The sequence below is a fragment of the Falco rusticolus genome, chromosome 7, assembly GCF_015220075.1.
Source record: "Falco rusticolus isolate bFalRus1 chromosome 7, bFalRus1.pri, whole genome shotgun sequence".
Classification (NCBI taxonomy): domain Eukaryota; kingdom Metazoa; phylum Chordata; class Aves; order Falconiformes; family Falconidae; genus Falco; species Falco rusticolus.
The window spans coordinates 35912535-36022229 of NC_051193.1; the positions used below are offsets into that span (position 1 = coordinate 35912535).

The 109695-nt window shown below is 43.4% G+C and overlaps 2 protein-coding genes across 25 annotated transcripts; one reads left to right on the plus strand and one right to left on the minus strand.

The window, feature by feature from the left end:
* Positions 1-13667: 13667 nt before the first annotated feature.
* Positions 13668-77410, minus strand: MARK3 (microtubule affinity regulating kinase 3). Of its 19 annotated transcripts, none has more exons than XM_037395531.1 (20): positions 77079-77410; positions 68826-68864; positions 64130-64321; positions 58256-58309; positions 50803-50851; positions 50000-50065; positions 47425-47495; positions 41913-41969; positions 40768-41004; positions 40561-40680; positions 39774-39873; positions 39403-39515; positions 38462-38615; positions 36787-37004; positions 31389-31492; positions 26538-26702; positions 25564-25737; positions 23211-23237; positions 18402-18446; positions 15197-16176 (listed from the first exon to the last, which is right to left on the minus strand). In XM_037395531.1, the coding sequence occupies exons 1-20, from the start codon at positions 77127-77129 to the stop codon at positions 15831-15833; spliced, it is 2382 nt and encodes a 793-aa protein (XP_037251428.1). In that variant the 5' UTR covers positions 77130-77410; the 3' UTR covers positions 15197-15830. The 19 variants fall into 19 exon arrangements, with proteins under 19 accessions (XP_037251438.1, XP_037251439.1, XP_037251428.1 ...); XM_037395524.1 differs by having other exon boundaries at positions 25564-25821; positions 77079-77408; XM_037395528.1 differs by having other exon boundaries at positions 25564-25821; positions 26538-26639; positions 77079-77406.
* On the plus strand, positions 77216-85799 carry LOC119151522 (translation initiation factor IF-2-like). Of its 6 annotated transcripts, none has more exons than XM_037395545.1 (5): positions 77216-78166; positions 78794-78881; positions 79715-79779; positions 83859-83950; positions 85111-85799. In XM_037395545.1, exon 1 carries the CDS (start codon positions 77244-77246, stop codon positions 78153-78155), a length of 912 nt encoding a protein of 303 aa, XP_037251442.1. In that variant the 5' UTR covers positions 77216-77243; the 3' UTR covers positions 78156-78166; positions 78794-78881; positions 79715-79779; positions 83859-83950; positions 85111-85799. The 6 variants fall into 6 exon arrangements, with proteins under 6 accessions (XP_037251442.1, XP_037251447.1, XP_037251443.1 ...); XM_037395550.1 differs by having other exon boundaries at positions 85160-85799; XM_037395546.1 differs by having other exon boundaries at positions 85486-85799.
* Positions 85800-109695: the final 23896 nt, after the last annotated feature.

The window sequence follows — 109695 nt, forward strand, 5'->3', positions numbered from 1 at the left end:
CGAGATTACACAGATTACCTAAAAGGGATTTGGAATAAACACATCGAAAAAGATATAGAGAAACAGTGAAATACATTTATAAATGCAAGAGCTATTGGAGGCTGAATGGGCATAGGAACAGTTACTAAAAAGACTCGCAAAACTAGGAAGCAAGGCAAAAATTTTTAAGATACTAAGAAACATCTCCACATGGGTACCTGTGAGGGGGGAAACACTTTGTTGTTTGCCAGTTCTCTTAGTCCCATGACACTTTCAAACACAAACATCCACCATTAAACCCTTATTAATCCTCCCTTCTGTTTTCTGTGCGGGTCATTTCGCATTACTTAATACTGAGCTGAGGGGAAAACCTAATAAGACAACCACTAATCTTTGAACTTGGCACATAATTCTCTGTTTGCTGTTTCTCAGCGTGTTCTTTCTTGTCGTTCCACCCCACTGAGAAAAGCCCTGGCGTGCCAGCAGGGGTACCTGTGGGCAGCAGCAGCCAGCTGCCGGCAGCGGCCAGCCTGTGCTCCCACCGGGACACGGTGGCTGTGGCCGAGGGGCTGCAGTTTCCAAACGAGCTGTTGTGGGAGATATTTTGGGACCTGGAAATGAGCCTCTCGGGAAAGGTAACTGGTGGTGAGAGACTATTATCAAGCTGCACTAAGACTGTGGGATCCTTGGAAAATAAGACAAGAAAATTAAAGACTTATATATTTATTTTAAGCAATGGCACTTACACTCTGCGTGAAGCGTGCAGCTTAATCATATTTTAGAAACAGCTAAAAGCTTGGCAGTATTTTCTTTCCTTTCGAAAGCAGAAAAGCCTCCTGCCACCCCTCAGGCAAGGGAACACGATGCTAAGCTGGCAGAAGGAAACCTCCAGGGCTGGGCTTTGGGGGCTTCAACAACAGTGAAACCCCAGACTCTGATATGGAAAAGGAAACAGGATCACTCCTTCAGCTTACTCCGGGTTTGTGCTAACACTACTTTGCACTTGTACGATGTTGCATTTAGCAAAGCATCATGCAGGCTTTTATCATTAGCCCCATTTTACAGCATGGAGGAAGCAGCTTTGCTGAGGCTGGGGACAGGGTGGCCAAGGTGGCTCTTGGACATAGCCCTCTGCCTTCCCACTCACCCTCCCCAGAGATGAGGGTTAGCCTGGTCACTCTTCTTCTCCAAATGGAATATAGGAAGAAAAAAAACCCCTGGTTTGAGGTGGTGATTCCTCCCTTAGCTGAGTTCTCTCTCACATACAAACTCACTCACTGCCCTGAGCAAGGATTTCAACCAAGTATTTTTGTCCCAGCTAGCTGGATTGTATTTATGCCGCTTTTAGTCTGTTCCTTCCTCAAGATTAAAGAAACCACCACAACAACAAAAGTAAAAATAAAGTACAAAGGTCTCAAGAGCTCAACCTTTCCTCTCCCTGCTGCCTCTCCTGCACAAACAGAAAATTCCTGCAGAATTTCTCTTGGGAATGGAAAAGGCTGTAAAAAGCACGTTAATGGAGGTAAAGATTCCAATGGTCCACTTGCAGCCGGAGACCCTGCTCCCCCCTACGGGTCACCTCCCACCAGTGTGGGGAGGGCACCAAAGGGGACATCACCTTCCAACCCAGCTCAGGGCAGACCCTTGTGCCAACCCAGCCTCTGGCAGCAATAAACCCCTGCAGCAGATGTGGCCAACTCCTGGTCCTCAGCCCCACAACTCCTTGTGCCAAGCTTTGCCCCCCAAGTTTTGGCCAATTTGGAGTGTGGGCCGCCTTGTGCCCTACGCCCTGGGATGCAGGATGGGTCTGTGCCACCCCAGGTAGGCTCGGAGGGCTTGTGGGGCAGCAGGAGGCATTGCAGAGAGCAGGGACCACAGCGAGGGTCCACCTGAAGGAGCCCAAACAAGGAAAGGGGGTAAAAGCAGGGAAGAGCCAGGGAGAAATCTCCTTGCAGGGTAAAACCAGGGCTGGGAAGCCTGGCAGGCTGCATTCCCTTGTTCTCATGGAAACAGGAGCGATGCCCTCCAGCTTGGTTGTTTTCTTAGTTTATTTTTAAGGGCGGCTCCTGTTTATGTTGGCGAGCGTTTCAGCAGCCCCCTTCCTGGGGGCTCCCCCCGGCAGGACCCCTGGGTGGCCTTCGAGGAGCAAGGCAATGGGGCGGCATAGGAGGGAGGGTGCCCCTGCGCTGGGCAAGCGCTATCTAATCAGGGTGATGGCCGGAGCCCCATGAATGGCAGCGCTGGCAAGCCCCAGCCCGCGCGCCGAGGAGGTTCTGACGAGATGGTATTAACTCCTGTATCTGTTGCAGGTCTAAGTCACACTCGGCAGAGGCCAGGAGTGAGAGCTGGTGTCTTCTGACTTCCCCTCTGTGCTGAGCAGGCAAGGAATCTTCTAAAAAAACCTCCCTTGGCCCAACCGCAGGAAATAGCCGCTTTTCGAGTAGTCGGGTTGAGCAAGAGACTTCCAAATCAGGGCATCTCGGTCCCCCCACAGCCTTGCACCACCTGCGCGTGAGCTCTGAATGGGGAAAGCTCTTTTCTCCCTGTGCTAGAAACAGGTGCCTGTCTGTTCTATTAAAGGATATTGTTTAATCTCCAGCTGGGCTGATGTTCATGCAAGCTGGAAGCTGCAGCCCAGCAGAAATCCTTGGCAAATATCATTGGGACCTCAGGTCTGTTTCGGGATGCTCGTGTTTTTGTGAAGGGTGCAGCTCTGAAATGCAGCAGGGTGTTGCTGCAGAGCTGATGGGTCCTGGGGACTGAGCCCCCCTCCCAGTGCTTGGGTGGTGCTTCCACGGGGCAGCCCCCCACAGGTGGGGGCTTTCAAGCTCAGGAAAGGGGGACATGGCAGCAGCCCCTTGAGGTCCTGCTGGACAGCCTCCACCACGGAGGATGGACAGGTCAAGTGAGCACCCACCAGACACAAGGAGCTGGCAGCAGGGGACTGTGCTGCTTGCAGTGAGCAGGGTCACAGCACACAAGTGCACCTACCACCGGGAACCCCAGCAGCCGGCTGGATTTGGGCTAGGCTCAGGGACACTTAGCCTAGCAGGTGGTGAAGGCTGCCACCACCATTAGCCATGACCGAATGCTGCCAGCAGGCCAGGCACAGCCCTCTGTCCAGGATTTGGTTACTTCCAACGCCATTGTCCTCCAAACCCAGGCGGAGTCCACAGCAGTGGTGTGCAGAGGGGTCTCCACTCACCTTTGGAGCTGTATTTCCAGGCCATCCATCTGCAGGCGACAAACCCAGGGCTACCACAGGTTGCTGTGGTTTGGGGCTGACCTGTTTTAAACCACAGATTGTCCTTAGCATCACTTCAGAGCTGACCATGCTGAATGGGGCCAAACCTGACATGATGTTTCCTGCAAAGCATTAGGGTTTCTGCTGACATGTTCACCCTACTGAGGTTCATCTTGGCCCACAGGTTCACAAAAGCCATAGCTGACATCGTCCAGGAGCAGTCAGCAGGGAAAAGAGCTCCCTTGCTTTTTCCTACATGCACAACAAAGCATTGAGCTTTGCCTTTAGCTCAGACATGGGCAGGTCTGGCTGCCAGCATGCTGAGCCACCTCTGTCCCTCCTGTCTTCTCCTCCCAGCTCCTCAAAGGCAAGGAGAGGCACAGGCTCATCACAGCAGCAGATTACTTTTTCCACAGAAACAGAGGACTGCTTCAGCCGACGCACTGTCATTGTGTTGAGCTCAATCCCATCTGATCTGATTGTCACTGTTGTTATTTCCATAACAGTTTTTCCTCCAGACTTCCAACATGTTCCTGTTCTGGGAACACATTACTTCAGCCCTGCCTGCTCCTGGGGCTCAGAGGTTTCAAAAGGCATCTGAGAGACCTGTCCTTCCTGGTAAGGAGTGCTCCTACCCTTGGATCCTCCTGGGACGTCATCTGCAGCATGTCTTACGTGGGGAGGAGCTGCCTAAGGGAGCAGGACCCTGGCAGGGGCCATGGTAGGAGGCATGGCCCATCGGTGGCCAGCCCAGGAACCGCTTGGGCTGGGGCAGGAGGGAAAGTTCAGCTCCTGGGTAGCACTGAACCAGAGGGTGGCTTCACTCCTCTGCCAAGGGAGAAAACTTTGCTGGAATTCAAGCATATGACAGTCTAAGCAAGCGCCAGTGCTCAAGGTTTTCCTGGGTTGAGCAGGCTAAGAGATTCACAAACCAGCTTGCTGCTTCCTTCAGCGGTGGCGGTGAGATGGTCACAGTTATCCAGCCAGGGAGGCTTCAGCGTACATCCCCCAGCTCCCTCCCTGGGATGTGCACAGGACATCTCTGGTCCAGCTGGCACAGGTGGCCACCCTTTGGCCATAGCCAGGGCTGTCAGTGAGCTGGACAGCCTTTTTCAGCACTGCTTCAAACAGATACCAGCTCCTCACAGTGAGGATCCGAGAGGCTCTCTGGGTCCCCAGAGACATCACTGGCAGACCATCTCCCTGAGTTGACTCTGAATATTTATGACATCCAGAAAGGATAGCAGCATCTTGTACACAGACAAATAACAATGGAATTGATGCGTTGTGCCTCCTCCTAGTTCTTTGCTGAGCTGTATGACTATAATACAAGCTTGAAGGTCCTCCTGATAGTGTCCTTGGCTGCTGTGAACCCCTTCCCTTTGCCTTCCTCAGGAGGGAAAGTTTCAGCAAAGTTCACAAAACACTGAAAAATTATTGCTTTGCTGAGAAAAAAATTTGGGACTTTCTCAAACTACTCTGCTTACATCTACCAACAGAGAGCTTTTGTTGTCCTACACGTCAGCCTACCCACACTCATTGCGGCGGCCAGGAAGAGATCTAACTTGAGACTTGGGAAAGTCTGACTCCTACTCTTCCTGCCTTGTGACAGACACTTGCACAAGCTGCACCACTCCCCGTGTGCGAGGCCAGGACCTTCCCTTCCCTTCCTCTTTCGCACAGGGTCTAGGCTGGGACACAGGGAAGGTCCTTCTGAGGAGTGGCCAGAAGAGCCCCCAGCCAGGCAAAGGAGAAGTTGATCTAGCAGCTAGACAAGAAACCAGGGCTAGGAAGCATCCCAGACCCAACCCAGCCTGGATTCAGGCCAGAACAGAGAAATGAAAGCAGCCGAGATAGGAAGAGGCTTTTTGTTATGATTAGGCAGCAGCTTGTCCTTCACCCGCCGCCTTGCCTTTGTCCTGGGGCAGCATCTGCCCTGCCAGCCACAGCTACTGCGATGTAGGGTAAGACAGCAGCGGACCAGGGTGTTCTTTTGTGGAGAACCATTACTAGAGAAGGATGTGCCACTGGATGATCTTATTTCTTTGGGTACTCCCCCACACATCCCAGGCCGGACCCTTGCTGCGGGCAAGCAGCAGTGACCACTGGTGACCATGCACTGGTTGCACAGGGATTGCCCCAGTGGGGTGCAGCGGGGTGCAGCAGGGGGGGGGCCCTGTTGCAAGCACTAGACAGGGATGTGGAACAAGCAACTGTCCTAAAAACTGACCCAATCCTCCAGCACTGCCTGGTAGGAGGGTGTCGAGGGAAGGAACTGCTGCTAGAACATTTTAAAATCCATTGATCTATCATAACTACCTGAACACAGAATAGAGGCAGAGATCAGATCGCTCCAGCCTTTCCCTCTTCTGGACTCTGCTCCACTTCTGCTCGGCCTCCTGCTTTGGGAGATGGCCTAGTTAGGGAGCCCCGACACCCGCAAAAACAGATTTTAGTACCTTTTCCTGATTCTCAGCCCACTCCGGGATTTTCCACACGGCAGCTGGTGAGTGGGATTGCTGGCAGGCCTTTTTGTCTCCGATGGCATCAAGGCTGAGCAGGGCTGCGTTCTAGCTTCTACTGGGTTTAACACCTCATTTCCTTTGCTGTCTGCCCCAGAAAGGTGGGGAAAGGAGGCTACGTGCCCTTTAGGCTCAACAGCAAATTGTACAGCACCATGCAAGCACAGGCAGTTTGCCGTGCTACAAACCGAAGAACTGGTTTGGGAGCTCAGAGTTGTTGGTGACTGCGTTTTCTTTGTGCATATGCCGATTTCTAAATGGGCACAAGCTGCTCATCAGCACACCAGAGAGCTGGCGGAGGTCCTCTTAAGCTGCACAAAGTGGCTGCTCATGCCTCAGCCCTTTGCTCTTGCACCAGAAGCCAAGCTGGAGGGTGCTCTGCAGCCAGGGTGGGTGTCAGGTACCCCTTGGAAAAAAGGCTGAGGCCTGGGTCTCCTCTCATCTCGATACAAGCATGAATGTCAGGTACTCCAGCACAGGCAGTCACCACCAGGACTGGTGATGCCTCCTCTCTTGCACTGCACTTACACAACTGTAGAGCCTAGCTTTATAGCATAGGAGGTATCCAGAAAATCCTCTGGCACAGCAAGTTCAACATGGCCAATACTGCACAAGAGGTCCTTGCCAGCATGACCCACATGTTGGAGACGTCCCCAGTCAGTACACCTGTCTACATGGTGATTAAAGAAAAGGCAAGTTACAGCAATGAGCATTGGTGGTGCATGGCTCAGTTTGCTGTAATTTTCAGAGCTGTCTCCAGCACTAAAGTAATTTCATTTGAAAAGACTGACTGACACTATTGCTTCCAAGACATTGCTGTGGACATGGAGAAGTGGAAGCTCCAGGATTTGCCACCCTGGCAGGCTGCAGGGTGCTTAGGCTGGGTAGAGGCCATGGCTTCAGGTATCCCAGCCCCACCACTGGGGTTCAATAAACATTTGGATGTCATACCAAAAGTACACACGAATTTGAGCAGATGTTGGTAAAAAGGTTTGAGCTGTTGGAAAAGCGATACTGAACTCCTAACAGAGATGGCCCAGCACAGCTTCCCCCCTGCCCCTCCTTCCTTAGTCCTCTTCCCGTATTTGGTGGGAAGCCACTTTCGAACTGAATCAAGGTCTCCCACCTCTCAGGCCATGGGGCTTCTGCAGGTTAAAGCCGTGTAGAAGTGGATCTCTCCAGAGCTCTGGCTGGAGCAGGCCAGTGTAGCTTAGACTTGCTAAATAAAGGCAAGAAACTACCATTTTCTGTCTCCAGGCATATATAATCCTTGCTCTAATAAGCTGCGAAGGTTGAGCCCTGCTGGCAGGAGCAGAGTCCCAGCAGTGTCCCGCACAGCCCTTGAGAGTCAGTAGGGGGGAATCAGACCCCTTCAGAGGCCAGAATTGAGCCCACAAACTCTGCAGTACCCTGCCCACGAGGTTACTCTATCACCAGTGAATTGAGTAGCATAAACCCCCATTTTCTGCAACCAGCTGATCCTGCAGAAGAGGTGACTGCCACCATGGTCCATATCCCCAGCCAGGACACTTGCACTTGCCGTAAGTAAAGACAAAAGGGCCTGTTACAGCAGCGAGCAATTAGCATAACCACAAATTTCAATGCAATACCATGCTGATCCAGAGCTTTACCTCCCAGGATTTTGGTCTTCCATTTAGCAGCATGTCTATCTTTGGTTCAGTCCAAATTTAGGACGTGTTTCCATCGCCTGCCTTCCCTGAACTCAGCTGCTAAATCAATGTAACTCAGCTTTGCAGTGAGATGCTGAATGCTACTCCTTCCAAGACAGAAAACTGGGAAAAGGCATCATCCAAGTGACAAAACAAGGCAAGGATGAAACATTCTTTTTTCTCACATGTTGTTGTAGGACAGAAGGGGAGGGTAAGGTAGAGGTAACAGTAAGTTAATGAGAGATACTGGCTGCTGGTTAAACAAACAGCATGCCTCCCCATAAACCTTGGCTCTCATCCCTCTGCTTTACTTTTATCCTTGACAAATGCTTTTGTCACTGCCTTTACTTTTACTGCTTTGCAAAGGTGGTTCCACATTTCCCTGCTTCTTCAGCGAAATCAAACAGATGTGAAATAGTCAAGAAAGAAAAAAAATGTGTCTTACATCATGCAACACTCACCCTGGCAGACCCAGCTAATAATGTCAGGAACAGAAAGAAAATTGGAGAACTATCTTTGGTCTTTTAAATTACCCAAGCTATTAGGTGCACAAACTAGAGCCCAGCTCTCCTTTGTGCCTAGCAGAATTCACCCCTATTCCATCAGGATTCACCCCAAGTGTGGCTCTGACTTAAAAGTGACCTTTTAAGGACAGCTGCCTCTTGACGGGCAGATCTGGTCCCTGCTGTGAACTGTCATGGTTTTAGGCTGGTTTCCCAGAGAAACAAGCCTTATGTAGCCATGCACTGTGTGCGAGCGCCTGTGCTTGTGCACGCTCAATCTGTTCTCCCTGTAGCTGTCGAACCTGCAAACCAGCTTCCACGAGGGCTGGTGGGCAGATCAGAGAGAAACATCCCTGCAAGTGTCCCGCAGGCAGAGCTTGGAGGAGGAACGGCCCTTTCATACAGCCCCTGCGAGCTGCAGCTTCGCCCCTAGAGCTGTTTGCACCCACGAATACAGTGCAAGACAATATGGGAAACGGCACGCTGAGCCCCAGACGCAAATCCGTGTGAGCCAGGGGCCACCTGAGGTGGTGCTCACCGAGCTCCTCTTCTGCCACCAGCAAGCTCCCACCACCTATCCCTTTACACCTTGCAGTATTCCTTGTAATGCCTCTCCTAAGCAGAACCACAGCAACACAACTGGGACAAGCTTTTCCTCCCACTTATGGAGGCCTCCCAGTGAGAGCAGGCTGCTCCTTGAAAAGCCACAGCAACGGGACACTCCTGCCCCTGGTCATTCGCACATCCAGCCCACAGAGCAGTCTGGAAAGCACCTAGGAACTGAAGTCACCCAGAAGAGATGACTGTCCTTCCTCCTCATGCTGGAGACTGCTCTGAATTCAACCATTCGTTACAGCTTTGCACTTACTGGAGCTAAACTGCTCTCCAGGTCTGCAGAATCGCTTCAGCAACTGAACACTGGGGAGCTTTGCCATGCTCTGTACCACAGACCAGCGCTGAGACACTTCAGGGGCCCTGGAGCACTTGTACTCTTTCCCCAGCTGGAAGAGCACTTACAGACCCAACGGGCAGGGATTCGCAGAGCTCCAACACTGCAGGAGACCTCAAAAAGGGACCGTCCTTCGAATTGAGACTAGCTCAAAGAAATGTTCAGCCAGAAGGGTTCAGCCAAGGCTCATCTCTGGAGATAAGGAGAAAGCAACAAGATGCCAGGGACAAAGAGGTTCATGAAGGGGTCAGTTAGATAAAACTACTGAAATATATATATATATATATATGTATATGATCCAACAAATTTGCTCTGGTGGCTGCTCCCAGACTGGTAACGAGAAACAGAGCTTCCCAACAGCAAAATTCTGCTCTTGCTGCTACTACCTACCACACAGCCATGCACGAAGTGCTGACCCTGCACATGCTGCTCGGCACGACTCCACTGCAACCAGTGCTTTAGGGCATCGCCTTGGGAGGCACAGGAAAGGGCTCGGCAGTAGCCGATGGGTCTGGCACCGCAGGATGGAGGGGACAAGTCACAGGGCTCCATCACACACAGAACACAGAACACAGAGCAGCCCGAGACTGACCAAAACAAACAGCTTCTCCATTTCTACTCACCAAATCCAAACACCCCAGCAATAAACGTTAGTACCAGTCACTATTAATCCCCCAGTGACAACACTTTGGTTATAATAAAAGTGAAATCTGCACCAGAATATACCTTTTGTAAAAAAATAAAATACCCTGAGCAAGTAAGGATGTTTCACTTGCCTACTTGAAGCACAAGCAACAAGATTTGTTTGGAGATTCAAACAGACTGCAGGCACGGAAAATGCCAAGCATAAAGCTTTACAGTGTTGCTTAATACAGTGAAATATAAATGGCAAGTGACCCCAGATTATTTTAGAAAAGGCTGGCTGCAATTTACAGCCTTGATTAGACTGATTACTAAAGGATGAACAGCAAAATAGTTTCAGTAATCAAATTTCTGAACAGGAAAATGCAGATTCTTACTCTTTAAAAGGCTGGAAATGAATTTAAATATTCCGTATGACTTTTGCCCTTCGCAGCAGAAAAGCCTTCTGCCCAACACGGTAATTTTCTAGGAACAGAGATGGAACAAGGCTTGAAAAAGAAGTGGAAAAGGGTTTTGCAGCCCTACAGGTCTTCCATGGTGAAGCTAAGGGTTATTTAACTACACCTTATCCTCAAAAGCGATAAACCATAATGTAAAGTTAAATGTAGCATTAGGGTATTTTTCAACCCGAAAGACAGGCGACTTCCATCAATACCTTGTGGCGCATTTTTCCCCCTACTGCGTGTATAACAATAAGTCAAAGTTGTCTGAGCGGATGGTAGCACAGATAACCGATGTGAAATCACTGCTCTGCATAGAGCAAGCAATCCTCGGAGCTCTTTTCTAAAAATACTCCGGATGAACACCAACCAGAGCAGCGTTTCTGCATTTGGGAGACATCCTGTGGCCGCCGCTGACACTGCAAGGTCCCCCTGCAGCTCGCCCTCCCTTGCAGAAGCGGCCAGCCAGCCCACCCGCCCGGGCCATGCAAACACCTGCTCCCCAGTGTCCCCGGGCTCCAACCGGCAGGGTGTTTTTCCCATCTGTGTGGAAACACGTGTGAAAGCACTTCATTTCATGCCTCTTGGCTGGGTAAGCTGGGGGGTGGAAATAATTTTGTGCTTAGGAAGACTGTGTTGTTTGTAGTTGGCTAGAGCGCTCCCGCTGTGCTCGTCTCCGTAAGAGATGCCTCCAAGCAAACAGGACTTTACCTTGATAGGCAAATGATTGAACCAGTATTCTACTTCCCATTTTTGCACCCCCGTATGTTTTAACACAATTCTTTCCGTGGTATTTCATTATCTGATTTTATTCACCTAATACATTCAGTGTGCTCAGCAGCTACAAGGAAACATGGAACTGTATGAGTATTCTGGTTTTATGCCCTGCATTGCATAAGGCTAAGCCTGTAACATAAGGGTATTAATGGGATGAGAACAACATTTCTATGCCTTGAAATTCAATGCTGCGGTTCCCACAGCAACCCTAACCATGGCCACTCTGCATGAATTTTACATCAGAGGCTCGGAACACACAGCTCCCAATACTCAACACACAAGCGAAAACCAAGCAAAAGCACTTTTCCCGCCTGTGGCAGATACCTGCTAAGTCACAACACTACAAGGTGTTAATGGCACTTGTCGGTGAAGATGAACTCCCAGCAACTGGCGATTAACGCCCTGAACACGGCTCCCATGCAGATACTTACGGGATTCATAGTGCTGGTATTAAAGCAGCTTCTGTTTCCCGTTATTGCTGGACCAGGAGTCCGGTGTTTGTACCAAAGGTTCAAACATTCATAGAAGGCTAAAAAAGACCAGTTAAGGGTCTTTCAAATTCTTTCGCTTCACATACCGTACTGTCTCAACTTCAGAAGCATTGGGTGAAGAGACAAGTCCTCCATGGTTTTGCTCATTTTACCCTGCCCTGGTGCTTGGAGGCAGTGCCTGGTCGTACATTAAGAAGTGTCCAGCAGAAACGGGAACATGAAAACCATCGAGTTATCCAAGTTTAAAGGTTGGCTTTTTCCTGCTCTTGTCAGAAGAAGCACACACACGGAGAACAATTACTGTATCTGCCTTGTGTTTCTTGGGTTTCTCTAAGCATTCACTGTCACTGCAACCAGGCCACTGACAGGCCTCTGGTATGAACATATGTAAATTAAAAAAAAAATATAAATCTTACCAATTGCACTAGGTTGAGCTTTTATTCAGAGCTTATGCCCCTTCCTGCTGCGTAACAGTTGTGGTATTTTTTCTGAAGCGATGGAGTAATGGGCAGTGGTAAAATCCAGAAAACAATTCACTGCTACTAGAGGGAAAAATTCCAGTCAAGGGTGGAATTTTCACAACCACACTTCATCAATGTCAGATCAAGGGGTTAATCAGCAGCACCGGTGAGTTGTAATAATGTGAGCCTATCATTACATGAAAACTCCAGGGCTTTTCTATGAATACGTATAGAAATGAGATTGTATTGACAGTTGGAAATGGGGGAAATTTGCAAATCAATGTTTAAAATTACACATCAATTTACAGTGGGATCAGCTCTCCAAAACTGTATTTAGGCTGCAATGTGAATTAGAACACAAAAATTTTACATTAGTACGACTCCCTCAAACAGCAGAAATACCATCTACGACCATGATTCTCTAAATATTTAACTCTTAGGCTACCAAGAAAAGACACTGTCTTCGATAGCTGATCGCAGACTGCACAGCAAGAAATACCCAACCACCCCACCCTTGAAATACGAAGAATAGTCCAGCAGGACACCGCGTGAGGCACCCGAGCCCATCAGGAACCGAAACCAGCCCAGCCAAGAGGGTTTTAACTCGAAGTAGCCATGATTAGAGCTGCTGCTCCAGACCAGGGCTTAACAGAGAAAATGGTTCCCAGGGCTGGCTGCAGTCCTAATTAAACTGCAATCCACCACACGGTGTGTGACACAGCAGCTGTGGGAAAGGCTGATTAAAAGCCTCTACACATTATCCCAATAGGCCCATGGATGTCTGAGCTTTTAACCAAATTGGTGTCTATTTAAAATTCCAGATCTGCTTCAGTCTTTCCATATGACTAGAAGGACTCACTGAAGCTCTGACTTAATTTAACAAAGTGTTGGGTTTTTTTTAAATAATCTTGACAAAAAAATGCAGCAATTAAAAAAAACTGGGGTAGGGTATCCCACTATATTTGATCTTGAAATTTCACTGTAATACACGAGAAAAAGGTGAACCTTGCCCAAATCTGTACTAAAAACCTTTGAACCCAGAACTAGCTGTTCCACTGACCTACCTTTCTCCACTTCTTCTCAACATGGTCAAGGACCTTAGAACTTGTAAAGAGGTCAGATTGAAGTGTTTTAAGAAAGCCCAAATACAGGGAAGGCTTGCATGAGGAAAAAGTTTATCTGAATTTGTTTGTAGCTGCTTGGTATTATTTTTTTCTAATGCACCTATCTTTATAAACACTTTTGTTTAAAGCAGTCAACCCCCTGCAACCCCAACTCTTAAGATATTTTTCTCTGCCAGACCCTGCAACCAAAAGACATAGTCAGAGCTGGATGACGTGGGTTTTAGCGATGCAAATCTTTAGTCGCAAGCCCATTACAAACACCCCCGAACACACCATTGGGACCACACATTCCATGACGCCAGTCATGCCATTACATAAAATCACTTCTCAGTTGCTAGACGCACATCTCAAAATGCCTAGGCCTGCTGCTATCTCATCACCGTGCACTGACCTCTATTTGGTTTTAAGATTTGTCTCTTAAGGACAGAAAAGACAGCTGTAGTTCTGCAGAGTCATAGCAGCAGCAGTGCTGATAAACCTACACAGATTCCCAAGGAAGATGCGCAAGTAAAAGGCCTGTGTTCAGGAAGAAGTTCATCCCCGGTTTGGCGATCCGAAGAAAGCAGTCTTCCTTTCCAGACATCTTCTAGAGGCTTGAACAGTAAGTGTGGCAGTATGCTAAAGAAACACGGGTATATTCTTGCAACTTGGTAATTTTACAAGGCATTTGGGAAGTTAGCTGTTAAAAACCTGTTTCTGATTATAAGTAATTTTTTTTTAATGCCTCAAATACAGATTTACTCCTAAAGAACCTTTTGAGAACACTAAGAAAAATACTTAAGTACAATCTTTAAATATCCAAAGTATGATACTGGTGGACTTTTTAGAAACAATTACATACTTAACAGGTGAAGTAGGAAGAGAGTATTTCAGAAAACATTTAATATGAAACCTTTTGGAACTTCCATCGAATACAGATTTACATCATTTTATCAGAACACTTTTTCAGTTCAGACAACAAAGTGCACTGCTGGGTGAAAAAAATACATTTGGAGGAGTGCTTAAAACAAAGGAAGTGAAAGGATAGGTGACCATTCACCTGAGAAAGTACAATGACTGCCCTGAAATGTCTTATTGCTATTACAAAATGGAGTTTTCATGGAAAAAACCATACTGAGCAGCACAGGCATGGGCAGAGCACTGAAAGCCAAATGAACTCCGGTAGCACCTGGAGTTCTCAAGCCATGGTATGATACAGAATATACAGAGAATAAAATGCAAATTCAGGAACATCTACTACATTTAACAACTATGATTACCCTTTAAACTAGCATAATCAATACCAATGCTTAGGGGGGAAATGAGGGGAAGTCTGCTGCCTTCACAGACTACAGATCACAAGAACTAACTTGCAAAATGCTAAGGATTTTGCGTTTTCACCTCGGGTCAAATCTGAACTGTGTACTATGAATAACTATTAGCTCACTGCAAATTTAAAATGCAAATTTAGGCTCCAGTTTAAAGCACATGTTAAGTACATGCTTAAGTGCTTCACTGAAATATAACCATAAAACATCAATACAAAAAGTCAAGTAGATAATGCAGGATATTATCTACAGAAGTCCTCGATGAAATAAACAAGTATCACTAGGAAACAACGCATAAGAAATCTCTTTGTTCTAGTTTGCAAAATCAAATCTGGCTCACCACAGCGACTGTTAAAAAGTGGGGACCATCCCAGAGTAGCTTCGCGTCCTACAGAAAGCTAGCTGGCCATCAGAGAGTTCATCAAGGGAAGTTTTCCACACTGCATGTTAAAAGAGCGACAGTGGACTCCCTCTGCAGCAGAAGCTACAGACACGACTGGCACAAAGCCATAAAAAGCAATACAACCAGAGCCAAGTGGAAGCAGGCTGGAAGAGAGCTGCAAGGAAAAGTTTTAACCGCTACTGCCTATGGCTGTAGTTTAGCAAGTTGGATGTTAACGATAAAGGAGTTAAGTAGCCAATTTGATTCCCACTTTTGGGTTTAAATACTGTGTGCGCCCAGAACACAAAGGACAGTGCTGCCACACGTGCAGCAATACCTCAGACGGCACAGACTTGGACGTGGCGACTTGCCTCAAAATACGGTCATTATTTGAGAATCCTTTTGTGCTTTCTATCAGTCTGACCTCACCTAATGTGGAGAACTTGGTCTGAAAGAAAAAGTCACTAGTCAGCATTTAGCACATCCTGCTCATTCTGTAGAGGAACAGTGGAACAACAGAGAAGTGTTCTTAGCTGCAATCAATACTCATAAGCCAAAAGGACAAAGATACAATTTTAGTAGTTGAGCAGAAGCAGAAGAATGGAAGCGTTTACCCAAATTTTAATGCACAAATCAACTACACTTTTAAAATTTGATTCAGACTTAAATAATAAATAGCTGGGCAAAATATAATGCAAGACTTACTCAGTAAAAGTGAATTTTTAATAATCTCATGAGTTCTACTTAGAAAACAGGACTAATAATGTTCACAACCATAAATCCAAACCCTTCACACACTGGTGGTTTTTTTGTTGTTTTTTTTTTGCTTAACACAGCAGTGAACTGTAAACCTGCATTTACTGGTTATCGCTTCAGTTATTTTAAATATTAACTCAAGTGTTTCCTCCTTGGCCATTTCAATTTTTAGCACCAAAATTAGCCCAAAAAGAGGTACTGGTACAGCTTGATGTTGTAAATGGATTGTTTACATATAATACTTTATATATTATACACACATACTGTACATTCACACGTCCACACAAACAGGAGGCATATTTAAATGAATATATTCTGTGTTTCAATTTATGTCAAAGACTTAGGAGCAATGGAAATAAAGCAGAAGGGGTAATATTTTACATAGTAGGCAACTTTAATGCTGTAGTGCACTTATAAAAAAGTCCAACTCTCCCTCCCAGCTCAGCAGCTTTTTTTTTTTTTAATATCACTATTCAGAAGGATGCAGAAGTTATTGCCTAAATGTTATTCTATACATTTCCATCGGAATTCTCAAAAACACTTGAAATTGCTAACTAATTTACAACTTAACTATTTTTTCCTGTTACAGCTTTAACTCATTGGCAATTTTGGAAGCAATGTTTTTAAAAGCTATGGATGTTCCTGATATCCGCTTAAAGCGAACTCCATTCAGGGACAGTCTTGGCAGTTTACACACCTCCATCTCCCACTGTACAAGGTTTTCCGCATGCCCATCCCCATGGACACAGAAAAGCAAGAAACGCTCTCTTTGTTCATAGTCACAATTATTGGCATCCAAGACCTTTCGTATTTCCCTCATCATATCATTGGGATCCATGGAGCTGGTGGTTTTCATGCTCCAGGTAAAACGCAGTGACCGGGGCTTGGCTTCCTTGTTCTCATCCTTCTGATCCACAGCTACATTGCGGCTGAAAGACAGGAATTTATTAGTTAGCAGGGCCAGCTACCTTCTCCACGCTTCATGTTAGTAAAGCAAACTAAAACTCAATGCACACTACTAGTATTAGAGCAGCATCTAGAGGCTCCGGCTGCGAGCAATGCCCCACTTTCCTAGCTGCTGTACACACAAGGTAAAGCATTAGCTGCTGGGGCCGAAACAAAGGTATGGTACAACGCATGACACAACTGGAAGTCACTGGAGTCAGGAGCACAAGGGGAAGGACCTACGTGCATTACCTATGAATTGATTTTAAGGCAGGTTCTGCTCAAACCCCTATTCTTGGGCCACACGGACAGCTGAAACACCTGTTCTGTGCTAGAAGTTTCTGGAACATTCAAACAGTGGCGACTTGCACCAAAAGGGTGCTTAGCCCAGGTCATGGGAGTGCCAGGCCATGGGAGATGCCCGCTCAAGCCCGTGCAGAAAGATCCTAGGGGTTCCTCTGTGTTGCGACGGAGGGAAGACACAGTCACTCAATATGAGTGATCAGCAGACTTCCCTCTGTGGCAACACCTCTGCACCTCCTCCTGTGCAGCATGTTGCAGACCAAGCACTGGGAGGGCCCGCGGAGTTGCACAGTAGTTAGCTGCAAGCAGGAGGAAGGACAGCAGGACCAGGGGCCCATGCCAGGGGTCACCCACCTCCTGCCCCAAGGTCAGCAATACGCTGCCCAGTTCTGAGCTGGTTCAGTTTCACTCTGGCTTTTCTGAACTTGTACATGTTTGAGAGGATCACCACACCATAGGCTACTGGGGTTACCTTCAACAGGGAGGAAATACTTTATCTCTAAGTTGGTCAGTAACTTGTTTAATACCAACAACCACCAGAAGTAAAGTGATGAAATCTTGCTGCTACAAGCTATGCAGCTCAGTGCCTTTGAGGCTGCAATGTGGGAAGGAGAGTTTGAAGTCACTATCAGACACCTCCTCAACCTTGCTGGTAAAGACAGCGAATTAGAGGGTTACGATTACTGTCACATTTCTAAAAGATAAAGCAAAAAACATTGAGGCTGCATTTCCCAAGTCTGCAACTTTTTTTTTTTTTTTTTTACTAAAAAAAACCCCTCTTCCTTTGGTAATGACAGTTACACAGAAATGTTCCAGAAATTTCTAATTTGCAATGGCTCTTCTACTTCAGTTAAAATCAGTGGTCACGGAGCTGAAGAATAAGGAACTACATTTGGATCGCCAGAGAAAAAATGTGACAGATTTGCTCTATGAATATTGGCGTGCTGTCAGTCACCTCTTCAAATTCACTTGTCCTCAGAAAAGAGAATGTCATGCTTAAGCATTTTCGGAAAATGCTTAATCTAACTGACCCCAAACCACGCAGTTTAGGTCTCACATTGAGCTTCGAAGTTCATTTTACAATATTAAGTCAAGCTGCTCTTTACAACAGTTGGCAATGAATTTCTGGTTACACAATGCTTTTGTTCTACCACCATTAAGGAGGCAATTATGAAGAAAAATAAAAAGTGATAACAAGGTCAAAACTAAATATATTTCTCAAAGATAAACCTATTTCATAATTTTACGTTCTATTAGAAAGACTGCCAGTAACTGCAAGTCACAGGATTATGATGTCAAATTCAGCTATGTGATTTGCCAGATGTTATAAAATTCAGCAAGCGAATTAGAGTGCTTTGTTTTAACTTTAAGTTTTTATTTTAATAAGGCCGTAATGGGAGAACATCAGCTTTTATTCAATGCTCATTTTATTTTTGAAAGCTTTTTCTACTTGAAAACAGCTGCCAAAACCAGCACAATTTTGATAATTTCTACTAATTTTTTTGATATGCAGATTTTGGAAGAAGAGTATAACATGAAAAATACCGTTTAACTAGCTGTGATTTTGGAGATGAGAAGTATCTTACCACACTTCAATGGTTATTCCACATGTTTGCAGCCTCACTAGAGACCACTTACCTACACATCTACAAGACAACAGCAAATTTTAACAACTAAAATGCAAAAACCACACCACACAAGGGAAAAGGCAAGAGGAAAGATGAAAGTTTAGAACCAAGTCAGTCAGTGCTTTACTAGCCGTCTTGCAGACAGAAATGCTTCTTTGTTAATTTCAAAGCCTTACACAAAACAAAAGCTGCTGCCTGAAGCCACTATGCCACATAATCAAGGGGGGAAAGGTTCAAACTCACCTAAGGAACATTTTAAACAAAAATTTTACCCTCACCTTGAGCCCTCAAATCTCCCGTTCCTCTCATATTCAGTCGGGAGCCTCATTGAAAAGAATGCAGAAGCAAAAGGAAGTGGGAAAGAGAAGACAAATCTTACACTACAATATACAATATCTGAGTAGTTGCTAAAAGATACTGCAATCATACCACAGGTGTGTTAAAATACAAAGCGACAAAGATGTAAAGAACTTCATGGGTTAGACCAAACTCAGAATGTAACACATTGCCAAACCAAATGGAAGTCTAAACGCTACAGTTTTTAAGATGACCATAACTAACTCTTACAGGGTGTGTTTATATATATTAATACTGTAGAATTCAATGAACAAAGTTTAACTTCTAAAAGCAGAAAATGTGAAACAAAAGTTACAAAGCATATTGAAGTTATTGCATTATTTAGTAAGTACCTCCTAGAAGAGGAATAACTCCCAATTATTTTTAGGCTAATGATCTTTAGAAGTTTTATTTGGGAATACAATATACTTTTGAAAAAAATACTTAATTTACAGACAAGTCTGGTCACCCTGCATGCACATCAGATCTGAGGTATTAGGTGTTTAAACAATACCAAATACCTTAATGCAAAAAGAACAAGAAGCATATACATTTTAACAAAAGTTTAGAGGCAAATCCAGGATTCTTGAGCTGTGGTAACTCCATGCTGTTAATTCCCACACCGATGCATCTTCCGCATCCAAGAGTAAGCTTAAACTTTCTGTCTTCTTGCATCGCTTAAAGCCACATTGCTGATCACTACCATTTTTTAAAAGCCCAGTATCAAGCAGAATTAAGGGGAAAATAATCTTCCTCTACCTTCCCATTATTGCGGTACCATGGTTCAACATCTCAGTGTTAATTCTGCTCAGAGGGAAGCTGCCTTTGTAAGACTCTTACCAAGACTACTCTAAGCTAGTACACAGCTTAACTGAATAACGTGAATTATTAAAGCACTTTGATTGACAAGTGTCTAGGGACAGGAATGTAAGACAGCTTATTTTTTTGATGCACAGCAGTATTTACACGAGGGTGTGTGGAGCATTACCAGACTTAATTTCCTCCTTTCCTTCCTTTTGAGGGTCATGGTGAGGGACCAGGATTGCGAGATGACCCTGTGCAGTCCCTGCCACCAGGAAAGACACTGTGGCAGTGCTGTGAGGAACGTGGTGGCAGCACTTGCTGCATAGGCTATGGAGCCTGCTCCTTGTTCAAAATTCACACTGCTATTGCAATAGAATTCAGTTAAGAAAGTGGTAAGTCACACAACTATGAGCTGCTTGTCACAACAGCATCTAATCAGAACCCTCCCTCTGAGGAACTGCACAGCGCAGTACGACAGGGTCTCTGCTAGGAAATGTTCACCACTGACTAACGAACAGCTGTCACAAACAAAAAGGGTAAGGGAAGCAAGAAGAAAACAACTGACAAGTCCTCAACTAATTCACAGTGGGGTTTTAATGGTGGTTATATTCATGAGATCTTGTGCTACTTGCCTATGGAGGATACAGGAGAAGGTAGAAAAAGATTTTAAGGCCTGCATATACAATCCATGAACAACTCAGCAACTCTGTAGGACCAAGAAGGTGGGATGGGAAAACCATCACGTGTACCAGCTGAACAAATCCATGCCTTTCAGATGATCTGGGCAAGGCTTGTTTTACTGGGCAAAGCAAGCAACTAGTTCAAAGACACTGCTCAACCGAAAAATTGAGAGTACTTGAATTTTGAAGAGCCTACTGTGTTCCTACGAAGTGAAAGATGACAGCTTTGTTAAGAGCTGCAAGCATTTAGGGATTTCTGGGTTTTGTGTGGGTTTTTGTGTTGTTTTTTAAACTTGCCAAAGGTTGTAGAGAAACAGAAGCATAACCAGTTGCCCCAACAATTAAGCCATACTGTTGACTGGAATCTGTCCAGAAACGTCTGCGAGGAAAAATCCCTGATGATGTTCTTAGACCCTTTTTAGGTTGAAATTCAGCCAAACTGTTCAGTTTTTAAACCACTATACTCTCAATCTAAGAAAGGTCATTATTTACCAAATACCTGCCACTTTCAAATAATAAACACTCTTTCACAGAAGCCTCTCAGAATATCCTTACTTTTCCCATGTTTTTCCATGCATCAATGTTCCATTCATTTAGCACAAGAAACTGCATTTGGTGACGTGCATCTTCAAATATGAGCCATCATGCCAAGCTTTGGAGGGCTGTACCAGTCTCTCTAGATGCTCCTTTCTTCACAAAGGACATGGTTATGGTCCAGTTCCACAGCCCAGCACTGGTGCTTTGGGAACTGTTACTCACTGTACTGCCAGTATTGTTTTGGTAGCTCTGCAAGTCAGATGCAGCCCGAGGCTTCCTCACTGCTAATACAACCCTCACTTCTGCGGGAGCTGCAACTGGCTACTTTATGCTCTAGATGTTCTGCTTTTGCTTGTATGTTTACGTAAATTAATTTTATGAACCAAGATGCTCCTTGGTCTTGAGAATGGAACAAATATATAGGAAAGTTATGTTTTCACTTGTCATGCAATGCCTACACACTACCTCATTTATGGTTTGTGAAAGGCTTTCAAAAATAAGAATGTTTCCATACATCTGAGTCATGCAGTGTTTTCTGTTCTTTACATCTTTGTACACTCTGTGTTAAAAATCCAAGTAGATACAAAGAAAACTGTCTAAAAAAGATGTGGAAAAACAGCAAAAAGTGGAAGATGCTAAAATAAGATCAATTTATGGAAATGGAGTGAAGATGCTACAATAAAATTCAGATCACAGAAATTGATTTTTGCTGTCAGAAAAGAAGTTACACTTCCACGATATGCAGAATGGCAAGCACAGGGCATGGTGCAAGATATATATATATTTTATACCTCTGAGTACCAAGTACAGTATTAGAACTCAGTAGTTTAAAAAAAAAAAAGAGCGAAAGATTATCTACTTTTGTTCAGCTCCCTAGAATGATGCTGCAGTACTATATATATACACATGCTGTTGAGTTACAGTAGTTCTTTCAGTATCAGTGACAGTGAGCTTAGGTAAGATTCACAGCATATAACACAAGAAGAAACTGTCAAAACTCCCAACATTTTCAATTTCATTTTGTACCTACATGCAGATCAAGTATGGAGGGATACCACACACGCTTAAAACAGAATTTAAAAAGCACAGTCTAGTCCTGTGTAGGTGGTGTAAGCCTTAGCAAATCTCTTATTCAAAGACATATTCATGGAAGCTATAGCAGCTATTTCCACAAGAGTCTAAGATTCCTGGCCTCAAGTCAAAGGAAAATGTTGAAAAACATCAAAATATTAGCTTTAAGTCTCAAATTTGAACAATAACTTTCTAGCTTAATATTGTACTCATACTAGCATTTTCCATCTTTCTTCAGAGCAGCAGTGTAACAAACTTACATGCATCCAGTTGCGGAGATTGCACAGATCACAATCCCTTTTTTAAAAGCAACGTGACTACAGAGGCTCAAAAGCTCCCCCTCACAAAGCAGTACGTATCCACAGCTCACGATGCACGATAGGTTAAAACTATTGCTACTGCTCAGTTTCATCTGTATGCTGTGTTGGATGGTTTCTTTCCTTAAACTAACAGTTGGTGCATGTTCCTTTGCTCAAGTAAGCTTGTGACAATGCCAGCCAACCCAACCAACACCAGTTCTAAACAGTCATTTTTGGAAGAGCTCCGATTATTGTTGTTATTCTTCTTCTTGTGGTATGGAATTTACTTGTTTAGTTGGGTAGGGACATTTAGACTCAGACTGTACACAATAAACCCAAATTCAGTCAGCAATTTACATATCTTGGGTCTCCCTAATCTAAGTATTTCCTTGAAATGGTCTGACAAACTTCAAACCATAATCACATGCACAGACTTGCATTTTCAAAGTTAAAACAGACGTCTGTTTTTTGGTACTGTCTCCCTATTTTTGATCAGTAGTTGGAAAATGGAAGTACCATCCCCTTTAAGAAACTCCGAGATATGATACAAATAAATAGAGTATTACAAAGTTATACTGGAAAATCTACCTGCAGATCAAAATTGCATAACCAACTTTCATGAGTCATAGCGAATTAACGAGATATATAGCAAGCTGAATCATTCTCAAATTGTAAAACTAAATTCAATCTTTTGGGCGTGAAATGTGAATCAGACTTCTGAGCTTTTCCCTTTTGTTAACAAATTTGCATAGACGTTATACTTTTTGTTTATAACTGAAGTGCTCTATTTGCAGTTCACTTGTAATTCACTTCAGCAAAGGCATCCCATTTTAAAATACACAGCCACTACTGCACCTTCATTCAGTCTTTCATGCAAAACTCTTGAGATTCACAACTCTGTTCAGTTTGCTTTCCATTGTATCAACTGCAGAAAACACTTCAGACTGATTTTTACAAAATATCATAAAACAAAAAGATAGAGAATGTAAATTTAGCATCACTTACCTTTATTTGCTTGCAACCTTATGTTTTGTTTATACTTTCATCATTGTTATCAAACACCTCATTCTTCAAACATAAGCATGCTAAGTGTATTAGTACAGAGAACAGAATTACTTTGGCACTACCAACTCTATCAAAGAAAGAAGAATTCACAAGGCATGCTTAGCATCTTGTTATACAGGTGCCACAGATTCTTAAGTATCATCATGAGTTAATGGATTTATTCTATGCTTTCCTCTCAAGAGAGAAAGTATTTAGTCCTCAGCAGAAAGTTTAGTTTTCAGAAAACCAAGGCTAGAAAGCCAAATCTGTTGTTAATTGCAGGAGCCACTTTTTTTTAAATATAAATAAATCCTACCTTTTGATAAACCTGAATGACATGTTTCTAAAAGAAATTAAGCCAAAATAATAATTAACAAAAAGTTTTGTACAAAATAAATTGAAAAAGCCATTTAGAGCGAAACATGCAAAAAGATCTCATTTAAAATGCACAATGAAATTACACTACATACATTCTGAGATTAGGCAGATGATTTAGGGTCTAAAGAGTCAAACTCTTAGCATTGCTACTTCCAAACTTAATTTTTCTGGGAAACATGGCACCAATAGTTATTAGGAATTAAAATACGTACTGGTGTCGAAACACAAACTCACAATCTACAAGGTCACATAAAAATATGTTTGGATCTTCTTCATATATTCCAAAGAGAAAGCAAAAATCAGTAACTCTTCTATAATTAGATCTTGAGTATCTTCAGTTAGGTTTCTTCCTTCACAACATTAGGTCAGCCATGTTGTGCCAAAAACTGCCTTAAGTATTTAGTTAATTTAGTGCAGAAGCTGTTAACAATGGCCTACACCAGAACATAAGTAGTTCATAATCAAAAGGATTCTGATTCCCCACAGAGAATGCTAGAATAAATTAACAGGTTTTACGGGTTTTTTAAAAAAAATATTTAAAAAGAAACATAACCATGTCCTCTGATGGCACTATCCACCTCCTTACTAGTTTGTACAGCACCTAGCGTAACAGAGCCCCAACTGTAAGAAGTCCTCCAAGTGCAAACTTAACCATCTGTAACAGTGCTATTGTGTTACAACTGTATGTTATTTAATCAAGTCCAGATGGAATTTAAACTATTGTCAAAAGCAGTGCGGAAAAACTTCAAGAAAACCACATTGCACTGTGAAAGCTGAAACACTGAGGTAATGGTAGAAGTTTGAATGCAGCCTAAACAAGTGAGCGAAAAGCTTGCAAGTTCACAGTTTGAGCGTCCACATTTGGAACATCAGACAGAAAATTCAGTCAGGATATTACGAACAAAAGCACAGACAGAAAGATGTGCCAAAAGGATCTGTCTGATTAAGACTTCATTTGAGAAAAAGCAGATGACTTAATTCTTACAAATACCAAAATTATTCTTTTATCTGTCCCTATGTTTTAATTTCTTATCTGTTATAATTTCATATAGCACAGTATTCCCAAGGAAGCGTTAGCTAGAAGACAGCTGAGCAGGGTAAAACATTTACCAAAGGCTAGTCTTCGCGTTATTGCTTTTCACAGAAAAAAAATCTCACATTTTAAATAAATTCATTCCCTAAATTGAAATCAGCCAGTTGTGAAAAACTAGAGTTTGGTTTAGCATTATTTTATAGGAATGGAAGACTATGAAGAGGATGCTGAGAGGGAGGCATGTATAGTCACAGAACAGACAGGAAGGAAATGGCTTGGTGCTGATGTGACATAAAACTTAAAAGAAAAGCAAGCAGGCCAAGATTACAATAATGTATTTCAAAAAAGTTCACATGATGAGAAGGATACAAAAGCATGGAGATTACCTTAAGAAAAACAAAGCCTCACTTCTGCAAACACAAGCTGTGGATATCAGAGTGGTCTGAACTACACAGTATGTGAACTGACAAATTTTAAATGTAGAAGAAAAAGGTGGTTTTCAAGTTTAGGGTTTGTAGGAACTAATTTAAATCATACATGGATTTGAAACTAGAAGTCCAATTAGAATAAAAACTTAGTGCAGGAACACCTGCTTAAGCTAGGCTTTGGCTAGACCAACATACCTGCACACCGAAACCCGAATCTGCACATGAACTAAAGGTCAAAATAGGAGTCAGTTTCTCAAGGTTTGACCAGACTCCTGTCTAAACTGAAACCATACTCCTGCCACTATTTTAATTATGACCTATGCTAGCACTGCTGCCAAAAGAAGCTTTTGTCTCCTGCCTCTACTCTTTCACCTGCAGTATTTGTGTACTGCCATTGTCCACTGGCAGCCTAAGTTATCAGAAAACATAAGCTGAGCTTCTAATGAGCTTCTATGTCAAATATCAAGACTGGAATCCTAGTTTATGCTGTCTACTGATAGACTGTACAGTAAGGGTGAGCAGCTTTTGAACTGGAGTTGAAATGTTCAGCTCTGCAGCATTTGTATCTCAGACATGAGAATGAAGAGCACAAAGGAAACAGCACAAACTGTCTCGCTTTTTATCCCGTTTGATTCAACTGCTAAAAACAAATGGTTTCTGTAACCAAAAAGACCTACAAAAAAAAATTGTAAGCCAGTGCATTTTAAGCTGCAGAATTTGTTAAGCCATTAATCAGAGAATATGGATAAAACCACCTAAGCAATCAGCTACTAGGTATTTCCACCACCCGATGACAAGGAGATGTTGCATTACCATTTCAAGAGACTTACCTTCTTGTTAGTTTTGAAGTTAGTTTACTAAACAGGTTAGTGGAACCCCTGGTTCGAGTCTGTGAGAGCGGTGTTGCTTCATGGGACAGACTGGGGGAGGCTGGCGGTCCATTGTAGGTAGCAGTACGTCGCTCCCTGAGCTGGCCGTGGAAAGTGCTCCGACTAGCCGTTCCTCTGGGGAAACGAATACGATCAGGTGTGGTTGCACTGCTAATGCTGTGAGTTGAAGCAACAGGAGTTCTTTGATCGGGAATAGTGCTAGAGCAGAAAACAAAAAACAATGCTAGAACTTCTTTACAGAAGCACTACGGTTCCGCAGGAAACACAAAACACTACTACAGTAAAGCATAAACAGACACTTTTATATAGGCCAGGGTTGGAATATCAACGCTATTACAGCACTGTATGGAATCAAAACTTGTAAGAAGTTAGGATTAAAAGGCTGCCGAAACAGAAACCTACATAGGCAGAAAAATGGAACAGGAGTGTCCTGGAAAAGACCAGATAAACTAGGCATACAATGTTTCACTGAGAAGACTGATAAAAGAATAGACGAGTAAAGTTTCCTCCCAGGAAAGAGAAGCAATAGGTAACTTTAGTGTCTCTCCCTCCACATTCTATATATACATCTTTGAAAATCTTACTAATTTGAAATCCTACACAAAATTTTCTACAAGCAAACCACTCCGAGTAGCGAAGTCCTTCAGGATACACAGTTAAAGTCTCCAACAGACTATGACAATAGGGAATGTCCAATACTCCTAACACTAGGAAAAAATTAAGGTTCATTATTGCAGGATTATGTCACAGACAGCCTGACACACCACAAGACAAATGTAAACAAGACTGAAAAGATGAGGAAACACACATCTTGTGGGCAATGTATACTAGAACAATCTAGGACTAAAATTCCACAGCACAAAGTTAAGAAGCAGTGGGTATAAGTTAGTTTCACAACGATTTCAGATTCTTACATAGGCCTGAAGTTATCTGCGCCATTGTCTATTGGAGGCAACATCATCTTCGTGTGCACAGAGGCTGACATGGACATCGACTTCTGATGTCGCAGCCGAACACTGGAGAAGGATGTAGTACAAACTGAAGCAGGGCTAGCTGCGTAAGCGAACATTTCTGTCAGGCTGTGAGGGGGTTTGGGTTCAGGCAGAGGCAGAAAGAAGAGCATGATGGACCAACAACAAACTACTGCATAGAAAAAAAGCAAACTTTTCCTTCTATTAACTGATTTATCAAAGAACACGAACTCTAACAGCCCTCCTTGATGTAAAGAGCAGTAACTACCCTACGCTCCCCTTAAAAAGCATCCTTACTATAGCACTTGACATCTATGAAGTGATCATGCTCTTACCATTAGCATTAATTTGGTGTGATACCCTCCTTGATGTACAGAACCTGAATAACCCAGTATTCTGTCCCAAAGAGTAGTATAAAGCACTGATGTAACTCATACTGGTCTTAACATTAAAAAAATGCATTAAAAAACCCCACCAATTGCACTTTCCACAAGACTGATGATGGCTTCATTACTGCAGCGAAACACTTTGTTTTCAGAATGTGTCCATGTTAGAAGGAATTGCTGTAAGGTGGGCAAGCTGTCAAATTTCGATCTACATCTGATAACTGAGGGACTTCACAGGCACAATTGAAAACAACAATATCATGATCTTTAACAAGTCCAGAGAGGCCCAAACAAAAAGGCTACTATTAATCAACCTGTACATGTAGGAGGCAATGAATAACACTTGGTGATCTCTAGAGAAAGAGCTATGACTGCTGAAAAGCATTTCATATTGCTTGGCCATGGACCTTAAATTCTCTAAATTACCATTCAGGCTTTGAAGGAAGGTATACAGTGCTGTCTTAGCAGAGCGGCCAGTAAGCTGCCAGCTGTATAATATGTTAAAATAGAAGCATGAAATCTTTTTCTTTCTTTGGGACACAATAGTCTTTGCAGCCTTCACACTATCTGATAATGGTAAGTATGGAAGAAAACTGAGAGGCCACAAGATGTATTTGGCCTTTCAGCCTACACCACCATGTGTCATTCATCTTAAGTTCACTTTAAAAGTATGGCAATTCTAATTCAAAAATATTGTTTGAGGTTAAGAAATCAGTGATTGTCAGTGACAGTTTCATGACACTGCATGTTCACTTCCAAGCTACTTCATGGTTACACATACTGAAATTCGAGTCCTGTTATCTCATTTTGGTATGTCAGACTTTGGAGAGGAGAATGTCAGTCCAGCTACAAGTATCAGCTGACCCACTTCTCAGGCTTAGCTCTCACAAAGCACTAGCAGAAAAAACACCTTGCAGTTCAGACATCAGAACTGCTGGCTAAAACGGTTAGCAAAATCTACTTTCTGTTTTGAACTTCTCAGAATCTAGAGAACTTCATCTGAGTCATGCATGCATCTCCTTACAATGCTGAATCAAGCAGGCTGCCAACTACAAGCACTACTACAACAAATCCTGCAACACAGCCCAGCTTTCACATTGCACCCGGGTATTGAGAAATTGTAAGGAAATGAACACTCATCTAAAAAGCAATACCCCAAAATGAAGTAATCCCCAAATAATTGGTCACTAGCCTCTCAAGCACTTCTAGCTCCTCTCCTCTCAATTTGTTGTAAAAGATAAAGAATCTAGTTTCACAACACATTAGACCCACGTTCCATTTAGTCATTTGCCTCCAAAGATGTAATAACTAAAGGTTTCAATAAGGCAGGAGAGCACATATTAAAGCATTTATATATCTTACTCTAAAGCCTTGCTAGAAATCATCTTCCTTGGATTACTAGCCTGGGAACACAGAAACAGCGTGCTAACATTCACCAATTAGTGCCAAGGCTTATTAAAAATCTGAGGCTGTTGTAAATCATGTGTTACAAATGATTTCAAGCAATTGCCTATCATTATGAAGAGCGTTTCACGAGTCCCCAAGTGCGTTAATTAATGCTCAGACTTTGGAGGAAAGCCAACCGAGTCATCTCCTGCAGAATGCCTGTGTCAGCCACACAATATGCTGAAGTAGGGATGTGAGACTTAAAAACCCTTTGCTTCTACCAATCTGGCACGGGGTCTTCAAAACTACTTTCTCCAACATCAAGTCCACTACCTGGACTATTGATTCTTCAAAAGCTTCCTTAGTTTCAGAAATAGTGCCTTCTCAGAATTCAATGTGCAACATAGAAACTAACACTTTCTCTATGGAAAGTAGACTTCAAATGCACGCATCTTGCACGCATCGTCTCCCAAGTTTTCACTGGGTCACAGCTACAGGAAACCTAAAATCCAGTCTCTATAATTACTCCTGCCTTTAACACGTCACCAACAGACATTTCAAAAGCAGAAAAAGCATTTTTAACAAAACTCTGGATTTATACAAAGCCCAGGTTCTATTTCAGATCTTGTAACCTTGACAAGTTTCTGAAGTTACTTTCTGCCAAGTTGGGTGTATAATTAGGGATACTACAGAGACACCTGAAGGCAGGCAGAATTCATTCTGAAGAGCCAGTCCCATCAACAGCCATGTTGATTTAGCCTGCATTAAAGGTCCCTGCATTTCATGTGATCAGTTAAGCCTTTGTCCAGTTACAGCAACAAAATATATTCAGATGTAAATTCTGAATTCTGTGCCAAATCACAGTAATTCTGAAACTGTGCCAAAACAAATGTGCAGTTTAGTGTTGAAGCATTTCAGACAATGAGAAGTCTCCCAACTGTAAAACAATTAACAATGCATTCTTATTAACTTTTCTCATTTTAACCCTCTATAAAGACTAACAAAGTAGTAATCAAAAGTATGCAATAAAAAGCCATGAAGATTTTTTTTTCCCTGACAGTGAGAATACAAATGCTCAGACATTTCAAATGACCCAAACAGAGGGCGAGTCTGTAGGACAAGTAAATGAAGTTTAGATACCATATTGACAATAAAAGGTAAAATAACGATAAGCAATTATGGATATAAAATAGAATGAATATAGTTGCCAAGTAACACTCAATATTAACTTTGAGCTTCATGCCCATATGTGACAAAAAGCAGAAAGGCAATAGTTTGAGAAACTCAAAGCTGAGGGGAAAAAAATAACTTCAAAAGACATCTTCTTAGGAATATGAAGTTACTCCTAAATTAAGGGGACATCTGTATCTCAAGCATTCCTAGTAAGCAATATCTAACTTTAAAAAATGTAATAAAGAAATTGTAGACAAGATAGTGCTAAGATATTAGTTTAAAGATGAACAAATATGTTATTAAAACAAGAAATCAAGTGATCAAATCTGACCAAAACTATTTTGGACAGAAAGATTCATTTTCCAAAGAGAGCTTGGAAAGAAAAAAGCTATTAACATATCAAATCAAAGAAAGGATGATGAGCTTTAATCTAAACAAACTTGGTAACATTAACAAGGACTAACCAATGAAGGCTGAGACAGACACACTAAAAGACAGTACCAAATAGCCGTGCTGTACTTCACAAGACAGTTGACTGCAGGCCCAGGTGGCCAGCTAGACTTTTGGCACTCTTCAAACTTATACTTGACTTTTTCCTTAATCACTTTCAGTTTGCAGAAAGCTAGGAGGAAGAGACAGGGTCAAAGTCATGTTCTTTATCCCTAGGCTCCAGGAGTCAAACAAGGGACAAAACAGACTTTCCATTCAACATCACAACTTCATCACTCTTCCTTATAAACTGCTGAGAGGATGAGGAAAAATTCTGTGCAAAAATGGCAGATCTTTCACCAACTTCAATACGAGCTAGAAGAAAAGTATTTTCTTCCCACCCTTTACAGTATATCACAAAATTAGGAAGGGGTGGAGAAAATCAGGAAGAGTAGGAGGGAGGTACACATTCCTCCAAGCTTAAGCATTTTTATTAAGTACTAGCTATCTGGGTACTCTCCTGGCAATGGTCAGCTACTTAATCATTGCCAGCTTTCAAGACCAGTAAAACTCCGTGAACAACAGTTGGTTGGATCTTAAAACACCTCAGCCAGCCAGGAAATTCACTGGTATTCCTCACAATTGTTACTCTATACCTAATGTCTACATTCACAATTATATTTATTTTCTACAGCTCTCCTCGATCTTTGTTACACAGGGAGGAAGAATGGCACTAGATGTTGCTACGGTACTAACCCATGAATGGTTAACTCCAATTCCACTGCATGCTGCAGTCAGGCTCTCATTCAGCAAAGTAAGAAGAAACCTGTTATTCCTCTGACTGTTTTCACTCAGAATATGGAGATATTAGTGCTTCCCTTCTCAAGATGAGTTCTGTAAATACTGGGAAGCAGACTACAAGAATATCAGTAAGGAACGTTATTAGTCCAAGACAATGGCCTATCACAGTTTCACCTTTGCTCAGGAAAAAAAAAATAAAATAAAATCGACTTTCTCCCTGAGACTTAATCCCAAAGTATAGATTAGAGTGAAATGTAAAAAGAGAACGGCCCAAGAACGATGGACTTTGTAGTTTGACCTGAATAAGCCTCTTCTACAAGCGTATGTTGTTTGGCCACAGCAGTTAACAACTGATTTAAGATGAAGGCTGTACAAATATGACATGTACTTAATCAGAAATTAGGAACTTCCTTTTACATTCTAAGTATAAAGACTGTATGAATTAAGTATAGGAAAAAAAAAAATCCCAACATACTTACAAGTGCTCCATAACCAAACATCTGTACTCACCTTTCATTAAGAATTACACTAGAATATTACCGATTTTTAAATTAGACATTACAACTTTTTGGAAGTGTGAAGACGAGGGACAGACACCATAGGAAGACATTTCATATACCTGTTCTCCTTGCCATTTTGTATCACTGAATGTCTATCAGCAGTGGTTCTTTCACTACAAACGTAAGTGTTGCGCCGCGTCATTGCTCCAGGGGCAGTATTATTCTACAATTAAAAAACATAGGCTTGTTATTCCCCACAAAAGGCTTTTCTGGGGTTAAGTTTACATACAGTTGAAGTCTGTTTTACTTCATGCTAGTTCTACATAGTTATAAAACTTACAATAATTAAATAAGTTAATACACAGACACTTTCCAGTATTTTTAAGCAATAATGGAATCAGAAAAAATAATTCTAACAAGCTGTTCTTCTCTTATGTTGATGGCTCAAAATTAATTTTGCTCAAAGTTTTTAATTACCAATGTTCTAAATTACAAATTCTCAGCATGTATAGCATTCATCTACGTCTGGATAACTTATGTCTTTATGGTCTATTTTTTAAATACTTTACCACTTGTAGATTGTAGAATTTTCCTTTAGTTAAAATCATACCCTTAAACAAGACAGGAAAAGCAAAGACTGAAGAAACAAATGTGGTAAAATTCAGTGGGAAGGTAAACATGGACTTTTTAGTATTAAAATACTATAAAACTACACAATTTTTAAAAACAGGGAAGAATAAGTCAAATTAAAGAGACAAATTGCAGAGAATTTTAATAAGACATTTTAAAAAATATACATCTAAATACAAGCATAATACATTGAGGACAAGTGAACCAGGGGAATTTAAAACTACAGACCTTACTTTAGAGGGGAGAAAAGAAATAGAATTACTTTGCCTCTGTCTTTACAGAGAAAGAGGGTGGAGATATGCCCAAGTTGGCGGTCAATTTTCCAGGAACGACTGAGAAGCTGGGTAATTCACAGATAACAGAATTATAAAACGTTAGATGCAATTACTGTAGGAAAAGCATGGTGGTCCAGATAAACATGCACCCCCAGGTTGTAGAGGAAGTAAAAGCCGGCAAGCCTTATATTTTTTCTTCCCACCCCAAGAACATAACACAGGTAACTGCATATGGTTGGAAAGTGGAGAAAACCTTTAAAACTTTTCTTTAAAGAAAAGGATCACGGGGCAAAGCAGGAAGCAAAATAGACTATTAACTTTAAACATCACTGCTGGGGAAAGTCTTGGAGGAGGCTAGCTTAAGGGAACAACTGGTCAGCACCTGGATAAGCACATGTTGAGTAAGGATGGCCACTAAGAATCAGGCAGGGGACATCATGCTCAACTAACCTTTTGGAGCTCTTTGAAGAATTACTGCTATGACAGACAAGGGAAATTCAGCGGATTTTAAAAATAGCATTAAGAAAAGGTTTCACATAAATGGTCACAGTAGAGAATCATGGGAAGGATAAAAAAAAAAAAAAAAAGGAAAAAGTAGTTCAAGCACAAAAGGAGAGTAGCCAAACCTTTTTTGTTTCTGAACCTGAAATAAAACTGTTAAAGTGGAGTATTCTCAATAACCAGCAAAAGCTCTTCCAGTGCCTTAAGGCACAATATCTGCTATATGGGGTGTCTCAACTAACATGATCCCCGAGCTGCAGATTTGACAATGAAGCCATCTTGTCTGTTTAAAAGATTGGTGGCCAGTCACGCATCTTTACATGAATACACAAATAAAAATGAGAAAGTCGACTGTGCAACCTTCTGGCGTTAAAAAGTATAAAGAGTATCAAGAGTATTGTAGATTATCAGAACTATTAATTAAATCATAAGATGTAAGTAGCTGTTTTGTGGGTTCTCAGGTATTCTTCACTGGATATTCCTTAGGGATAGGCACGTGCCAAGCATGAACAGAAGTCCTTTTAGCCCCTTCTTTGTACCTCACTCCTCACACATCCCTGCCTTCGAGTGTGTTTATTTAAAAAACCCCGTAACCACATCATCCCTGATTCTTCTACTTTCCTCTGACATTTGTCATTGTACAAACTCTCCTCTCTTTACTAAACTTGCCAGCAATGAAAGCTGTGCACCTAAGGTGAAGTTTTGTTTATATGTTCTTGAGAGGTCACACTGCAAACCAATGGTACATTGAAGTACTGCATGTTAATATTTGCAGATCATTTTGTCCTGTGTTTCTGAACATATTAAGAGAATGAAGCACCTAGAATATCTGGCAGTTTTTCTGGTGAGAAACACACAATAATGGGTGGCTTCCTTCTTTCCACCTGCTCCCTTAGAACATCAGGTATTTGTTTCCCTTGAGAAGATACCACATAACTTTAAAATGTACTGTGATGTTATACGTCAAGAAAGACAAGATGACAATCTGTGCTGGATCAAGCTTTAAAGACTATGCGTTTTCAGCTTTGGGAGTGGACAAGTTTTGGTATTCATATCTGAAATCAGAGGACTCTAAAGATGCACTTTCCCAACTCCTTCTGGAATGCAAAGAAGTATCAGTATACCTTTTTTTATGTTTGGCTCAGATTTCAGAGGTTGTGAAAGGAGATCTAAGCATTTCAAGCTCTCAAGTTTCAGTTTTAGGAAGAATACAGCCTTTGTACTGGGGCCTTTACACTTTTTAGCGTAAGACCTTTCATGATGCATCAAGGAAGTTCTTCAGCTACAACTTTTTTGTTCAGCCAATCTACAGACTATTAATCTCTGGACATGACTAAGTTGCACAGGTGCACAGCACAGGAAGCCCCAAACTGGTGTCAAACAGCACTACAGACCCTGATGGAATGACAACCCTTAGGGTCAGGGCTAGCTGCATAAGTTCAATCCTCCTGCCGTCATCTGCCTTCTTTGCAGGTGGTGTTGACACTTGCAAAAGCACATGTTGAGACTTCTGAGCACATGCACAAGGTTCAATCACGGCACAAAGGATGAATTTGTGGTACAGAGTCCTCCTCTTTCCTAGTTTTGTGTCCACTTTTAGGCAAGGCTATATTCACATTAAGAGAGATACCAAGGTGAGGACTGATCAAAGACTTTCAAAGAATCAGCTTCGGACTTACAATAATGAACCAATCTATTTACTTAAGAGCACTAGTATGTTTTTTGGTCCCAAATGATTTTCCAAACATACCATCTGTTCCCCTATTCCAGTTTTCTTAAAGCTATACTAAGGGCTCTGGGCAGCCTTATTACAAGCATTGAGGAAAAATCCAAAGCTGTGACTATTAAACAAGGAGTTATTTGTTGCTGCTAACTATGCAACCCCTGTAGCAGGTTTTGATTATGGATTTGATATTTGCCTGACAAACTTGAGGTTTTTGACATGCACTTGTTTAGCTTGCAGAACTAGTTTGCAAGAGTTTAAATGCTCTGTCAACTTTAGAAGTACAGCTTAGAAACCCTTACTTCAAACCCAGACTTAGCTATCCGCTCTAAAATCACAATACTTATCCTTAAGTGCATGCTTGTAAGCTTTGTTATTTTATAAGAGTGGCACGCAACTGGCTAAGGGTCTCCAGTGAGGACCAGTTCTACTACTTTTGCTGTATCTGTCAAAGTAATAATTCATTTTAAACAGTATTTTTCTACCTCTTCAGTGATTTTTTTTCTCATCATATCACTGATTTTAGGACTTAAGTGCTCAGTGAGAACACAAACTCATTCCACCTCAAACTTTCTTCAACTTCAGGACAATATGGTAACTTCAACATTCTTTTTTTCCTTCTAGATGCATGCCAACACTGTAAGAAATAAAACTCCCTAGTAAGTTCCAGGAATTGTGTAAGAAGTCAGTGCTTCCCTCCATCCCCAAACGTCAGAAAGCAAAAGACTATATCCAGCAGGGAAAAAAAAAAACAAACAAAAAGGTAAAAAACAATCAAACAGCTTCCACTGTCTGACAGGAAGAGCTATAAACAGAGAATTTTAAACATTGACTGAATGACATGACAAGTTTGATTCCATCTTCACCACCTTGTACCACTGTTTGCAAAAGATCACTTGGATCACTGCGCACTGCATCAGAAGAGAGAAGTATCCTATGGTTATAAGCTCAAATTTTATTGCAGCTATAGTAGTTTGAAATTTGAAGCAAGGCTACTGGAGTAAATCCCCAGGATTTGGGCGTGATGTAGAATAACAGATCAAAATGCTAAAGGTACTAAAGGTAAAGAATGTTGTAACTGTGATATGAGGCTCTTGAATAAAGCACTACACAGTACTGAAGTCCAATGTAGGACAAAACTGATTTGATTATCCTATCATGTAAGTATAAACAAAATCTGAATGGTTTCTGGACTGATCAAAAACCAAGGGAAAAGGCAGGGGACCACAAAAATCAGAGAAGGGTCCCCCACAATCATGAGCTTTTGTTCACATTTATGAGTAACAGCTGCTACCATAGAAGATGTGTCTTCACATGTAATCTCTCTGCCAAAACCCTCCAGCCAAGTCACTATCAGCCACTGAACCAACTGACAATACAGTGCCAATAAAGTAAAACAAATCTTATTTTACTTCTTTTGCTTCAGGTTGTTAAAAAGCTGTGAGCTCAGAAAGTTCTAAGTAATGGTGCTAAGTATATGACCAAATATTACAGCTTTGTGGGATAAATTGTTTTTTTTAAAAAAAAAAAAAAAATCACTCCATTGTAAGTTGAATAAAGGACTGGGAGGTTATTTCTTCTGAAAAGGACTTTTTTCAATACAAAATCCTGACGTTTTAGAAATTAAATGTTACACGATGAGAGTTAATGAAATCTGCTTATGAAAACAGATTTCCAGCTTTGCCTCAGAGGGAGGCACCACAGAGTATACAAGTTAAAGCCAAACTGTACAAAGGATTTTCCTTCTTTTGGCACACTGCCTACTGCTCAACCCTGTAAATTTACTAGTTATGCACCTTGTTTTTGTTGTTTCTGAGGTTTAGGGGCTGGCGGAAAAAGCCCACAAGGACAAAAGGCAGACACTGCTTTTAAAAATGGGTTGAAATACACTTTGACAGGTTTTAGAGCTACATTTCTTTGATAATCTTAACATACACTAACTATGACCTGGAATAGCATGTTGAGAACAAAGATTAGGTGGCTTCTTATACACATGAAACTATAAAAGAGGATAATGAAATTAGAGATTTCACTCTTCTGTACAAAGGCCACAGAAGAGTAATTGGTGATATCACAATAACTCATATGAAATTTCAGGGGACAGCCTTTGGGTTCAGTTTCTTTTTTTCTTTTTTTTAATTGATCTTTAAATACCCAAATTATCTCTGTTCACTAACAGATATCCTACTAACTACTTCAGGAATATAAAAGAGGTAACTTGAGTAGCTGACTGATGCAGGGGAAAAAAAAAAAAGCAGCAGTATAAGATATTTACATTTACTCTTGATGAATGAGAAGTAAAATCAGCACCACTAATAAATCAACGGTTTGACACTTTTTCACCCTTCAAAAACATGTAACTTTTGATAAATAAGTGTTTCTACTTACACTAGGAACCGCTGAACTTTTCTTACGTTCAGGAATATCAGCCTTATTGGGATTGCTGGCATTTCCAAGCATTGGACTAGCCGGTGCAATTCCTCTTCCTGCAACAGCACTACTGCTGGATTTTCTTGACTGAATTCCTTCCTCTTTGAGGTCACTGTCTGTAGTACTAGTCTGGCTTCTTTTGGGATATGCCACTACTGAGGGGATGGATGGTCCAGCTTAACATACAAACAAAAGAAACAAGTTCAGTACCTGTTTTTCACTACAATACAAATGTATTCACACATGAGAATCAATGTAATTAACACTGGGAATCAGAGCTGCAGAAGCTCATTACTGAAGTTATCGAAATACTGTATTTTAGAAGACAGTAAATACTACTTCATTCCCATGAAATAATTAAGAATTTAATGGAGGTTTCTGGTGTTTTGAGTACTGACACTGGTTTGGCCTGCTAGGGAACACCCTTTAGAGTCATCTCTAAGAGACTTAAGTAATTACCCACTCATTCAAATCAGATGATCCTTCATTAACATGAAGCTGGCACATGCCATTCAAACCAATTTCTGATAGAACTGGGCTCCTCAGACAGGTACCTGGTGACACAACCCTTGATCACCAGCAGCACTAATGGCCAGCTGACAGTGCCCCTGTAACAGCCCAGAAGCAAGGGCAATTTGCCACCAGCCTCCCTGGGTGTGCTGGGAACAAAAAACTGCTCCAGCATACCTGAGAATGAGGCAGTCCCTTCAACAGTCCCGAGCTCTCTCTTGCTTTAATAGGCTCCTGAACACTGGGAAAAGCCTGTGGGGATGTCAGGATTGTGTTTTCTGCTGTCAGTTACACTTCCTCAGAAGAGGATACATCAAGATACATCAACTTCGTAGTTAGTGTTTTAATAAAAATGAATCAAAAAGTGCATACATATATACGCACACACACATATAAAAATACAAAAATATATAAAAGCATCACAAAAAAACAGCAACCGTCATCCCAGGAGAATCCCCCAAGGAAAGCAACCTCTGAATGCACTTGAGGTATTTAAAAGTAGGCCTAAACAGGCTCCTTTTATGAGTTAGCATCTGAGCAGGAAAATGTTTAAGATAATTAGAAAACCCTGAGCTACTACCTTGCACACTCATTAAAGAGAAGAGTTCTAAGTTTGTCTGAGTCACTATTCTTCAGAAATTTAATTCCTGCAGAATTAAGTAGTCAAGTGACACTACCCTCAGGAAACAGGAAACAAGAAATATTGGCAAACTGACATTTCTTCAAGTTTTAGACACAAGCTGACCTACTAGTGTCAAAAGAAACAAAAGCTGAACAGACATACAAGAGCATGGGGGAGGAGTGCTGTGCTTTTCATGAAAAAGGGGGTTGCCACATTCTCTTCAATTTGTGAAACAAGAGTTTCCCAGTGTGGTCAGGAATGCAAGGGGCAACACAAGGCAGAATAAGAGAATTAAGTTGGTGTATTCAGCATTCCATTTTGAATGCTTTATTACATAACCAATTTTAAAAAAAATCAGTTATTCAGTAAATTATTTAACCACCATGCTGTGAGCTACGCTGTTGTCATCCTCCTTACCTTTGGGGGATGGAGACAAATGCAGAAACCAAACAGAACTGGAAGTCACTATATTCTGCAACACTGAAAACAAGAATTGCTCACCATGATCACTGTACCGCCGCTGTTTCTGGCTAGAAGATATGCTTCTCTGAACTTTGTGATGAGGAGATTGTCCAGTGCTATTATTGAGATCACTACTTGGCCTAACTTTGGCAAGTGAAAGATTGCTGCTGGAGCTTGAATCACTCGCATCCAACTACAATACAAATGAGAATATTAAAACAAGAAGTTCACACAAAACAAATCAAACGTCCACCACATTACGGAAGCAGTAACAGGGAGGCAGAAGGAAGATGGCTCTGGTACACAGGAAAATTTGTGACAGCAAGGAAGTTGCTTACAGGTCCCAACTTCTCTAAAGATTCTTGTGTAACTGTCCTAGGTAAAAACTCAGTAGAATTTGCAGTAGTGGTCCTCAAAAGACCACCAGAAAATGAAAATTCATCTCTACTTTCAGTACTCTCTCCTCAGAGTTCTCTAAGATTTTAACAGAAGGAGAGGATACTTTTCATAGAAACCACCACACCAACTCCTCAAGCAAAGAAACCAAGAGCAGGTTACTGATGCCAAGCCCTCTCAGCATCCTTTGGAAAGGTAATCTGCAATGCAAGACCTTTTTTTAGCTTGACTGGTCCTGCTCTTTGGTTCTCTCAAAATATTTACAGCTGGCTTATTCACACTTGAGCTCCTAGACTAGACAGGACAGTAACTGGCATACGAAGTCCTTCAGAGGACTAACTGCTGAGCAAGCAGAGTAGTTTTGGGGAGCCTAAAGGCAAGAGCTTATTAAATCAGATCAGGGTGAGAAGAAACACAGCATCATTAGGACAGTTGACACTGATGATTAGATTAATGTGCTTTTAAGTGTAATGGGACTTTGTGCAGGAATGCAATGCCTATAGTTACTGACTTAATTTTTGCTTCTAACTTTGCTAAGGACACCAATTCCTTTGTTTCTTTGCATTTGTAAGAATGACACTTACTTCTGATGATTTCCTTCCTAGCAGTAAGTATGTAGCTGTAATTTCATCATACTTCATTTTACTAAGGGATTCTTGAATTTCTTCTTGAGAATATCCCATTCCTACCATAATATCTAAAAACAAACACACATTCTGTAAGTAATAGAAACACTCAGATGTTTAGGCTGGCTAAGTTCAAGAGAAAGAATGGAACATTTAAAGAATTAAACAAAACAATTAAGTGTCAGAACATAAGCCTGATGAAATATCAATATTAGAAGATTAGTTACTTATTCCAAACAGCAAACAAATAAAGAGTGATGGAAGAAAAAAAACTACCAACCCACCCACATCATGCAAACAGCATCATATTTTGAAAAATACTCAATTACCTATTCTTTTCTGGTCCGAGATGTCTAGTTCTGGTTCAACGAAAGGTTTAAGTTCATCCTCCTCATGCCCTGCGTTGATCCACCTGTCCTTCATAATTTGCTATAAAAGAAAGGCTTTTTAGTACAATACACGTAGCAGCAAACAAAAGGAGCTAATGAAAGAATTCCCTTATCTACCAAACACTAAGGCCTTTTCTAATTTTTCCTTTCTAGAACAGGCCCCAACACCTACTCAGTTTTGTTTTGCTCCAGTCAGAAGAATCAACTTTGCACATCAACCCAAGCTGCTTCCCAGTCAGCTGTATTCTAGCACACAGCTGAAAGCTAAAAGCCACACAGACCAGAAGCAGCGCGACAATTCTGACAAGTAGCAGGTCTGGCTTTTCTCCTCCATGATGGTACAAAATGCAGGCAAAAGTCAACCACATCATAACTTAGTAGCCAATACTTCCAGTTAACATTTGAAAATGCAGAAAGTGTGGAAATCATCCTGATGGATCATCCATTAATGCAGGAATCCACAAGGTAACCACGAGGAAAAGTTATATGACATACGCAGTGTACTTTCATATTCATTTTGATAATAGCTGTGGAGTCAGGTGTCTTGTAACCCAAATAAACATAATCTTAAAAAGAAATCATATGCTTCACTCAACAACCTCCCCTTCCCAAACGAACTCCAAATAAACTGTTCAGGAATGCTATGACAGTAATAAGTTACAGCTCAAAAATACAGTTTGCAAAATAGAAGACTTAGCTTTCTGATGCACCTTATTTGTGCCATTACCTCTAGAGTGCCTCTTTTTGTTGGGTTTAGCACCAGGAAACGTTTGAGGAGGTTTTCACAGTCTGTGGACATGTAGAAAGGAATCCTGTATTTTCCCCTTAGCACTCTTTCTCTAAGTTCCTTGGTAACAGAAGAACAAACAGTAAGTTGTAAGCAGCAAATCAATTAATACTACATAAACATGCCCAACGTCCTACAAAAACGCACCTTTAAGTTCTGTCCATCGAAAGGAAGAGATCCACTCACAAGAGTATAAAGAATAACACCTAAACTCCAAACATCTACTTCAGGTCCATCGTATTTCTTCCCTTGAAAAAGCTCTGGAGCAGCATATGGTGGGCTGCCACAAAAGGTGTCCAGTTTATTTCCGACTGTAAACTCATTGCTAAAACCAAAGTCAGCTATTTTAATGTTCATATCTGCATCTAGCAATAGATTTTCAGCCTGGAAGAGAAAGAATGGTTTGCAAAATGAACTTAAAATACTTGATTTACAATGCTATTGTCCATTTTTACTCATTCTTAAAAGGCAAAAAGCTGAAATATCTGTTAACATTCCCTTCCTTCCAAGGTCTTTAGGTATATCCCTTAGTTCAAAAATCTCTCTACAACAGCGTCAGGCTGTGGAAGCTGTTACGCTGCCTGAAAACTGTGTTATTACCATCTATCTGTTTTCTCCACAGAAACGCGTCCCGAGTTATTTTAACTTATATTTTGATCTATTAAGATGGAAAGATGTAGTTGTGCTAGCCGTATTTAATGTGGCATTTTTCCAAAAGCTTGGTAATATACATAATCTTTAAACTTTTTTCAAGTTCTTTTTTTTAATTGGTGGTGTTTTATCTGTGGTTTGTTGGCTTTGAATTACAAAGCTATGATATATTGAACAAGTTATTTGGCATTGCTATTAATATGAAAGGCACAGTTTAATGAAGGGATATACCATTTCATGCCAAGCTACAAAGAAGCCATACTTCAGCTTCATCATCACAACTGGTAATTCGTTTTGTTTGAGACCAAAACTTGTCATATCTCTATGAAAATAATTTAAAAAAAAAAAAAAAAAAAAAGATCTCATAGCTTAACACTGACTTGCATGGGATTTTAATCTGACCACAGGGTGAGAAGCTATCTTTCAGCAGCCATTAAATTTCTGTATTTAAAAGCCTTACAAATCCTCTCCCCTTTATTTGAAGTTGTTCTATACTATAAACATTCCCCAAAACTTGTTATAATACATGCAAGAAAAAATAAATCAGAAAGCTTAATATACACTACATTTTATCAGCACAAATATTACACCCACAGGTACAGAAGCTGACACACACACTTCACACACTTTTTCCTACTCACCTTGAGATCTCTATGAACAATATGCTTTTGATGGCAATACTGCACTGCAGATACTATCTGGATAGAAAACAAACCCAATTATATAAGTGACATCTCAAAGAAACAGGAGTTTTAATCAAAAGTTCAATATTTACTACTAAAGTTGACATGTACTTATCCACTCAGAACTACTTAACCAACTACTACAGTGACCAGCATATTTGGGGAAAAGCTGCTAAATAACTTGGGTGTTTGTTATTTGATCTATTTGTTTTCTACTACACTTGAAAGAGGATTTTGTTTTTCCTGTGTGGCTAATTATAGACCAGTAGAAGCAATGACTTTCAGAAAGGTTACTGAAGTCTCTCCATACCAATGCTGTATACAGCTATAAAAGCTTTCCCTCTAGACTGAAGTTTTCCAGTTCCTCTCCAAAGGTGATTTTTCATGCTGCAGCATGGAGAGAAAAAGGTAAGAAACGGTCTGGAGAAACTACTGGGAAACAGATTGTTTATCAAAATTTATGCAGTGTGAAGCAACTATGCATCTGACTGAGGTCTGCTGTCTGAGTGCATATCGTTTATTGTATTTTGTACTGCACAGGAGCAGCAAGCACAATGGAAAAAAAATCTGTGTCTCTCAAGTGTAACAATTTCTTCAATCATAATTTGTAAATATCATTAAGTTTTTCCTGCTTTATACAGCAAATTATACAAGCTACTCACATAGCACAATGTCCTAGTACACTGCTTTAATCATAAGCACTGCTGAACTCTATGTCTTATTGTCACATGACTGCAAATGTGGTCAAATACATTTTACTGTCATGCATATGTGGTCAGAATTGAGGCAGATGCTATGACTTCTTAAAAATAAGTGGAACTGTACATAATTTACTGTAATAACTATGCTTAATGATTGTATTTCCATTCTTTGTTAAAGATCAAGATGATTTCCAACATAGAAAGATAAGGTATCACTACTGTTACAAAAATAACTCATGATCAGACTGACCAGCTTAGCATAACGATCTTCCTGTACTGTTAAGAAGCGATGGCTCTCTCTCCCAGCATTTTGGACAGGTCAAAGCAAGATTCTGGTGGGTCAAAGAACTGACCTACCAGTCAGTTTTACATTTGAAACTTGAGCACCAGTGTTACGATCTTTGTGCCCCTGTATTATTGAATCATTCACATGCAAAACGCCACTTTAGAAACCAAACAGTCTATGACAAGTTGAAATATTTCCACTCTCTACACTTTCATTCTGTTTTTACTTGTTCCTTTATGTATTGGCTCCCTCTTTCAGACTCCCAAGTTCAGCTTTTTACAGTTACTGAAACTGTGAAAGTGCTCCCATGTCACCACTTGTATCACCCTTTCAATTTTCCTTCCTTTCTTCTCTGCTACAACTACTTCAGCACCAGTCACAAGCTCACTCTGCAGGGGCTTCCAAGGCTGACAGCATGACAAACACCTCAAGCTTTATTCGGGACTGCAGAGACTCAGCACTATACCACTCGCTCCTAAACTCCTTTCACTTTGACTGTCTAAGGGTTGAAGGTCTAGCGGATGATCAATCAGTAGTTTCCTTTGGAGGCGCTTTTGAACTACTCTGCATTGCAAAAAGATAGCACAGATTGCAGAAGTGAGTCCAACCTAAATGGAAGGGAAATAATGCAACATGTATGACATCAATAATTGAAGAACAGCAGTCAAAACTGAATAAACAACAGCACAAAGCATGGCTGCACTGGATTGACTCCCTTGTCTTCCACCTTCCACCACTTCCCATCGACAGCCCCCTACCCCCAACCTACTTGAGCATGAGAAGTTTGCTGGTGCTTGGCAGGTGAGCAGAAGAGAAGAAACGGAACACCTTTTTGCTAGAGGTGACAATTGGCACATTAACATACATTTCTTGGGAGGGATTTAAAAAAAAAAAGGTATAATCACACGTTTTAAAAAACAAGTTAGAACAAGTTACCTCTAGACAGAGAAACAATTCTTCATAAGGATTAAGTGACAAGAGGATAGAGAAATGACCTCTCAAGGTCCCTTCCACACTGCCACAAGTATTTTGTTACTTAATTGCAACATACAAGACTGACTTTGTGGACTTTTTTATTCTCCAAGATCTGTCCTAACATCTACCAGTATTAAAAATTCTAGTTTCTGCAAGGAAACAGGGGAAGACTGAAGGAGGCTGGGTCTTACTGGCTGCAGTGAAGGAACAGAGGGAACTCATACACATGAATTTTGGGAGGCCCTCTACACTGAGTCTTGGCTTCCCATTTTTGCATTAATTTTTATCCAGACAGGCAGATTTTTATATGGAAAAAGGATGGTAGGATGGAATCAGAACTGCTTGGAAGCCTGCACTAAGGGAAGAGAAACGAAGTGACATTAAGAATGCAAAATGTTCTGGATTTGAATTTCTCACACATGGCTGCACAAAAGGAGTTTGAAATGGAGAACTGCAGAGCACAGCTACATTTTCAGTGTTTGTACCCTCTCTCGTGTTACTTGTCAAGCATGACTGGAATAATGCGATCACTGTCTTTTACGTTCTTTTTTCCTGCTAAAACCCTTAAGTATGCATAACAAAATGGACCAAAAACGCAGTATTTTTTTTAACAAGCAAGGAGGGGAGAATTACCAAATTCTGTTCTTTGCCTGCTAGAGAGGAAGTACCTCCTCAGACAAAACACAAGTGTTTGATCCAGAAATCACATCTACTGAAAGAAGAAACATGATCTGAAAACAAGATATAATACAACCTATTGTAAGAACTAAGTTCAATATCATGGCACAACTGTTTCTTCAGTTTGAAGAGAGCCACCGTCTGTTAAACCAGTTAGCAAATTAAAAAAAAAAATCCCTATTATGTCATGTCTCTATCTAACATAAGAACAGCTGCATTGAATCAGATAAAAGGTCTACAGAGACCATTTTCCCTCCAACAATGGCTAAAAGCTGTAAGAAGCTATTTGGGGACTACAGTAAGATGAAATTAATATTATGACCTGTAAACCCAGTACGATCTAGTTTCCTTTAACTGTCCCACAGCCAGAGTCCTAGTGCCTTATAAATCCCAAGCTCTGATCAAAACTGCCTGATTTCTGTTCTCTGTGCATCCCCTTCTCTCTAGCAAAGTGCAATGAGCTTGTGGTATAGTTTCTCTTGTCAGGTTATTACTAGAATTACTGGGTTCTTTTCCCCCCCAGGCAGTCATGCTTTTGAAGCTCTCAAGAACCACCCATTTTTGAGATCAAGATCCTCTAAAATTGGTTGAACTTACTAGGTGGGAAGTCAGCTGCTGAGGGAGGACAGAACACAGCTGCCTATGCTACGAGACAAGACTTACAAGAAGAAACTGAAAACACTTATGTGTATTCCAGTGATTCAAATGAGGTCCCTGTATTACAAACAGCATTTTAGTCTACTAAAGTACAAAAAAAAATTTCAAGCTGAGAATCTGAAGTACATAAAATCAACTCTTGATAGGTCAAATACCCAGCTCAGCAGATAACTACATTTTAAATTCATTCCCTTCATATTGCTTTTCAAAAACAAAGTTAGACATATCCTGTTTTACCCATATTATCCCATAAAATTAAGCACTAAGTGTACCTGTAAAACTTGTTTGACTTGTTTTCACTTAAAGAGGAGTCAAATTGTTTCGAAAAAAATAGGTAACTATTGAACAAATGCACAATTTCAATGGAATTACTGCAAGATCTTTTTCCACACAGCTCCTGATAAAAGAAACTGAGGACACAGAGCAGAGCACTGTACCAGTAGGAGTTTTCAGTATTGACATCTGAGAGAGAACAGCAAATCCTCTCAAGTTACTCTTGAAGCTCTTCAAGTGACATTACAAACAGCAAGGCAACAGTCTAAGATTTAGAAGAGATGGCTGAAACAGGAATGATCGCTCCACAGCCCATCATATCTACTCCAACACAGCAGAGAAACATATCAGAAACCCTCAATCATAAAGGAAAGTTCTCTACCCGCCAGAGTATGAAAGGGAGGGAAGCAGCTCTAAAGAGACATGTAAGATTTTGTTGAAGATGAAGAAAAATTTTCCTTACTATCAAGCTGCAGAACTCCAGTAATCACAAATCATTGCTGGGGATATAAAGTCTGCAGCAGCTTTTTTTGGATTGCTTGGTTTTTTGGTTGTTTTGTTTTGGTTGCAGTTTTATTTTTCTCCTCCCCCAAAAACGATTAAAGAGGGTAAATAAAAGATTTGAAGACAAAACAAAGGAACAAGGATTTTACAGAAATACTTTTGTTGCCTCCTTACATTGGGTTAAATACATATCTGTTTTTCTTTACTTTCATTGCTACTTTTGAGCTTATTGCCTATATTGCTTTCACACAATTCTTACTACATGAGACAGCGGGAGCAAAACAGTTGTGGCAGTTTCCTAGTTCCCACATTTTTCCTTTTGGTCACACTACCCACACCACAGAAGTATGAAAAGTTTTCTTTACAAAACATTTTGTGAAAGTCATTAATGAATTTGCTGCAGATCTATTACGTTAAATTTCTTCTACTTTTGTATGGCTATGCCTAAGAAGTGAAGCTATCAGAGCCTCCCCTTCCAACAGTGAAACTGACTTGACAGTGTTGCAATTCACCTGTTTAAAACCCCTACATATCATTTAATAAAACACTCTTTGTCTCTATTCATTATTTTAAAGTGTCATTAAGCAGGAGCATAATTTTTATATTTATTATTTTTCACAACATTATCTAGGTTATCCAAGTGACCAAAGGGACGGAAATAATGTAGGCATTTACAAACTGCTGCACAAAAGCAGAAAGAGTACCTCAGACCAGTCAGACCTGCAAATAAAACTCTAGATGCTACAAGAGCAGATATTTGGATTTAAATTAGTTACACAAAAATATTTGGTTATATTTAATACTGCTTTACTGTAGAATAGAAATGCTTTTTATGCATCAATGAAATTACAACATCTTTGCAGGGCCAGTTTATCCATCATAAAGAAAGCTAAACTAACAAGATATTACTTTTCTGGGATTTTTTAGGACAATTATTAAAACTCCATCTTTTCATGGAAGTGGATGGATATGAACAGATCCCTGTTATATGCCCTGCCTGCATTTTGAAACTGGCCCGTTTGTTGCCTGTTACATTTGAGTGACTTCCAAAAATGTTACAAACCAGCTGAACCAAGGATATATGAAATCAGCCCAGAGGAATTGCATTTCAAAATGGAATACACTTCCAAACCAAGCAGCCACTGTGTTCTTGCACTCCTGGACACCCTGGCACACTGCACTAAGGAAACGAGCACCACTGAATGGACTAACCCCTTCAAAGTACTACTGTAACCCAATTTTTTCCTCATTCAAGGGCTACAAGTCCACAACATGCTGAACACTGCTAGAAGTCAAGCGCAAAGGACAGCTGTTTTAGTCATTTCAGCATTAAAAACTGGGGGGGAGGCGGGAGGGGTGGGGGGATAAGGTTGATGTTTAGGAATGTTATACATACCTGTCTAAATTTAGCTCTAGCCTCCTTTTCCTTCATTCTTCCATGTGCGACCAGATAGTCAAACACTTCTCCTACAATTCAATAACGAGATACATTAATGTCAATTTCAGAATCTAGAGATTCCTGCCTAGCAGTTGCCCACAGCAGCTTCACTGGAATGACTGTACTTCAAGCTTATGATTACAGGTTAGCCCAACAGACCAAGGCACAATTGCCATGTAATTTACTACACCATCATCTCTTATACAAGAAAATAATGAATGACTGGATATAGGCAAAAAACCAAAACCATTTCCTAGCAGTTCTTTATGATAGAAACTGAGCAGCATACTTCTGTTTTATAAATAAAGATGACATGCACCACTTCACAGACTTTCTCACAAGGGTTTCTTTCTTTTGCCCCACAAAAAGTTTCATATATGAGAACACCTGATGATGTTTCTCAGTATTGTCACACCAGCACTAGAATTTTTCATTGTGCATGTGTATAAAATTGTTCTAACCAAAAACAGAAATCTTAGCTTTAACCTAGCCTTGGAAGAAGTACCCACAAGGAAGGTCACAATAATAAGCGTAGCAGGACACACTGATGTAATCCATCACACAACCACCAGATCTATAAGATACACTCAGAAGGATTGCTCCTGAACAAGCCCAATGTTGTCTAGCTGTGAATGACTAAAGAAGATTATTGAAGTAGTACTTAAAGCAGTACTAAAGACCTGTTGCATTTTGCTTTTTTTCCCTTTAACCAATCCAGCCATTTCGAAGCACATCAATACAGACTACAACATTTGAGCTTTAGGTGCAGCCAACTGGCCCATGGAACACTGACAGGTTTGAGACAGCACAGATTTTCTTTACTTAAAGCCAATAGTCACATACATAAGAAATCTTACAAACACAGACTGGTACACGGTTTCAAGAACTCTGCTAATATACAAAATAAAAAACGTAGAAGTGGATCAAATATCTAAATATTCTCTACTGAGGAAGAAAACATTGCTTTGCAGACAGCCACCTCACAAGGGAAGAGTTGAGTAACTTCACATTTATTTTTGAAAAGAAGCAACTCCACCAAATTGGAGGAAAAACCCCAGAGTCATACAACAGGAAAAGCAACAACTGAGCAATCTGAGGCAATATCAGAACTTTCCTAACAGCTTTATTTCCCTCTGTAGTGTATTATTTAATACTCAGCTTGGCTAGCTCTCAGCTGTATGTCACAGCTGTTTCTTCAAAAACCTTGAAGGAAAAAACCTGAACACTTCTCCATAATTCAGGGAGAATGGCACCAAATTTATCCCATTTATGCAAAGTGTTGCAGTTGTAGCAACAGTTTCTTTCATCCTGTAGCCACAGAGTTCATACGTATCATGTGCAACCAGTATCTTGATAAAGAGGAAATCTGGGAAACTGATGCCTGCCACTGAGATGACCAGCCATTCCTGTCTTGCACAGCACTGCACAGGCAAAGGGTACTACTCACAGTATCCCTCCACTACCCTAAGAAAGATCCTCACTGCTTTAAAGAATCTCTGGCCTTCTTCCTCCTAGAAGCTAATCACTAGATGGCAACAGGACTTCACTTTTAAGTCCATCAAACAGCCCCACAGATGCCTCCAAAACCACCTGTATAACCAATATTTTAAGAGTATTCTACCAACTCTGTTTCTGTTTAGATAAATCTTGGCTGAGCATTTAGGGAGCTGCTAGAAGAAAAGATAGGCAGGTAGAGAATCATTACTTAGTTCGCTGAACTTCAGGTAATCTAACATCAGAGTCAGAATTCAATGCTGATTTTCTCTGAAAAGAAGTCTCCGTGCCTCCCTCCCAAAACTAAAGAAAAGCCACAACTATGTGAGATTCCCAGCTGCTGATGCTAAAGGGTCACACTGACAAACTGAGCATTATTAGGTTTTAGTCAGCAAGGAGTAACTTAAGCCCAAATACCTTAATTCTAGCCCTGGTGAAAATACCTGACACTGCATGATGCATGCTTCCCACCTTTCTCAGCAATCAGCAATAAATGTTTGTTCCTCCTAGAATGGCATAAGGCTAAGCCTAACAATTCTTGGCGGCAGAAGGTCTGTGATTAATATATATCAAATGTTATCAATATCTAAAAAACAGAAGTTGCAGTGCTCATGCTTTTGAAAGCAACATTTAAAGAAACACAGAAATGTTTCACCCGAACATATTTTTGCTAAATATATGAAATAGGATGCCAGAGGTAGGGAGTGGAATGCAATAAATTGAGAAGGTTGGCATTTGTGATGGACAGGAACAATCAATGGCTGAATAAAGATTTCCATTACATTTGAGTTGTGAAAACAACCCAAATGTTACTAATTTGCAGTAAGTTCAGAAGCTGGTTTTACAAATTATAATTACTTATGATGCCCGAAGAAGCTCTAGAGAACACTAAAGATTTTGCTTAATATTTTACACTACCATTACATCAATATTTGCTGAAAAAGAAAGCAAAACTTTAAAGAAAACTTTAAAGAAAGCAAGTGCTTTTTCCCACTTGGCAATTTGTTTGTACGTGTCATCACAGCAGAGAGGTACTTACCTCCACTTGCATATTCCATTATTAAATAGAGAGTTTTTTCTGTTTCAATGACTTCAAAAAGCTTCACTAGAAAAGAAAGCCATTTATTAATCATTTAACTAGCTGCAGAGGTATCATGTTAACCCCACAGAGAATTCTGTCAGAGAAAAAAACCCCAAACTATTTGCTTGTTGCTTGACAATATCAGACTACTCCTCTAAAGAAGCTTTTCCCATCTAATGTTCCTAAATGGGAAATACTGTAACACATTTAGTCAACTCATACAGAGCACTCTGTCAAGAAAAAACACTTTGCTTCTGTTACATGAGAAAAGCAACTAAATTAAGCAGAACGTCCATGGATTTGATCATCAGCAATAGCCATTTTTATGCACTGAACTGGCACACATGATGACAAATGAGCTTTCAGTCAGTTTGCTGACAGTCCTTGAACAGTACTACATCATTTAAATGTACAATCCTGAACATTTTCTTGACCACTTCTTGGCTTTGTAATGTACTTATTTTTAATGACAGCCTGATTTCAGTCAAAACCAGTATTATATTCAAAAGGAACAAAATTAACAGTTAGTTATGCAAATAACTGTTTTGTGCAATGGGACCAAAAAAGAGTTGGGTTTTTTTGGTTGTTGGTTTTTTTTTTTAAAACACAGCTCTGAAAAAGTATTTATTTTACAGTATTTACTTTACAGTAAATTGACACCCTAGTGCAGAATCATCTTTTAAACTCATACCTCAACAATTGTTAACAGTGAAAAAGCTAAAATTTCTCCAGCTGGAAATTATGTGAAAGAAACAAGGTACCTATATTTGGATGATTTAAGATCTTCATTATTCTTACTTCTCTAAAGAGCTGAAATAAACATAAAACATGAAATAAGTTAACAAAATAGGTTCTTCCTAAAACCTGGTCATTTTGATATACTTATTTAAAGACAAAAGGCAAACATTACTATTAGCATTTCAATGCAGTTCATGAAATAAGCACTTATTTGGAGGGAAGAGTTAAGTGCCTGCTTCTTTTAACACCTCTCCCAAAGCAAGTCAACCCTCAAAAACCTGAGAACATCCACAAAGCTCAGGAGAGAAGTGATCCTAGTTCTGTGGTGTGCAGACTTTTCGGGCCAGAAAACCGTTACGAGTCCACACAGCTTCTTGCTGGCCAGAACATCTCAGGTGATCTTTCACCCCCTTCACAGAAAATACTGTTTCCAAAGTTTTGTGAACCCTCACCAGAGCACCTTTTGAAGACCACTGCGGAATGTTACCAGTATAAATTCAACATTCTTTGGTACTTCATTACAGCCATGGAACTACTGTGCTACAACCGGAACTCACAGGTGAGAAACCAGCGGCTTATATCACACAAAAAGTGTGTCACCCAACTACATCAGCAAGGAGCAAGTTTTAAGGAGAGGTGGGGAGGCAAGGCTCCCCTCCACCCCCGGCTCTTCAGAAGCATTCCTGCAAGGTGACTGAGGCACAGTAGCATGTAGTCCTGGGTCTGTCACCACAGCTCCACTGACTCATCGCCAGACATCCAGCCTCCAAGCCTGCTCAGCCAGTACAACACGCTGAACATACTTGCCAAAATTAATAGGGCAGAACGCAAAGAGTGTTTTCCTGACCCCAGCAGAGAGAAGAAACACCATTACTTCAGTGGTACAGTCTCAAAGGGATCAGCCTGCTCCCACCCTCTTCACCATCCACCTTCTGATGCAACAGGATGGTACTGCTTCCCTTTATGCAAGCACTGGTGTTAACCCAGACTGACACACAAGGTCCAGAAATGAATTTAACAGAAAAATCTCACGAAACACAACTTACCCGAATAAAACCTTCATCTCTAAGTCTTTTGTGAGAAGCTCCCTTGCCCACCCCAGCACATCTGTTTTGGCAGGATGGATGACAACTGCCCATTTCAAGCTGCAGCATGATGTCACATCATCGGTGCTGCATCCAGAGACTACGTACCGACAGAAAGGATCTTGCTCCCCGCCCCAACACTAACACTCATGTGAAGAGGGTTTTGCTTGAGTAGAGATTTGCAAAGAGTTCAACACTGCCTGTCACACTGAGTAAATTTTGCCCTCCTACAACTGGATGACAATATAGGAATGGCAAATGAAACTGGTCTATTACTGATGAGCTGTTAATTATTTTCACCTCTAAAAACTCTTATGCAAAAAAGACAAAAAGACAAGTTAATTCTAAAAATGCCATTGATGTTTCTACTGCAATATAAAAGATTGCTTTTAATGAAGTTGGTTAAAAACAGATGAAGTAAAAGTAGTCCCACTTCCCCCAGAAAAGACCCAAGATAAAAAATTATTATAAAACAACCTTTTAAGTGCAAATACTATTGTATTTGGAAAACCCAAAGAATTCTAGGCAATACGCTGTAAGGCTGTCAAACATGTAGCTGTTCTCCCTCTGCAGCTCCCCCCATGCCAGCCCAAGACTCCAGAGGGCTGATGTTCTTAAGCCTTGATTATTTTTTAACAGCATGCTTCAAAATGCAGAAGTAATCAAGAGGTTTTATAATAAACCTAACATCAACTTCTACAGGCATACCAGTAACGTTAACAGATCATATTGAATTTAGTATAAAGAGACTGAAGCAGAACAAGAGTCCACAGCAACACAGACATGGGAGACAAGAAAGAGTTTTGTAAATAAGAGACAACAGCATTGTTATTAAGAGTAAGGAAGCAAAAAGTGCTGCTGCGAGACTTGCCTCAGGTCAGATTTCAGATAAAATGAAGACATTTAATATGTCTACATGTATTACTAACGACTCAAAAATCTGTAGGTGTACTTAATAAAAGCAAAAAAAAAAAAGTGAAACATTGGAAACAAAGAAAACAACCAAAGATTCAACAAAACTAAATCCTTGTGCCTTTGTCTTTTAACAAAACAAAATGCAGAGGGTGGGAGTTAAATAAATAAAGGGGAGTTGGTGGTGTCACAATTTGGAGACCAGCTGTTCTAAGCATTCTCTGCTTTCTGATGTTTCTAGAAAGGCTAAGATTTGGGGAGTAAACCTCACTGCACTGCCCAACAGCCCTTCCCCCCCCATGCTACAGCCACACCTGTGAATGGTACACTACCTGAACACAGAGTAAAATCAAAGTTTTCCAAATGCTTTTAAAAATCTTATTATCATTATCTAGGTTTGCCTGACACTTCACCAGATGACAAGCTGCTTCAATGCAATCAGGATTCATCAAGTGAGCTTTTGGCCATGCAAAATAAGTTTCAAAAACTGTGCATGCGTGTTTCCCTCTTCCCCCAGAGAAGTAAGTAAATTGCCTTTTTCTTTTTTTTTTTTTTTTTAAAAAAAACTATGTTATTTCTGGAGCTTTTTCATATGTTATTATACAAGGTAGACTACTTCACCATCTCTCTCAATCATCAGAAATTTAAAAGCACCTGAATCCATAGCATTTTTCTTACTCTTCATTCAGTTAATCTGAACTGGTCTACAATATATTCTGAATTCTCCATTAATACTTTTAATCACAGTTTATATAACTGAAAGCCTCTGGTCAGCTTTTAAATTTCTGAAGACAGTTTGCTTAATTCACTCTCAATTGATTGTTGATATCTTCCACTCCAATACTCAGATAAAGCCTATTGGTTTAGATTCTCACCAAGGGCAACTCCACTGCTGCACAGGTAAAGACCTTGGCTGTTATTCAGCCGTTAGCCTATTTATCATCATGTCACACACACCCCAAAAAAAGATGCATTCACAGGATTAAGTATGGGAATACAGGCAGTCATAATTAATGCCACCAAACAAGAACAGTCAGCTAAGGGTAATACAGAATAAGACAGTAAAAACGAGGCTAAAATTCACAGTATCATCATCATGTAAATGAATATATTCACTCCCTTTTTTTTAATAAATTATGCTGACTTGGCTGGAGCTACCTACTTCCTCTATTATACACTGTACATTCTGATGGTCTAACGTGATAAAGGATCTAAATATAACATTTGTCCACAAGATGACTACTCTGCATTACTGACATAAATGAAGCATGTCAAAACGTAGCTTCTACATATAAGCCATTTGTTGAAGTGAGTGACAAGAAAACAAGCTTTTTAAGAAAAGACTATTTTTGTCTCAGAGGAAATTAAAAACATAAATACTTGAGAATAGGATATAACCACCAACAAATTCTTTATTACACTTTTAGTTAAGATAAATACACTTCAGACTGTGCTCCCCTCATCAGTTTAAATGTTGTGTGGCACTTTTGACACAGGCAGCAACTTCCACAGGGGTATCTGGAAATGCTCGACATTGTATTATGTATTATAATCTATTTCTGATAGAGGAATAAAATGTGAACATCATACAACTTTCACACAGTATGCTGAAAAACAGTTTCCCAGATTTCATTCCCCCCAAATATCATGTGCATCAACTTCTAGCAAATGAAGTAGTAATTATCATCATACAGTAAAACTCACTGCAAACAGCCAGGTATGATAAAAGCCCACACATGTGCAGTTCTCTGCCACAGAAATGCAGAAGTAGGTGTAACATCAGAAGAGGCAATGTGAAGGTTCTCAGTACAGAACATTTTCATACTTTTAGGAACCTGCTTGTCATAATGAGACCATAAAGGCAGACAGGCAACTGAAAACAATGCTTATCGGTTTAATTTCTAATATTGAGCTTAAAACCTACTCCAAATTTGTTGAACATCTCATTTTCCATCAACAGGAGCTCTACAAGTGTTTCTAGGCAAAGACAAAGATCCTTAGTCTGCCAGACAAATGGCATTCAGCTTTGTTGTGGTCTGTCCTGCGACTGTAAGCTGTGTTAGATATGGGGAAAGAATCACGTTTGTTTAATTCTGCTAGCCAACAAATTGAGGACAAAAACCCCACAAACCAGCAATGGAAGCACAGACACATACTGAGTAATAACCTTGAATCAATTTTACTTGAACTTTATTATGCTCACACATCCAAAACAATAAAGGAGTAGGGGGAAAAAAGCACACATCTTTTAAGCCAGCTCTCTTCGAACAAAGCAAAAGACAGATTAAAAGTGTTCCTCCATTAGCTATTGCAAGGGTTTCAGTAATAAATTATTTTAAAAATACCAAAAAAAATCTGCTAGAAAAGCAAGTCAGTACACTTGTCAGATGCAGAGCACCAGCATATCCTGGCCTCCTCCCCCCAAAGGGGAGGCTTTCACGAGGTGTCCCAAGCCAGCTCAAGCTAGACCTCTGTATTGGGTTCCTCCTGATAAAACTGCTCACTGAAATATGCTCTACATAGAATTAGGAGCCTCAAGCAGAAAGCCTTTAGACAATACAAGTTGCCTCAGACAAACCACAACTTGAAAGCAGAAAAAAATACCTTCACAACAGAAAAGCCTGGGCATTTTAAATATCACCCTTCTCTTGCAGCTTTTAAAATACTGATTAACCCACGATCAGAATGGATATAGTCCATGTCAAAACTGATGTTTAAGAACTCTAAAAAGCATTAGCAAAAAAAATGGCCCAAACAAGTGGGAAAACTTTCGTGCATAATAAACAAAAATATTTGGCTGAGGAGCTAAGTTCTAAAAGAAAAAAAAAAAAGAAAAATGAGAAGTGATTTAGTGCTATTACATGGGCTTGGTAAAAAAAACCTTGCATATAATGGAATTGCTAATTCAAAAGAAAAAAACGAAACTTTTTTTTTTGTCTAGAGGGATGTGAACTACTGTAGCATCAGCATTTGTTTCCACTGAGACCAATATTCACTGGAACTGACTACACAAGTAGATTTGTGGAGAACTGTGATTATGACTAACACCACCAACATGGGAAAAAAACTCTAAGAATTCCCTTTTCTTTCAAAGCAGGGAAGTACCAGTCACAATTTCCTCTTCACTAAGCATGAGCAGCAGAGTAGTAATTAGGTCCTAAAACAACAGTTAAGAGTAGCTGCACGTGGCTACCACTGACTTCCTCAGCAGCAGACAAGAAACCTGACTCTTCTGAAGAGCTGCGCTGCTGAATATCGAGCTGTCAGGACTGCAGCCGCCTGTAGCTTACTGTGAGGGCATACCACGAATTACTGCTCCAGAAAGCAAAGCAAGTCTTTAACAAGGTTAACTTCTTCCCTGCAGCTGAAGTATCACTACTGAAGATGTAATACAAAGAAATCAGAACCAGCACCCTTAATCACCATTTGTTTCCCCACCTAAGGCTGACTAGGGTATGCAGCTACACTGCAGCTGAAACACTATATACCACACCCTCTTCTCAGCACAGCCACCATACCTCAAATATTTTATCGCTCTCTCCAGAAGTGCAAGATCAGAAGCATTTCCATCTTAGCTTCCCCTGCATCTACAGCTCGCACGAGCAGTGGGCTTCAAATGCACCGAGGCTACAGCACTGCTGACAACATCAGGGGGAAAAGGGGCAAGGGTTTTGCAAAAAAAGCCTTGATCAAGCAAAATTGGTAAGTAATACACTGTGCATTCACTGCTATGACAAACAGGCACTTAATTTTAAGAATATACTTTCGAGTTGAGAACACTGAAATATCCTGCTAATTTTTTTCTGTGCTCATTTAACAAACGAGCTTAGAGAAGAGAGCCCATGAGCAATCTCACTCCCCAAATCTGATCTGACTTCTACCCTGCTATTTCATACTATTCTTCCAGAGTCCCATTTAAGAAACAAGTGGTAGACAAGACCAATTTAGAAATTACACTTCATCGTTAGTTACATAAATTGTAATAAAAATGAAGTTACAATGGAGACACGAGTGGGCACTGAGCAGGCTGAAAACCCCAGAAACCAAAGGCCAACAAAGCACACTTCCAGCTTGTGGCTTTGCCAGCTGAACACCTGTTACTTGTAAAAAGGTTTGCTTTGTACCTTAAATGAGCTCAAGCTAGTATTATGGCCCAATCTCAAATAACACCATTTGAAAACTACGATTTTACATTTTTGCCTGAAAAGGTGACCTCTCTACCTTTCTCTGACCATTCTTCCATGCTCTGAACCATCCCTTTCAATCTCAAAGCTTTTGTTTCTCCTCTAAGTGATTCCAAGCACTTAATTTTTTTCAGGTATTCCAAGTTGCACAGATCTGCCACAGATCAACTTCATCTAATCCATCATATTACCTAATTTGCATTCATTTCCTCCCTGCTTACCACGAATTGCCAATAACCTCAGGGATTAAGCAAAAAAAAAAAAAAAAAAATCTAAGAAAACGGAACCACATTATCTACTTTTACTCCGTCCACATTCAGTAGGAAGCTGCTACCTGCTCAGATGACAGAGCTTTCTTCCTGCATATGTTCTTTGCCTCTCAGCAAACCATACGATGTAAGAACTGTGTGGCTTTCCAATTTACTTTTGCACCATTAATTTTGATAAAAACAGTTTGTCACATGACCTTTTTAGTATTTGCATAAAATCCAAATGTGTATATTCTCCAGTTTACTCTAGTTATGCTATTTAATTTTGTTTGCGGGTAAGTTCTCTGTATTCTCTCATTCAAACAAATATTGCAAGGAGCTTTTTGTTATCAAAGTGCTCAAAAGTAAATAAAAAGCCTTTGACTGCAGCACTTAAAAGGACAGAGTCTAAGAAGTCCTAGGTAAAAGTAACATTTAAATGTACTTCCTGCAGGCACTCCAAAGCAGACTGGCCTGCTTGATGAAAGAGCAAGATTTATCACTACTTTCTGAAATAGATAAGGCAATACAACTGTAACAGCACATTAAGCATTTGAGGCTAGAGGGAAGAAACCAAAATAGCCATGCCTCAATTTGTTCCATAAAACTGCATCACCTCTCCTGCTGCAAACTACATTAAAGGTATAGACACTGCTTAGCCTTCAGTCCAGAGGCAGTATTTTCAAGGCTAGTTTAGGAGGACAAAACATAAGCTTTGTAAGTTTAACAGTGACCAGCATGAAGGAGAAAAGGGGGCGTGACACCAAACCACAAATGTCCTCTCCACAGTTAGCTGTGCTTGGGAGACACAGGAAGTGGCTAACATCACTGTTTTCTCAGTTTACAGCTTTGTACAAGTTCACCTTGAACAACTGCAGAGTTGTCAAAAATATCTGTTAGAAAACTAGTTATTAAACACACTAGTCAGATGCATGCAAGGTATGCAATGCTTCACATTCTCCAGCACAGGCATTCAGGGTTAACAGAAGGAGGTGATAAAATGAAACAAGTTACAATACAGTTGAAAGATGAAATGTAAAAACCTACCTTTTGTAGACTAGTTGGGTTCAGCTGTGTTTTGTCAATTATTTTTATGGCAACCTAAAGGAAGAGTTCATAATCAGTATTTTCCGTATGAACAATGCAGCAATATTACAACATGGTCAAATCCAGTAACAGAAAACATGCAAATTACACAAAACTCACTCAAGTTTCTTCAGCAACTTATGTACTTGTATTTGAACTAAAAACGTTTGGAATTAATGCCTGAAGTGTAATTTGCTTCTACTGCAACAAACTAAACAGGAGAGTGGGAAAAAAATCTAATGTTTCAAGCATATTAAGGCAAGAAGCTCACTTAGTCTTCTGCTTGACATTAAGACCATCACACTTACTACAGGGGAAGCTCCAGCAACAGAGTGCAGTGTGCCTACAGATAATATTTACGCAGTATGATTACAGAACAGGTTACACAGTACTGACTGGGCATTGACAGTTTATGAAGATGCTTCTAAAAGCAGAGATTTCAGAGCAAATGAAAAGTAACTCCACAGAGATTTTGCAAGAACCAAGTTCACCTTTGGAAAGTCACTAATTGTTTGTATCAATTTGCTCCCTGACGGATATGAAAAGTATTGCTTGTACATCAACAAAAACCCACTGGCTGTAGTACAACAATTTGGGCAAGTTCATTCCTTTACTGGTTCTTTTTTTTTTTTTTTTCAGTAAATACTGCACAGAAATACTAAAGAACAAAATAAAAATTCCACAAAATAACTGAAAGAGAAATTCAGCACCATGGTAACTACTCAGAACCTGAAGATTTCAGGCAATGAACAGGCAACAGAGACAAGCTTCAGTGCAATGCAGTTTGGATATAGGATGAGTAAGAACAGGAAACTGGAATCTTTCTAGAGTTACATGCCAATTGGTATTTTTCCTTTCCAAATTAAAGACTAAACATACCAGAACAAACTCTACAGAAGCCAAGGAGATGGTGCCTCTCAAAGAGGCAAACTGCTGCAACTCAGCCAATTATAATACCTCACCAATACAAAGCGAGGGCTTTCAATCCTCCTTGAATTTTTGGCTCAAACAGTAGGTGCTGCTGCTTCCCATGCCACAGCTTCCACTTCCCTGCGTCTCTTGGTGCTGTCTTTGTCATCTCATTAACTTGGAGTTGGCCACATATGGAATTAAGAACATCTTACATCAAAGCAAATTTATTTCCCTATATTCAAGTGCAAAACCATGTGGATGGATCATCATGATGGAGAGGGTAAGAGGGGAACACAGTGTTCAACACTTGGGTGTATCACAGAATCATATGATGGATATGGTGCTTTCTGAAACTGAGATTTAAGATTTATTTTGAGCACTTCTAGATGCAAGATACAATGAGGCATCACCAAGAAGCCATCTAAGAATACTTTTGCTTCAGGGAGCATCTTCTCCTAAGGTATGCTACTGAAATTAAAGATCATTATTTCCCAAGGCAAATTTCCATTGCAAAACCTTGAGAAATCACTTCAAAAATACAAACAAGGAGATAAACACATTAAGCAACAGGCATTTTTATGTTAGCAGCTGTGTACGAAACCAGAAAGATTTTTATCTCTACTGTCACGCCTGTTGAACTATTGTCACAAAAATAACAAAGTTACTTATTTCCCACAATCTCTTATAAATCCATGCTGGATGTAGAGTGACCACTGCCCTCACCAGCAGCAGGTAACGTTACCTGAAAGTCACCTGGTGTCCCAAGACCACCCATGCTACAGAAGATGGCTGTTGGCTTGGTAAGCGCATTCCACTCAGAACAAGTTGTATTGTGTTCTGAGCTGTAGTATTCTGGTCAATCTTTGAAAGATGTAAACTTGTTTCAACCCATAAAGCCTTAAGCTATGGGGTTTCTGCAAAACACAGCTCACCTCTCTGACCGTGCATTTGTGTCAGATGATCAGAGAGGTCTCTGCCACTGGCAAGCAAATTCAGCCCTGGAGATACAGGGAAGGTACACACCTCAGTTTTCTGAAAGGCAGACTCACAGGCCTATTCAGTGCATTAATTACAGCCTTGAAGGCAGGATGAATTTAGAGAATTCCTATAAACATGCATACTGAGAGTACAACGTGTTAACACTGATTTTGAGAGCTTGAACCCATCATCAGAACAAGGAGCAATTTCAGGTGCCTTGATAAGGTCTGCAAACCACAATCAAAGGGAGTCTGCCCTCAAGAATAGCTCTGAAGAAAAAGAAAATCCTCCATTTTACTAAGTGCAGTTAATAAAGCATCAAATTGCCCTCTAAAGCAGAAACTTTGTTCTCTTCACACAAAGTGAATCTGGAATGGTTTCAAGTATTGTGTGCTATGGCCAATGCTGGAGGAATGCAAGTCCACCTACACTGCTACACCACTGCATCAGCCATGACAGTGTGAGATTATTAGCAGAATTAGAATAAACTTTACTTTCACCATTCACAGTAACATGACTTAACGTATTCCCCCCTACATGATTTGAATGGGAGAGTTAAAGCAATCAGAAGTTGAGACACTGAGCAAATTGCCCGAACTGCTACTACTCAATGTTTTCTCCCTCTTAAATTTCATTTTTTCCAAGGGAAGAACAGAAAGACGATGACAATGGATCCTGAAAGAATCCTGTCTCAGTAGGAAACTTCAACTTCCTGGCTATTAACTGAACACATGCCTTTAACAAACAGAAGGATGCATTTATTTCTGGCTGCAATTCCAACCACCTCGGTAACAGCAAAAGGTAGTTTTATCTTTTAGATTAATTTTGGCAAGTACAGAAAACCTGTCAGAGGAAATATCCTTTGATAAATTACAACAGAAAATACATGGCTTAAAGTCAAAGAATTAACAAAAGCAGATTTACAACTAAGATTCTTGGTTTTCAAAGGGCAGACAGACTACAAGTAATGCTCTCCTGGACAGAGGATCTCAAAGGAACACGTTTCCAAACATCAGCTCTAGTGCAGTGAAGCTAACCTGCCCTCCATATCTCTACAGCGAACAGAAGGCCACACAGTCCTTGGCAGGACAATTCAACCCCCTCAAGTTAGGCTGATGTTCTGATTATCCCCTGAAGAGCTAAATATTTTTGTAATTTGAGGCTGGGCTCTCACCATACATCCTGCAGACGCAGTAAAGATGGAGATGAAAGAGTCCTGGAATTTAGTTACTAGGGTTGGAAACACGAAAGCTCTATCTCAAGCAACAGGAAAACTCATAGGGAAGGACTTCAGATGTAAGGAGATGAGCAACTGCCCTAGAAAAATGGTTGAACAAACATACCCTCCTCCCAAGAAGTGACAGAAAAGTGCTGATCTGCTGCATGATTTAGAAGTTAATCAGTGCAGAGATATAAAGAAGGAATTGCCATAAAATGAAACTGAACCGGACACTTAGAAGAACATTAAGAATAGCCACATAGCAAGAATTTGAGGGTTCAAATACAGCAAAGATACAGCAAAGACGAAAACTCATTTAAGCGTGACTCCCAAAATTAAGCATTTTATTTTAGGTCTTGGTACATAAGATGGAAAAAAAGAATATGAACAAAGACAGGACAGCCAGCAGGAATGAGTGTGTAAAGCAGGAAATCACAAATTCAGGAAGATGAGTGCCAACTGGCTGAGGCCAGACTGAGAATATTACCCTAGAATTCTTAAGAGTTGCATGTTTAAAGGAGAAAAAAAAGAAAAAAAAATGCATTCTTGTAGCACAGATTTCTAACATCAAGAACAAAATGGCAACACAGGTTTAGACAACTTTTTTTTTCCTAGTAGAGTGATTTATCACAAGATTTTTGAGCTTGAAACTTGCAAGCAAAAAATAGGGAAATAGACAGAAGGGTTAAATACAACATATTTTCCTACAGTAAATTGTGCCCTATGGAAACACACAAGATATGACCACCTGGACTATTGTAAAGCCTCATCTAGGAAGATGCATGGAAATTACTGAACTAGATAAGCTGAAATGTGCACACAGCTTTTTTAATTAAAAAAAATGGCTAAAGAGATATCAGGTTGGAAATAAATGAGTAAGAGTTTTTCAAGGACAGGACTTGGGATCAGCCCTGTTTAATATCTGTATCAGTGGCCTTGGCACGGGAAGTCAAATTAAGTCTGTTGAAGGAGTTAAAAGGCACCATCAAATACAATGGAAAACTGATATAAACAACCTTGGAGATGAGTTAGCGAAGAAAGAGAGACTGAGTACAAGGTGCTGTTGCTGATCACAACCAAAAAAACATCTACGTGACAGCCATGAAAAAGGTTAGCACAATCTAAAGATTGATCCGATAAATACTTCTGTAAGGGCAAGGATAAATTAATGACACTGGGGAAACTGTTATCCAGAATATTGTGAACAATTCTGGTCATACACATCTAAAATATGTAATTATTATCTATGCTGTACACTTCACCTAGCAAGAAAAGAAACTTCTACTCATCTCACAAAGAAAAAAAAATGTTTAAAATACCTTCAAGATATTTCCATAAAAATAGTTTAATCGTTCCCTTCAAAGGAATGCCACTTATTCTAGATAACCCAGGACCAATGGCCACGTCTTGGAAAGTATTCATGCTCTGAACTGACTGAATGACATCTATTCAATGACAGTTAAAAGGAACTTAATACTTGAACCTTTCCAAATTTGGCCAAAGATTTTACACTGTCTGTTGAAATTTCAAACAAAACAAAACAAAAAAGCCAGAGGTCAACAGTTATGTGCAAGTAAAAGAAAATGTGCTTTAATTTTTGCAAAGCAATGTGTGCTATGATACCTATCTCCAACTCTTATACCTATAATTATAGCAAAGAAATATTCACCAAGTACTTGCATTTCCTGTGTTAAGTATCACTAAAAAGAAGAGGGAAGTTATGTGGAAAGCAAGTAGCCAAAAACTTAGTCTACAAATGAGCACTAACTTCAACACCAGAAGACAACTGTTTATCACTGTCAGCTTAAAAAAAAAAAAACTTCCCTCCCAACAACTCTTGTTGATGTTTCCTCTATTCCTCCTAGTGCTACTGAACTCCACATTATCTCAGAAAAAAAAAGAAATTCCCTTAGAGTGCTGCAGTCAGCCACATAGCCTTCTTTAAAAGTCCTTGCCCAGTATCAGCAAACATTTACTTCATTAGACAGGTTTGGCAAGAAAAGGTCAACAAGGTGCTTCTCGCTTTTTCAGTACATAGAGCTGCTATTAATAAAACAGCACCAAGAAACACCTTGCAACAAGCAAACAGGACTACAGCTCACCAAATCAGAACCATCATTAAGTGCAAGTTATAAATTACATTGCAATGGGATGCAGAAACTAATTACAGAGCTGAGTTAGACACTATAAAGCGATACAAGAAAAAGCTTGTCTCTACCACACACCACTTCCCAAGGCTGCCCTGCACTGCATATACTAGCAGAACTCCGGGAGAAACATTGTTTTTGCAAGAAAATACTGCATTTGGGCTACTCAGACCATAATCAAGAAGATACATTAGTTCTCATTCCTGACTTCTCCTCTAATATGGCTCTGCACTACAGAGACACCAAGAAGCAGTCTTTCCAGGCAAGCTTATTTAATTGCTAAATACTGAGCTCTTTTTTGAGAATGGAGGATTTAGTAGAGAATTCTAGCAGCAAACTTTTACACAATTCATTTGGACAGAAACCTGTCAAAAATACAAATTTAAGAGACCATTTTCAAGAGAAATTGTTTTGCAATCATTACTTAGGAAAAACAGTCTTCCGTTTCTCTTCTTTTCTACAGCAGTGGCAGTATCTCCAGTGAAATGTGCTAAATGTTCACAGACTTAGATGATGCTATTCTAAGACAACCTTCACACCTACTGCAGTTCACTACTGTTTACACCCATTCCACTTTACCTCTCTGCCAGTTAGGATGTGCCTTGCCAGTTTTACTTTTGCAAAGTTCCCCTTTCCAATCGTTTTAAGGAGTCTGTAATTTCCAATATGTGGCTGCTCATCTGCGCAGGAAGCTATAGAGTTCCTGCAGCGAGCTCCAGAGCGCCCAGTTCGAGAGGAGACCTCCTGCCGTCCATCTCCATGGGACGTGTGCTGCAATAAAAACATACACAGATAAGGCAGAGAAATAAAGACAAACACATCAATGATGAGAAGCATACAACATTCAAAAACATTAGCAAATCCTTTGAAGAAACCCTCAAAGGATCCAGCTCAAACTTCAGATTCAAGCTGAACCTTGTTCTGATGGGGTCAAATAAAGAGGTTCCCAGTTCACAAAACAATATCTATTTCATCACCTGGTAAACACAAAGTGTAACATCACCTGAACTGCAGCAATAGTTAAGCGTTTTTGAGTAACTTGTGTGGACTGCCGAATCAGTTACAGAACATGGAGATGTTTGATATTATTTCTCATTTGCATTACTATGCCTAAATAGAGCAGGAAAGCCTTTGGAAAGGAGATATGAACAAAATTTTTCAAAAGCACACATAGTAAAATGTTCGCCCTTATCAGACAGTTTAATACTACCAAGAAAATAATAAAAGGTGGGGGTTTTTTCTGTTGTACTAGACTCCTGTTCCTACAAAATATTATGACTGAAAATACCCAGGATGGCCGGAAAACAAGTGAAGAAATCTTACCTAATGTATAGAAACCTCAGATATTAATAGGCTGAGCACCAGTTACAGAGATCTGAGACACTGTCCACAGTCTGCTAAGTTCCTTTCAGTTTCCCAGAACAGCTATTAATTGTAAAGATGAATGGGTATACCTCATACCTGTAAGTCTTCATTAGATCACACGGTTAATGTAACAGTAAAGTATTTTTTTAATTTCCTGACCACCTGTTTATGAAAAAGCAGGTCCCTTCATGTTCTCAACTCATGGTTGAGGTCTATACCCCAAATTTACTAATTAAAGTATTAGTTAGAAATGCTCAGTACTCTGCAAATGTGGAGTAAACATCTGGCTACACAGAAAATGACATGCTAAATTCACAGTCATCCTAGAAATCCCAGATCTCACTCTTCTGCTACTACTCCTCTTGCTGAAACCCAGCAGGGACAACCCAAAATCTGGCATACAGCAACACAGTCTGAAAATCACTGTCGCATAAGGATGCAAGATTGTAGCTCAAGAGCTAATAACCATGGTACAAGCACAAATGAACAAACCCATGCTTGCATGACACTTGGCAAGTTCCACACTCTATTTAATAACCTGATGTAACCTTGTGACCATACACTCTGGCATCTTAAGTTCCTTGATTTGTTAATTTGAGTGCAACAGCTGTGACCAAATTATTTTTAAAAACACATTCACTTCACCTAAGAAATACTACTGATGGAAGTCTACAACAACTATTAGAAAATTGTTTCAAAAGTTACCATTTTAAAAAAATACATACATACACACCGTGCATATAATGTTTTAGTATCAATCTGGCTTTAGCTTCTCCTACTGCCTGGCTACTGCACTGTTGCCAGGTTTGTACTTAATTACTATGCTCACATACACCTTCACTTTAATAAGTTACTTGCTTAGGCTCCCTGAACATGCTGCTGTGAGAATAATTAAGGAGACATTTTTGTAGATCTTTTCAGAACCCACTCCTATTTTGCCAGCATCTTTTTGTGGGGCTCAGGCTAGAACTGGATATGCCATGCCAACAGTAGGTGCAGCAGGACTAAACACAGAGACTGTATCTTCTGGTCAACACCCCACTGACTTAAACGGACAGAACTAGCCTTCTTGGCAGAAGACCATCTGTATCTGACCACCCAACATTGACCCTAAGACTTTTTAGAGAATTATTGCTTCCCATTCCCTTTCCACACATGACTTTAATTCCTGCTTCCTTACATGCATGATCTCACATTTAGCTGAGGTGAAATGCAGAGTCTCCATACATGCAGGTTATTACATGTTCCTGATGATTGGCACATCCTGTCCTATTTAATATTCTAACAATCTTTATCCTGGTTTTCAGGAGCAGTAGCATACATTTCTTCCAAACCACTAATAAACTGACACATGAACAGGAAGCACACCCGTAACAAGATCCAGTAAAAATTCAATGCTTAATAACAATTCATTGTCCTAAATATCTCAAGACCTGTAACAACTGCATAAGTGCTTATTAGCCAACAATTCTCAAGGAGAAGGATGACAAAAGCAGTCACCCAGCTGAAGGACCTACAGAAGTCGGTGAAATCCTCTATTAACAGCTTCACTGTTTTGCACCCGCTTAACACCAGGCTGGCGCTGGTTGTTCAAGCCATTTTAGTTACCCCTGTGTGTACTGGCACAGTAATGCCAATTCTCTGTACTTCCCTGAACTGTGACTTCTAACAAACCTTGAAGCACACAGAACTCCTCCGTCAGCTCCTTTGGTACCTTCTAGTGTCAAATTATTCAGACCAGCTAGAAAAAAGCAGCAACTGCTGATGCTAGATGCTAACATCCTCCTACCTTGCTACCCCCAGCGATCAGGGACTGGAATGTCCTGTACAGGGCCATGAGGGTATTTCTTGGATATATTAGAGGAAGGCTCACTTTTAGTTCAACTACAGCATCCCAGGACCACAGCTGTACTACTTACATTGTGTTACACTGAGGTGATAACCCACCTCAGAAAAAGCAGGGTATCAGAACTACTTAGACTACAGCCCTTTCACACCTGGGCATGTAGCACAGGCACACAAGCTGGCTTCAGCAGGAGCCAGCCCATCTCCAAGTACGACTTAATAGCTTAGGCTCTTCAGCAGACATTCAACAAGTAGGTTGCTTTTGGAACCACACAGCTGACTCTGAAAACAGAGTATTTGCATCTGCGCTGTCTTGTGCTTGAACTAAAAAAAACTGTGTTAGACCTGAGCTAGCTAATGAGGCAGGTGAGATGCGGCATCAGGTACCAAGCATTTGCAAACCAGAGAACCTGTATGCAGGTTCTTCAGAACTAATCTTACTCATATGTTATTTTATATAAATAATACTAAGTAAAATAAATGTTTTGTTGTATTAACTAATTCTACTCCACATAGTAAACCACCCCAGTTAAGATATATTGAGAGCTTCACTGTCCTCTGTTGAGAAATGACTTCTGTGTCCTTTCATTTTTTTTCCATGCATTCTAGTTTTGCATTTAAAGGGAGGAATTAGCAGCTGTGAATTTATTTGGACTAGCATTGATAAATTTAACACAATCTCCTTGTACAGTGGTTTGCATTTCCACCCTAATCCAGAATATTTCTTGTCAAGAATATGACCTTTTTTCAGAGGTGGCTTTTGAATATCAAGCTGTGTTTTCCTAAGCAGTTCAGTTCTCTCCAAATGACTTGCTCATATCCATGTTTCACTCTGTAGAAATCTGTCTATTTGCAACCACATCTAGTTTGGACTTCATTTCACTTCACATAACTAAATCTATCAGCAAGTTCTTCCTCTGTCAAATAGAAGATTATCATATTGAACAGAACACAAGCTTTCTAAGCAGAAAACAGATTCCCAGTTTTAACATGAATTTTCTTTTGCTTATGGAAATAAATGAAGAAGAGGGCTTGGTAGCATACGGTACTAAAAGGCATAAACTCAAAACTGAGTAAAGTGTTTCTCCGACCAAAATGATTTTCAAGAAGCCATGATAGGTAGATGGGAAGCTAAATGGTGTAGGCAAAAAGAAGCAAAAATATAGATGGTCCAGAAAAAGTTCAAGTCACGCACTGGCTTGTACAGCATTACCTGTACTGTGCTACTTCCCAGGGTAGTTTCTTCAGCAAACATTAACAGCTCCAATCTCAGCCCAGAGAAATAGTAATAGCATGCTGTGCTCTCTAAATTGAGATGCAGGTCATTTGTCTTTTTCCCAAGCAGACCCTCAACTCCGCAGATTTGGTCTTCCTCACCCCCTGACCCCCAAAGATTCTGTTCAATGTCAGGCTTATTTCCCAGGTCCACGTTTATATGACTTCAATAAGAAAGGGAGTTTGTGTTAAAAACACAAGCATGTGTTTATTTGTAGTAAGTTTCCATACATTGTGGTAGGTGAGCTGTATCTCCTGGACATGCATTCTGCATAAGGGTAACACTTGTTCATGACACTCACTGTGGCTAAGGGACTCCCAAAATACCTGTCTTTAAGCAAAGACAGACCATTATACTGCAGACAGGGAACTGAAGCATGGAGACTGGGTTCTTTGTGTGGCTTCAGGCTAGCCAGAGTCACCATGTCTTTTAAGAGAAAAGTCTCCTGAAATCCACTCATGACAAGAAAACACTTGGTTCCATATCTTGACATGCATGAGGTTTCATTTCAAAATCTTTTAAATACTTTAAATGGCGGTTTGGTGCATATAGTGGAGGGTACCCTGAAAAACTATCCATTTTCAAGCCAACAAGACAATCTCTCTCAAAAAAAAAAAAAAACACAAACCAAAAAAAACCCCAGCAAACCATTCTCCTCCACCCAGCCCCACCCTGGTATTACTCAACCCAGAAGGAAATGGCGTAAAACATCTCCATTTGTGAGAGACCTTACTGCGAGGGAGGGACTAAGCCCAAGACCAACTATATTTGGAACAACGCAAAACCCACCTTTTCGCAAAAGCTTTCCCCCAATGATGAGCCGACATCCTTTCATAGCCAGATAATGATTAGCATGAAGAGAAAGAAAAAGAAAAGAAAAGAAAGTAAAAAGCAAATGAAGTATGAAGGTGCTGGTAACTGAAATCTTTTTGGTAGATGTTAGCTTTATCCAGTATCTGTATGATTAGAGAATATCTTAACATTAGGAACACACAGGGCAGAAGATTACTAGTATCAAAGTTCTTATACTGGTTAAGGTGGTCCCAAAAGATAAGAAAAACCTGGAAGAGACAGAATCTGATATCCATCCGAAGAGCTGAAAAACATTAAGCAATTAGAATGCCCAAGACCTTCAAAAATCCGTGTTTGTTTACAGCAAGTAGGAAGCTTTCTTTCTAAAACAGGGAGGATAAATAGTATCAACATTTTTTTAAAAAAAAGCATTAATTTTATGCAATAGCGAGAACTACTTTCACACCAGCCAGATTAACTAATAAAATGTAACCTTACAAAAGTCTCTAGGAATGTTTGTTACTTTAGCTGTTACCTCAACTTTGTATGAAATGCTACAAAGTGATACAGAATTTCTTGGAAAGCTGTCAGACCAGTAACAATGATGATATCCTCATTCGATTCAGCATTTTTAATTATTGTAAGAAAAAAATTGTACTTAAAGCCTATTCCTTACAATGTTAATGATCTAACCATTCTAGGACATGATGAACATTTGAGAAACTAAACTGCTTCGCTACCCGAACCTGGGCACACAACATACAAACACATGGCAATTTCTGGCTGCACACTCCCCACCAGCACTCTATTTATAGAAAAACTTACCAGGAAACATATCAGAGTTTTTTAAAAACACAAAAATATTTTTAAGTGAAACATGTGAAGGCAAATTTCACTGCACCCCTTCCTAACAATGTGTTCTATTTTATTTCCCATTCATCATTAACACTTCAAGAACATACAGACTGCTGAGTACTACTCAGTGTAAAAGAAAAAAGGTTAGCCCTAAGGATATTCACAAAGGTGGCATCTTATTGCAGGGATATATCCATGAAACAGCACAGCAGAGCATCCTGTAATTGCTGACGAAGGAATTCTGCTGAAAGTCAAAACACAGATTTACGGTTCTGGCAACCACCAAGAGGTGTCACAGCAAACACTCAACCACAATTGTTGATATACCAGTTACTGCTCTGGGAATCCCTAAGTTGTCATATATTATAAATTATGACATTATTCTCCTATATTATAATAGAAAGACATCAGGTGAAGATGTCCTGTACTTGTCCTGATTTTACTTCCCTCCCAGCACTGACCAGAGCATAAACAAGGACATGGAGAAGGTGGATTTTGTCAGATCCAGTATGCCCATGCAGATGTTCGCATAACCAATTCTTTGGTTCCAGCACATACCATTAAAAGGCATTTTTAGACTAGCTTGCTACATAATCAATCTTAAGAGTGAACAGTCATGGCTTCCATCTCATGAAATTTTAAACACTGTCCTACAAAGGAAAATGCTATCCCATGTGGCACTAAAGTTATCAATCCATGGAGGCAGATCTATTCACTGCAGTGTACTACAGCCCTACCATTATGGATGCTGCGATCGAATGGAACCACTGAGAGGGTTGGAACTCAGCAAGGGAGACAAACAGACCTCCTAGAAATATAGCTGGTAAAGGAGAGAAAACACTAATTTGGATGCTTCCATTGCCAAAAGATGAAGAATTCACTGTGTAATTCTCAGCATACCATGAGTACTCATTTCATTTAACTGGTATGACACTTCATAAAGATGAGTGGCTAGTTTAATTAGGTCGTATTTGTCAAACAACCAGTTTAAAGGCAGAACCTGCAGACTGAATGCAGTACTTGGCACACACAGGCTATACCTCTTGACACACACTCCTAATTGTTTCTAACCTCAGCAGGGAGGGCAAAATAAAGGAAGAAAACACGAGTAACACTCAGGACAAGGCAGCTACAGCTGAAACCAAGTAATGCAACCTCCTACACTGGGCAGCCTGATGCAGGTGGACAGTATGGACTGACATACTGGAGACTCGCTTGGCAGAGGAAGCATTGCTACCCAAAGCAACAGCTGCACATTCAATTCTGGCCCCAGACCAGTGGTGGGAAGAGTAGTGACAAATGCACCACTGCCCTGAAGATCAGAGTGGGAGAACGCCGATAGCAAAGCATTAACAGCCTTCAGCAAAGGAAGGATGCTCCCCTTCACAGACATACAGGGTCTGGCTCAGGAGTCCTTCCCATGTGTAACTACTACAGCTCCCACCAACGTATTTGACATCATTTGGTTCATACTCTATACAGTGTATGAAAGAGAGTGAAACTGTAATTCCATGATTAGCACTGAACAACACAACAGTGAAGAAATCCTGCTTATATAATCAAAAAGATAAGTCTGGTGCCAGTTAGAAAAGCTTTTTAAAAGCTCTTTTGTTGCTTCACATTATCAAGATCTGACATTGATCATATCTTTCCAGCCAAAGTTTCTTTACTGCTGATTAAAATGGATATTTATTGACATCAGCCTGGGGAATAATAGCTGAAGAGCCAACCATATTCTATTCTTCACCAACAATACTGCCAACTAAGTTGTTTCCAGAATCATCACTGTCAGTAATTACATGCTAAACAAAAAACCCCCTCACAGTTGGTTTTCAAAGACCACACTGAGCTTGCAGATAGAAAACTTTGTTTAGGCTTTAACCCTGCAGGAACAAATTTTATTTGAAAGTTAATTTTTGTTTATATATATACACACATACACACACAGAGCTCAACAAGTTGCTGCTTTACGGGCCAAGAATTCTTTCTTAACCCAAGGGTTTCACTCAGGAGACTGACTGGAGTGTTATCACAGGTGTACTTAGTACCTTTCAAGTTTATGTTTTAAGAGCTGTAAGTATCTATTCATCAAACGTTCTAAAGATTTTTAGTGGCAGATGATCTCCACACTAAGGAAAGCCAACCTTGATATGCCATGAGCCTAAAAAAAAAAAAGTGACCTCCATTTTTGATCTGGCAGCATTACTTGACTGAGAAGAAGAGGAAGTTGCAGACATGTGCTACTTGTATATCATATGAAATGGAGATCTGAAGAGACAAATGCCTCCACTCTTAGAATTCCTTTGACCTGAATCACCTGAGGCACACAGTCAACAGGAATTGTCAACTTACATCAACATGAATGTCTTTTGACTACAATTAAAATGGAGAATCAAGCAGGTGAGGATATTAGGTGAGCAGGTAAGAAAGCCTAGGAAGAAGTCTATGAATTTTAGTGTACGAAACCCAGTATTTTCTCTTGTTTATATTCTTTCAATAATTTCTGTTGTGCTGTTTTTCAGACTGCTACTTCCAAGGTCATAATTTAAGTTACATTCAGTGGTGCTAATAAAATACATGAAATAAGTCTGACTTTTTAACAACTTCTGGAGTAAGGTCCTGCAGCTTAGGTTTCTTGAGTTACTGAAATAATGTAAAGAGAAAAAGAAGTTTGTTTCAAGGAGCAGAACACCACAATTTGTGAAAGATGTACCACAGCAGTTACATACCTCTGTCTGTAGTTGTGGCACAACTCCAGTTATCTTAGCCCTAGGGTGCTGTGCTATGAGTGGCTTAAATCAAACCAAAACAAAAATAGTCAGAAGTATTTCCAGCCTTCCCCACCTGAACTGGACATTCCCATCCTCTCCTGCTGTGTCAGTATTTGCAGCCACACAGAATGGGGATAAACCCACTTTTCTTAAGGGTTCATTTCAATCAAATCAACAGCTGACCAGACTCATCATACAGCCCTGCAGTAATTAGTGCTGGCATAAACCACAGGTGGGAAGAGGCAGCCAAGGCTGATACCCCCCAGCAGCCACCTATCAGTTCAAGCTGACAGCGAAACCAAACAATTAAACACAGCACAGGCTGTTTAGCAGAGCTGAAGAATTAAACTTCTCACTTCAAAATGTGAAAATATTAGCAGTCAGTGACTCGCAATGTCACACAACCTAATCAGGTATTTTTTTTAAGTACGAACACAGTACTGGACCCATCAGGCATCCCAGGCAGTAAGAAATGCACAAAAAGCATTTTGCTGCTCTAAGTTTGGAATAAACACATCCCAGATGAAGTCCTAAAACAAACATTTTATTTCTAGTTATTTTCCCACCTTCACCTAATTTAGTTCAAATCAGAATACTTATGACAACTGGTGAAGAATATGGAAGAAGGTAGATGGTCCCTGTAGGATAAAATCCATCAGAACTCTTGGCCACAGGCACAATTCCCTCCCCAGTCCCTCCCCTAAAAAAACTAACACATGACAGTATTTCATGCTACGGAAGAAAGCATTCCAATTACAGATCTATTTGTAATAGGAGAAGACTGATAAATAATATATAAAATAATGCAAGCTTGCAGTCTGCAAATGCTCTAATGCATTTCATAGCTGATTGGTAACAAACCAAGACATACCTCACTAACCTTCATAGTATCTTAAAAGTAAATTTTTGAACCCAACCCTGCCTTTACTAAAACTTTTTAAATAAATTAAAAAAAGATACTTGCTGCACAGAATCCTTTTGTATAGGCTTGTACCAGCACAGTTGCCATCACACTGGTATTTTTCAATAGCAAATTTTTCACATTAGGCACAGTCATGGAAATAAGAGTATATTTTAGTCTCGCTTTTCCTCAAATTACTTAAAAATTTAAGTCAGATTGGCCTGTAGTACCAACACATTCAAAACAGTTACCTTCCCCCTTCAAAAAAACACAGCTGTACAAGGAGCACAGAGGTTCAAATTAAACTGTTTATTCTAGATTCTAAGAATTCTAAGATCTTTCTTTTCTCTTTCATGCTCCTAAAAAAAAATTAATCTACCAACCTCTACCACCTGTATTTCCTTGTTTCTATCTACAGTTCATTATCATCTTCCCACTCTGTGGGAAATTTTTTAATGAGTAGCTGTCCTACTACCCCCCAATCTTGTTCCTTCCGCTCCTACTACTTTGTCACTGGTTGTCCTCCATCCTGCCATATGCACATTCCTCTGTGCCTCCTCTTATGTTTTCCACCACCTATCTCCCTTTCCCATTATATTTCCACACTCTCTCCTCCTCCACCTTCCTTCCCTTTCTCCTCATCACTAGCAAAACAGGTTACTCATCCTTCTGTGAACTAAAGGTCCTCCTTCTGAGTCCACCTTGTCTCCCAGTTTTAGACAAAGGGGGTCTCTGCTGCCTCTGTTGCTTTTTCTCTCACATGCAGGACCTAATTCTGAAGAAGATACAAAAGACCTGATCCTCTCATTCACTTTTGTCCCCTAAGCAGCTGGCAGCCATTGCCACACAAGACATGGCCAGAGAGGAGCTGCTCTATCTTTGTGGTGAGAAGCCAGCTCATCACAGGCCAACAGCCAGCTTCCAACTGTCCAAGTGTGAAGTTCCTATGATCACAGATCATCTGGGATGCCTTTCCTCTCAAAACCAGGTGACTCTGAGCCAAATTCTTTAATCTCAAAGGCACTAAAGGCTTGATAGCTGCGAGTGGCTTTTGGGGAAAGTGACTGTGACAGTATTTCCACTTCAGCAGCACATGTCTTGATAAGGAGGGGTATACACTGCCTTAAAACAAAAATATTCAAGTACTGACAATTAGACCTTGTCTATTCAAGAGGAGTTGCCAACCACTGAACGTGGTTAACTGCAAGCACAGACAATAATTTATGCTCACTGTCATTCTGGAGGCTAACTTCATTTTCAAAACTGCAAGTATAGGCACGGATAAGCTATGATCAGCACGCTTCAACCAGATTCAACACCAGCCAAGCTTTTATCAGCAGTGGTAACCTTCCAAGCAGAGAAAAGGCATTAAGGGGGTCTGCAACCATGGCCCAAAGGCTAGTTGAATACTTCAGCACCTCTTAAGCCTCTTCTCACCTGAGCTTCAGAGTCCTATGAATATTAAGTAATGAGACTTCTCTTAAGTGAAAGAGAATCAAGGGCTCCATTTACTTGCCAACACAACAGACCCAGCTTTGGGGTAGAAGAACGGTTAGTTAAAGCATCAAAATCATCACATTTGTATTTTTTTAAAAAAAGAGACACATGGTATTCATCTCTGTAGGGGTAATTCAGACAAACTAAATGTCAGATTTAAATTTAGTTTTAAGCAAGCCTGAACAGAATGAGTTTTGGGGAATTTCTAGATAGCCAATGATCAGAACATCAGAGACAGCTTCTTGAGGGATACAGTATTGTACTGAGGGGCTGCTTCAATGGATTTGGCAAATACTCTTGATTAATCACTCCCTGTCAATATCACTACCTACAGGTATTTCTGTGGTCACCAGCCCAGAATACAGCAGTTGAAAAATATGCCTTAATCTAAACCTAAGGCAATTCATCTGCAAGCAAGACAATCCATGTATGTCAAATTATGAAGATTACTAAAGAGAAGCGTTAGACCAATATTTTGAAGTGAGAACAAGGTGCCTTAAGTGGAAGACATGTAAAAATCTAACTTCAAGTGCTCCAACACACAGCTTGTGAATAATGTATTTCCTCAAGCACATGCTAAGTCTTTCCACTGTCAAGTTATCCATCATAAAGTCTGAATTAATTACACTAGAGAACCTGATCTGAAGACTTTCTACAATGATTTACTGGGTGGCCTTCACACATATACGTGGAGCTCGAAAACCTTAGTCAGGTTCGCTTATAGACTAAAACAATTACACAAATAAACTTTGTATAATACTTTGTAGAGTACACCACAATTTCAACTCTCCCCATGGCATAAGAAGGGCCGCATAATATTTTAATTATTTTCTTCCACAAGGCAGGAAGCTCATTGAGATTTTACAACCAAATATGCTTAGTTGGCTTTTTGCTCAATACAGCCCTTAGCCTGCAGGTTGCATCTAGTGCTAAAACAAATAAAGATCACAGAAGTTAGAAGTGCCTATTATGTCAATAAAATCTAAATCCCTAGTAATGCAGTAATTGTTCCATGCAGCATGTTTTCTAACGCTTTGTCTGGTCTTGTTTTAAACAATGGGGCTACCATCACTTTTCTCAGACTATTTATGGTCTGGAACAATCCAACAGTTTTTCCTGATCTTTAACCAAAGAAACATTAACTTTTTATGCCAATCCACAACATAAGAAGCCCTCATAAAAAAGCCTCCTCTGTCAAGCTTAGCATCTGCCTCCTAAAGAATATCAGATAGCCTTTACAGAAAGCTGAATACAAAGTTCACTGATCGACTCATTTCAGACCACCGCTGAGTGACAACTCCCTTCTGTTTATCATTTGGGGACGTGTCAGAGCCTATGCAGAAAAATGGTTTGCCAGGACACACCGGCATCAAGTTAGTTTTAACTTAAAAGAAATATAAATACAGTTCCTGTCTGCAGAAAGGGAGTCTCCTACTGAGCTTCGTTTGTGGCTATCTGCTCATGTCATGTGGTAGGACTATGGGTGGTGGGTTTTTTTCTTTCTTCCTTTAGTATACGACCTGTGCGACTGCTAACACAGTGTTTCACTCAATCTTGTAAACAGTGTCAATTCCTAAACCCTCCCTTTACTAAGGAAGGAAAAAAAAAACAACCACAAACCGGCAGGGGGGGAAGGAAGGCACAGGCTCCCTTGTCTGGAGGATAATTCCAATAAAGAAACCCTTTTAATGTCATCTGAACAGGTGACTAGTCTAACAGCGTCATTATCATCGAGAACCCTGCAAATTAAGCAGGGAACAGGCCTATTATCTAGGTCACCGAGCCCACCCCTACCAAAGCTGAATTACTCCCCATCTGTTTACCTGAGGTTTATTCGGCTGCTTTTAGGAGTAAGTTTGCACGTTAGGACAAGACAGCAACCCCCCGGGACCCCCCTTCCCCACCCCATGACCAACACCGCAGCCCCGACGGACACACGAATAAAGCGTTAGGGGGGGGCTCCGGGTTGGGGGGATGCCCGCCAACGCTACTAACTAGATAAACCGTGCGGGGCCGGGGAGGGGGGTGGGGGGGTGTCGTTAAAAAAATAACTAATTTAAAATAATTGGCTAATTTGGGCGCAGTACAAGCGGTAAGAGGTTAACTGTAGTCTCCCGCAGGGCGATGACCCCCGGCCAGCCCGGGCCCGCTGCCCCCCGGCCGCGCCCCGCAGCCAGCGGCGCCCGGGGGTGCGCGGCCGGTCCCCCCGCGGCCGGCGGTACTCACGTTCTCGGTGTCGCGCTCGTTCACCGTGGGCAATGGAGTCCGAGTGGACATTTTACTTCACTCGGGCGGCCGCGCTGCCCGCGACGGCGGCGCGCACACACACACACACGGGCCCCCGCGCCGGGCTGCGCGTCTGCTCGGAGATGGTGGTCGCAGGGAGCCACCATGAAGGACGAGGTGGCTGGCGGGGGGCGGCGTCGCGTCGGTGCCCCCCACCCTCCGGCGTCGCCCCACGCCCGAGCTAGATCCCCCTCTGGGAGCGGAGCGGCCTCGCCCCCTCCGAGTCCTCCGGGCTCATCCTACAGCCAGGCCGGGGTCCGCGGGGGTCAGCAGCCGGGAGGGGGGCGCTTCATCAAGCGGGGAGGGATGGAGCCGGGGGAAGGGAGGCGGCGAGGGAGCGGCTCGGGTGGGGGAAACGCACGGCGGGCGGGCGGGGAGGAGGAGGCAGCGGGGCGCCGCGCTGCCCGGCTCCTCGCACCAGCCCCTCTACGCTGCAGCCGGGGCACGGCGGCTAGCGCAGGCCCGCCGCCGAGGGGGCTCCCCTCTCCTTCCCCCGCCGCGGCCCCGCTTCACCGGGCCGCCGCTCGCATCCCGGCCCGCCTCTACCCGCCCGCCCCAGGCTCCGAGAAAGCCGACACCCGCGGGCCGCGGCCGGGCTGGGGAAGCTGGGTGCCCGCCCGACGTCCCCCTGCCTGCCTGCCCCCCACCCCTCCGCCGCTCCCTGACGAGCCAAGATGGCCGCCCGGCTTCCTCCGCGCCGAGCCCAGCTCCGACATGAACCGGAAGGGCCCGCCCCCCGCCCGGGGAGGCCGGCGCCGGCGGCTGGTTGCTAGGGGCGGGGCGCGGGCGCTGCGGGAGGCCGGCGGGCCCGCGGCGGGGCCGGGCCGGGCCGGGCTCTTCCTCGCGTGGTGCCCCGGTCCGCGGCGGAGGGGTCGGTGGGAGCCCTGCCCGGTCCCCCGGGCACAGCTCTGCCGCCCTTCGCCCGCCGGAGCAGCCCCGGGGCGGCGCGGCGCGGCCTGTTGGGGGGTCTCCGAAAGAGGCCCTCGGGGAGCCCCGCTGCGGCGGGGCCGGGCGTGAGGGGAGAAACGGTGTGAGCCGGGGCGGGGTGTCAGCTGTTGGGGAGCACCGTGGGGCAGAGGGGTTACAGCCGCGGAGGGGGGCTGGAGGAATGGCAGCATCTCATCCTGGGGGAGCCGGTCTCCAGCCGGAGCAGGGACGCGGGCACCGACCCAGGTGCCCGCCCGCGGCCCAGGGCGGGAGCAGTGCCATGTGGGGGCCAGAAGAGCGGGTGCCGTGCAGCGGTGTGCAGGGGTCGGCCCCCAGGTCTGCCAGAGCACCCCCTTCCTTTTCTTGGCCTTCGCCAGCCCGGGAGGTGGTGCGTGGCGGGCAGAGGGGCTCAGGCGTGGGGGGCTCTGAGGCTGGCGGTAGCTGGCCAGGTGCCCGTACAGTGTCACAGCCCTGCGTTTTCATCCCAACTTAAAGCTTTGCTCGTTTGGTGGAGGGGGGCAGAAGCCTGGGCCATCAAAACATGCTTTGTATATCCAGTAGTTACTCTGCACAATCATTTTTAAGTGTACAGGGAAGATCGCAGCGTAGTCATGAGTAGATCCAATTGAAAATGAGAAAGAGAAGTAACTTGCCTATAGTCAGTATATAGGTGATTTAGAAATAAATCTGTGTTGGTTTTTTTTGTTGGTTTTTTTTTTTTTACACAGAAAATACGAACCCCTGCAGGAGAAAAAACAGCTACCTCTGGTGGGATTTGTAGAAACTTGTCTTCTCTGAGCATCTGACAGCCTAGCGGTAACATTTCATCTTTCTAAAGTGTAGTTTATCTGACAAACTTCATGCCTCATAAATATTTACTAGCTTAGCCTTGAAGTCCATCCTACAATGTAACTAGTATTTTCCTCGCTTTTAGAGACATGAGCGAGAAAAGATAGCTTTTGAACACTACCAGGTAAATGGCTTGTCTGGTACGTCATCATCAGGACTCCAAGATGCTCCACAACACCTGACTGGCAGGAGAAACCCACTAGACTTGCATGGAGTCTTACCTTTCTTCCTCGTTCTCAGGCTAATGCCTTGCTCTGTGTCAGCAACAGGAATTTTGGATTTGAACAGTCACCTCTTGTGCAAACAATCCATATTTCTGTGTGTACATATACATCTGTGTGTGTATATGCTCAGACGGTACATACTGGTTGCAAAGCTGCCCTTTCCGGGTAGCAGGCAGGAGGACCCTTTGCACAGAAAAGGGAGTGGGATTTGCCTCTGTCTGGCTTGTCAAGGTCAGTCACGAAGTCTGAAGCAAAGCCAGGAGGAGTATCCAGATCTCCTGACTCTCTGGTTTTGCCACAGGGCTGCTGCTTCATCCTTTTCTTTTCAGTTGCCAGTAGAATATGTTGTTTACAACGTGTTTGTGAAAAATTGTAATTGACTTATGACAGAGTCAGAAAAAGGGTAAAAAATAAACTGAGGTTTGCTTGGCTTGTTAACCAGACCAATGGTCTCACTCCGCACTTTTGGGCACTCCAGCCAGCATGAGGAGGATGAACTGCAGGCATTGGAGCCAGGGAGTAATTCGCAGTGTGTGAGCAGTGCACTGAGCTCAGTAATGCTGTTTGCACCTACAGGTTTGCCTGTCCTGAGCCTTGGCAAAGCTGAGATCTGTGGAAGTTCTGGGCACAGGCATGAAGAGGTATTAAAGCTAAGCGTTGTGTTATACGTACTTGCATTGCTGTCCAGGGAAGCAGTAGTCACTCAGATAAAACCTGAACTACACAGTGGTGGATGGTTAGGTGAAAATCCTGGGCCTGTTGATACCATAGGAATTTTGCTGTCACCCTCAGTAAAGCCCACATTTAATACTCACAGTCTACATTAAAAGGCACTGGGGAGAGGGTGCAGGGGGAAGGGGAGTTGTGGGGAAGGACTGTTTGTGTATTTCAGAGTCATGTTTCTGATTGGCAAAGTGACTTTGAAATAAGAAGTTTTGAAGAAATGCTTGAGACCACAAAAAGAAGAGCAGCCGATTTTGCTGTTTTATTGCCAATAAATGGCAACATTGATTAGTGCTGTTTTTTCCGTGTAGCAAATCTTGCATGGGGAATGACAAATTTTATTGTTGCTGTATTCTGTTTCTCCCATTTAAACAGATGAGTTCATTTCAGAGTGTGTTCATTTTCTTCTTAGAAATTGGACCATAGTAAAAAAAACCTGATTGCATGGTTTTCTGTTTCTTTGTTGTCCGTAAATATTCTGCATATTATCAGGTACTACTTAAGCTGCGTTCAGAAATCAGAAGGTGATTTTTTTCCTATTAAAGTCTCTGAAAACTCAGAAAGCAGTCTGATAATCAAATCATGTTTTCTGGTTCTTGTGCTATCGCTAGTGATAGTGACAGTGATTTCGTAAGTGGGACTTAAATGAATGTTTGTATGTTATCTCCGGAACAGGCTGCAACTGGGCTTTGAGCTGTATTGGCTACAGTGCTGACAATTGTAAAAACTTGTTTTTGCCAGTAGAGTTGGAGAATATGACTCAAAGACACAGAGGAAGCAGATCTGCTAGTTAAGGTGCCTTTTTTATGTCACTCTTTTGGCTGTCGCCACACACAGAAAACAAAAGAAAACAATATGATACAAAACAACATCATTGTGGTGAAGAATTTAGATATTTTTTTTTTCTTCTGGACATTAAAAGTCACACTAAGAATCTATTAACAATGCACTGCACAGGTAGAGTAGACCCTAACTCTAACAGCATTTGTGATCAGGGAAAAAAACATTGACATTAATTACAATTGCTGGACAAAACATAAGAATTTATTTTAATGTATTCCAATGCACAGGTTTTGAGTCTTGTGGAAGAAGGATTGCAAATGCAGAACTAACGAAGGAATTTCTTTTCCCCTCACCTCACTTTAAAGGCTATGAACTGAAAGGCAGCAGTTGGTAGAGGCAAGTAGAGAACCAGCTAATGTAATTGTTATAGCTGCCTTGTCGTGCGCTGCAGCTATGATAGTGTACAACAGCTGGGAATCTTCCCAAATATTAGATCATTTTAGTTTATACAAAAATAGCAGTTTAGACTGATACTTGTTAGCCCTGGTGTGAGTTGTTGGTGTTTCTTTAAGCCTTTATGAAACACATTTTAAAATGGGTTACATCCACAGGGATGTAGCCAGTATTATTCATTCTTATTCCACTCCTTTATTGGGTTTTTTTTTATTATTTGGGCTTTTTTTCTTTGTTTTTTTAATTTGTTGGGGGGTTTTGTAGACATTCTAGGATATTCTATGCAGTGGAATATTTCCAGGCCTCTTTTACTATCAGTGTTGCCTTTAAAACTAATTACTTGTGTTTGAAATCATTATTTGTATTTGTTTTTAAAATTTTAACTTCCACAGAATATATTATCTTAACAGTGTTTTATAATAGGAAGAATGATTTTGAAAATGGCAATTACAAAGCTATTGATAGAAAAGTACTGATTACTGTATGCAACCTGAGTCAATAGTCCATGCTTAATTATAATGAGGCCCAAGTGCAACCCACTGCAAGGCCAAGGCAAATGTGTGTTTTGGATGGCAGAGAAAACAACAGAAAGATAAAAGATCTTCCGTCTCAATTTTATGTCCGGCAGAGAATGAGATCTGAAAATGGGAGAATATTTTGTGTGTGGTGACTTCTTCCGTTGATCTGTGCCCATTTAACTTCTAAAGTTGCCTTTCCTTATAGGAGAAGAGCAACTCCCTGGGGACAGCAGAGTGGCTGTGGCAGTACAATTGCTCTGCATTTCTCAGGTATCAGAGGGGTTTGAGCACTGGGCTGCAACTATGAGAAAACAGGAGCAAACCATGGTGGTTCCTGGGCTGCACACCTCATTTAATTCCTTACTTGTAAGGCCAAGCACACTGTGCTCTGCCTGCAGAGCCATGTCTCATGATGTGTGAGATGTGAACCTTTGTGATGGGATTGCTATCAAGTCCTGAACTGCACTAATTCCACCACTATTTGTCACAAATGCCTATATGGATCATAGGCTCTGGGACAGAATCACACTGCTCCAGAGAGCTGGGTGAGAGCATTGCTCTCATGGGTTGGCACAAGGTCAGTGTTTAGAAAAATTAGAGAATTGAAAATATCTCCTTAGTTTTCCATAAACCTGATGCCTTGGGGGTTACAAAGGAAATGCAAATGAGAAGTAGCCAGTTGGTGATGATGCTAGCTCTGAATTTGACTCTGTATGTTTGAAGCTAAAATGGGTGTTTTATAACAAGCCTTTTCCATTCCTACTAGTGCATGACCCCAGCAGAGCTGTGTCTTAAACATAAATTCTTTCAGATGCTTTGCCATCTGAGTCAGGCACGTTACTATTCCTTCTGTGCTGTTTCCTGTGTGGTTGATACTGAATCAAAGACTCTATTCACAATGATGGGAAAAGAATAGATGACTCTACCACACTTAATGTTTTCAAGCACAAATTAGTAATTGGTGTGCCCCAGGGTTAGTGGGAAGTAATTGTTTTGTAGCAGTGAGATAAATTCCAAGGGTTTTGGGCACAGGTTATCTAAAAATGGTTTAGCCCACGCTTGTTCAAAAAGGAACATCTAAAATTGTTGACAGGCTAATGGAAAATACACAGCTTGGCTGAAATTCCCAGGGCCCACAATAATCCCCAAGAGCTGGGTTTTGCTTGGGGAGACTTGCCAAGGAGTTGTTAGACAGAACTGCCTTCTCTGTCTCCAACCCCAGAGCATCTAGCATCCAACCTGCAACTCACACCTGTAATAACCATTAGTATGTTCAGTGGTCAGCAGAGCCTCTCAACCACCATCCCTGTTGGTTATACCCTTCCCTCCTCTTCTCTGGGAAGAATCCTTTATTCTGAGACCTCCAAGTGTGTCACCATTTCAGGTGAAGGCCCAGGTTCATGCTCATATGGTCTCCAAGGCTTTATCAGAACCAAGCCCTGAAGTGCCTCTGTGTGGATTTCCCTGAAGTAAATTGTGTTTGATTTAGATTGTATCTTTCATTTAAATATTGCCAGAGGCAAGCAATCCATGACCAATCCAGGAAAACCATCCATGTGACTTTTCCCCCCTCAACATCAGAAACATTTGTTTCTGCTCTGGATATGCCTACAGATGACAGCTTCCAGCTATGGGGTCTACCCTGCTTTTGTATTGTGGAGGATCAGACTACTCCCAGCCAGGACTCAGCTCAGCCCGCTGCCATCTCTTAAATAGAGACGAAAGAGATTGAAATCTTGGGGTCTGTCACCAAAAGGCATCCTATTCCAATTTGTAAGCACTAGCATGCATGTTTTCTCTGATTTATCTCCACCATATCTATCAGTTTGTGTTGCAGATACCAGAGGTGAAGATGGTATTCCAGCTGTAATAATACGAAGCCCAAATACAGACATGATATTTGCTTATTTTGCTGATGCCACGGCCAAAGAACCTGTTTAGCCCTCGCAGATACTGTAACAGTGAACTCTGGGAGCTTGTGTTCAGCTGTGATTCACATGCCCTTCTCAGTATGTCTGACCCTTCCCCCTCCACATGCGTATCTCCTGTCTTGAAAGTATGCTTTATTATTCCTACAGGTATGATTTTTACCTTTGGTCATACCCAAATGTGTATCATTCACTTGAATGCAATTTTGCAAACTGGTTTGCTCTGCACCAGTGACTCATCTGATTTCCACCTCTCTTATCTATCTTGGTATCATATGCAAAGCCTATCAATAATCTTTTTGTTTCTTTTTGCAGTCCTTGATAAAATATCAATTGGTGCAGATGAAGAACCAATTGTGCAGGATTGCAGGACCATATTGCATTTTTCTGCTGTTAAAAGATCACTGGTAAGTAGTTGTCACCTTGAAAATACACATGATGCACTGGCCATCCCAGGGTGGGAAGGGGCTAGAGGGAAAATAATTCACAAAAATTAACTGATTACTAGAGTCTTCCAGTGAGCAAAGGGAAGGGGCGCAAGGACTGAGGGCTTGATAAATGGTTGTAGGGGGACACCGAGCCAAATGTCCGAGGGTAGCACCCAGGGAGCAGTACTTGCTGCCCTGGTGCCCCAAGCACCCTTCCAGGAACACAGCATCCTTAACACAGCAGTGTTTAAGGGATGATTAGTTAGACAGCCATTTTATGTGTGTCGTGTTGGGTTTGTACTGTTCCCGTTTCTTAATCAACATGTCCTGCTGTAACAAGTTGAAGACCTTAAAGAAGTTCGGGTGTTTTACATCAGCTTCGTTACGTTTATCACTCAAACTTGCAATCTCCCTGGTGAAAGATAACAAGTCAGTTTGAAAAGGTCTCTTCCCATAAATTCCCGTTGATTGGCATTAATTATATTTCCCTCCCTTAATTCTTTGTTAATCTAGATCCCTGTGAGTCATTCCATTATACTGCCGGGACTCCTGTCAGGAGACAGGCCTATAAATACTTAGATCTTTGTCTCTACCTTTTCCAAAAATTTTCCCAACATCTGTTTTCCTTTGGAGCTTCCCCACTGCCCTGAAAGTTACTGGAGATCACATGCAGCTGTAGTGCTGTCCTTCTGCATTGAAGGCATCCTTGATAATCACCCAGACAAAGCCAGTCGCATTGTATGTTCTATTGAAACAAGGAGTTTTCGGACAATGAATTAACTCTACAATCATAAACAACCTTTGCAAAAGCACAGGAAGATATATTTCATTTGCATGTTTGAGTCTCTATATCACAACCTAGTACTATGGCTACAAAGGATCTTTTTTTAATTGCATGGATGATTTTAAAAAAGGATTTATAGAAGACCAGCCAGGGGAATTCACAGCACAGATGGGTTTTGTGTATGGTCCCCAGCATGGGGCTTTACAGCACCTTTGTTCTTCTAGTGCTAAACCACCTTTTGCCTTCCATTCTCCTCAAACAATGACAGGAACCCAGGAAATTAAGAAATAGCCCCATACTTACTACTGTAACTGTAGATGTGTAGTAACATCATAATTTTTTTTGTTTGTTTCAGAACAACAAGGAGTTGACAAATACATAACATATTTGGGCTTGTTTCTTAGGAAAAGATGATCTGCTGCCTTGAAAATACCTGCTACAAGGTCAACAGCTTCAAATTGAATTGGAGAAATATCACATTAGTGCTGTTGCCCCAGTCCTGATTGAAATTCACATCACACAGGAACATAAAAACACTTTTGGAGAGAGGATGTTTCATCATCTAATCACAGGACAGTTTTCAAGATGCATAGAAGAACAAAGTGAATTAGAAGGAATGTTTTAATACTATCAAAATAAAAAGCAGGAATTAGGACTATCATCATTTCAAACACACACAAATAATAAATTAAAGTCCTGTATTCACCTGCATCTCTATTTTTCTGAACAGGTATCTGAAGTTGCTGGTGAAGACCAGGTTCCTCCCAGCTGCCCCTGCTGCAAGCCTGGCCAGCATTCCCTGGGAGGAAAGACGTGCTCCCAGCTCAGACTTTGAAGGAACAGGACATCTTTGTCCCAAAATAGTCAGGGCACAGTCTCTGCTTCTTCCTGGCCAAGAGTGCCAGTCACAGCTTAGTCTTTTTTTCACTGATGACAATAAACATTTTGGGATTAGGTCTGTGGTCTGTATGAATCCCATAGCTCTGTATGACATGCCTGAAATGCCTGGCGCTATATAAACCTAATAAATGAATAGTCCCTTTTGGCAGTGTAGTCTGTGCATGCTGCAGGTATTCTCCATGGAGAAAATTCAGTCTGCTGCATACAGCTGAAGAGTTTTCTCCATGTATCATGGAGTTTCCCTTTGAACAGTTTACATCGATTTTCTTTTCACATACTATACAGCATCACCATTTACAGGCAAACATCTACCTACAACTGTATTACATTAATTTACCATTCATTGCTTTTCTTCCCTTTTGCCCTTCCCTTTTTTAGCCTGGTACTTCTCCTCGGACTTGTTGGACCAAAGTCTCCTTTCACCATTCGTAAAAATCATAGAATCGTAGAATGGTTTGTGTTGGAAAGGACCTTAAAGATCATCTAGTTCCAACCCCCCTGCCATGGGCAGGGACATCTTCCGTTTGACCAGGTTGTTCAAAGTGCCATCCAGCCTGGCCCTGAGCACTCCCAGGGATGGGGCACCCACAGCTGCTCTGGACAGCCTGTGCCAGAGTTTTGCTACCCTCACAGTACAGAACTTCTTAATATCTAATCTAAATCTACCCTCTTTCAGCTTAAAACCATTTCCTTTGTTCTATCACTACATGCCCTTGTAAAAAGTCCCTCTCCAGCTTTCTTGCAGGCCCCCTTCAGGTACTGGAAGGCTGCTATGAGGTCTTCCCAGAGCCTTCTCCTGGCTGAGCAACGCCAGGTCTCTCAGCCTGTCTCTGTAGCAGAGGGGCTCCAGCCCCCTGATGACCTTTGTGGCCTCCTCTGGACTCGCTCTGACAGGTCCATGCCCTTCTTTTGTGGGGGGCTGCAGAGATGAACACAGTACTCCAGGCAGGGTCTCACCAGAACAGAGTAGAAGGAGAGAATCACATCCCTCAACTTGCTGGTCACGCTTTTTTTGATGCAGCGCAGGGTACAGTTGGTTTTCTGGGCTGCAGGTGCATGTTGCCAGGTCATCCCCAAATCTTTCTCCTCAGGGCTGCTCTCAATCCATTCTCAGCCCAGCCTGTATTTGTGCTTGGAATTGCCCTGCCCATGTGCAGGACCTTGCATTTGGTCCTGTTGGACTTCATGAGGTTCACACAGGCCCACCTCTCGGGCCTCTGAAGGTCCCTCTGAATGGCATCCCTTCCCTCCAGCGTGTCAACAGCACCGCACAGTTTGGTGTGATCAGCAAACTTGCTGAGGGTGTACTCCATCCCACTGTCCATGTTGTTGACAAAGATGTTAAACAGTGCCCGTCCCAGTACAGACCTCTGAGGAATGCCACTCGTCACTGGTCTCCACTTGGACACCAAGACCACAATTCTTGAAGGGCAACCATCCAGCCAGTTCCTTATCCAACGATAAGATACTTATCCATCTGTAAGATCCATGTCTCTCCAGTTTAGAAACAAGGATGTCATGCAGGACGATGTCAAATGCTTTGCACAAGTCCAGGTAGATGACATCAGTTGCTCAAATACCATCAAAAATACTGTCGGAGCAGCCACAGCCAGGATTTTCTGGCAGCAGGACAAGCAGGGAGCCCTAGGAACCCTGCTGCTTGGGGAGTGCTGCTTTCAGAGGCCTCTGCACCCTTCCCCTGCCCTCACTGAATGCCCACTTCGCCACCTACCTTCTCCCTGGACCCGTTGCTAGTCTGGCAATGGAACGGTAAGTCTTGCTGGCAGGATTTACTATTGCAAATACAGGATCCCGTTGAACTAATAAATGCTTCCCGTCATTGCCTGAGATTGCCAACAGTAACATTCCCTGCCCCATTTATAGGAGACGCTGAATATGGCAGTGGTACTATTAACACCTTTAATGTTTCTCCCATTAACATTTTCTGCCCATAAAAGCATTTTCGTATTTTTCTGTTGGTTCTGCTTTTACTTTCTTCTGTGGCTACTGAAGCTTCAGCCACCTGAACTTTAAGGAGTCAGTCCTTTAAATTTGTTTTAAAACTTTCACAATAATTATAGATTCTTCAATCAATTTCAAAAGAGCAAGATAATGTTGGAGAGAAACACAGGGGTATGACTTTGAATGCTTTGGGAACCTTTTATATTTACCCTTTTTTCAGTAACGAGATGGAAAAAAGGAAGAGAGAACCAAAACACCCATGGAAAAGAGCCACTGATGACTTTTAATATAAGACTTTTCTAAGATTTGTTGAGCATACGAAAGATTCCTCCCCCTGGAAGCCAGCAGAATGGAGACTTTGCAGATTTTTAAAGACTCAGTAAATGCTTGCTCCTATTTTTCAAACAGCTTTTGCTGAAGCACTCTCATGTGCGTACATTAGCAGATGAAATGGTTTCAGCCCCAGTAAGCAGGGAGATGGGAGCAGTGCTGTTTCCTGCTGCCTTGCCCCACCGGGAGGGGAAGAGGACAGTGTTGGAAGGGCCGGGGCTGGGGGGGCAGCAGGAGGCTCCCCAGGGGGAGAGGAGGAGGGGAACACACATGTAGGACACAAAGGAAGATCTGACAGACTGGAAAAGCACATGGACCTGAGGGATGGGGGAAGAGCTAATGGCTGGAAAAACACCTAGGCACTAACTGTGGGAGAATTTTCTTTTTGACTAAATCCGCTCTTCTCATAAGAGGGAGCGGACCGAGAGGCCACTTTAGGTCCCACGCTGGGTATGAACCCGGATGGTTTGAGCTCTTGTTTCCTAATACTACCTGGCTTCAGTCAATATTGCAGTTGGTTATTGCAGGGAGGAGCCTCCAGGACATTCCTTAAGAGAAGGAAAGTAATTCTGCTTCCTTATATGAGGCAGATGACCTGCTAGGACAGCTGTCACCAGGGGACATTGCTGAAGGTCTGAGGCATCACCTGCAGCCACCTGAGACCAAGCCTGGTCTCACCTGGGACCAAAGTCTGACAGCAGTGATTTGAGCAGGGATGTTTGGAGGACATTCAAGGGCTCCTTCAGCAGGGCTGCCCTTTAGAGGAAAACGTGTTGTTTCCACAGGGCTGTGTTTGCTCCCTGTTTGCCATCTGCTGCCATGTCCCATAGCCCTCTCCATGGCATTGTGCCCTTGGACTTCAGGATCTCACTCAGGGCTTCTCCAGGAAGACCCAGTACAGACTGGGAGAGGACTTGGGAAATGCACTCTGCCCTTGGCAGATAGCAGTGTGGGGCAGACACAGCCAATGCACCTCAGCAGCGCTGGCAAATGCTATGTAAGCATCCGTCCATCCACACACACACACGCCTCTGTGCCTCTGTGTGTGCATATGTACAGCAGGAAACCACCCTCTGCTCCCTTCATAACAGACCCTCCCGGTATCTGCAAGTGTGACGCATGCTCCTCTTGGGAGTCCATGGAGGCTGTAATGTGTAACAGAGTAGGATTGATCATGTTCTGTAACACCCAGGGAAAAGACTAATAGTATTTTCTAAAGCGCTGCATTGTTTTTGGGTTCAGCTATATTGCTTTTAATATTTTATGTATGTGAATATGATGTACTGCAATGAAAACGCTCTTACATCTTTTTCTAGTAAGTGTGTCTTTCAAAACAAGGAACAATGTCAAATGATGGAGAGGAGCTCTCAGTCTGGAAGGCACAAGGAAATGCATAAAAGATGAAGTCCTATTTATGTTTCTTGCATGCACAAAAAAAACCACTAACCCACCTACATTAAAGAAACGCTATTCAAGCTACAAAGTAAATCAGCTGGCATGTGGCCTCTATGTACTTGCACGTTAGGATCCAGGCTTTAATTACAGGACTGCACGCTGCCTTTCCAGCGGCCCCCGCATGCCGGACCTGCTCCGGGGGCACAGAGCTGTGCGTGGGAGAGGAATCCCCTTTGCTTTGCTGCCTGAGGTGGCAAAGCTGTGGAGGTGAGGGGGAAGGTGTCTCCCCAGGCGACTGGAGCCTGCAAAGCTGAGTTCAGCAGTGACTGCAGGACTCCTGGATGCTGAAGTCCAAGGGAAGTTTGTGCAATCAGCTGTAAAGGCAGCATGGAGCCGGCGTGCTGGCCAGCATAGGGAAAGGAAAATCTCAGAGCTGTTCACCAGGATACGCCTGTGCTGTGTGGTTAGCTGGGTTTATATTGCTCTACCAGGAGCAATAGAAATGCATTAGTGCAATGGAGCGGGCTAATTTCCCCTAAGCTCAGCAGTTAAACCGCTTTAGGGCTTGCACAGGGCTGCTTCAGGTATCTCTCCAAGCAGGATTTTTGCTTAGCCATTGTTATGCAGGTGGGAACCGTCCATTTCGTGTGTGGAGGTGAGTCTGGGTGGGGAGCCTTGAGGAAACAGTGAAATGAGAAACATGCAGAGGCAGCCCTCCTTCGGCATCTCCTGACGCTGGAGCAGCCGGCTGTGTAACCTCCGCTTTCTGCGGGTCGCTTGCACGCATGTTCGCCTTTATGTGGGCACTCCTGGGTCACAGTGAAGCAAACTGGAGGTCCCCAGCAGGCCCACCGTGCCTTGGTGACGGGGCCAGCAGCAGAGCCAGAGCGCTGAGGCCACCAGGCAGAAGCATGATGGGAGCTAATAAAGCATTTGTCACAGTGGAAGGCTGCCATCCACAATGTGTCAGCTGATGTGAGCGCAAGACCAGGAGGTTTCAGCTGATAACAGAGGAGAAATGCAGATGTATTTTGTTCATCCCAGGCATTGTAGGGCACATGTCCTAATGGGGAGAAGGAACTCCTCTTTCCTTCTTCTGTCCCATGTCCTCTGAGGTCCATCTCTTCCTCTCCTCCTGCTCCTTATCCCAACTTACCCCTCCTCGTCCATTCCACGCTCATCTCAGACTTTCCCCCTCTGTCTCCAGAATAATCACATCTCTTCTCTTTACCTCTTCATCCCAGAGCTTTCCCAAAAGGTCAAGGACGAAACATGTCACCCCCCAGCCTCTACTGTCTTGACCAAGATCTCCTGGTGCAGCAGCCCTGGCATGTCCGAGGCCAGCGCGGGAGGTTAGAGCCTGGCAAAATATAAGTGACTGAAACAGGTTGTGCAGTAAGAAACACCAGGCTGTGTAGACAGCAGGCAGTGCTGCCCGTCAGCAGAGATGTCCTGTGCCCCAGCAGCCCAAGGCTGGCTGGCAAAGGCACGGCAAGATCCTGCAGGCTTAATTCACGGCGGACCTGCAGTTGTAGCCATTAGAACAAAACCTGTGGATCATTCTCCCTTATTAATCTGGGAAAATAATCAGCTTGCTTCTCATGAACATCCTTCAACATCACTCGTGCTGGGCTTCATGGTGAGCCATTTCTGGGAACCGACTGCAGCTGGGAACAGGCACTTCTGCTGAAGCTGTTGTCTGCTGCTTTCCATCAGGCAAGGTTGTGGCTCTGAAATTTGTTTCAGTTGCCCTCTTCCCTGAGGAAGTTGAACCCTTGCATGTTTTTGTGGGCTTGTAAGCATTTCATAACTTAATAATAGGTCACATCATTAATTCATCGTTTTGCTCTGCCTTTACTCTTTAGAAAGATGGAAGTTATTTTATAAAAATAAAGCATTGCATATGCTGCATGTGGGAAGTGGTGATTTCTAGCTATGGACTGAGGGGGCAAAATTGTATAATTTATAACTATCATAAATAACGAGTCTGATGCCTGCGTTACTGTGATTTTACACTAGTCTAAAAGTGGAGTCATGAAGCCGAGAGTCAGCCCCAATATGTTATCACTCCATTGCAGAGATATTAAACATTGGGAACCAGATCCTTGGCTGAATAAGAAGAGTTTCATTAACTTTATTTTTCAATTCAGCTAATGAGCCAGGCTGCGAATCCTTTGCATGATTCAAACCCAGCACTTTTGCACCAGAAGGTAGGCTGGGGTAGGTGTGGAGTCTTGGAAAGAATTCAAGGACTGGCAAGATGTCAGGAAATATCTGCTCATCTGGACTGCCTTCAGTGCAGCTACCCTGACTTGCCCCGGCTGATGAGCTGGCCCTGAAGTCACAAGGCAACACTCAAACCTGCAGCAGTGCCTCTGATTTCTTTGAGAGACACGAGTGCAAGGCAGGATGAGGCCCAAACCTCCTTGGCAGCGTAAGTTCAGGAGCAGACATTTGCTGCTGACTTGCCAATGCTCAGTCTTCCTCCAACACATCTACAGCAGCTCCACTGCCTTGGGGGACTGAGTGTTTTGAGCTCGATTTGTGGTGTTCACATTGAAACACAGAATATGAGCAGGGTGAAAAACCAAATCAAACCACAGCAGCACAAAATGCTGAGGTACAGCTCCCCAGGTGTGACTTGTGTCCTTCCAGCAGCTGCAGGCTGTGAATAAGGAGGGAAGGTGAGGCTGGCACAAGGTCCCCTCCACTCTGCTGGCCCCTGCTGTGCTCTGTGCCACTGGGGACACTGTCCCAGGAGATGGCAGAACGTGGCAGACTGGACCCAGCTGCGAGGAGCCTGGGGCAGACTCCCCCACCCTAGTACAGAGGCACACACACTTCCCTTTGCAGCCTTTCACACTGAGACCGAGCTACGTGACATTTGCCCCCATGGGCTTATCCATCCTGACATCCTCAGGCTGCTCCGTCCTCACCCCACTGCTGCGAGTCTCGCCCCACTGCCGATGCTGCTGCCTGCAAAGCGGGCTGCCTCTCGCCCTGCCCGCACATCTGCTGCAAGCTCCAGCAGCTCCTCAAAGGCCTGATCCTCCTTTTGTGCCAGAGAGACAGCTGGTATCTCCACTGCTGGCAGCAAAGCCCATCCTGATGTTTCCCTACTTAAAATTAAAGAAAACTCGGGCTCCTTTGCTGCAGGAGGAAGGCTTCCTGGCTGAAAGAAGAAGATATCCCCTTTCGTGCCCTCCTACCAACGACCCCTTTCATTACAAGCACTAGTAGACCTTTCACTACAGGCACGCAACAGGGGAAACCACAACTTTGGATGCCAACCACAGATTTTCTAGTCCACTGAATCTCATGTTTTTCATTTCTCCAGCAGTTCCTCCGGTTGCAGGACCAACCCCATGCCAGGACTCCTTCCTCTCCCTCTGCAGGAATAGGGATAGTCCTTCAGTGGGTTTGCCTTTCCCTGAGAGGGGAGACCCCCAGGGCCATGGCTCCCATTCCCTCTGCAGCTCCCCATCCCCACGGTAGCTCCCAATCCCTGGGGCCGGCTTCCGCGTGCTTTCCCGGTGAGGTTACACAACGGCTGTGGGGAACAGCATGTTAGGACAAGGCGTGTGAGTCACCAAAGGTACCAGAGTCTTATATAACCCCAGCGTACATTTTTGGAGTGCACTTCAGCTGAAGGGGCTGTCAGGAGCCCTGACAAAAGCGACAGCCTGGGAGGAGCAGGGCAGAAGAAAGCAAATACTGCTGTTCCTTTTCCCCTACTCCTTACGTTTGATCCTTCTGCTGAGACCTTCTCCAGATCCAGGAGGCCCTGGGCCGTTGGAGGACCAGGGCAACCTTCATGTGTCCCATGGTGTCTGACAACAGCTACTCCAGGATGGGCTTCACCATGGTGTTTTGGGTCTGAATCTGAAATCTCCATAAGCAGGCTGAATTTACCTCCAAGCCCACTGTCCTCTGCTTCTGACCCAGGGCTTTGCCTTCCTCTCCATCAGCTGAGCCTGTGTAATCCCACTTTTCCCTCTGTACTCTTCTCTCTGCTGGTACCATGAGCATCTCCAAGGATTTCTACCTCACCTACGCGAGCTGCCAGGGCTACTGGGGTATGGGAAGAGCAGGGTTGCACACCTGACTCGCAGCTGACAACACACATCTGAAGCTGCTTGTACAGGACCCATGTCAGGATCTCAGCAGGGTCTGCCGGGGGAGAAGGGCTTGGCTTGGCTCACAATCAATCCTGCACACTGGCGAAGAGGGATGTGACACGAACACAGATGCCAGCCTGGGAGTGTGGCACGCTCAGAGGTATAGTTTAAGAGGGCATAGGTGAGAATCAGGAGAGTTTCCAAGCAATGGGGTAAATTTCCAATTGCTTTAATGTTGAACTGAATGCATCTTCCAGTTCCTGCATCAGGCCCTGAGTCTTGCGATGCAGTTGGCAGGTGACCTTTCACCAGCAAATAATCATTTGTGAAAGCCAAGATGTTTCGTGTTTCAGGTCATCTAAACTTTCATCAGGCAGCTCTTTTGGCTCCAGGGGAGGTTCTCTAGGCAAAGCCAGGGCCAGAGGAGTGTAAAGGCTTCTGGCACTCACTGGGCCACCAGGACCCCAAGCCAAGCTCCAGCCCACACTCACCAGCTCCCATCAGCAGCCTGATCCAGAGCAGGTAGGCTAAGGAGATGCAAGATGTTTGAACAGCTCTTGCTGGGCTGATCACGCTCCTCCATCAGCAGGAATTTAACCATTTCCAGGAGCGGGAAGCCCAGGTCCAAGTCCTGCCCCTGCTGAGGTTGAGTTGTGTTGGCAGAGGGGAACCGGTCCCCCAGGGGGGTGGGAGAGGGACAAGCAAGCAGGACATGGCGCTTCTTGTGTAGGGGAGAAAGTGGCAAATGAGGGAATCTCTTCTTACAAATCGGATAATTTTTGCGTCAACAAACCTTTAAGAAATTCTTGACTATATTCCAGGGGGGAACACTGTCTGCAACTGCTGTATTATGGGCTCCTCCAGACACCTGAGGCTTTCTGCAGAGCAGCAGAGCACGGCTGCTGTGAAGGCAGCCAGCGTGGCCAGGGACTGACTCAGCAGCAGCCAGGAATGGCAACATGTGGGGCTGGGAACACCAGGGGCACAGCTCTGAGATGGACTTTGCTGAGCAGTGTCCACCATGGGTGCCAGCACGAGGCTGACACCTTTGCAAGGAAGCAGGGACTGGCCCCTGGCACAGCTCCTTCTCACTTCATTGGGATTTTCTCTACATGGAAGAGGGTTTTGGGGCTGAGCTTGGAGGCTGCATGAAACATGTAACAGACGTGACAGGTTACCGGCAGGAGCTTCCTCCAGGCATGCACTAGCTCAGGCTGGGGCACCCTGTGCTGAACCTTCCTCCTGCGATGCTCAGAGCCGGTGAGGAGACCATGAGCTACCTCTTACAGGTGAGGAGTCCCTCTTCTTCTACCCAAAGGAACCCAAACGCCTCCTCCATGCTTGGATGCCATGAACCTGAGATGCATACATGCATATCTCTGTAGTTTACAAACACAGGCCAACCCTGTGGGTGTTTCACATTCCGGCCAGCCCAGAAGGTCCTGCAAAAGAGCCAGCTGCTTCCACAGCTGGAGGGAAATGTCGCACTTGGCAGGGCACCCCACGGCTGCATAACAACACATGCATGTGCACGCTAGCCCCAAGCACCCCTGCTGCCTGGGCCGGCTGACGCTGAGGAAAGAAGCGGGGCTGAGAACTGACAGCGGTGGCACTGCCAGGCCAGGAGGCTGGCGCTGCCCTGGCCATGGGGCTCAGGTGGCAAGGTGCCACCACCTCACGTGGGGCTGGGTCCTGGCTCTCTTCCCCTGCACAGCTGCTGGGTTGAGTAAACCTGGCGGCGGAGCCAGCCTCTCAGGGCTGTGCAAATGGTGACAGCCCAGGCGGCCTCCGGGAACGGGACAGCCAGGTGCTGTGGCGACACGGCAGGAGGGATGGCTCCGGAGCTGAGGCTTCCCTTCCCTGCGAAGCAGCTAATCTTAACTGGGTACATGAGTGTCAACAGGTGCCGTGGAGGGAAGAGGGATGAGGGGATATTGGTGCAGCTGGAGGAAGTATTTATAGCTGCTTTTTAAAAAACCCTGTATAGATCACATCTCTGTTAACGTATGTAACACAATCGGGAACCTGAGCTTTTCGTGATCCCATGGCTGCAGGATTTCCTGTGGAATCCTCTGTAGGCCACAAAAACAAGCTAAAAATAAATGCATTAAAAATGAGGCACATACTGAAACATGTGCATGCCTGTGCCTCCTAGCTGGCCAGAGAATTGGGTAGCGGCAGGAGGGGCAGGGAAGCTGACAGTCCCTGGAAAACTCTCTGTAATAACTGCCCTGGTCCCAGTCCCCAGAGAGCTCCAGGCATGCAAAGGTGAAAGCATTTGCTGTTGACAGAGATTTCAGGAGACCCCAACGTAAGAAGCAGGAGTAGTTATGAAAAGGTTATCCAGGAGTCAGAGAGCAGAAGCAGGTCGGGATTCCCCCAGCTGGAAAGCAAACCAGGGGAGCCTGTCTCCCCTGTGCAGGCTGCTTGTCCGCTCCTTCCAGCAGCACCTTCCAGCAGCCATGCGCTGGAGCAAGCACTGCCACACAGGGCGCTGGAGAAGCAGACCTGCATATTTAGCACTCCCATGTGATTTAGAAAAAGATGCACAAGTAGTGTTTTCCTGTGCAGTGAGATGGACAGGACCACCAGCTCATCCTTCACAGCTAACTAGGCTGGCTGTCATGCTGGCCAGCAACAGGCAAGGAGAGGGTTTGAATGCTCATGGGCCAGCCCCACAGGTAGCCCCACGACAGTGTTCATCACTGCTCTGCAGGGCCTCCCAAGCTCCCATGGGAACAATCTCCTGCCACTGCCACAACCCCACACACAGGCCCCGAATAGAAGCTCCGTTTGAAATCATGGCTGCAATACGATGCAATTTAGCTCCTGATAGGAGCAAAGGGACCTGGAAACGGTGACAGCATCACCTGGCCCTCAGCTTCTTGCCCCGTCTTGGGTTCCTCTTGTCCTCTGGAAGAGGATCTGGATGCCAGGACACCTTCTCCCCTCCGATGGGCAAACCCATCACCTTGCTGCTGCTGTCTGAATCATGACTGACACCTACATTCCTTGGGTAGGATCAGCCATTAACAGGATACATTGTTAATTAGGACAGCACCAGAGCTCCTCCGAGCTACAGTGTCCCTTGGAAGAAGGGGAGCGAGATTCCCTGCAGCTGAACTGAGCCTGAGGTTCATACCCTCTGATTATCCCAGGCTGTCATGATTCAGTTGTTACTTGCAGCAAACACCCTGCAGGCAGCAGAATAAAGGAAGGTGGCTCTTTCTGCAGATTAATTCAGTTGCTGTCTTTGTTCCAGCGCTGTCGCACTGCATAGCAGCTGCTTACCCCGTATACTCCTGTAACTGGACTTTTGGCAGAAGCACATGCTCCTGGCTGCCACCAGCCTGTGCTTTTTGTGGTATCACTGCAAACAAAGGTGGCTCTGTCCCGTCCCATCGCAGAGCTGCCTCCTGCCACCAGCACAGAGGCAAAAGCATCACCTACAGCTTGGAGAGAGGGGAGATATTCTGGTCACTAATCTAACTGTGTGTCAAAACCTTTCTCTTGCTAGGGGGGCATGTAATGTAATTAGTAAGAAGGTGCCTTAGACAAGCTGCTTTGGCATATGGTCCCTTCCCCCAGCGCTCTGCTATTAGCTGCCAGAGATAAAAAGCTGTGATATGCAGAAAGAGAGCTGGAGGTGTCAAAGATGTCACCAGCAAGCTGCTCTTTGAGGGGATGGGGATAGGATGGGGATGGGATGGGTGAGAGCAGCCAGCTGGGGGGACCAGAGTGGCCTTATACCACAGAGGAATGCAGTAAGGGTTCGGACTGCTCGTCCTTCTCCCACCCTGTGCCCACGCTGCAGCCCCACCACCTGCCAGACTTCTGCCTGCATCCCCCATGCTGCAGGGAGGATGAGGCTCCGGCATTTCAGGGATGCCTCCATGCATGGGAGCAGCAGGAGGGACGGCGGTGCTGCAGCGTGGGTGCTGGCGAGCACAGACAGGTTCTCTGCAGTTCACCAGGAAAACTCCCTTCCCAATGGGGCATCTTGTGCAGAATGAGCTACAGATGTAAAGGCTGATCCGCTTTTAATTTCTGGAGTGATTTTTAAGCAGCACCAAGGGAAGGGAGGCAACCTATTGAGAAAGAGGTAGTTTTACCCTTTCTGTGCTGGTGGGGAAGAAAGGCTACAGGGACAAAGGCTGTTGGTGTCCACCTCTGTTCAGTGTTTGGAAGTCAGACCCCATCTGCTTGCATATTTCTGAATATCAAGCTAGAGGAAAGTAGGATAAGGGCCTTCACGTCTAGGCCAGCATGATCTCTCATCTTGTATGCTTTAACCTCTCTGGCTTTGATACATCCCCTGTCACTGCATGTGCGCCCATTCAAAGCACTTCTGCAAAGCTTCTTTTCCTGGCTTATTGCTTTGACAGGTTTTCTTTGCATCACTTCCCTGAGTTTTTCTTCTCTTTCTTCCTTATTGCATCCAGGAAAAAAGGATCTGCCTTTTCCTGGAAGGCCTTTTACAGCCTTTCCATTTCAAACCTGTGGTGCCAACCAGAGACTGGTCGCTTCTTTGCTGGATACTTGCTGTGTTTCCCAGCAAATAACCATCCTCCCTCCTTCTATACAGGTATTTCTACCTTGCAGAAAGGTTCCTGCGAACATCTCCTCACCCTCCTTTTAAGCCTTTTTTTAAAACCTTCCATTAAACTTTAAATTGGAGACAAAGCAAAGAGTGGTGACCCCAAAGTCCCACCCACTGCTGCAGCTGTGACCCTCCAGTGTGTCTGAACCATCACCTAGCCCCACACATGGCTGCTTCACACAGGCATAGCCTCTTCTGGTTCTTCCCCCTCCTGCAGCTGTTCTGCAAGCCTCAAGGAACTTCTTGAACCTCCTCTGAAACCAAATCGCCTCAGCCCCTGCCATTGCCCTTGGTGGCCAGTGCTGGAGATCCTGCCCTATCCCCAGCCTCTCCACTAAGCTGCTGAGCCCACCCTGTCCACATCCATCACCCAAACACTTCTGGGTTTGCTTCCTTGCAGAGGTGGGTGCCTGCAAAGCAGCTCGGGGCTCTGCTGGGTGCCATGGCTCTGAGGTGGCCAGGTTGTGAGGAGCTCTGCTGGGGCCATGCTGCTGGGGTCCGATTCCTGAGGGAGCAATGCACCCACAGGTGAAGTGAGAGGAGCCTGAGCTGCCCTGCAGCTGTCTTCAGGTTGATGCCGACATACTATGTCTCCAAGGAAATGGGACCCTACCTCCATATTTTTTCCTTCCTGCTGTGGACCGGAGCACAGCCCTGGTAAGCCCTGGCAGGTCCCGGCCGCTGCAGTGGTGACGAGCCAAGCAGGGTGCATTCGGCATCCCACTTGTCCTGGGCTTGAAGTACAAGGCTGCCCAAGCTTATCTGCTGCTGAGGGCCATCCCTGCTTTCCCAGTACCAAGAATGAGATGAATCTGCCCCCAAACACCCTCCCACCCTGGGCTGGTATGTGCAGATTGGTGTCAGGAGCACTCAGAAAAGCATAAAGTTGATACGGCTGGGAAGGGGAAAAAGATTGTTTTTCAGTGCTGGATTTTGGGGTGTTAGAATAAGAACATCTTATTTGCAATCACTGTGTGGCATCACGGCTGCTCTGGAGCTAGCCACATCAGCTAGTCCTCTCCTTATCCCAGCTGGATGGACTAGACACAGCCCAGTTCTCACAGAACTACAAGGCTGGGGTTATTTTTCTGTAGAATTAACTATGAAGGTCCACAGTCCTCCCTCCATCCTCCATTAAATCCATTTCCCTATGAAACTGGAAACCTTGATTAACAGCCTGCTATGGGAGACAAATCCCTGGGGTCTGTCTGTGTGCCCAGGAGACTCTCTGTGCTCCGGGGTAAACGTATGCTTCATTTTTGCTCTGCAAAAGACAGAAGGGACTGAGCTGTCTTCAAGGAAGCCTAACAATTCACAGGAAAAACTGAAAAATACCCACAAACCGAGCAGTTTCTTTGGAAGTAATTTTCTCTTAAGAAGTTCTGTCTGCATTTTTTATTAATAATACAACACCCTGGATATGTCAAAAACACAGGAGAATACATTTCCTGGTGGGGAGCTCCAGGCTCACAGAGCCAGGCAGTGCAGCTGGGTTGTCACTTGCTTCTTGGAATTTAATTTCCTAATCAACACGTCTGTGAAATCACTGTATTTTCAAAGCTCAGTTTCCAGAGCTGCTGGGATCAAAGACTGGGGAGGTGGGGGGAGAGTGGGGAGGGGAAAACCTGCCGTCTCCATCAGCTGTCCAGCATGGAGAAAATACCTGCCTGGCAAAGCCTGAAAAAGAGATGGTTTAATGCCCTGACCTGGGTTTAATGTTTCAGAACCAAACAAGAACATAGGGATGCAGAGACACAGCTCTCATCACACTCCCCCTTTGGGGAAAAAAATCCATTTCTTAGAAATGTGGGAACCCTCTTGAGATTTGTGGGGTCTGGTTGGCCCCTCCTGGGGTGGGAGTGCTATGGGGAGCCCTGGAGCACAGAGGAGGGGGCTGCAGAGACCTCCCTGGAGCCACTCTGTCTTTCTGTAGGTGATGTGAGTGTCATTGCTTTCACACTGTCCCCACAAACAGCACCCATCACCCAGGTCCAGGACAATGACTCACCTGGCTTTTTGATTTCGGCATCCAACTGGTCCCACCTCCTGGAGAGGCTTGGGGCCAAGCAGCCTTTACCCAGGCATGAGATCTCACAAGTATCAAGCAAGAGGAGCTCAAATACGTTAAAATTGCCTGAATCTGACTCAGACAATCAGATTTTTGCTTCTCTGACACCTGCAAAAACCTAAGTTCACTTGTCTGGCAGTCACCTAAAAGCCCTCCCAGAAGATGCAGGCTATGCTTGTATTTGAAGAAGTTAGAAACATGGGGGTGGTGGGGGTGGGGGTGGTGGCAGGGAATCTATCAAAGAAACTCCCAGCCTTCTGGGGTCTCTATTATAATGAAAAATGGTAATTTTCCCCCCCTTTTCTCCATGATGATCTTTTCCCTGCTCACTGTCTGTAGCGATGCTTGTCTGATGCTCAGCAGCTACTTGCACTGTGATACCACCACATTGAGGAGCACCCCTTCAGTTCCTAGGCATGAGGGAGATGCCCACCCATGTCTCCTGGAGATAACCATAGCCTTGGGCAAGTGGAGTTACTTGGCTCTGGGATGCTGGTAAGTCAGGTGAATTAACCAGAGATGCTAAGGCGATACATAGAGCTGTCAGCCACCTCGATCTGCACCCACTGCTCATTTGCAGCTGTGTTTTGGGTGGCAGCTTGGTCAGCCTCTCCACCGGGCAGGGGCAGGCACAGCATCCTGCAGAGAGACGTGAATCCACGCTGGAGGATTCATCTCTCCCTGTGGGATGCTGTGCCTGCCCGTGCCTGGCAGAGCTGCACGGATGCAGCAGATGCCAGCGGCAAGTTTTTGGACTGGTGTCTGCCATCCTCTGGGCTCTGGCAGAGCAGCTGGAGCCCCCAGCACATTGCACTGGCAGATGACTCAGCCTTCATCAGCCCATTCCACCACCTCCGTGCCACCTCTCACTGCCCAAGCAAAACCAAGATGTTCAGCTCAGCTGTCCAGGAGCAGCTTCGGGTGGGACTGTGTAGGGAGCTCTCTCCTGTTGCATGGCTGATGCTCTTGCCATTGTGCTTTTCATTCAAGTTTTGCTGTGTGTGGCATGATCACAAAAAAATAGCATCACAGGAGAGTAGGAAGACAGGTATATACTCAGATTCATCCTATTGGACTAATGGGCAGGAGGGGGATGACATTGCCAGGCCATTACTTTTATTTTCTCTGCAGCTCCCTGCAGCTGTGGGTACCCCTCGTGCTAGCACAGCTCTTTGGAGGTGTTAATTAATTAGAGTATCCCGGGTACCACGTATGCCGATGGAGGGGGGGACAATGGGACGTACTGCATGGTGAGTCACTGCTGCTTGAGAGGGGACTGCCTTTCCTCCTGGAACCACTGCCACATCCTGTGCTGGAGGAGGAGGGTTTTGCCTCTGGGATCCTCAGCAGGACAGGGCACGCACCAGTGCTGGCGAAGTAGCACCTGGCTGTGCGTGCAGGACCCCCTTGCCCGTGGCATTTGGGCAAGCGCAGCCAGTGAGGTGGCTCATTCACAAGACGTGTTACGTGGAGACAGTCAGGAGCTGCACAGAGGATGCAGCTCCTGACCCTGTGCAGCGTTTGTTCTGCTGGGTGCAGAGATGTGGTGGTTGTTCCTGGAAGCAAAAGTGCTGCCAAGGCTAAGCAGGCTTGTGTGACCTGAATATATTCTGCAATGTAAAAGGAATCATTTTGCCCTTGGAGCACATGAACTGAGATTACATGGAGCAGGGGTTTAAGAGCACCCTGCATAACACAGGCTGGAAGGTATCAGAAAGCAAGTTCTCCCTGAGTGTGACATGGATGCATTATCTACCTTCTGGAAGAAAATACCTCCTGGTTTATAGACTCTGTGTGATGGGAAGGCAGCTGTAGCTCTCCCTCTCTGTCTCGAACACTTTCTTGACAGTAGTTTTGGGTGAGGATTATTTCTAGCACCCTCACCTGCATCACCCCCTGCCCCATCACACGGCTCCCCACCGGGTCCCACAGAGGCATCTCCTCTGCCACGATGCCCGGGTCACCCTAGGGCAGAGGGTGGCAAGGCAGCCGCTCTGCCACCTCCCTGTCCCAAGGCTCACCACCTCTCTCGGGGCCCTGTGGCAGGTGTGACCCCGCTTTCCAGGGGCTGCCAGCTGGGGTGGGTGTGAGGCCCAGGGCTGGGAACCCCCTTTCCATCCAGCACAGAGAATTTGGCACTTATTCCCCTACAGCGTGTGAAAGGAGACGTGAGCACAGTGGGTGCTGGGAGAGGGGAGACCAACCCTGGCAGATCCGCAGCCAGAAAATTCAGGAGGGTGAAAACTGGAGGGAGGGGGAGGAATTTTTGTGGGTTTTCTTTGTTTTCTTCTTGTTTTTATTTTTTCCTTTTTTCCCTTTTCCTTTTTTTACTTTTCTCCTTTTTTTTCTTTTGTTTTTCTTTTCCTTTTTCCCCCTTATTTTTCTTTTCTTTTCCTTTTCTTGTTTACTTCTTTTCGCCTCTATTTTCCTTTAATATTTTTTTTCCTTTTAGAAGATTTTTTCCTGTCTTTCCTTTTTCGCTTGTCGCCGCTGCAGGGGCGCTTCGGGCCGGGCCGGGCCCGGGGCGGTGCCGGGCCGAGGGGCGGGCGGTGCCGCCGGCGCACGGGCCCCCCCTGGCGGCGGCGCGGGGTGAGCGCGGCGGGGCCGGGCTGCGCGGGGTCCCCGCCTGAGCCCGTGCCCGGCCCAGCACCCGGCTGGCACGCAGAGCCCGGGGCTGGGCGCTCGGGTGCGGGTCACCGTGTCCCCATGCCTGTGGCCGCGCCCCGGGGACGCGTGTTCGTGCCTGGGGGGCCGGGGTCAGCCCCCGCCGAGACCCCCGGCCGGTTCGCCGGTGCTGCAGCCTGGGGGGGGTCACGGGGACTGGGTCGCTGCTACTGTCAAGAAGCAGAATTCAGGGAGTGAAAGCAAGCCATGGCAAGTTCCCCGCGCTGGGGGTGGGTTCTTTGGCACGCATCCCTCCGTGATGCCAACCCCCGGGCCGCGACGGGCGTCTCTGTCACAGACCCCCCCAGTGCCCCAGCCACGGGCCGGGGCAGAGTGTTTGCCGCCAAAGCAAGTCCCATGCGGTAGGAAAGGCAGCGTGGTGCAGGGGGAGACATTCCCCTCCAGTAGCTCCTCGCAGGGTGCCAAGCCAGGCCCCGAAGAGCAGCTGGCCTCTGTGACCCAGGGGATCCGGGTCCAGGGATGCCGAGAGCAGGGTCGCAGGGTCGCGGGAAAGGGGAAGCACAGAGGACGGTGCCTGTCGCTCCCCACCACCCTCCAGGCCTGCGCCGTGCAGGGCAGGTTGGGTCACGACTGCAGCCGCTCCTTCCCCATCCTGCAGGCATCCGCAGGGTTTCCTGCAGAACAGGTTTTCTGGTATTAGTGATACTGCTCTTTCCCTCTCCCAGTCCCACCCCGCAGAGCTGAGCGGGGAAGGAACAAAGGCAATGACAGTATCACAAAAGGCTGTGCAAAACCGCAGCAACCGCAGCAGGCAGTGCCATGCACCCCAGCTCCCCGTGCACATCACTGAGCACCCCCAGACAAGGCTCTCACCACACACAGGTCCTGCTCTCCCACCAGGCACAGCGAGTTCCCCTCCGTGACTCAGATAAAGCCACCCCCTTGCACAGGACACCCTGCTGCTGTTACCAGGCAGGAGGGCCTCACGGGTCGCCTCTCACTCCCCCACCACCCTGGTACCATGACCACCTTCACCTCCCACCTTCTCACTCACTGCCCTGGAAGAGGGTGCAGTCAGCCCTCCCTGCGGTGCTGAGCCCCCCCCCCTTCCCTGCCCCTCGCTCCCAGCCCCCGCGCTCCTGCCCTCCCCAGGGGACCAGCAGACATTCCTCTCGGACACCCAACCCTGGCCACACAAAACTAGAAGCATCCCCCCAGCTCCACGCAAGCCAGGAGAGGGTGGCCCTGCCTCTTGCTTCCCATGACTTTCATTTTGCCAAAGTAAAATGCATTGCTCCTGTCTTCTGTCATTGGGAATGACCAGGAGCAGGCCTGGAGGACTTATCGCCCCCCATCCCCTTGATTTTTAATCAGCAGGAGGAGCACACAGCTAGTGAGGTCTGCCTACATTTTACTTTTTTTGTGTGATTTTTTTTTCATTCCCAGACTCCTGACTTCAGTAAGTCATGCTACTCGCTAAAAGCTTTGGCTCCTCCATTTGGCTGCAAGGTGAAGGTGGTGGTCATCGGTGACCTCCGCTGCCTAGAAACCAGCCTGCTTTCCTTACACAGAGGTTTCTCTTCCCTTTTTCTGTACTACTCTAAGCAGGGGCTTTGTTCTTCTGGAGGTGGTGTGCTCCCGGCAGCAGTCTGAGTGGGTGCAGTTACCCCATCATTCTGACCTCACAGGACGTGGCTGAGAGAGTTTCTCTCATTTAAACTGGTTCTTTGGATTTTGTTAGAAGTCCACTGGTAGTCAATGCCTTTTCCCTTAAAATTGTCCCTTCTGCATTCTGGGTCTTACACAGGAGTCTTTTCAGCAGAATAAAACAAAATTAAAATCTAGCCCTTCTGTTCATGGAAAAGGCATGGAGAATACAAACTCCTGAATTAAATGTCAGTTGACAAACAGGAACCTAAAAGACATTAAAATCCCATGACTTGCTCTCACTTGTTCTCCTGTCATTGCAGCTCTGTTCCTGCTTCTTGTGTTGGCACACACCCCCACCCCCCACCCCGGAGTGTGCCTGCCCACCAACCATAACCACCCTGAGCCCCACAGCACATCCAGCTGTGACCACCAGCTCCCAGCTCCTCTGGCTCACGATGCAGAATAGAAAGAACAATGGAAGCAGGAGATGGAAGCCTTTAAATCCAGGTTTTCCAGCCTCGGAGACCACATGAAAAATGCTTAGCCTCTTTATTGACTTCTTGACTTAGTCTTTTCCTATGTGAACTACTTTGTTTACAATTTCTATACCCACAACTTTGTCCATGAGTGATTATAAATTAATGAGCAATTCCCTCACAATACAGGGTTATGCTCCTGGGGAAATATACTTTCTTCATGTTTCTTTTAAAGATGCCAGATGTCTACCTTAATTGCACAGAGAAAAAGCTAAACTCCACTGATGTCAGTGTTGTTAGCTGGGTTTTAATAACAGATAAATAAAAAAGAAATCAGTAACAAGCAAAAATTCAGAGAATAACGCAACACCCACACAAACCTCCCATTCAGGAGATCCTGGTAGTGATACTTCCCTTATTTGCAGCATACGGCTCAAGTGCCTAGGACCCCAGACCCAGACCAGAGCTCTCCTTTGCATTACCTCTTCCCCCCTTGAGGAAGAAAATCCTGTGCAGAAAACGTATCCAACACCATGGTGATGAAGTAAAATTAGTAGTGGAAAAATCAGCATTCTCTAGCTCCAGCCTCAGAAAACGCCAGGGTCCTGGGAGCAGGAAGAGGCTCTGCAAACTCTTGCCCTCCCCCCTCGCAGGTGGGTGGCCGCCTGCGTTCAAGGTCCACTCAGACAGAGTGCAGCAGAGTAACCTTGGAGCTGAGCAACGCAGAGGGAGCAGTGTGAGAAAGAGCTGGAAAATGATTAGTCTGGGGCCTCCCCACCTTGGCACTTAGGCTGGGCCCCCTGTGAAGCTTGCACACCTGTACAGGCATGCCTGTGCCCAGCCAAGGGCTTTGCTGATCCCAGCCCTGCCTTACTGATCTGGCTTCCCAGCTTCAGCCTGGACATGCCCCATCACAACAGATTTGCGCGGCCATCAGTGGAAGCTAATGGCATCCCATTCACTGAAACCCAGGACATAGTGATTTAACCTCAGCAAAAAGCTGTAGCTATTTGGTAACCACCAACTCTGAAGCATGTGCAAGCAGAAACACTGATGTCTGAAAAGATGGTTTAAGATTTATCAGATTTCCCCAACACTCATCACAACAGGAATAACTGTTCCCTCTGTTTTACTGACAGTAAGTAGGTGAACCCCTGTTTCTTGGGTTCCTAATCCAAAAAAATTGAAGGTGTTTTTTTTTTCTTTTTCCTCTGAAAAACATTAAGGAGTTACAACACTTTACTGAATTAAAAGGAGCATCACCTGAGCGCTGGGGTTGTGTCCTTGATGGATGTCCGCTGAAACAGCTGTAAGGAAGGTGGGGAGATACGCTGGTGCTGGTCCACACTAGGCAACATGATGTCCTAGGAAAGCTGGTCAGCGGCCCCAGAATAACTCCTCCCTGATTCCAGCTCTGGAGGCAGGCTTTCACATCTCCATGGCTGCAAGATGAGAGTCTTCAGAGTGAAGAGCATAGACAACACCAGCAGCCTGTTAAGCATATAAGTAATCCAAATGCATCCAGCAACTTTTAATGACTTCAGCTGAAATTTCACAGTATTTCACAGGTAAGGCTTTACAGAGCATTGTTTTCAAACTGCTTTTTGTTGTCTTTACTTCGGGGTTTGCTGTTTCACGTCTTCACGGTTCAGTGGTGTTACTGAATGCCACGAAGTCAACCCTCAGCAAGAGCCCTCCAAGGCTCTTTGGGAGTAATTACTTTGAGAAGAAAATAGCTACCGCAGTTCTGAAGACTAATTAGTGGGTCAGCTACTTTTGTTCCATCTCTCCTTGCCATTTCCATTCACTGCTTTCCCTGGGAGCCCAGACTTGCTGTCATCTTTACTACTACCCTGTAGCAGCCCTCAAATGAAAAGGCTGGCTTCATTACAGCTCACTACGTTAAGTACTTTTCAGTGATACCTCTTCTTTTCAAAGATCAAGGTTCAAAAGTTGCACAACTGGAATACACCCAACATACCAAGCATTATTTATTAGTGTTACAAATCAACTCTTTTAACTCTATAGTATGCCTGGCCAGCAACAAATCAACCAAGCTTTTTGACCTGGGTGGAAGCTAGGACAGCAAGTGGCTCAACCCAAGAAAAAGGTCTTAGTGGTGAGGAACGACAGCCTTGTAGCAAGGCCTCAGGTAAGTGACCCTGCAGAGCAAACTGTGCCCTGCTTAAAAGCTGACCTCTTTCAGAGCGCTGCATCATGGTTACACTGACTGGGGCAGCTGCTACCACAGCAAGGGGAAATCAAAAGCACTCAGATTACCGTGCCTACTGCAATCCTTTCAAATCACATCATCTTTAGTCATCACCTCACTACAGGCTCAAGCTGTACACTCCCAGGAGCACAGAACATCTTTTTACATAATACATGTCTAACTTAGCCAGCTGAGTAAGGCCCTGGCCTCTAATGACAATTTTTATGCTCTCATTGACGTACATAAAACCAGGCAATTTTACTCCTTACATGCACAACAGCAATAGGGTTCCAAACCCTGGCTGAAGCCACTGAGCTCCCTTCATCTGCTTGTGGCACTGCCCCAAGCGAAACCATCAGATGCAAAGCTGCCTGTTGTGCTGGACGAAGAGAAGCGGCTGAGGAAGGCTGCTGAGCTGCAGCAAAGCTCCCGATGGCAGGCTCCTGGAGGGAGATGGTTTGTAAAGCCAAGGCTAACGGACCTGCCACCAGACCTTCCGCCTGCCAAACGGCGGCATTCACACTGAGGTTTTTAAACAGACTGTATGGTATGAAGCGAGGGAAATCACCGACACTTACCGCTTCCTCCCCAGGTGCCAGGAATCTCTTTGAAGCTCAGAGCAGATTGTATCTGAACACCAAGCTGCCTTTTGAAGATGTACTTGTTATTTTTAATCAGATAGCAGCAGCAATAAATTCAAAGACTCATTAAACTTTCAAGTCAGACTTCTTCCTTCCCTTAAGTACTCACAAAATGAACACTCATTTTCATTAGCTGATAAATCCTCAGTTAAGATTTGAGACGGAAACAGCAATATGTATATGAAAATAGGGTAAGGAATGAGAAATGTTTGAACTCAGCGCTAGGCATTTCATAGTTAGCAGTGGCCTCAGTGCTTCTAGAAGCCTCCCCTATGTCTGAATATTAAGAGTACCACTTCATAATACACTTAATCTGATCCACCTGTGGGCTTCCACAGACAAGAACACTTTCACTCCTTGCACACTCCCATGTTTACCCCCAAATCTACCACCATATAGCTTTGCTATGAAGTCACCAGCTGACTGATCTTACGGAGAACTGTTTTTTGGTGGATTTATTTCCTAGTTTCCCTACTGGAAGAAATGGGTCTGTTTTGCTAGTCGCTAGGTCTTGGGGTAGGAAATAAAACAAAATAAAAAAATTATCCCTTCGGTGACTGCAATTACAATCAAGTTTGCTCTAAACTGAAACTTCATCACGTCACAGCTCATAGCAGGTGCCACCACCACACAACACATACTTCACAGAACCCTTCTGGTCACATCCTAGAGATGGCATCAACCCAGATCTGCAAAGCCACATCTGCAGACCATCAGCACAGAGCAACCACGCTAAGAATCAGGCTCAGAGGATCAGGAAGGGGGTACTGCCTGTGCTGCAGAGAACTCTCCCGTGCAGTTACAGGCCCACGGCATTTCTCAACACCACAGCTGCGACACTCCTGGGAAAGAACGTGGCTTCTCATTATTCCCTCCGCTAGCAGGAATTCTGCTCATAAAGGCAATGCTGACTCAAACTGCTACCCCCAGAGAGCTTGCCCAATGTACAGGCACCCACCCCTCACTGCAACAGGTAAACAGCTACCAGGGAGGCACAGCCTGAGAAGTGACTGGGAGATCCCCAGAAAGTGGAACTGTTCACCAGCATTGCTAATACCCAGCCTTCTGGTGCAAGCCAGCAGGAAGCCCAGGGCTGAAACCTTGCCTCCACCAGGACATATTTAACCCTTCCCTCTCAAGCTTTTGCCACCACCCCTCAAGTTCTACCCTTTTGCTTCAAAAAAAGTTCCACAGATTCTAGCCTCTTAACTTCTACCCACATGGAGCAGACTCAGCCCATGCCCTTTTCCAAGGCAGTATGAGGCAAACATCAGTTCTGTAACTGCTACACTGTATTCAGCACGGATTTTTTCAGAGGATTTCAGCCTTCCAGGCAAAGGCCTGTAACAATGTGCTCACAACTGCCACACAAAGAGAGGCATGTGCCTGCACCACAAGGAAGAGAGACATCTTTCAGAGATGTCACACAAGACTAGCAATTAATCTTCCCGTTTCCCAAGCATGAAAATTGTCAGTTCTTTTGAAATACAAGCCTCGTTTAAACTGAAAGAATGATTTTTCTTTTAGAGAAACCAGAGATAAACCTGCTGTTTACACTAAAATTCAGTTTTGCACTACAGCCATAAACACCCATCTATAATGAGAACACTTCCAAATGCTTTGTGGCTTCACCCATCTTTCCAACAGTTTGTACAGTTGCCAGTGCTAATTTGACATCAGGGCCACCTCCAATGCCATATTGAGTTCAGACATCCACCCACTGTGAAACAGGAAAACCTGCAGCTCAAGTCACCACCGATGTAAGCAGCAAACAAGATCTTCCCCTTCAGCCAGTTCTCAGTTCTGCTAAAAACAGTGTGACTAGGCAAAGCAGCTCACCATGCCCCAAAAGCCTTGATCTCTCAAAACTTGTAATACTGAATCTCACAATGAAAATCCCCCACTCTCTCGCACATCGCCCCACCCCCACCCCCCCCAGTGGAAGGCTGTGAAGGCCAGCAAA

What these genes read in the sequence shown, in the direction of transcription:
- MARK3 (XM_037395524.1), bottom strand. Translation starts at nt 77,129, where the DNA reads ATGTCCACTCGGACTCCATTGCCCACGGTGAACGAGCGCGACACCGAG. An exon ending in ACGAGCGCGACACCGAGAAC is followed by an intron (nt 68,865 to 77,078) that starts GTGAGTACCGCC and finishes TGGCTATGAAAG; the next exon opens with GATGTCGGCTCATCATTGGG. An exon ending in GCAGATAACTTCAGGCCTAT is followed by an intron (nt 25,822 to 26,537) that starts GTAAGAATCTGA and finishes TTTCTGCTCTAG; the next exon opens with CACTATTCCCGATCAAAGAA.
- LOC119151522 (XM_037395545.1), top strand. Translation starts at nt 77,244, where the DNA reads ATGAAGGACGAGGTGGCTGGCGGGGGGCGGCGTCGCGTCGGTGCCCCC.